At 34.7% G+C, this 144,179-nt stretch overlaps 1 long non-coding RNA gene across 1 annotated transcript; it reads right to left on the bottom strand.

Moving 5' to 3' along the window:
* LOC110257009 lies at positions 73,623 to 134,532 on the bottom strand. Its single transcript, XR_002339135.1, has 3 exons — positions 134,283 to 134,532; positions 116,964 to 117,011; positions 73,623 to 73,751 (listed from the first exon to the last, which is right to left on the bottom strand). It is a non-coding gene; the product is annotated as an uncharacterized LOC110257009 (long non-coding RNA).

Below are 144,179 nucleotides of genomic sequence, written 5' to 3'. Positions count from 1 at the left end.
CATTCAGCAAAGACCACATGCTCCTAGAGGAAGTACACGGCAGACTTAAGGTACTATTCAGAAGGACAAGGCTCATGCAGGCAGATGGTGAGTAGCAGGATCTGGGGCATGTGCCTTAATGAGTAATGGAGTGGAGGGCTTTGGGCTTTCATGGACTAAGACCAGATTTTCAACTCAAACTAAAAAGAGTGGGGTTTTGATAAGCTCCATGGGGGTCTTATCTAAGGGGCATACAAGGAGAAGGAGCTGGAAGGCAGAAGAGAGTATTTATCATCAGGGAAATTAGGGAAGTCATATCAGGAACTTACTTGTGATTTTGCAGGCTGTTATTTAAGTCATGTACTCTCAGACAGGGTCCAACATCAGTTCAAGGCCTCTTGCTAGCCTCTTAGCCACACAAAATGGATACAAGACAGCAATATAACGGTGAAATTTAGCTTGACATTCCATAAGGAGAAAGCAAGTCTGGCCTGTTTAATGATGATCAACATGTGGTCACACCATTTCTTTTGCTTCAGCTGAAACCTAACCAAGCACCACTTATGCAAGTGTGATTATCTTAGACATCTGGTTCAAATGAGGATTCCAGTTGACCTCAGATATTCATTGAGTTGATCCACATCCTAACCTCCAAGGTGATACATCTAATGATTGTATTTTGGAATGTGTGTTTTTCAAGAAAGTCCTATAGGACAATAGAGCATGAAAGAAATGCTTGGAGTCTTAGTTCATATAGAGTGTTGCCATCAACAACCTCCCTATCTCCCTGGAACTGATTCTTAGTAGTTCTTCTTTCTCTTGGTGCTGAGGCCTTCCTTCCCAGCTTGGCCTTCTCTCCTTTTCCCTGTCCAATGAGCACTGCTGCTGTCTATGGGATGGGTCCAAGCACTAGGAGGATTAGGTCTAGTGTGTGAAGACTTCAGTATCTCAGGGCAGGGTGTGGTATCTGCTGGCCTTGTGCTGGGGTGTAATGCCATGCTATTTCTACATGCACCTACCTGTCAAGACTCCGGCTCAGCCTTGATCTAGGTGCAATCTTTTGTGAGGCAACTATCTTCCATGGATGGGGCAGTGCCATTACAGTATGTGGAAAATAGTTTCCTTGCCCTTGGTGGAAATATGGTGAACTTCTGTGGCACATACCAGAAGGAATCCTGCAGCCAACTAACCACACATATATGACACATAATGGGATGTGGCTTCTAGTACCTGTGAGGTTCATATTGCCAGTGAGTATGCACAGCCCAGAGGGGCATGACCTTAAATTTTTTAAAAATTAATAAAACTATCATGACAGATCATGACAGAGAGGCCATAGGAAGAAAGAAAAAAGTTTTACATTTAGGACTTTTAACAAATGTTTTGTCCCCAGGTCTTGAAGAAGAAACTCCACATTTTCCACCAAGACTTGCAAATGATGTAGTCAGCTCCACCCACAGAATCGTGAGAAATAATAAAAGATTTGTGCTCTACGCCAAAAAATTAGATATAGGGTGTTATGTAGCAAAAGTGACAGTTTAATTTTGACAAATACATAAATCCTATGCAATTAACATCTGATATAGAATATTTCCATCATCACAAAAAAAGGTCCTCATACCCTTTTCCAGTTTATGTTTTGTCATATATATAAAAGTGTCAGTTGACTTTTACAGAAGATATTTTTGAGATTCACCTACACGTTTGATGTGACAAACTATATTTTCCCAAGATGGATTTAACAGCATCTCCCATCCTACATGTGATTTTGCACTATAATTTTGCCACTACCTTATCAAGGATGGAGTTATTATAATATTCCCTTGGATCCCTAGCCTTGTGACTACTTTGACCCATAGAAAAAGATTGAACTGACAATGTTTCATTTCCAGGTATAATTCTTTTCTTTCTCTCTCTTTTTTTTAGGCCCACACACTCTGCATATGGAGGTTCCCAGGCTAAGGGTCAAATTGGAGCTGTAGCCACTGGCCTATGCCACACCTACAGAAATGCCAGATTCGAGCTGCCTCTGTGACCTACACCACAGCTCATGGTAATGCCAGGTCTTTAACCCATTGAAGGAGGCCAGGGATCAAACCTGTGTCTTTATGCATACTAGTCAGATTCATTCCTGCTGAATCACAAAGGGAACCCCTCAGGTGTAATTCTTAACTGGCCTAAAATTTTCTGCTTTTTTGCCATCTAAATTATGAGATACAACAAATTTTTATCATAATCTATTGATCACATATTTATAAGAAAAAAAATCTCTGTTTCATTACTTGAAAGTGTCTGGGTTTCTTATTCTTTCTCAATATCTACTTGTCTATCCTTGTAAAAATAGCACACTGTCTAAATTACTGTTACAGTAATTATGGAAACTAATTTGGTTATTTTTATTATTTATTTTCAGAAATGTTTGTATACTACAGCTCCTTTATGTTTCCACTTTAATTTCAGAATTAAATTGTTAACTTATAAAAAGGAAACAGCTTTGAAGGCTTGGATTGGATTGTGTTCAAAAGTGTAGATTGAAGTTTCCATTGTGCAGCAGAATGAATCCAACTAGTATCCATGAAAATGTGGGTTTGATCCCTAGCCTCGCTCAGTGGGCATTGCCATGAGCTGTGCCATCAATATCAGACACAGCACGGATCCCATCTTGCTGTTGTGTAGGCTGGCAGCTGTAGCTCTGATTCAACCCCTAGCCTGGGAAATTCCATATGCAATGGGTGCAGCCCTAAAAGGAAAGGGTAGATCACTTAGGAAAAATTGGCACCTTAAAATATTTTTATATTTTTAATTTCTTTTAATATTTGTAATTTTTATAGTACACATGTCCTCACATTAAAAATATACATCTATATATACATATATATATATATATATATAGATATTTTAGGTCTTTCACTTTTTTATAGTTTACTTTTGTTTCAGTTTTCAATTGCCTATTGCAATGTATAGAGATTTTGACCTATTTAGCATATTTTCCTGTGTCCAGTGGTCTTACATCATTAATTTGTTAATAATGATTTATCAAATTTCTCAAGAATTTCTACATTCAAAATTATAACATCTGAAATTGCATATCTTAGCTTTTTTACTCTAAGTATTAAGCCCTTTATGAAACTAAGGTAGAACACTAAGAATTTAAGATGTTATTGCTAATAAATATCATAAAAATTATGATTCACATAAAAATTAGTAAAATGAGATAATAAAGGAATATAAAAGCCCACAAAAGTGCAGATTTAATTGAAAAATTATTAAATAAAAATTTTACAAAGAAAAATAGGAAGTCATTCAAATTAAAAAACTAAAAGATGGGTAAAATGGAAGACAGAGCTGAATAAATTACTGAGAAAATAGCACAGAGAAGACACTAAATGTGAGAGCTTAAAAAATATGATGATTTAAATGGAAACATTGCAGATATCTCTGAAAAGTTCTAGTAGAAGAAAAAAAAAATGACATCATGGAGAAGCAACACTTTTCATTGTTATAATGGGAAATTCAAGAATAGTGATAAGTTCAAGAGTTCCCATAGGGCGCAGTGGAAACAAATCCAACTAGGAACCATGAGGTTGTGGGTTTGATCCCTGGCCCTCCTCAGTGGGTTAAGGATTCAGCATTGCCGTGAGCTGAGGTGTAGGTCGCAGACACAGCTTGGATCTGGTGTTGCTGTGGCTGTAATGTAGACCGGCAGTTGTACCTCGGATTAGACCCCTAGCCTGGGAACTTCCATATTCTCTGGGTGCGGCCCTAAAAAGACAAAAGACAAAAAAGAAAAAATACTGATAAATTAAAAAATGTGTACAGCAAACATCCTCCAACTGATGTATAGTTTCAACAATTATTCGCACATTTCAGAAATTAATTTCTTGGTCTCTGTCTCTCTCTCTTTCTACAGGTAAAAAAATTCAAAGTAACAAGATATAATGTTACTTCATAATTCAGCATTAATCTCCTGAAGTTTACTCAGCACAAATCAGAAAATTTAAATCATTCCCTGATTGTCTAAAATCCAGCCATATTTAAATTTTCTTAGACCCTACCTCCCAATGCCTTCTATAGCTTATTCTTTGATAAAATATCATATCAAATTTCAAGAATTATATTTGGATTTGATAATACTTTAGTCTTTCTTTTTTCTATTGAACTATAGTTGATTTATAATATGGTATTAGTTTCAGGTCTATGGCAAAGTGAAGTATACATACTCTTTATATATATATATGAATAAATAAATATAAATATATACATTATTTTCAGATTCTTTTACATTATAGGTTATTACAAAATATTAAGTATAGTTCCTTTTGCTAAACATCAAATCCTTGTTTACTTTATATATGGTGGTCTCTTTTTATTTCAAATAATTTTATCATCACCCTCCTACCAAGTGAGTTTTTGAGGGGAATAGGGCAAAGGAATTTTGCAGCATTAATGTTTCACAATCTGAATTTGTCTGTATATATTTTCAACTATTGTTTAGCTTTTTCTGTTGTTTTTATTTCCTGTACACCGGTCATTCTTAAGGCTTGATTAGCTAGGGTAGGCAGTTTTGGCAAGAAGAATTTATACATAATAATATGTATCTTATAATGCACAATATAGTAACATATAATGTTAATTTTTTCTGCTAACAACAAGGCTGTTAGAACTTCTGGTGAGGGAATACCCGCTCAACCTCATTAATAATGGGAGAAATATAAGTTAAAATCATAAGAACATATCAGTGCACTATATATAAAAATGACTAAAACGAAAAATACCGTAAAAAAAGTGTTGGCAAGGATCTAGGAAAAAAGGAACTTTTACACAGTGCTGTTATGCAGATAAATCAATTTAAACATTTAACTAAATTGTTTAATGAAATTTAATAATATTAAACACTTTTCTAATTGCTATTACCAGGAAATTTCACTCCCAAAAAAACAAGTATGCATTTGAACACAAAAACAGTACTTCTCAAAGTGTGAAGATCACTGTTTGCAAAATCTGTTCCTATTAATTTGAGTAAAATGCACTAAATGACATGCTTAAGCATTTCATATCAGCATTGTTCATAATCCGATTAGGAAAAAACCTTAATTGTCCATCAGCAGTGGATGTTGAAAAATAACATATAGTATACTTATGTAATAGAATGTTATAAAACAATTAATATTCTTTCTTACATGACACCTCATGTAACTTCAGAACTACAGTATGTGAAGCAATATAGATACATTTCACAAACAATGAGGAATATAGAAAGCCAGCCACAAAACAATGTGTACTCTATGGTTCTGTTATTAACATAAAAACAATTTGATCTATGGAATTAGAAGTAAGGTCAGGGTTGGGGAAGAATGATGTGTGTATGATAAGGACTTTTTCTTCTTTTTTAATCAATTCTGATATTATCTCATTTTCTTATTTGATTTTTGTCCAATATGAAGCATAATTTTTATAATGCCTCTACATTAGTTATAATATCTTAAATTATCAGAGCTCTAATCCTAGTATTATAAAAAGCTTAAAGGTTAAAATGATAATATACTTCTTGATTTGGTTGGTGGATTCATAAATGCCTTCCTTTTTAGAGAATTTGTTATGCTGAATACAAAACATTTTTTAAAAAATTAAATAAGCCTCCAAACCAACAACTTTGAAAATGTAGATGGAGTATCATATTTCCCAAAGGGGAAATATTACATACCAGAAATTGCTTAAGATAAAAACAGAAAATCTTAATAGTTTGATGAAAGCTGATGTAATGAATTTATCTGTTAAAACTCTATCTGCTATTAAGACCAGTTGCAAATCATTTTACAGAATTCTTATCACTCAAGAACGCAATAATTCAAATTACATTTGAAGCAATTCTAGGAAAGGCAAGTGAAGGGAGATGTTTACAGGGGATTTCAATTGTAAATATCATGTTTTATTTTATAAAAAACTCTAAAGATAATATAACATGTTAGGATTTAACATAGCTCAATTTGAGTACACATAAGTATGTGCAAGTATTGTCCATACCCATATATTTGAAGTATGTCATAATAGCAGCTGTGTACAATAAATAATAGCTTATTTGAAGAGATGAATAGATTTTAAATATTTAAATTGGTTTGGTATATTTTGTTATCAATATTATTCAAACTATTAAAAACTTGCAAGTACAACATTTTTAGATTTATTTAAAATAGAAAATGATGTTATTAGACATCTCCATCCCCACCAAGTTCTGATGGTCAATGGAAAATTTTCAATTCATATCTGCTACTTTTAAATATTGGGCTGGCACATCATCTATAGCTCTGAAGAGACCACACTGAACCAGATAAAAGAGGCCAATAAAAATTTTAAGTTTTCTGACTTTCACTGATTATCTCTAAAATGATATAGTAGAGCTACATGCTTCCTAAGAAGTTTTTTACCACTAGTTATTTATGAATTTACTATTTGCTGGAGTAGATATTATTTTGCATGTTTTTAGTAACTGTGACTATTGTAGAAATGTTAAAAATGTAGATTTTTTTCAAAACTATTAGATAATATATCTTAGATATTGAAAATATACTTTAAAAACAAACTCTATAATTGTACTACTAGCTATCTGACATTAAACTACACAATATCTGTTTCCCTCAGTGTCTTCATCTGTAAAATTAAGACAACAATACCATCTACCTCATATAGTGATTCAGAGAATTAAATGAGAACAGAAAAATGCAGGTAAAAGTGCTTTGATGTTGTTACATGGTAGTATCTGGTAAATAAAATTCAAATAATTATCATATCTAGTGATACATAACACAAATATTTATATATATACTAACATATATAATGTATACATATATATTTTTTTTTTCTTGTCTTTTTGCCTTTTCTAGGGCCGCTCCCATGGCATATGGAGATTCCCAGGCTAGGGGTCTAATCAGAGCTGTAGCCACCGGCCTATGCCAGAGCCACAGCAATGCAGGATCCAAGCTGCATCTGCAACCTACACCACAGCTCACGGCAATGCTGGATCCTTAACCTACTGAGCAAGGCCAGGGATTGAACCCGCAACCTCATGGTTCCTAGTCGGATTCATTAACCACTGGGCCACAACAGGAACTCCTATATAATGTATATTTATGGTAATTAATATTTTATATTAGAATATGTATATAATATTAACCCAAGTACTACATAAAAAATAAACTTAGGCTCTTTCGGGCAGCGAAATCCTACAGAAGGAGAGAAAAGGGATAAGGGGTATAAAACAAGGACCTAGGGAAAACAATTACACAAAAGAGCATTACCAGTCTGTTCAATTCTTCACAAAAAATCTCACCCAATTGCCTTGTCTCACATAATGTGTTCAGAAAGCCTGTTTGAAACCTAGAATCTCAGAACGGTATGAGGGGATGCGGAACAGATAAAAAAGAATTTACTGGAGATCTCTGTCATCCTTCGTCTTTAGAAGATTAAAATTAATACCTTTGAGAGGTTAACTCTCCCAGATAAATTTCTTGGCTTGCTTAAACTGTTCAGCCAGTACAAAGCCAGGGTCTATTCAAACCAGTGCAGTTATATATGCCTGCTCATACCAATCACGTGATCCACCTACAGGCCAGATCTAGCCAGAAAGCAGCTAATTTCTGTAAGATTCATCTTTCAAGCATTGCTAAATAGTATCTTGTCCATAGACTTATAGCATTAGCATCACCTAAAAGCTTATAAGAAATGTAGAAAACCAAGTCACATCCAGGATCTAGTGACCATGATTACATATTTTAACAAGACCCCAATGTGATGCATATACCCATTAAAATGTTAGAAGACTGTTTTAAATAGAATCTCCAGAAAAATCTTAATTATGCTTCCTGCATGTAATCCTCAGATATACATTCTTATCAATATGTGCCATGGGTAGAAGCCATCACTAAACTGGTTTTCTTTCCTTCCACCTGTTCTCAGATAAATCCACATGATTATCTTTCTGATAGTCATGTCTGCACACCCCTAAGTGTGTACTTTTGGTACACAAATGGATTCTTTACCTACTCTTGCTTTCTTTCTGGTCTTCTCTGCTCACCCAGGCATGCTCTCATTCAAAGAAGGAAGAAGAGTGACCTGGACTTTTGCCTCCTTAATTTTGTTCTTTTTAAATTTAATGTAACAAAAATGATGCTGAGTTTTGGGCACAATAATGTCATTCTTAATATTTTATTCCAATACATATTTCTTTTTTTTTGTCTTTTTGTCCTTTTAGGGTCACACTCATGGCATATGGAGGTTCCCAGGCTAGGGGTGTAATCAGAGCTGTTGCTGCTGACCTATGCCAGAGCCCCAGAAAGCCAGATCCGAGGTGTGTCTGCAACCTACACCACAGCTCACAGCAATACCAGATCCTTAACCCACTGAGCGAGGCCAGGGATCGAACCCACAACCTCATGGTTCCTAGTTGGATTTGTTAACCACAGAGCCATGACAGGGACTCCTACATATTTTTATAATTTTTGGTCAACTATATGGGGTTCTGGGCACATAGACATCATATTGGTTATCTTACGTCCAATAAATGAATAATTTATTGCTATTTATTATTTGGCAGTTACCAAAATCCTGTGTTATGTCAACCTGGTAATCGTGTAAAATTTTGTTTTACTTTATTTTAAAATTTTTATATTTATCTTTTGGGTTTGGTCAGGTCAATTCAATCATTATGAGTAAATATAAAGTAAGACTTATTATGAGAATTAAACTCTAATTTTGTGGGTGAACTACACACAATGAACCTGGATGAACATGGGGAAGTATAGATCTGGAAGATGACAATTTTTTTAAAAAAAGTCACTTACAATAGGCCATGAAGTTATGCTGATAAAGAATTTTGTGGCAGATTCTTACTCCTTTGTCTGGTGGTCATTCGTATAGTTCAGCCCTGCAAGGAAGTCTGGAACAAATATGGACATGGACTGAGGGAATGCAAGAGAACACTGGAATCTATGAGCAAACAGTACAAACAGTGAGGACAACTGACAGCTATTTCTGTTTTTCTTGCTTTTTGCTACAGGAGCCTTCTGGATGCTGTGTGTGGAATACTGTGAAAATCTACTCTACACTCACACAGGCATCTTCCTGGAAGTAGGCAAAAGTTATTACTCGCAGGCCAACATTTACAAGTGAAGATGGAAGGCAATAGATAATTTTTTTTTTATCAATGAACCTTTTACAAAAACAAACTTGGGGTTTTTTAAGGTTACATCTTCTCAGTTGATTAGACATCTCTACCTGAATGCTTTGGCTATCCATAAAAAAATAACATTTTAATTTTAACTTTACATGACCACTTTATGGATCCTGAAGCTTGTCAACTATAGGCACTATGTGGTTGGTTTTGTTGTTGTCATCATGGTTAACATATCCTAGTAATGTAAATATCTGCCTTTAGCAGTCAGTCTAGAGGCTAGCTCTAATAATTTCTTATCACTATTTTTGTATCTGTTTATACTGGCATTCATCTTTCAAACATTGCTGTGGTGGACAAATGTCCTGTTTCAATGATATTTTGCATCTAGTATGAGGCACTAGCAGTGTTAGGGAGATGTTCTCTCCATATCCCATTTGATCTGGTTCATAATCATGTCACTAGCCATCATATTTTATAATCTCATATTTGTTCTTCACAATTCTTGTGGATTTTTTTTCTTCTTCTACTATGCTTTAGCCCTACTCTTTCTAGAACTTTTTTTACCTGCTTTTCATCTATACCCTATCTTCTTAGGAATATATTTATTTTCTTATATATCTAGTATGATATATGTCACACAGGCCCATAGGTATTCAATTTACATTAGAGCAATTCATACATACAGGACCAATATTGGAGTTAACATAATGTAAATGAATAATGAACACTTTTTTTCACTTTATTCTTATAATTTTTTCATCTAAGGAACATGCTTTAGCATTCTGTATTTTTCCAATATATTAAAGTTCATCAGAACCTCATCACTCAGGAGATGATTTCACCAAGTCCAAATAAGGAGTAGAGTTCAGTGGTGTCTAGGAATATGGATGGCAGATGGCAAATGGCATTCTGAGATCAAGATATAGTTGACAACTGTAAGTTATCATCTGCCTATGTGAGTCAGTCCCAGACTAAAGGATTGGGAAGGATTTTTGAGAATTGTTCAATATCCAAAAAGTGAGTATCATCATAATATATTTCTCAAGTCATGAATAATAAGATGTTTATTTAGCAAGGTAAATACAGTGGTGAAAGTAATTCTCTTTGGTAGTTACTACATAAAATTTAAAAATAAGTATGCATTATGCTTATTAGGTTCTGAACCACATGCAAGTGTAGGCATCAATTTATTTTGCAGAAATATCAAAAAATGCAAACAGGAAGTATATGAAAAACTCTAAAAATCCCTAGCAGAGGCTTTTTTATGCATAACAGCTGTTCAAGGCGGTAACCTGGCTAATACTACTCAGTGGAACACCAAATTGACTATAATCAGCAATTCTGAGGTAAACATTTAAAGCTTACATGAAATGAATTATTTGTAATACATGAATATATTTTTCTTTCAGACATTATGAGAATGATGCACAGAATAAAGCTTTAAATGCCACATATATGCTGTTAGACTTCATGGCATTTGTTTTTCAATTTTGCATTGTCTCCCCTTCTCTTTCTTCCTACTCAATTAAATGTGATTTATGTACTTACCTTGTAGTAATAATGACTGGGTTAGTGTGTTCAAAATGCATTTAGTACTTTTAATTTTCAAAATTTTTATTAAAATCATGACAGCTATTGTATTTAAATGTCAGAGCATAGTTCATAGAAATATGTTGGTGAACATATAACAATTTACTAGTATTTCCTATACCAACATGGTCCTATATTAAAGCCTTTAAATAAGCCAGATCATGAACATCCCATCGAGTTTTATAATGTAGTCATATCACCTCCTTTTAAAATTGTCATCACTTGTAAGTCAGAAACCATTTGTCAGAGTGATTGTTGAACATAAAAACATCCCATTTTTTTTCATTATTTTTTAAAGTTATTTCCCCAATGCAATTTTTTTTCTACTGTACAGCATGGTGACCCAGTTACACATACACGTACACATTCTATTTTCTCACATTATCATGCTGCATCATAAGTGACTAGACATAGTTCCCAGTGCTACACAGCAGGATTTCATTGCTAATCCATTCCAAAAGCAATAGTTTGTATCTATTACCCCAAGCTCCCCAACTGCCCCACTCCCTCCCCCTCCCCCTTGGCAACCACAATTCTATTCTCCAAGTCCATGATTTTCTTTTTTGGTGGAAAGGTTCATTTATGCCCTATATTAGATTCCACATAAAATTGATATCATATGGTATTTGTCTTTCTCTTTCTGACTTACTTCACTCAGTATGAGAGTCTCTAGTTCCATCCATTTGCTGCAAAGGGCATTATTTTATTCTTCTTTATGGCTGAGTAGTATTCCATTGTATATATATACACCACTTCTTCGTAATCCAGTCATCCGTTGATGGACATTTGGGTTGTTTCCGTGTCTTGGTTCTTGTGAATAGGGCTGCAATGAACATATGGATGTATGTGTCTTTTTTCTTTCTTTTTTTTTTTTTTTTTGCTATTTCTTTGGGCCGCTCCCGCGGCTTATGGAGGTTCCCAGGCTAGGGGTCGAATTGGAGCCACAGCCACTGGCCTACGCCAGAGCCACAGCAACGCGGCATCCGAGCTGCATCTGCAACCTACACCACAGCTCACGGCAACACTGGATCGTTAACCCACTGAGCAAGGGCAGGGACCGAACCCACAACCTCATGGTTCCTAGTCGGATTCGTTAACCACTGCGCCACGACGGGAACTCCTGTATGTGTCTTTTTTAAGGAAAGTTTTGTCCGGATATATGTCCAAGAGTGAGATTTCTGGATTATATGGTAGTTCTATGTATACATTTCTAAGGTATCTCCATACTGATCTCCATAGTGGTTGTACCAGCTTACATTCCCACCAACAGAGCAGGAGAGTTGCCTTTTCTCAACACCCCCTCCAGCATTTGTTATTTGTGGACTTATTAATGATGGCCATTCCTACTGGTGTGAGGTGGTATCTTGTAGTAGTTTTGATTTGCATTTCTCTAATAATCAGGGATGTTGAGCATTTTTTCATGTGTTTGTTGGCCATCTGTACCTCTTCCTTGGAAAAATGTCTGTTCAGGTCTTTTGCCCATTTTTCAATTGGGTTGTTGGGGTTTTTGCTGTTGAATTGTATAACTACTATATATTTTAGAGATTAAGTCCTTGTCAGTTGCATCGTTTGAAACTATTTTCTCCCATTCTGTAAGTTGTTTTTTGGCTTCCTTTGGTATGCAAAAGCTTGTCAGTTTGATTAGGTCCGACTTGTTTATTTTTGCTCTTATTTCTATTGCTTTGGAAGACTGACCTTAGAAAACATTTGTAAGGTTGATGTCAGAGAATGTTTTGCCTATGTTCTCTTCCAAGAGTTTGATGGTGTCTTGTTTTATATTTAAGTCTTTAAGTCATTTTGAGTTTATTTTCGTGCATGGTGTGAGGGTGTCTTCTAGAAAACATCCCATTTAAAAAGGAAACCATAAGAGACGATAGAAGGTCATTTTTCCTTCTAGTGGAGGGCCTCTTGCTTTTTGGGTCATGAAATCTGACACTAGTATATGGTTTTTTGGAGGAAAGTGGTAAAGAACATATATGTAATTTTTGGAAATAATTACTTGAAACATGACTAAAATTTGCCAAGACTGAAAAAAAAAAGATAAAATTCTAAACTGCTACTAATTCCTAGTTCTACCATGTGAAAATGGATAATTAAAACTTCAAAAGAAAAAAAAGGACATATGAAGTATAGTTAATGGTGAATATAGTATAAGACAGTATTCTATTTTCTAGACAATTGTTAATATTATGAGCATGTTACCTTTTTGACAAATAATTTATCATCAAGTTCAGGAATGATGTATCTTGCTATAAAATTTCAATTCAGTTGAAGATCTTGAATTCAAAATGTGGTAAAATATGAGAAATATACAGGTGAAAATACAAAGAACAGAATATATATGACATAATCTACAAATAACAGCATATGCAAAAGAGATTTTGGAAAGGGAGAAATGTCTATCATTTCTAATAAAATGTAAAAAATATTGATAACAAAATTAGAATATAAGATATGGGTTAAAAATTAAACCTTAAAATGTAATAACACTATTTAATAACACATAGATGCCACATGATTAAGAGACCTCACAAGGAAAGTGGCCATGGAAAAGTGATTAGCTAGGATAAGATTGTAGGTCAAGAATAGTATGCATAAACAGAAAATTTTAAAAGGAAGGGAAATTGGTTGGATACTGCTTAGATGAATGTAAAGCAGTGAGCTGATATAACTCACATAGGAAGAGAGCATTATAAAATATTCGAGATCTGCTCTAAAGGGAACTACTGAAAGCAAAAAAGTGACTTTTATATAGTTACAACGAAATCAGATCATCTAATTAATTCTTTCTGATAACCGAAGTGTATTATCATTGAATGCGGTCACAAGTTTAAGGCACCAAAGTAATTACTGGTTTTAATTAGTACACACAAGGACAAATGAAACAAAGAGGAAATTACAGAAATCTTGAAGTGAATTTATCAGAGAGTATACTTGTTCATAATCTCAAATAAAAGAAATATTGTATAATGATAACTACCATGGACCAACTGCCCTTTTTGGTTGAAATTAGTTATTTATAAAACACATTACTATGTCATGCATATCCAACTATTCTATGAATTAGGTGATATGTTCTTTTTGTATTTGAATTCTGGAGAACCAGAGGCTTGGAAAGACATTTAAATAGAATGGTAATTGATTCAAAAACCAAATTCAAATGTAATATGTCAATGATGTCACAGTATAGATTTTGCTTAAATTGTACTAATTAAAGTACAATATATGTAGTTGGTCCATTAATTCAAAATTAAATTACTACTGAATGAAGGCTGTAAAAGCTGTTGCATCTCAATTGTTTTGTTTTGGTAAAACACAATGTGAGCAATATGTAATTGTATAGTATTTGTGTCTGAATCTTCCTTGATCCTCAAAGGAAGATCTCAAATTTAATAAACTCAGATATGAATTTGGGGTAAGAAAGTGGAATTGCATGCAGATTGACTATCCATACAGTTAGATGCAAAACTTGCTGCATAATTTAGATAATATGTTGCCATTGAGAGAACTATTTGTAAAGAGTTAATAATTTAATAAGATTGAAGACCATTAATCAGAAAAACATTGAAACATTTTCACTGGCAAATGATTTTCTCCTAGAGAATTTTTCAATAAATAATGATTAAATTTGTTTCTTACAATCATGATAGGATTTGGGCTTATATATGATTGAAGATAATTTTGTTTCATTTTTACAGATTCAGCAGCAATACACAGAAACACAAAGCAGGTTTAAACGCAAGAGAATTATGGAGGAAATCAGTATTCTGTGATTACAAAATTTACTAAGTCGTAGACTCAATATATATTTAAGGGTCAATTTTTCCCCTACTTTAATTCTGCCACTTTTAACATGTTAGTGACATTCATGTTTACATCATAGTTGTAGAATTTATAGATGTTACAACTGCATAACTCAATGAACAAGTGGGAGAGTGACAATGATGTGCTGTGTCTTATTATAGAAGCTATTTTGCTTTTATATAATTTTGAAATAAAAAAACTTCCAAGAATAGAAAAGGTAAATAAATACATGTCTATACACACACACACACACACACACACACACACACACACACACACACACACACAGGTATTTATCTTTTTCTCCTGAACTTGAATTACTTGGTTAATGTGGTTTCCATCAGCTTTCTCCCCTGTAAGTGTACTAATTTTCCATTTTATTTGTAATAATTACTGAGATTCTTTGAGATGATCTAAATATCTGCTTCAAATTAAATTTTTACCCTGTTTTTAATAAACATTAATTATTTTCTAAATCTATCACCCCTTCTACATTAATTGATATTCTGTGAAAATAATTTTATATCTTTAATTTTACTCATGTATTTACTTCAGTAGCTATGGATACAATGATTCTACAATATTTAATGCATTTCAATATTTATTAGTTGGACAGTAAAATGGTCTCTGAATTTGCTAGTGGAATCCTCTTAGAGCTAGTTTACATATCCTTTGAAAATATTCCAATCATTTTTAGAGGACTTCCTTAATTTCTTGCATCCTAAGGTTTTCCAAGTTTACCTTTTACTATCTCTGCCCAAGACCTGAAATCCATTCTTTCTCTAATGAGTTATGCAGTGTGTGTGTATGTGCGTGTGTGAAGAATAATGCCTCTAAGCAAAAATCTGAATGCTAGGTATGCTCATCGTTACTGAGGAACTATTGTTAGGGACAATATAAGAATATAACTATTTAAATATGTGCACATATATGTATATTTATACATATACATGTTTATATGTATATATGTATTAAAACATACACACAAATAGATAAATATTATGTGTGTATATATATAAAAACTATTTTTATATTTGTATCTATATGGTTTTATCATGAGTTTATACTGATACCTCCAATTCCAATGTAATTACACAAGGTTGTCCTGTCTTTCCGCCTTTTGATATCTTTAATTTTCTTCTCCAATAGGAAGAATTATCCATCCTGTTATCATTAGCATATTAACATATTAATTGCTCATGGCCAGAATATAGGCAAAGCTATCTCAGAGTTGCTAATACATATTATGGAAACGCCAGATCCTCAACCCACTGAGTGAAGCCTGGGCTCGAACCTGCATCCTCATGGATACTAGTCAGGTTCATTTCTGCTGTCTATGACAATGGGAACTCCCTTTGTCTATCCACTCATTGTTGATAAGCATGTGGATTGTGTCTAACGCTGGCATATTATGGGGGATAAAAAAATGCAAGTACCAGTCACACTAGATAATATATTTTCATTTCTGTTGGGTAAATACCTAGAACTGAAAATGCTTAATCTAGCATAGGCATTTATTTAATTTTGTAAGAAAATGCAAACTGTTTTTCCAGGTGGATTTACCATTTGATACTGTTAACAACAATGTACGAGAATTCCAGTTGTTCCATGTTTTAGCCAGTTTAGGTATTTCAAAATTTTAAATTCTAGACATTGCAGTATGTGTGATATTCCATTGTAGTTTTGGTTTGCCTTCCCTTAACTGGTAAATGATGTTGAGCATCTTTTCACATGCTTCTTTTATAACATATCTGTTCAAGTGCTGGCCAACTGCTTTCACTTGCTTGTTTTGGTTTAGTTTTGGCCAGGACTTGTTTTACCTATTATTGAACAATAAGAGTTCTCTATATATTCTGGACATATAGTCTAACATTTTTCAGAAATACATTTTTTTCTTATATTTTCTCCCACTCTGCTTTGGCTCTTTATTTTAGAGGATGACTTTTGAAGAGTTTTTGGTTGGTTGGTTGTTTTTTGCTTTTGGTTTTTTTTTTTTTTGGTTTTTTTTTTTTGGCTCTGCCATTAAATATGGTTCTGGGGCCAGGGATCAAACCCATGACACAGCTGTGACCTGAGCCACAGCAGTGACAAGGCAGATCCTTAACCCACCGCACCATGAGAGAATTCTATGAAGTGTTTTAATTTTGATGAATTCCAAGTCAACATTCTTTCCATGTTTCATACTTACTCAGTAATAAGAAACTTTTGTCTTCCCCAAGGTCAAAAAATTTGTTTTATGTGCAACATTTATAACTGTATACATTATATTTATTTCAAAAATTGTCCTTGAATTATTTTTGGGATGGTGTTAAGGCTGATTTTTTCCCAATTCCAATATAATGTATAATAAATTAAGCATAATTTGTCAGAAAGATCATTATTTCATTCATTAGATTATGTTAGACTCTTGGTTAGAAAAAAAGATGATTATATAAGTTGATTTATTTCTGGAATTCTTATTCTATTCTCTGTTATACTGTACTGACTTTCTTATTATATATTGATAATAAAACTTGAAATAAGGTAGGGGAAATCTTTCAACCTTGTTCTTTTTCAAAATTGTTCTGAATGTTCTATGATCTTTCATTTTTTCATAAAATTTTATATTTAGGATTAATGTCTACAGATGGGATTATGACCAGGAGTAGTTGTCTATAGATCAATTTAATAAGAATTGATATCTTGAATGTTTAATCTTCTAATTCAGGAAAAGTGTATTTTCTACATTTATTTAGCTCTCCGTTAACTTATCTCAAGGATATTTATAGATTTTAGTACAGATAATCTCTGTTTTTAAGGGTGTTAATTCTATTTTCATGTATGTTGTGACTGGAATTATCAGATTTAAATCTCTCAGTTTTTGTTTGTTTTCTATTTCTCCCATCTATTTTTGTTCTATGTTTCTCTTCATCCTGCCTTATTTTGGTTGGATGGAATACTGTTTTAGGACTTCATTGTATTTCCACTGTTAGCTTTTTAGGTATACTTCTATGAATTATTTTTATTTGCTATTCCAGGGAGTTCTACATATACCTTAAACATATTAATAATTATAGATACTATTATACCAACTTATTTAATGTATCAGAACTTTTCAATAACATTTTTCCAGTATTTTTTTACTTATATTATATATGATTAAATTGAGGGTAAATGGAGTATAATTTTGAATTAATTTTTCAAGTTTTGCTGGTAGTTGGTATATAAAAATAAAATTGATTTTTGTAAATCAGTTTATTATCCTGAAACTGTTAAAAATTCACTTATTCATTCTTAGTTTGTTAAGTTGCATATGATTTTCTATTAGATAATAATGTTATTGACAAATAAGTTGTACTTATTTTATAATCTGTGTATCTTTTACTTATATTTCTTTCCTTGTTGCATTAGCTAGAATCTTCAATGCAATGTTCAAGAGAAGTGGTCAGAATGGGCATCTTTTTCTGTTTCTAGACATAAGTAGAAAAAAAATCACTATTACTACAATAACAACTGTAAATACTTGATAGATCCTCTCAATTAAGTTTCCCTCTATTAAGAGATTGCTAGGCACTCTTACCATAAATGGATTTTGAAAATTTGTCAATTGTTTTTCCTACAAATGTAAAAATGATTAGATTATACAATTAATTACTTTGCTACTATGGCGAAATTATATGCATTAATTAATTTTCAAATATCAACACATTCTACTCTGGTCACATTCACGAGTGAGACTAATCTATAGCTTTTCCTGTTATGTTGTTCTCAAGATTTGCCATCAGAGTAGTACTAGCACAATAAAAAGGAACTATTTAGTTCTCCCTTGTCCTCTTTCTATCCAAAACATTTTGTGTAAACTATTACTTCTTCCTCATATATTTGATAAAACTTATAGTGAAATTATGCACATCTTAAGTTTTCTTTGTGTTAGTTTCATATTACTAATTCACAGTACTAATTCAGTGTAGCTATTTAGGTTTTTGATTTTTTCATGTAAACTTGGTTAAGTTATATTTTTTCAAGGAATTTCTGTACTTTATATTGCAAAATTTATTGACAAAATTATTCAGTTTCCTATTCATTAAGCAAATGTAGAAAGTGTAATATACTTTCAGTCTTGACATTGGTAAATTGCATTCTCTCTTTAGTTTTTCACCAGAGTTTTGTCACTTTTATTATTTCAATGAACACATTTTTAAAAAAATTTTTGCTTGTTTTCTACATCTCTGATATCTGTTCTAATTTTTAGTATTTCCTTCTTTCTAATACATTCGGAATTAAATTTATTATCTTGTTAACACTTCTACAGTGGAAAACTGGATAATTGTAGTTAAAATTATTCTCTTTTACTGTTAGTTTTACTAAATATTATGAATTCTCTTTTAAGAACACTTCAATTGTAGTCCACAAATTTTAATATGTTGTGTTTTCACAATTTTTAATGTACTTTATGATTTTTGACTTATAGGTTATTTCAAAATGTGCTGCTTTATTTCTGAACATACAGCTTTTCAAAATTTCTTATTTATTACTACCTGAATTCACTTAAGAGATGTGAGATAATATATTTGGTAAGATTCAATCTTTCTTTTGAATTCGTTGAGTGTTTTTTTAATTAAATTCCTGAGCATATGGACTAACTTGATAACTAGTCATATACTTAACTCTGAAAGTGTGGTCAGTCAGTGATCCTAATGCTGTTAAATGCCAACATGGTTAATTAGGTTCACAGAGTTGTTTAAACTTCTTATATTCTTACTTAAATTTTTATCTGTATTTTCAAACAATTAGTAAAGGAGAAGTGCTAAAACCCTCCTAGTGTGTCTATTTTTTAAAAAAAACTCAGCTTTGTTAGTTTTCGCTTCGAATATTCTGAAGCTCTGTTCTTGATGCATACACACTGTGATTGCTATGCCTGTCAATGAGTTTTGTTATTATCAACTTTCCCATTATACCTGTTTATGTGCTCCTTGCTTAAAGATTTCTAGACCAAGTATTAACATAGTCTCATGATTTTCCATGTTTTTATTTTTTGTCATGGTATATATTTTCTTCTTGTTTTAGTTTCAATATAACTTTTTACTTTAAGTTAATCATTTGCAAAATCATGTAGCTTTCTTTTCAGTCATATATAGTAAGGATTAACATATACATCTTCAATCTATTACAAAGTAATTTGAGTTACTATTGTACTAGATCACATTATTTTTTTAAATCTGGAGTTTATAAAATTACTTTGCTACTGAACCTTGAACTTTTGCTTATCTGATTTTATTTGTGGACTTCCTTCGATTTCATTTGCTGGAAAGTATTTCTTGCTCATTTATAAGTTGACCAGTCAATGTGAACAATGACTACCAACATGGACTGTAAAAAATCACTTTTTTTTTTTGGCTCCTCATTTTGAATTGGGGCTCAGCTTTCTCTGTAGTATATCAATGCCAGCAGGAGGCGGAAACAAAAGCAGATTCTGTAGGTAGTTTCAAAAGACTTTTGTTCTGATAATACAGAGTTTGCCACAAACTTACAAGTGAGAAATAAGTGTAAAAAAACAATCTTTCCATAGCTTTTTGCCTTTCAAACTGGATTTGAGTACATTTCAGGAAACATGTATGGTTAAGTGATTCAGAATGTTCACTATAAATCTGACATATATATCTGGAAGATCATATGTACTTGGTATTATACAACAAAAATATCACTTTGACATTCACTTTCAGAGTAGAATGAATACTGAATTATAGTATATGTTTTAAAATTAATTTTAACAGTATTATAATAGGTACACTGAAGAATATTCATCCTTGCTAGATATGTGTGAGTCGAAATGACTGATAATGCCATAATTATAAACTATAAATATAAACATTTCTAGTTTATCAAAGTTACAGTGAATTGATTGATTTTAGTATAAAACAAATATTTTCTTAGTAGCTTGATCTCCATAAAAAGTTTTAAACTATTTTACAGTTAATTAAAATATTTTTCTTTACACTTTTATTTTCTTCCTCCTTTCAATGTAGACTGCCTTCATTGATTTAAGACAGTCCTCTATTTACTTCACCTCTCCTTTTCACCCTGCCTGCTCCTAGTGTTCTTTAATGATGCACATTATTAATACTGACGGGAACTTAGACAAATATAAATCTGATGCTCATGTAGAAGACAAATTTGTATAGTCAAATTATCATTATTTCATAATTTATTATTTGGGTAAAAAGCTGCCACTTGACATCTGGTTGATTCTTTGTAACACAGTTTTAATCATCGGATATTTGTTACAAAATTGACTTCTCTGAATATTAGCGAGCTATATTATTGATACGGAAAATTTAAAAAGCAAAAATAGCTTTAAAAGTAGCAAATGTGGAGGCTATATGCAAGTAAGACAATTAATGATAACTTTTGCTGACTCATTGTCTTATTTGGTTAAAGAGCTAAGTGCTATGATTTATTATAGGGATGTACTAGAGGGAAAATACTTCCACTTTTTTTCTCTTGACAGATATCAATTGTCAATAGGCTGGCGTAAGTCACATTTATCAACTTCAGCTTTGCTGTGGGAGAATTCTATTGTATTAGAAAATATCACAGATTCACTAAAACTACCAGAGTCACAGCTACAGGCTTTGAATAAAATAAAGTGTGCATTCGTCAGCCTTTTTTGTTTACTTTTTTTAGTCCCATTCTTCCAACAGCTGGGATGATTTAATACCAATAATAACTTTGCCTTTCTTCACCTTAAAGTGTTAATTTTTAAAAGAGATGAGAAGAATCTAGGTAGCCAATTAGCTTATATGATGCTATGCATTTGCATAGCAGGTAGTCTCTGGTCAATTCTAACTACAGAGATCTTAGTTTGCTTTTGAGATTTTACCATCTTCCTATTTCACCTTCCCAAACTTAAGCCAAGTTCCTATATATTCCAACAGTTTTAAAGAAATTTAACTGTGTACCCTCATCTTGAGTTCTGTCTTATTAAGGTTTATGAAAGTTTTAAATCCCTATTTCTTCACTATGTACTCATTTAAACTTTGATAGATTCAAATCATTCACCTAGTATTCTTTCATGATTAGTTTTTTGGGGTGTGTGTTGTTTTTTTTTTGTATTTGATAAAATACATATAACAAAGTTTACCGTATTAACCATTTTTAGGTGTATAATTCTGTGGCAATATACATTCACATTGTTGTGCAACCATCACCACTCTCCATATCCAGAATTTTTCATCATCTCAAACTGAAACTATACACATCAAAAATTAATTTCCTATTTCTCCCTTCCTTTAGTCCCTGTTAACAATTATTCAGGTTTTCGTCTCTATTATTTGACTGTTCTAGGCACCTTAAATAAGAGGAATTACAGAGTATTTGTCTTTTGTGACTGATTTATTTCAGTTAGTTTATCTTCAAGGTTCCTGCATATTGTACCATTATCAGAATTTCCTTTCTTTTTAAGGCTGAATACTATTATATTCAATATACCACATTTTGTTTGTCAATTCATTTGTCAGCGGATATTTGAACTCTTTCCATATTTTGGCTATTGTGAATAATGTTTTAAGCAGGCTTAATTTGTGGTTACAGTTTGCCCTCAGCTCTTACGAGTCTTCCATTTGTTATGAGAACTTTATACCCCAAGTATCCCTCTATTAATTATGACAGTCACATGATGCTGGCCTGATCTTGACTCACTTCCTTGAATTGAGCGTACCTTGAAACAAAGCTCTGGAGCCAAGTATAACCTGTATCCATCACAGTGAAGTCAACCTGGAGACCTATGCGAGATCCAGTTTTTCAATTTGTAGGGCACTGAAATTTGGGAGTATTGCAGTATAAAATGCATTATTGCAAAAGTAGATAACAGATAAAGTGTTCATTTTTTTCCTGTAAACCACTCTAGTGGTCTAATTAAGCTGCTAATATCTGCAAAACATATATCTGATAAAGAACTGTTATCCAAAATATATGAAGAATACTTAAAACTCAACAGTAAGAAAACAACCCAACTAAAAAAAAAGTCAAAGACTTTAACAGACACCTCATCAAAGAAGATATTAAAAAAGAAAATAAGCATATGAAAAGATGTTCCATATCATACATCATCAGGGAAATGAGAATTAAAACAACAGTGAGATACCTCTACACATCTATTAGAATGGACAAAATCTGGAACATTGGCAACATCAAATGCCAGTGACAATGTGAAGCATTAGGAATTCTTTCATTGCTACTGGGAATGCAAAATTGTACAGCCATTTTTGAAGAGAGTCTGAAGTTTTGTTACAAAAGTAAATATACTTTTATACTATACAGCAATTATATTCCTTACCATTCACCCAAAAGAACTGAAAACATATACACACAAAAACCTGTACATAGATGTTTATAGCAGCTTTATTTATAATTGCAACCAAGGTAGCCTTCAGTAGATAAATGAATAAAATATGATATATCTAGAACATGAAATATAATTCACTACTAAGAAAAGATGAGCTATCAAGCCATGAAAATACATGAAGGAACCATAAATTAAGTTTATTATTAAGTGAAAAAAGCCAATCAGAAAAGATTATATACTGTATGATTCCAACTACATGACATTCCAGAAGCGGTAAAGCTACAGAGATAGTAAAAAGATCAATGGTTGCCAGGGGTTAGAAGCAAGTGAAGCACAGAGAAAATACCCTAATTATGCAATTAATTAAGCTCTAAACACAATACATTTAACAAATACATTTGATATTTTGGTTGGTTTTTCAAAGAAAAACCTCAGTAAAAGAGAATGCTGACATGAATTGAAAAGAATAAATATTTCATAGTCTTTAAAAGTTACATTACAGCCCATTTACTTCATATGGAAAACTCATGAAACTCATGAATAATTAAAACTCAATTATATTTGTAAAAGTAAATTAACAAAGTATGCCACTTTATACACATTTTATTGTGTTTATTTACCTACTAGCTTTTCACCAAAATCAGTAATTTGCTATATTTCTTTTCAACATTAATATATAAACAAGGTATTATCCTTAAATTTTGTGCATAACATTTTTTTCATGTTACTGCTTTTTTCCTAAAAATTGTTTTTATAAGTGTTCAAATTTTTCTCAATATATTTACAAAAAGCCAAACTTCTCTTAACACCTAATTGGTTGTCTTTAGTTTCTAATTCTGTCACATTTATATAAAGAGAGTTGTTACTTCTTCTGAAAATAAATGTTCTTTCTTTATCTGAAAAACAAGACTTTAAAAAACTGAAAGAAATCAACTTTTAGTTAAAAAGGAGAAGTCATTGGAAACAGCCTGTCTAATGCCAGGTCTAGTTTTATGTGGTGGTTTTGACAAGAGACATTTCCCTGTAGACATGGTTTAAACACTTTCCACGTTTAGGGCTTACATTATGTGATAATTATCCTAACTCCTAAGAGGCTCACCATAGAACTACAGTCAAAGCCATAGACATTATCTAATCCAGTCTCTTTTACTTGTGATTTCAATGAGTTGGAACATATATAGCACACAACTCTGAAAATATCCTCATTTTATAGGAACCAGATATATCCCTTTTAGTACCACTGTAAAGACAATTGTTTATCACTTGTGGAAAATCTAAATAGTAGAATATAAAATGTAACTCCTGTTTATGTTGTGCCTCTGTCAGGTTCCTCTAAGGCTACCCTTCTCAGTGTGAAGATCAATGCACTTGCCATGACCTAAAAGGTCTTTGTGATCTGGTTCGTGGTTTCAAATCTGTCCTCATCTGCTATTCCTCACCCTTTTTTCTCCTCTCTCTTCTAGAAGGCCTCAGTCTTCTTCCTATTCTTTGAATGAATCAGGCACATTATCTACTCTGGTTTTTGTTCTTATTCTTACCTCTTTTTAATTGCTCTTCTCCTAGATGTCCACAGAACTAAATCCCTCGCTTCATTCTAGTTCTTAATTGAAAATTACCTTCTCAGTGAGAACTTACCTAAAATGTCAGCAACACACCACTGATATTTCTTATCCTCTTTCCTTATCTTATGTTTCTCCTTAACAGTTTGCAGTGGATTACACACTTTTGGGTTTATGTTATTTTTCTTTTTCTCCCTCCAAAATATAAATTCCATGAGAGCAGGGAGTTTTGCTTGTTTCATTTATTACTGACTATACCCCAGCATTTAGTACACTGCCTGACACAGAGTACTTTCTCTATAACAATATTGTTGAAAAAAGCTAAACTCTCATTTAACTTCATATTTGAAATATGTCTCTTCTTAAGAATACATAAAAAACTCTCAAAAGATTATGACAATTCCTTAATTCTTTATTCCTCTTTTTTTAATTTAAATTTACATCACACTCCACAACTTATAAATGCTCTCATTTTTATGTGGTAACAAAATATCTTTATTTCTTTTATGTATGTGTCAAAATCCGTAAGTATGACTCATTCATTTTTACTAATGCTATGGTCAACATTGTTCAATAGTATTTTCTGTTTCTTAGGTAATTTCCTTCAAGGATTTCAAAGTTTTGCAAAGTTTATTAGAAATATAGGCAATTATTTTTCCCAAACCCATTTAGAGACAGACACCATTTTCATAATTAATGTGGCTGGGTTAAAAATTTAAGCAAACATACAAAGAACTATTTCTAATCTCCCTGCTTTGGCCACTCTCCTATTCCCTAATCCATGAATTTCATCAGAGAAAACCAGTATCAGGGAAAAGAGCATTCCATAGCACTTCTGCAATCAAAAGGAGCACACCTAAACAAATGGTACATTTAGTCTCCTTTACACAAGTATGTACTTTATGAATCTTATTAGTGGGCATGGTGTTCTGATATTTCATAAATTCCCTCCTACTAATAGTAAAATGACATAATTTGAATCATTTTGACCTCAACCTGCTGTGATGTGAGAGATGAGTATTCTACAATAAATGTCTTCTATCAGAGTTCCTGTCGTGGTGCAGTGGTTAACGAATCCGACTAGAAACCATGAGGTTGCGGGTTCGATCCCTGGCCTTGCTCAGTGGGTTAATGATCCGGCATTGCCGTGAGCTGTGGTGTAGGTTGCAGACACGGCTCGGATCCCGCGTTGCTGTGGCTCTGGCATAGGCTGGCAGCTACAACTCCGATTAGACCCCCTAGCCTGGGAACCTCCATGTGCTGCGGGAGCAGCCCAAGAAATGGCAACAAGACAAAAAATAAATAAAATAAATAAATAAATAAATAAATAAATGTCTTCTATCAGACATGTATTTAGGCTATGCCTTACAGTAAGCCAAATTATTTACCTTGTACCTAGAAATCATAAATTCCGTGATGATGATTAGAGTAAACTTAATGGAAAAGAAAAAAGTGTAGGTTCAGCCAGAACCATCCTGTGAATCACTGGAATTCAAGCAAATGTTTTCTTGAAGTAGCGACAATTATTTAACATTACTTTCTAAATAGCAGTATTCAAATGTACAGGGTAAATATTGAATTGATAATCTAAAAAGTATATGAATTTCTTTTTCTAAAACCAAACAACTCAATGTCTATATGTTCCAAACCCTAAAACTATTCCAAATCAGGAAAATAATGTACATTTTTAATAATCAACAATAACATGGTTCATTGAGTCTTCAGAAGAAATTGTCCTTCAATATATGGTGTGCATTTAAAAAATAGCTAGATAGATAGATTCTCCTTCAAAATAATAGAAAAATTGGATCCAGCATTTCCCCTCTTGGGCATCTATCCAGAGAAAACCAAAATTTGAAAAGATACATCCATGTACCCCACTGTTCATTATAGCACACTTTAGGATTGCCAAGCCATGGAAGCAACCTAAATGTTCATTGACAGAGGAATAGATAAAGAAGATGTGGTACATATATACAATGAAATACTACTCAGTCATAAAAAAAGAATGAAATAATGCCATTTTCAGCAACATGGATGGACCTAGAGATTACCATATTAAGTGAAGTAAGTCAGAGAAAGATAAACATCACATGATATCACCTATATGTGGACTCTAATAAAAAATGATACTAAAGAAATAAAAAGAATTCTTTTGGCAAAATTATCCTGCAAAAATGAAGAAAAATTAAAATATTCTCAGATAAATTAAAAAATGAGAGAAATTAAAATATTCACAGATAAATAAAAAAAAACTGCCATGCAAAATATGCTAAAGAGAATCCATCAAGCTGAAATGAAAAGACACTATACAGTAACTTGAATTAACAAGAAGAAATAAAGAAAATGTAACTACATAGGTAAATTTATGGACATTATTTACATAGTATTGTTTGTAAATCTCCTTTTCTCTGCTATCTGATTTAAAAGACAACTGCATAAATTACTATAACAAAAAAGTCTCAAAGTTTAATAATACACTGTGTTGAGGGTCTGAAAAAAATCCACTCACATACAGATGGTATTATATAAACTGCTACAATCTCAATGAACAGCAAGATGAATATAACTAAAAAAATTTAAGTGCACTCAGAGCAAAGGAAAGTACAATTAGTTGTCTAATGTTAGTAAGTGATTAAAGAGAAATTCTTTTGTGTGGGAGTGGAGAGTTTACAGTGGAAATTTTAAAAGGAAGTTATGCCCTGGTTGTAGGCTGTTGACATAAGGTGGGAAACTAGAAGTGGGGCATCTGATGCGATTGGTCAGGAGTGTATATTTAGATTTCTCTGGTTGGTCTTAACTGGAAAGGGGAACAAATGTCAAGGGAACTGACAGTTATTAATCAAGTCCTGCTGTTGGTTGTTCTAGGGTTATGTTTGGTTTCCTGGTTCTGATTTACCTTAATTTGACTTAATAGATAGCAGACTGGCCTCCCGGGCTTGTTATCAGAGATAAGGGATTAGTTACCTCAGCTGATCGCTTCAGATTGTGGGTCAGATATCACTTATCATATATTGTCTAGCCATTGTTCATGTGTATAGTCAATCTCTCACTGCATAAAGCAAGATATGAAAAAGAGATCTGATCCCTATCTGGAGATTAAAGTCCAGAGCCCCTAAGTCCAGTCTAGCTCATTGAATTTCAGCCGACCTGCAGATATGTGATCATGGGGATACTTTACTTTTGATGTTTTATTGATGTTTTACATTCTGAGCTTTAGAGCGGCTTGCTATGCAGTGATATTATAACAAGATTTCTCTAAATAGTGCCAGTCCTAGGTAGCTGCCTATAGGACCCCAGATATATAAACATTTGAGAAAATAGGTAACATCAAAAAGAACATCACCTAATTACATTTAGCCAGCACAGTGCACAGGGTAGCATAAAAACACAGGCTTTGGAGCTAGATTTGTTGCATTTGTTTACTGTTAATTGAGCATCTATTGTGTGCATGGATTTAGCCTAAGCAGTGAGGATACAGTCATGGTCAAGGCAGACAAGGTCACTGTTTTCTTATTTATGCAACTCCACGGGAGACAAAAAAAATGAACAAGTAAATTAGACAAAAATTTCATTGCAAATCATGACAAAGTATATTAAAAAATAGGGCAATGACATGGATATTAACATTTAATCCAAAATCCACTATTTATAAGCTAGTGACTTAATCTATCTATGAGTCAGTTTCCTATAATATGTGCATAATGACTCACATAGCTGGATAAATCATGTGAAGTATTTATAATAGTGCCTGAACATATTACACCTTCTGTCATTGAGATGATGATGATGGTGGAAATTCCATCTATTAAGAGTATGGCCAAATCCAACCCCTGGAACTGAATCATTTCAAGTCATGTTTTTCCTAAGCAAAAATATAGGAGGATGAAGAGAGGAACTGTCAACCTCTTACTGGCTTCATAGAATCAACTAGTGAAAAAGGAGACAGCAATATCAAAGGGGATGTGGAGGCATGAATAAATTAGCACTGTTTGGAAGTTAAATCAACGTAATTTAATATCTTATTAGTTACAAAAGAAGCAAATGGGTAAAGACAAATGATTCATGAAACTACTGAGATCTTACTTCCATTGGAATTATGGTGATCTTCAGTGATATAGAGAATACAAAAGAGCATTTGGGAAAGAAAGTTCTAAGCATTTCATTTGAAGTTCCTGTGTATGGACAGGCAGAGATGCCCAAAAGGCTTGAGTATTGATCTGGAGTTGAGGAAGGAAATTTTGCATTAAGACAGTAATTTGGGAATCAATTGCAAATAAAATGATAGTGAATGTGTATATATACGTGTGTGTGTGTGTGTGCGTGTGTGTGTGTGTGTAAATTTGTGTTCCCCAGGTCCTGGCATAAAACCCCTAAAATCTTCAAAATGTCCTAAGTAACAAGTGTACTTCAGGACTCTTGTTCTAATATTTGGTATTTGACCCTGGTTCCTGACAAGAGCTCTCAAATCCCTTAAAATTACCTAGGTGGGGATTTCCTGTTTTGGCTCAGTGGTAACGAACAGGACTAGGATCTATGAGGATGCGGGTTCAATCCCTGGACTCGATCAGTGGGTTAAAGGATCCAGCATCTCAGTGTTCTGTGGTCTAAGTTGTAGATACTGTTTGGATCCCACATTGCTGTGGTTGTGGTGTAGACTGCCAGCTGTAGCTCCAATTCCACCCCTAGCCTGAGAAGTTCCATATGCCGTGGGTGTAGGCCTAAAGAAAAAAAAAAAAATTACCTGGGTGATTGGAATGTCCTTTTGTTCTAATGAGGCATCCTCTGGTGGACTCCTGGATAGCTTCAGAATGGCGGCTGGTCACCAGAGACCAAGTCATGATTTAGAAGTTTAGAACTTTTAGCCCTACCATATTCCCCCCACGTCATTCTCCAGGAGAGAATGGCTGGAGATTGAGTTCACAATGGATCATGCCTATACAATGAAGCTTCCATGAATATTTCCAGCATTATGGTGTTGGATATCTTTAGATTTGTAAATTCATCCACAGGCTGGGGGGGGGTGCACCCCAACTTCATGGGGACAGAAGCTCCTCTGCTTGGGAACTTCCAGACCTCACTCCATGTATCTCTTCATCTACCTATTTACCTGAATCTTTTATCATATCCTTTCTTATTTAATAAAATGGAAATGGTATTTCCCTGACTTAGCAGGCCAGTCTAGCAAATTGTCCAACCTGACAGAACACTGTAAATCAGCTATAATGGAAAAAATAAAAATAATTAAAAAAATTGAGGCTCTGAATTATTAGGATAAAGTGTATATCATAATATCGCAAGTCTTGGTTTTATCTATGATCCTTACATCAAGTCAGAATAGTATTTATCACATAAAATGTCAATTCATTTCTATTTTTATTTATTTATTTATTTATTTTTCATTGTGGGTTTTAATTTCTATTTTCCCACTGTACAGAAAGGGGGTCAGGTTATCCTTAGATGTATACATTGCAGTTACAGTTTTTTCCCCCACCCTTTCTTCTGTTGCAACATGAGTATCTAGACATAGTTCCCAATGCTATTCAGCAGGATCTCCTTATAAATCTATTCTAGGTTGTGTCTGATAAGCCCAAGCTCCTGATCCCTCCCACTCCCTCCCCCTCCCATCAGGCAGCCACAAGTCTCTTCTCCAAGTCCATGATTTTCTTTTCTGAGGAGATGTTCATTTGTGCTGGATATTAGATTCCAGTTATAAGTGATATCATATGGTATTTGTCTTTGTCTTTCTGGCTCATTTCACTCAGGATGAGATTCTCTAGTTCCATCCATGTTGCTGCAAATGGCATTATGTCATCCTTTTTTATGGCTGAGTAGTATTCCATTGTGTATATATACCACCTCTTCTGAATCCAGTCATCTGTCGATGGACATTTGGGTTGTTTCCACGTCCTGGCTATTGTGAATAGTGCTGCAATGAACATGCGGGTGCATGTGTCTCTTTTAAGTAGAGCTTTGTCCGGATAGATGCCCAAGAGTGGGATTGCAGGGTCATATGGAAGTTCTATGCATAGATTTCTAAGGTATCTCCAAACTGTTCTCCACAGGGGCTGTACCAGTTTACATTCCCACCAGCAGTGCAGGAGGGTTCCCTTTTCTCCATAGCCCCTCCAGCACTTGTTATTTGTCGATTTATTAATGATGGCCATTCTGACTGGTGTGAGGTGGTATCTCATGGTAGTTTTGATTTGCATTTCTCTTATAATCAGCGATGTTGAGCATTTTTTCATGTGTTTGTTGGCCATCTGTATGTCTTCTTTGGAGAAATGTCTATTCAGGTCTTTTGCCCATTTTTCCATTGATTGATTGGTTTTTTTGCTGTTGAGTTGTATAAGTTGTTTATATATTCTAGAGATTAAGCCCTTCTCTGTTGCATTGTTTGAAACTATTTTCTCCCATTCTGAAAGTTGTCTTTTTGTTTTCTTTTGGGTTTCCTTTGCTGTGCAAAAGCTTTTCAGTTTGATGAGGTCCCATGGGTTTATTTTTGCTCTAGTTTCTATTGCTTTGGGAGACTGCCCTGAGAAAATATTCATGAGGTTGATGTCAGAGAGTGTTTTGCCTATGTTTTCTTCTAGGAGTTTGATGGTGTCCTGTCGTATATTTAAGTCTTTCAGCCATTTTGAGTTTATTTTTGTGCATGGTGTGACGGTGTGTTCTAGTTTCATTGCTTTGCATACAGCTGTCCAGGTTTCCCAGCAATGCTTGCTGAATAGACTTTCCTTTTCCCATTTTATGTTCCTGCCTCCCTTGTCAAAGATTAATTGACCATAGTTGTCAGGGTTTATTTCTGGGTTCTCTATTCTGTTCCATTGGTCTGTCTGTCTGTTTTGATACCAGTACCACACTGTTTTGGTTGACTGTGGCTTTGTAGTATTTCTTGAAGTCTGGGAGAGTTATGCCTCCTGCTTGGTTTTTCTTTCTCAGGATTGCTTTGGCAATTCTGGGTCTTTTGTGGTTCCATATAAATGTTTGGATTGTTTGTTCTAGTTCTGTGAACAATGTCATGGGTAATTTGATAGGGATTGCATTGAAACTGTAGATTGCTTTGGGTAGGATGGCCATTTTCACAATATTGATTTTTCCAATCCAGGAACATGGACTATCTTTCCATTTCTTTACATCTTCTTTGATTTCTTTGATTAAAGTTTTATAGTTCTCGGCATATAGGTCCTTTACCTCTTTGGTCAGGTGTATTCCGAGGTATTTGATTTTGTGAGGTACAATTTTAAAAGGTATCGTATTTTTGTATTCCTTTTCTAATGTTTCATTGCTGGTATACAGAAATGCAACTGACTTCTGAATGTTAATCTTATATCCTGCCACTTTGCTGAATTTATTAATCAGTTCAGGTAGTTTTTGGGTTGAGTCCTTAGGGTTTTCTATGTATAGTATCATGTCATCTGCATACAGTGAGAGTTTGATCTCTTCTCTTCCTATATGGATACCTTTTATTTCTTTTGTTTGTCCTATTGCTGTGGCTAGGACTTCCCAAACTATGTTGAAGAGCAGTGGTGAGAGTGGGCATCCCTGTCTTGTTCCAGATTGGAGTGAGAAGGTTTTCAGTTTTTCCCCATTGAGTATTGTATTTGCTGTGGGTTTAGCATAAATGGCTTTGAAGATATTCAGGAATGTTCCTTCTATACCCACTTTGGCGAGGGTCTTGATCATGAATGGATGTTGAACTTTGTCAAATGCTTTTTCTGCGTCTATTGAGATGATCATATGATTTTTGACTTTTCTTTTGTTAATGTGGTGTATGGCATTGATTGATTTGCGTATGTTGAACCATCCTTGTGTACCTGGGATGAACCCAACCTGGTCATGGTGTATAATTTTTTTGATATGTTGAATTCGGTTGGCTAAGATTTTGTTGAGAATTTTTGCATCTATATTCATCAATGATATTGGGCGATAGTTTTCTTTTTTGGTGGTATCTCTGTCTGGTTTTGGAATGAGGGTGATGGTGGCATCATAGAATGTCTTTGGGAGTATTCCTTCTTCTTCAACCTTTTGAAAGAGTTTAAGGAGGATGGGCACCAGATCCCCTTTATATGTTTAGTAGAATTCACCTGTGAAGCCATCTGGTCCTGGACTTTTTTTGGTAGGGAGTGTTTCTATGAATTCTTCAATTTCATTTCTAGTGATTGGTCTGTTCACTTGATATGTTTCTTCTTGATTCAGTTTTGGCAGGCTGTAAGATTCTAGAAAATTGTCCATTTCTTCCAGATTGTCAAACTTGTTGCCGTATAGTTGTTCATAGTATTCTCTTATGGTTTTTTGTATTTCTGCAGTATCCATTGTGATTTCTCCTTTTTCATTTATAATTTTGGTGATTTGGGTTCTTTCTCTCCTCTTTTTAGTGAGTCTGGCCAGGGGTTTGTCAATTTTGTTCACCTTTTCAAAGAACCAGCTCTTGGTTTTATTAATTTTCTCTATTGTTTTTTGAGTCTCTATTTTATTGATTTCTTCTTTGATCTTTATAATTTCCTTCCTTCTGCTGACTTTAGGACTTCTTTGTTCTTTTTCTAATTCGTTTAGGTGGAGGGTTAAGTTGTCAATTTGGGATCTTTCTTCTTTTTTGAGAAAGGCCTGGATTGCTATAAATTTCCCTCTGAGCACTGCTTTCGCAGCATCCCATAGATTTTGAGAGGTTGTGTCTTCATTATCATTTGTTTCAAGGTAGTTTTTAATTTCCTTCTTGATTTCCTCATTGACCCATTGGTTTTTTAGTAGCATGTTGTTTCATCTCCATGTAGTAGGTTTTTTCTCTTTGCTTTTCCCATGGTTGATTTCTAATTTCATGGCATTGTGGTCAGAGAAGATACTTGAGATAATTTCTACGCTCCTAAATTTATTGAGATTCGCTTTGTGTCCCAATATGTGGTTGATTCTTGAGAATGTTCCATGAGCATTTGAGAAGAATGTGTATTCTGATTTTTTGGGATGTAGTGTCCTGAAGATATCAATTAAGTCTAACTTTTCTATTGTTTCCTTTAGGATCTCTGTTGCTTTATTGGTTTTCTGTCTAGAGGATCTGTCCATTGATGTGAGGGGGGTATTTAGGTCTCCTACTATGATTGTATTCTCATCAATATCTCCCTTTATGTCTGTTAATATTTGTTGTATGTATCTGGGTGCTCCTATATTTGGGGCATATATGTTGATGATAGTAACATCCTCTCCTTGGATGGATCCCTTAATCATTAAGTAGTGTCCTTCTTTGTCTTTCTTTATGTCTTTTGTTTTAATGTCTACTTTGTCTGATATGAGGGTTGCGACTCCTGCTTTTCTGTCATGTCTTGGCGTGAAATATTTTTCCCCACCCTTTCACTTTCAATCTATATGTATCTTTTGTCCTAAGGTGAGTTTCTTATAGGCAGCATATTGAAGGTTTTTGCCTTTTTATCCACTCAGCCACCCTGTGTCTTTTGATTGGGGCATTCAGTCCATTGACATTTAAGGTGATAATTTATAGAGGATTATTCATTGCCATTTTGAACCTCGTGTTCCTGTTAATTCTATGGTTCTCCATTCTTCCTTTTTTTTTTTTTTTTTTTTTTTTTTTTTGGTTTGATGGTCTCCTGTTATTATCTGCTTGAGTATTTTTTTTTTCATTTTTTGCAGATGCAATATTTGGTTTTGGCTTGTGGTTGTCCTGTTTTTTAAGTATGCTAACCCCTTCCCATAATTGTGTTTTAGCCTGATGGTCCTCCTGACATCCCTTGCCCACATTTTATGGTTTTGATGACCCTTTTTTATTTTTTCTCTTTTTAATTTTATTTTGTTTGAAGCATGTTCATGATTAAATCTGTATGCTGGCTTATTTGAGTGACTGCTCTCTGATTGTGGTTTCCTCAGTCCTAGGTCTTCCTCTTCTTCTTCTTTTTCTTTTTTTTTTTTCTTTTCTTTTTTCTTCCCTTTCCTTCCTTTCTTTTTGGTTTAGAGAAGCCCTTTCAATATTTCCTTTAACCTGGGTTTTGTGTTGCTGTATTCTTTAAGGTTTTGTTTGTTGGGAAAAATTTTTATTTCCCCGTCTATTTTAAATGATATTCTTGCTGGATAGAGTATTCCAGGTTGCATATTTTTTCCTTTTAGCACTTTAAATATCTCTTGCCATTCCCTCCTGGGCTGTAGTGTTTCTGTAGAGAAATCAGCTGATATTCCTATGGGGGTTCCCTTGTAGGTAACATTCTGCTTTTCTCTTGCTGCCTTTAGGATCCTCTCTTTATCACTAACTTTTGCCATTTTTATTATAATGTGTCTTGGTGTGGGTCTGTTTGGGTTCAATTTGTTTGGGGCCCTCTGTGCTTCCTGTATCTTGAATCCGGTGTCCTTTAGATTTGGGAAGTTTCCAGCAATAATTTCTTCAAATATATTTTCCATTCCCTCATCTTTTTCTACTCCTTTTGGATTTCCTATTATGCGCAGATTGGCCCGCTTTATATTATCCCATAGGTCTCTTATATTGCTTTCCTGTTTTTTGATTCGGTTTTCTGTCTGTTGACCAGATTGAGTGATTTCCATTATTCTATCTTCCATATCACTGATTCGTTCTTCTGCATTATTCATTCTGGTTTTTACTGCCCCTAGTTCAGTTTGCATCTCTGCAAATGAATGTTCCAGTTTTTCTTGGCTCCTCCTTATATTTTCTAGTTCCTTTCTGAGGGTATCTGCATTACTGTTCATATCTTCTCGTAATTCCTTCAGTATTTTCACTATTTCTCTTTTGAACTCCAGGTCTGTCAGACTACAGAGATCTGTTTCATTGTTGACTGCTTCAGGTGAGTTCTCCTGTTGGTTTGACTGGGGGTGGTTTCTCAGCTTCTTCATCTTGCTTGTTTTCTTTTTCCTGGTGGAGTTGTACTCTCCGTGGTCGGGCAGTGTTTGCCTTGTCACTGCCGTGGAATGTTTCCTGAGGGCTGGCGTTGTTGGTCAGTCTTTTTTGAGGCAGTGTGGCTTTTCTGGAGTGTTGGTGGGGCTAACAGTGTTTCTTTGAAGCAAAGGAGGACTTCCTGAGGGCAGACAGGACTGGGAGGTCCACCCCACGATGGTAGCAGATTTCACTTGGTCATGCAGAGCTTGCTCTGGTGTTTTTAGGCTGTGGGGTTCTTTCAGGGGGTTGGCGGTGTTGGGCAGCTGCTCTTCAGGGGTGCATCACTCCCTGGGGGCTGGAGCAGCTATCTGGGTCACTGAGAACCTAAGAGGCTCTTCCCTAGGGTAGCCCAACTCAGAAGGACAGCCTGAGAATGTAGGCGGATCTTTTCACAGTCTGGCCGAGCTTGTTGCAGCTTTTCTGGGCTGCAGGGGCTCTTCCAGGGGGCTGGTGGTGCTGAGCAGTTATTTCACGGGAGTGGGGCACCCCCTGGGGGCTTGGGCGGGTAGCAGGGCCGTTGGAAACTGAAGAGGCTCTTCCCCGGGGCAACCTGACTCAGAAAAACCATCCGAGAATTAGGCCGATCTATTCACAGCCTGGCTAAGCTTGTTCTAGCTTTTCTGGGCTGCAGGCCTTTTCTCGGGGGCTGGTGGTGTTTGGTGCTGCTCTGTGGAAGTGTAGCCCCTCCAAAGGGCAAGCAGGCCTGTGCAGGGACAGCCCCTGTGGTGGTAGGCTTCAGGCAATTGTTGAGGCCAGCCCTCCTGGATGGCAGGCAGCCCCAGGTCAGTGAGAGCGTAGGGCGTGGCGGGGGTGGGGGGAGGGGATGCACTGGGAAGCACAGTTTTCAGCTAGCTAGCGGGCCTGTAAGCTTGCTGTGGCCTGGGGGGTATTCTATGGGGACCCACCCCTTCTTCTCTCCCCTCCCCAGCACAGGCGCAGACCAGGCTCTTCTCCCAGGTTCCCTCTGATGTGGCTTTCCACTTCCCCGCCCCTGGAGTATTGCTCCCTTCCTCTGCGACAGATTTGTTTTCTAGTCTCCCAGGCAGTCTCTGCCCGTCAAATGGTTTCTAGACCTCCCAAGCAGTTTCCGCTCTGCCCCGCCCCCCTAGCCCAGGGACTAATCTCTGGAGCAGAGGTCGCGGTGCCCAGCCCCCACCCAGGCGGCGCCCCCCCCCCCCCCCCCGCCCTTTCTCAGGGACTAACCTTCTGCAGCGAGGTCTCGGTGCCCAGCCCCCTCTCAGGCGTCCCCCAGCCCTTTCTCAGGGATTAACCTTCGGAGGCGAGGTCTTGGTGCCCAGCCCCCACCCAGTCGTCCCCCGGCCCTTTCCCTGGGACTAACCTCTGGAGCCAAGGATTCGGTGCTCAGCCCCCACCCAGGCGTCTCAATTTTTGGTGACTGTAACTGTAGTTCAGATGGTCCGTTGGGTTCTTGATCGGCTTTTCCGTACTCCAACTTACTGCTACACTCTTCTCTGCATCTGGAGATTCCTCTGGTTCGTTTGATCTTTCGCCTGGTAGGTGACTTTCCAGGGTGCGGGATCCCTTTCTCCTCCGCAGTTCCCTTTCGGGAGCGCCCGTCCCACTAGAATTCACCTTCTCTCGCTCTCCTCTTTTCTCCCGTTCTGCCCAATAATGTCACGAATTTCTTGCCGTTATTGGAGTTTAGGTTCCTCTGCCAGCGATTGGTTGCTGTTCTGTGCGAGTCATTTATTCTGTAGATGTGCTTTTTTTGTTGTGTTTGTGGGAGAGGGCGAGCGTGTCCCCCTACTCCTCCGCCATCTTGTCCTCCCTCCAATTCATTTCTTTTTTTTTTTTTTTTTTTTGTCTTTTTGTCTTTTGTTGTTGTTGTTGTTGTTGCTATTTCTTGGGCCGCTCCCGCGGCATATGGAGGTTCCCAGGCTAGGGGTTGAATCGGAGCTGTAGCCCCCCGCCTACACCAGAGGCACAGCAACGCAGGATCCGAGCCGCGTCTGCAACCTACACCACAGCTCACGGCAACGCCGGATCGTTAACCCACTGAGCAAGGGCAGGGATCGAACCCGCAACCTCATGGTTCCTAGTCCGAGTCGTTAACCACTGCGCCACGACGGGAACTCAATTCATTTCTAATACCTCATTTTTGTCAACTCAGAACGATGCAACTTAGCATAAACTTTCTAACTATCTAAGGATCTAATATTTAGTGAAAAATAAAAATCTTTAGTCATTGTAGGAATGAAATTTCAAAGAACCTAGGGTATAACAGAGGGGTTATGAGACAGGCAGAAATAACCAAAATATAATATGTATATTTCATATATTTATATGTATATTATATAAAAATATAAAATAATATGTGCCCAAAAGGAATACTGAAGGGAAGTGAGAAAAACAGGAATGCCTGAATTCTATCTTTGCCCAACAATTTCTTCTGTCTCAGAAGCACTGAGGAAATAATACATACAAGAGACAAAGATGAATGAGTACATCATCACCTTAGAATTAGCTGAGCCAGAGCCCAAGACCCTAGTGCAGAATTCTCTGATAAAGCTGGTTTGGACAATGTTTGATGCTCAAAGCCCATGCAGGGCTACCATGTCCCAGTATTAATTCCCCAACTTCTCACCAGAAGTGAAGTGAATTTAGAAGTTTGTAAGAAAAAAAGAAGAAAGACTTTCAAGAGAGACCTTGTACAGCTTACCAGTTACATCTCTGAAGGCAATGAGAAGAAGAAGAAAGAGGTCTTGGCACAAGAGTACATCAATCAGCAAGAGTAAATTCATCCATTAATAAACATGATCCTACAAATTTCCTTTAATATGACCAGATCAAGAGTATTGTAAAGAGTAAGGAAGTTAGAAGGAAATCCCTACCTCCCAAAAAGTGTCAAATGCTTTGGGAAATCAAAGCAAAGAGGAATGTTGAAATAAAGGGGAAAGTATGTTTCTGATTTTAAAAAAATTGTCCAACCCAAGAAAGGAGTCATGGGAAGCCTAATTTATAGCTAGTTGGTCAGAAGTTTAAGTGACAAGATTTGAACATGTGGCTGGCATCTGAAGTGGGGCATGGCAGTCTTGTGCGACCACGGCCTTAATCTGCTGAATGTGAAGCTTTCTCCAGGTGGATAGTGTCAAAACTGTGTTAAATTGTAGGTCACCCAGCTGATGTCAGTGAAGTGAAGTCTGTTGTGAGAATAGGTAGGAAAGACAGAACTATTTTCTTTATATAGAACTTACAGACATACTAAACATTTGGAAAGTTAATGAAGAGAAAATAATTTGCAAAATATGTGGATGTCAACAGGGGAAGACAGTTTCAATAATGAGGTGGGAAATTGTCAAATGAACGTGAAAAGGCCATTAAGAGAAAGGTTGCTGCATGACCACTGGATTTAGCAATTAAAAGATCATCAATAGTCTTTGAAAGAATAATTTTAAGCAATGATATATGTGAAAGACAGGCTAAAGCAAGTTGAGGTGTGATTCAGACCTTATAATATATAAAAATATAGTTATAAATTACTCTTTCAGGAAGCTTGGAAATGCAAAGGTAAATGATAGGACAGATAAAGCAGGCACATTAGAAATAAAAAAAAAATCTTTCTGGTTTTGTTAAGATGAGAGGGATTTGAGTACACATGGGTGATGAGGAGCAAGAAACAGTGTGGTGATTGGAACTGCATGAGTAATTAAGCATAGTTCCTGGGAAGCAGGAGAAAAGGAGTAGGCTCAGAGCCAAGTCATAAATCTGAGTGTCTAACTTCTTTGAAGGAAAGTATTATGTAAAAAAGACAAGCCACTGATTTTAAACGTGGTGTATCTGTGGAAGCTATCTACTATTTCCGTGGACATAACATTTCCACTTTGCCTCAGAACAAACTGATTCCCTTTCCTTTATGGTATTTCAGAGTTTGAAGAAAACAAGGATAACTTTCTTTTCCTCTTTCCAGTGTAACTTACCATTTCTTCATTTGAGAGACCCACCATTTACCCACGCTCCCTGACATCCAAATTTTAATAGAAAAGACACACTTCTACTTGTACATGACTTGAGACTCATTCTGGTTCTAGTCCCCTTTTCTTCCCTCTCTTCTCTTCAGTATGGATGATTTGTTTAATTTTATTCCTATATGGCTGAGTATCCCTTTTTTTGGTTCTAATTCCATTCTACGGTATATTTGCCTTCTTGATTATAATAGTTGATTGTATCCTACTTTTTGTTTTTGCTATTATGCACCTAACACTTATTTTTATTAGAGATTTTACTATTATACATTAAGTTCAAACAGTAAGTGATGATTCATAATCTAGTATTTCTATCAAGCTGAGTCCCTATTTTTATAGAACTACCAACTTTTGCTGCATAAGCAGGTTCTTAATCTTCCAAAATATTCTACGAAAGATTTCATGGATCTGTTCATTACTCAATGCTTTCTAATCTGCTTTTTGTGTCTTTTGTTTGGTTGGTTTTTGTTTTTTGTTTGTTTGTTTGTTTATTTTTGTCTTTTTGCCTTTTTCTAGGGCTGCTACTGTGGCACATGGAGGTTCCCAAGCTAGGGGTCTAATTGGAGCTGTAGCCTCCAGCCTACTCCAGAGCCACAGCAATGCAGGATCCGAGCCACATCTGCAACCTACACCACAGCTCAAGGCAATGCCGGATCCTTAACCCAACTGAGCAAGGCCAGGGGTCGAATGCACAACCTCATGGTTCTTAGTTGGATTCGTTAACCACTGAGTCATGATGGGAACTCTGCTTTTTGTGTTTTTAATTTTTTTTAAATAATTTTCCTTTTGGAAAATGCCAGCTTCAGTCATTTGAGTCATCTAGATTGGTCTTTTTTCTTTCTTTCTTTTTTTTTTTCCCTGCAGAGCTAAGACTGAGCTGTATTGCAACAGAGAAAAGAGGTTACATAGATTTTGTATTAGAGCAGGAAAAGTCACTTCTAGATGAAGTCTTAACTGGAAAAATGTCCTATGACAGTCAGAAATAACTGATATTATAAAATAAGTTTTAAAAACATACTCTCTAATAGTTCCTAGTTTTATTATTTATCCAGTTTCAGTCCTCACCAAGATAAGCTACCACAAACTAAGAGTAAGTCTGCTTTATATCTGGACAACACTATAATTTAAAAAGATGCATCTACTCCTATGTTCATTGTAGCACTATTCACTATAGCCAAGAAATGGAAACAACTTAAATGTCCATTGACTGAATAATGGATTAATATGCGTTACATATATACAATGGAATAATATTCAGCCACAAAATTAATGAAATCATACCATTTGCAGCAACATGGATGCAACTAGAGATTATCATACTAAGTGAAGTAAATCAGAAACAGGACAAATACCATATAATATCACTTATGTAGAATATAAAATATGGCACACAAATGAACCTATCTAAAACAAAGAAGCAGACCCACAGACATCTAGAACAGACTTTTGGGTGCTGATGGGGAGGGGGAGGGAGTGGAGTGAACTGGGAATTTTGGGTTATTAGAAGCAAACTATTACATTTAGAATGGAGAAGCAATGAGGTCCTACTGTACAGCACAGGGAACTATTTCCAATCTCTTGAAATAGAATATGATGAGGAGGGAGGCAAGATGGTGGAAGAGTAGGGGGATACGCTCGCCCTCTCCCACAAACACAACAAAAACAAAACACATCAACAGAGAAACGACTCACACAGAACAGCAACCAATCGCTGGCAGAAGAATCTAAACTCCAATAATGGCAAGAATTTTGTGACATTACTATGTATAACAAGAGAAAAGAGGAGAGTGAGAGAAGGTGAATCTGAGCTGGACAGGTGCTCCCGAAAGTGAACTGTGGAGGAGAAAGGGATCCCACACCCTGGAAAGTCACCTACTCGACTGAAAGATCAACCAAACTGGAGGAATCTCCAGATGCAGAGAAGAGTGTAGCAGTAAGTCGGAGCTCTGAAAAGCAGAATGAGAACCGAACAGATCATCTGAACTATGGGCACAGTCACCAAAAATTGAGACACTTGGGTGGGGGCTGGGCACCGAGACCTTGGCTCTGGAGATTAGTCCCCGGGAAAGGGCTTGGGGGTGGGGTGGAGTGGAGACTGCTTGGGAGGTCTAGAAACCAGTCTGTCAGTTTTGACAGGGCAGAGACTGCCTGGGAGACTAGAAAGCAGAGCGTCGCAGGGGGAGGGAGCAATATGCTAAGAGCAGGGAAGTGGAAAGCCACATCAGAGGGAACCTGGCAAAAGAGCTGGGCCTGCGCCAGTGTTGGGGAGGGGAGAGAAGAAGGGGTGGGCCCCCATAGAATACTCCCCATGCCACAGCGAGCTTACTGGCCCGCTAGCTATCAGAAAGCTGTGCTTCCCAGTGCATCCCCGCCCACCCCACCCGATCCCCGCCTCCCCTTACACACACTCTGGACCTGGGGCTGCGTGCAATCCGGGAGGGCTGGCCTCAACAATTGCCAGAAGCCTACCACCACAGGGGCTGTCCCTGCCCTGGCCTGCTTGCACTTTGGAGGGGCTACACCATTGCGGAGAAGCACTAAACACCGCCAGCCCCGGGGAAAAGGCCTGCAGCCCAGAAAAGCTAGAACAAACTTGGCCAGGCCATGAAAAGATTTGCCTAATTCTTGGACAATCCTTCCGAGTCGGGCTGCCCTGGAGAAGAGCCTCTTGGGTTCTCAGTGACCCAGATAGCTGCTCCAGCCCCCAGGGGGTGATGCACCCCTGAAGAGCAGCTGCCCAACACCGCCAACCCCCTGAAAGAACCCCACAGCCTAAAAACACCAGAGCAAGCTCTGCATGACCAAGTGAAATCTGCTACCATCGTGGGGTGGACCTCCCAGTCCTGTCTGCCCTCAGGAAGTCCTCCTTTGCTTCAAAGAAACACTGTTAGCCCCACCAACACTCCAGAAAAGCCACACTGCCTCAAAAAAGACTGACCAACAACGCCAGCCCTCAGGAAACATTCCACGGCAGTGACAAGGCAAACACTGCCCGACCACGGAGAGTACAACTCCACCAGGAAAAAGAAAACAAGCAAGATGAAGAAGCTGAGAAACCACCCCCAGTCAAACCAACAGGAGAACTCACCTGAAGCAGTCAACAATGAAACAGATCTCTGTAGTCTGACAGACCTGGAGTTCAAAAGAGAAATAGTGAAAATACTGAAGGAATTACGAGAAGATATGAACAGTAATGCAGATACCCTCAGAAAGGAACTAGAAAATATAAGGAGGAGCCAAGAAAAACTGGAACATTCATTTGCAGAGATGCAAACTGAACTAGGGGCAGTAAAAACCAGAATGAATAATGCAGAAGAACGAATCAGTGATATGGAAGATAGAATAATGGAAATCACCCAATCAGGTCAGCAGAAAGAAAACCAAATGAAAAAACAGGAAAGCAATATAAGAGACCTATGGGATAATATAAAGCGGGCCAATCTGCGCATAATAGGAAATCCAAAAGGAGTAGAAAAAGATGAGGGAATGGAAAATATATTTGAAGAAATTATTGCTGGAAACTTCCCAAATCTAAAGGACACTGAGTTCAAGATACAGGAAGCACAGAGGGCCCCAAACAAGTTGAACCCAAATAGACCCACACCAAGACACATTATAATAAAAATGGCAAAAGTTAGTGATAAAGAGAGGATCCTAAAGGCAGCAAGAGAAAAGCAGAATGTTACCTATGAGGGAACCCCCATAAGAGTATCAGCCAATTTCTCTACAGAAACTCTACAGGCCAGGAGGGAATGGTAAGAGATATTTAAAGTGTTAAAGGAAAAAATATGCAACCTGGAATACTCTATCCAGCAAGAATATCATTTAAAATAGAAGGAGAAATAAAAATGTTTTCCAACAAAAAAAAAGCTCAAAGAATACAGCAATACAAAACCCAGGTTAAAAGAAATATTGAAAGGGCTTCTCTAAACCAAAAAGAAAGAAGGAAAGAAAGGGAGGAAAAAGGAAAAAAAAAAAAAAAAAGAAGAGGAAGCACTAAATAGAGGAAACCACAATCAGATAGCAGTCACTCAAATAAGCCAGCATACAGATTTAATCATGAACATGTTTCAAACAAAATAAAATTAAAAAGAAAAAAAAAGTCATCAAAATCATAAAATGTGGGTAAGGGATGTTAGGAAATAAATAGACCCTTTTGTTTGTTTGTTTGTTTCTCTTCTTAATTTTAATATAGTAATGAAGTGTTTGAACTTACAGGACCATCAGGCTAAAACACACAATTATAGGAAGGGGTTAGCATACTTAAAAAACAGGGGAACCACAAGCCAAAACCAAACATTGCATTCTCAAAAAATGAAAAAAAAAAATACTCAAGCAGATAATAACAGGAGACCATCAAACCAAAAAAAAAAAAAAAAAAAAAAAAAAAAAAGAGAAAGAATGGAGAACCATAGAATCAACAGGAACACGAGGTTCAAAATGGCAATGAATAATCCTCTATAAATTATCACCTTAAATGTCAATGGACTGAATGCCCAGTCCATTGACTGGGATAAAAAGGCAAAAACCTTCAATATGCTGCCTACAAGAAACTCACCTTAGGACAAAAGATACATACAGATTGAAAGTGAAGGGGTGGGAAAAAATATTTCATGCCAATAGACATGACAGAAAAGCAGGAGTCGCAACGCTCATATCAGACAAAATAGACTTTAAAACAAAAGACATAAAGAAAGACAAAGAAGGACACTACTTAATGATTAAGGGATCCATCCAAGGAGAGGATGTTACTATTGTTAACATATATGCCTCAAATATAGGAGCACCCAGATACATACAACAAATATTAACAGACATAAAGGGAGATATTGATGAGAATACAATCATAGTAGGAGAACTTAATACCCCCCTCACATCAATGGACAGATCCTCTAGACAGAAAACCAATAAAGCAACAGAGATCCTAAAGGAAACAATAGAAAAGTTAGACTTAACTGATATCTTCAGGACACTACATCCAAAAAAAGCAGAATACACAACATTCTCAAATGCTCATGGAACATTCTCAAGAATCAACCACATATTGGGACACAAAGCTAACCTCAAGGAGGTTACAACCACATATTGGGACACAAAGCTAACCTTAGGAGCATAGAAATTATCTCAAGTATCTTCTCTGACCACAATGCCATGAAATTAGAAACCAAACATGGGAAAAGGAAAGAGAAAAAACCTACTACATGGAGATGAAACAACATGCTACTAAAAAACCAATGGGTCAATGAGGAAATCAAGAAGGAAATAAAAAAAATACATTGAAACAAATGATAATGAAGACACAACCTCTCAAAATCTATGGGATGCTGCAAAAGCAGTGCTCAGAGGGAAATTTATAGCAATCCAGGCCTTTCTCAAAAAAGAAGAAAGATCCCAAATTGACAACTTAACCCTCCACCTAAACGAATTAGAAAAAGAACAAAGAAGTCCTAAAGTCAGCAGAAGGAAGGAAATTATAAAGATTAAAGAAGAAATTGATAAAATAGAGATTCAAAAAACAATAGAGAAAATTAATAAAACTAAGAGCTGGTTCTTTGAAAAGGTAAATAAAATTGACAAACCCCTGGCTAGACTCACTAAGAGGAGGAGAGAAAGAACCCAAATAAAATTAGAAATGAAAATGGAGAAATCTCAATGGATACTGCAGAAATACAAAAAACCATAAAAGAATACTATGAACAACTATATGGCAACAAGTTTGACAATCTGGAAGAAATGGACAATTTTCTAGAATCTTACAGCCTGCCAAAACTGAATCAAGAAGAAACATATCAAGTGAACAGACCAATCACTAGAAATGAAATTGAAGAATTCATAGAAACACTCCCTACCAAAAAAAGTCCAGGACCAGATGGCTTCACAGGTGAATTCTACTAAACATATAAAGAGGATCTGGTGCCCATCCTCCTTAAACTTTTTCAAAAGGTTGAAGAAGAAGGAATACTCCCAAAGACATTCTATGAGGCCACCATCACCCTCATTCCAAAACCAGACAAAGATACAACCACAAAAGAAAACTATATGCCAATATCTTTGATGAATATAGATGCAAAAATTCTCAACAAAATCTAAGCTAACCAAATCCAACAATATATCAAAAAGATCATACACCACGAACAGGTAGGGTTCATCCCAGGTTCACAAGGATGCTTCAACATACGCAAATCAATCAATGCCATACACCACATTAACAAAAGAAAAGTCAAAAATCAAATGATCATCTCAATAGACGCAGAAAAAGCATTTGACAAAGTTCAACATCCATTCATGAACAAGACCCTCGCCAAAGTGGGTATAGAGGGAACATTCCTGAATATCTTCAAAGCCATTTATGCTAAACCCACAGCAAATATAATACTCAATGGGGAAAAACTGAAAACCTTCTCACTCCAATCTGGAACAAGACAGGGATGCCCACTCTCACCACTGCTCTTCAACATAGTTTGGGAAGTCCTAGCCACAGCAATAGGACAAACAAAAGAAATAAAAGGCATCCATATAGGAAGAGAAGAGATCAAACTCTCACTGTATGCAGATGACATGATACTATACATAGAAAACCCTAAGGACTCAACCCAAAAACTACTTGAACTGATTAATAAATTCAGCAAAGTGGCAGGATATAAGATTAACATTCAGAAGTCAGTTGCATTTCTGTATACCAGCAATGAAACATTAGAAAAGGAATACAAAAATACGATACCTTTTAAAATTGTACCTCACAAAATCAAATACCTCGGAATACACCTGACCAAAGAGGTAAAGGACCTATATGCCAAGAACTATAAAACTTTAATCAAAGAAATCAAAGAAGATGTAAAGAAATGGAAAGATAGTCCATGTTCCTGGATTGGAAAAATCAATATTGTGAAAATGGCCATCCTACCCACAGCAATCTCAATGCAATCCCTATCCAATTATCCATAACATTTTTCACAGAACTAGAACAAACAACCCAAACATTTATATGGAACAACAAAGGACCCAGAATTGCCAAAGCAATCCTGAGAAACAAAACCAAGCAGGAGGCATAACTCTCCCAGACTTCAAGAAATATTACAAAGCCACAGTCATCAAAACAGTGTGGTACAGGTATCAAACCGACATACAGACAAATGGAATAGAATAAAGAACCTGGAAATAAACCCTGACACCTATGTTCAATTAATCTTTGACAAGGGAGGCAGGAACATAAAATGGGAAAAGGAAAGTCTATTCAGCAAGCATTGCTGGGAAACCTGGACAGCTGCTGCAAAGCAATGAAATTAGAACACACCCTCACACCATGCACAAAAATAAACTCCAAATGGCTGAAAGACTTAAATATACGACAGGACACCATCGAACTCCTAGAAGAGGACATAGGCAAAACACCCAGAGAACATAGGCAAAACAGAGAACATAGGCAAAACACCCAGAAATAAACCCTGACACCTATGGTAAATTAATCTTGCCTCAAGGTAGGCAAAACATAAAATGGGAAAAGAAAGTATTCAGCAAGCATTGCTGGGAAACCTGGACAGCTGCATGCAAAGCAATGAAATTAGAACACACCCTCACACCATGCACAAAAATAAACTCAAAATGGCTGAAAGACTTAAATATAAGACAGGACACCATCAAACTTCTAGAAGAGAACGTAGGCAAAACATTCTCTGACATCAACCTCATAAATATTTTCTCAGGTCAGTCTCCCAGTGCAATAGAAATAAGAGCAAAAATAAACCCATGGGACCTCATCAAACTGAAAAGCTTTTGCACAGCAAAGGAAACCCAAAAGAAAACAAAAAGACAACTTTCAGAATGGGAGAAAATAGTTTCAAATGATGCAATGGAGAAGGGTTTAATCTCTAGAATATATAAGCAACTTATACAACTCAACAGCACTAAAGCCAACAACCCAATGGAAAAATGGGCAAAAGACCTGAATAGACATTTCTCCAAAGACAATATACAGATGGCCAACAAACACATGAAAAAATGCTCAACATCGCTGATTATAAGAGAAAGGCAAATCAAAACAACCATTAAATACCACCTCACACCAGTCACAATGGCCCTCATTAAGACGTCCACAAATAACATATGCTGGAGGGGCTATGGAGAAAAGGGAACCCTCCTGCACTGCTGGTGGGAATGTAAACTGGTACAGCCACTATGGAGAACAGTTTGGAGGTACCTTAGAAATCTATGCATAGAACTTCCATATGACCCCGCAATCCCACACTTGGACATATATCTGGACAAAACTCTACTTAAAAGAGACACGTGCACCCGCATGTTCATTGCAGCACTATTCACAATAGCCAGGACATGGAAACAACCCAAATGTCCATCGACAGATGATTGGATTTGGAAGAAGTGGTATACATACACAATGGAATACTATTCAGCCATAAAAAAGAATGCCATAATGCCATAATGCCATTTGCAGCAACATGGATGGAACTAGAGACTCTCACACTGAGTGAAATGAATCAGAAAGAGAAAGACAAATACCATATGATATCACTTATAACTGGAATCTAATATCCAGCACAAATGAACCTTTCCACAGAAAAGAAAATCATGGACTTGGAGAAGAGACTTGTGGCTGCCTGATGGGAGGGGGAGGGAGTGGGAGGGATCAGGAGCTTGGGGTTATCAGACACAACTTAGAATAGATTTAGAAGGAGATCCTGCTGAGTAGCATTGAGAACTATGTCTAGATATTCATGTTGCAACAGAACAAAGGGTGAGGGAAAAAAAATGTATACATGTAAGAATAGCATGATCCCATGGTGTATAGTGGGAAAAATAAATTAAAAAAAAAGAAAAAAGAAAGAAAATCTTTATTAGCTCTCTTAACCAACAGCTCTATCTACAACATCACCTGTGTCAGGGCTGTTCTAGTTCTGATGCTTGACTGTTTTCACCTTGGCATCTAATGACTGCTGTTCCTTAGAGTGCCACAGACATATGGACCTATACCCTATGATAACAGCTTATTCAACAAAATGCAGTTCACCTCCCATGAAGCAATATGTGTCCACACTTGGACCATCACTTAAGTGAACAAATCCACTCACACCACTTAACAGCTCAACTCCACTTTCCCACTCTCTCACCCTGTGCCTCCAATGATCCTAGTCTCTACGAGTCTACCTGGGAACAAGTGGACTTTGCTTTAAACAGGATGTATCTTGCAGCTTCTAGCAGTGACTTCCCCATAATAGGCGGATCATGTAGGTATAACAAACTAAATAAAACCAGTTAACATTAAAAAAAAAAAGAGTAGGATGAAAGATAAGAAAAAGAATGTATATATATGTATGACTGGGTCACTTTGCTGTAGAAAAGAAACTGGCACAGCACTGTAAGACAATTGTAGTTTAATAAAAAAATACAATTAGAAAAAAAAAGAATAAGTTTGCCTTCAAAAGTTTGCCTTCAGAATGTTTATTGGTACTCTAAGATAATTCAGGTATTTGACAACAATTTTTTGTCGCATAAATTTGATATTATGACAAATGTTTTTAAATTTTATCTTTAATGCCTTACATTGTTATTATATTTGACTTCTCTTTTTATAACTTTTTGAGATATAACTGATTAATAAAAATGTACAATTTGATGTGTACAATTTGATGAATTTGGATATAATCATGTTGTTAACTATAGGCAGTATGGTATAGATTATACAGCAGATTTCTATAACTTTTTTATCTAGCATACATTTGGCTTTTTAAAAGAAAAAATTTGCAATATGGCAAAAAATACATCATTTAAATTCTTTATTCAAATCATTAAAGAGCTTCAGTCAAAGGAGGTGGACTGAGCAAGACATTTTTTATCTTCTAAAGGGAGACACAAAAAACTTTAAATTGTATAAGCCAAATACATCAAGTGCTATGCAAGAAAAGAGGGAAAATTTTCAGGCTGACATTTATTATTAGGTTTTTAAGGAATAAAAAGAAAAAGAAAATGCTAAAAGCCTCCAGAGGTGGAAATTTTTTTGAAGTATTTTGACTCATAAGAGTACATTTGTTTCAAGTGTGCAGTGTAGTTATCTGATATTTTATATAGATTATAATTCATATAAATTTATTATAAAACATTGGCTATATCCCTTGTGCTGTACATTACATCTTGTATCTTATTTATTTTATACCTAGTGATTTGTACATTTTAATCCCCTTCTCCTACCTGTCCCTTCCCTCACCTCCTCCACACTGGCAACCCCTTGGTTTGTTCTCTGTATCTGTGCAACTGCTTCTTTCTTATTTGTTGGTTTGTTTTATATTTTAGGTTTCATATAAATGTGAAAAAATACAGTAACTGTCTTTCTCTGTTTGACTTATTTCACTAAGGATAATACCCTCCAGGTCCATCCATGATGTTGCAAACAGCAAAATTTCATTTTTTTTTTTTTGGCTGAGTAACATTCTAATATATATATTTTATACATACACACACACATCACATCTTCTTTATTCACTAATTTGTTGATAGACACTTAGGTTGCTTCCATCTTGGCAACTGTAATAATGCTGCCATCAACACTGGGGTGCAAATATTGTTATCTTTGGTAATATAACAAGTAGTGGAATTTCTAAATCATATGGTAGTTCTATTTTTAACTTTGTGAGGAACCTACACTGTTCCAAGGTTGTTGTACTAATTTACATTCCATTATCAGTATACTAGGCTTCCCTTTTAGAACAATTATCATAAAAAAAGACAGGAAATAATGTTTCAATAAGGATAAGGAGAAAAAGGAAATAAATCTTTTACAAAGGAGTAGGATGAGGCTGTCTTGATATCTCTAATCAGAAATACTGGAGTTCCTATCATGGCTCAGTAGAAATAAATCTGACTGGCATCTATGAGAACACAGGTTCAATCCCTGGCCTCAATCAGTGGGTTAAGGATACAACATTGTCATGAGCTATGGTGTAAGTTGCAGATGCAGCTTGGATCTGGCATTGCTGTGGCCATGGTGTAGGCCAGAGGCTACAGCTCTGATTCAACCCCTAGCCTGGGAACCTCCTCATGTTTCTGGTATGGCCCTAAAAAGACACACACACACACAAAAGAAATATTGACTATACAATATTTTCATAGACCAAATATTATACTCCATTAACTCTCAAGTAAGTGTAAGGATCAGTTCCCCCAATAACAAAAAAAATTTTCAAGTAAAAAACTTTCTGAAAATTTTCCACCCACTGGAGGTTGACAAAAAGTTATCAAAATACAAATGAAAATCAAGTAACTGAATAAAATTATATATAATCTTATATACAATATGTGGTTATTAAATATACATCATTATATAATAAATTCTATTAAATATAATTAATATATAATATAATTAAAATATATGTTATATTTGCATTTTAATCATTATTAAATATATATAATACATATAATTATTTTTTAATAAAATAACCTCCAAAGATGATCCAATGTCACTTAACTTCTCTAGAGAACTCAAACAAACGAAACTGGAAAGCATTCAAATATTTGATATGATGTCTTTGATTCTAAGGAGAAAAGGACAGATATTCCAATTGAAAAGCCAAAATGAATGTCAAGAAAATTTCATAAAGAAAGAACAACGCTGAGACTTTTTTTATGTTACAAGATGTTAAGGATAAATTTTAAATATATTCAACATCTTGGGAGAAAAGTGTGAATTATTCCCAAAGGGAAAAATTAGAATAGTTTGAGAGCTTCTCTATAAGTGTAGTTAAATTCAAACACTGATGTAACAATGTTTGTAGGGGATTGTGGCCAAGATGTCAGGGTAGGGAGAATCTGAGCTCACCTCCTTGCAGGGGCACAACAAAACCAAGACCATTTACAGAGCAACTATCTATGAGAACAATCTGAAGAATGGGAGGCATCCTTTAAATTTCTGCTTCTGTACTGGGACTCAGAGCATGTGAGATTTCCTGTGATCCCTTTAAGATCAGAGCTTCTGTTTCCTATAGCCCTCTAGCTCTCTAGTGAGCAAGCCCTGCTGGCCTTCAAAGTTAGACATTCTAGGGGTGTATCTTACTGATGCATGACCCCTGGGATGGGGACCTGATGTAAGGCTTGAATTCTTTACTCCTGGAGAGAACCTCTGCAATTGTGATTATTCTCCCATTTGTGGGTTTACTGGCTGGGTTGTGGTTTCTGACTATACTCTGTCTTTGTCCCTATCTCATTGTGGTTCCTTTTTTATATCTTTACCTGCAGAATATCTTTTCTACTAGTATCTTAAACTAAGGAGATAAAAGACCTGTGCTTGAAAAACTATATGACACTGATGAAATAAACTGAAGACAACATAAATAGATGGAAAGATATTCTGTTGGATTGGGAGAACTGATATTGTTAAAATGATCAAACTTTTGAAGGCAACCTACAGATTCAATACAGTCCATATCAAAATATCCATGATATTTTTTATAGCACTAGAACAAATAATCCTAAAATTCATATGAAACTACAAAAGATCCCAAATTTCCAATCATGAAAAAGAAAAAGTGAGGTGGAGATATTATGTTCCCTGACTTCAAACTAAACTACAAAGCACACTCCCACACCATGCACAAAAATAAACTTAAAATGGCTTTAAAGACTTAAAAATAAAACATGGCACACTAAAACTCCTGGAGGAGAACATACGCAAAACATTCTCTGACATAAATTACACACATTTTTTCTTAGGTCAGTTTCCAAGTGCAACAGCAATAAAAACAAAAATAAACAAATGAGACATCATCAAACTTATAAGCTTTTGCACAACAAAGAAAACCATAAAAGTTTCAAAAAGACAACCTATTGAGTGGGAGAAAATAGTTGTAAATGATGCCACTGATAGGGCTTAATCTCCAAAATACACAAACAATTTATACAACTCAACAACACACACACAAAAAAACAAATAACCCAATAAAAAAATATTCAGAAGACCTAAATAGGCATTTATCCAAAGAGACATATGGATGACCAGTAGGCCTGTGAAAAGATGCTCAAATCACTAATTATTAGAGAAATGCAGATTAAAACTATAATGAGGTACCACCTCACACCAGTTAGAATGGCCATCATTAAGTCCATAAATAACAAATGCTGGAGAGGGTGTGGAGAAAAGGGATCTCTCCTACACTGTTGGCGGGAATGTAAATTGGTCCAACCATATGGAAAACAGTATGGAAGTTCCTCAGAAAACTAAAAATAGAATTACTACATGATTCAGCAATCCCACTCCTGGGAATATATCCAAACAAAACTTTCATTAAAAGAGATACATATGAGAGGAAGGATCAAGATGGCAGAGGAGTAAGACATTGTGCTCATCTTCTCCCACAAACACATCAAAAAAACCCACATCTACATGTAGAATGATTCACACAAAACATCTACTGAACACTGGTAGAAGAATTTAAAACTCCAAAAAGGGCAAGAAACCCTCCACATAATTGAGTAGAACAGAAGAGAGAAGAAAAAAAAATAGAGAGAGAGTATCGGGATGGGACTAGCATTCCTGAGAGGGAGATATAAAAGAGAAAAGGAACCCACACCCTGGAAAGCCACCTAACCAATGGGGACATCAGCCAAGAGAGAGGGACTTCAAAGTCACTGAGAAAATTACAGCAGCTGGACTGAGGAGGCCAAAGCAAAGTGAGAGCTGCACAGATCATCTGCACCACCACTTGGAACACCACAGCCATAGACACTCAGGCAGGGCTTTGGCAGTGAGACTCATGCTCCAGAGGTCAGTTCCAGGGAGAGGACTAGGATTGTTGTTGGGGAGGGTGAGAGGAGGAAGGGCAGACTGCCATAGGAATCTCTTTCCCTGAGAACATGCATGGGCTCTCAGAAGGCAGGGCACCTCTGGCACAGGCTATGGGTGGCGAGAGGCCAATTGCTTGGGCTATGGGAAACTGGGTGCTTCTTATCCAGGCTACAGGTGACTGGACAACTTTGTGTGGGATAAGGGCAGTGGGGGGCTAAGAGCAACATGGTACCTCTTGCATGATCTACAGGTAGCACAGACAAACCACAACAATCATCTCAGAAATCAGAGGGAGGCTGGCCTGCCACCACTAGGGGTCTGTCAATGGGCTTATCCTGCAGGTCCAGTCATCTCAGAGGTTGGCAAAAAGAGAGAACTCCAACCAAGGACCACCCATTGTTACTCTCATTCCCCTGGGGACATATCCTCCCAGATACTGCCACTGCCAAATGCTCAGGGCAGCACCTACACATGCCTGATCACCCAGGACCCTGCAACAAGTAGCAGTTTGTGCAGCATCTCCTGCATGGGATAAATGGAATGGGGTACTTCTTGCGTGGTCTACAGGTTTAAGGGCAAACCACTGCAATTATCTTGGACTCCAGAGTTGGCTGTGGCCCACCACCACTAGAGGTCCATGAACAGGCACCACTTGTGGCCGCAATCACCTCAGAGGGCACTGTAGAGGACAGCATTGTGACTGATCACCACCTGTTGTTGCTCTCACTTCCCTGTGAACTCACACAACTTGCCACTGCCCTGCCAAATGCTCTGGGCACCTCGTAAATCTGCCAAAGTCTCATTACCACTTTTCAGGGCCCTGAAACAAGGAGTAGATGGTGCCACCTTCCCACCAGTCCTTGTCACTGTTAAAAGCCCAGCAACCAGGCACTGACTACTAGCCCTACCCCTTGCCTCCTTCTCCCTGGAAACACATTCAGCACCCAGGGGATAACAGCCTGCTCACACCAAAGAAAGAAAGAGCAAATATCCAAAATCCCATGCCAAAAATAAATTGTAACCCCACCCAACAAAATACAAAGGGGAGCTCTTGCATAGAAATAGCACTCCAAGACTACAGCTTGGTTTCCCTAAACGAACAGAAAAAAATATATATAAGAAAAATGGGGAGGTTCAGAAACGATTCCCAGTTAAAAGAACAGGAGAATTCACATGAAGCAGCAAACAATAAAACAGACCTCAGCGGTCTGAGAGACACTGAGTTCAAAAGAGAGAGATTGAAAATACTGAAGGAATTAAGGGTGAATATGAAGAAATTAAGAGCAGATATAAGAATTAATGCAGATTACTTCAGAAAGGAACTAGAAAATATAAGGAGGAACATAGGAAAATTAAAAATTCATTTGCAGAGACACAAATTGAGCTAAAGGCACTAAAAAGCAAAAGGAAAAATGCAGAGGAACGAATTAGTGACTTGGAAGATAGAATCATGGAAATCACCCACAGGAGGGCAGACAGAAAACCAAATGAAAAAACATGAAAGCAATATGAGAGATCTATGGGATAATATAAACTGGGATGAACTACACCTAAGAGGAATTCCAGAAATAGAAGAAAAAGAAAATGGGATTGAAAATATATTAGAATAAATTATGTCTGGAAACTTCCCAAATATAAAGAAAACAGATATCAAGATACAGGAAGAACAGAGGGCCCCAAAAAAGTTGAACCAAATAGGTCCACACCAAGACATATAATAATAAAAATGGCAAAAGTTAAAGATAAAGAGAGGATCCTAAAGGCAGCAAGAGAAAAACAAAGCATTAATTGTAAGGGAAACCCCAAAGGCTGTCACCTGATTTCTCTACAGAAACACTACAGGCCAGAAAAGAGATGAAAGATATACTTAAAGTTCTAAAAGGGAAAAAATTGATACACTACCCAGCAAGAACATCATTTAAAATGGAAGGAGAAATAAAGAATTTCTCCAACAAACAAAAGCTAAAAGAGTACAACAATATTAAACTCATGCTAAAAGAAATACCTAAAGGGCTTCTCTAAATAAAAAAGTAAGAAGAAATAGGATGGAAGAAATCACAATTGGAAAGCAATCACTTCAATGAGCCAGGATATTGCTATAAAAAGAAAAAAAAACTATTGTAAAAGTGATAATAAACACAAGGAATAGCAAAAGGACAAGAATGAAGATGTTAAAAAAGGACTTCAAAATCAGAGAATGTGAGGAAGGAAAGAAGAAAATCTAAACTCTTTTTTAAAAAATAATGTGTTTGAGCCTATATGACTATCAGGCTAAATCAAGCAGATATAGGAAGGGGTTAACACACTTAAAAAAGAGGGCAACCACAAATCAAAACCAAACATTACATTCACAAACACTAAAAAGAAAAGTACTCAAGAAAAAATAAATGGAAATCATCCAAACAAACAAACAAAAAAAAAAAAAAAAGAAAGAAAAAAAAAAAGAAAGGAAGAAAGAGAAACATAAAGTCAACTGGAAAACAAGGTTTAAAATGGCATTAAATCCATATTTATCAATAATTACCTTAAATGTCAATGGACTTAACTTCAATCAAAGGACACAGAGTGGAAGATTGGATAGAAAAGCAAAAGCATACAATATGTTGTCAACAAGAAACTCACCTTGGGGCAAGGAACACGTGTATATTGAAAGTGAAGGGATGGGAAAGATATTTCATACCAATGGATAAAACAGAAAAGCAAGAGTTGTAATACTAATATCAGACAAAATAATCCTCAAAATGAAGACCATAAATAAGGACAAAGAATGCCACTATTTAGTGATTAAAGGATCCATTCAAGAAGAGGATATTACAATCATCGACATATTTGCTTCTAATATAGGAGCACCCAGATACATACAACAAATACTAACAGATATAAAAGGAGAAATTGATTGGAATACAATAATAGTAGGAGAGTTTAACACATACTCACATCAATTGAAAGATCATCTAGACAGAAAATCAATAAGACAACAGAGATCCTAAGTGACAAAATAGAAAAGTTAGATTTAATTGATATTTTCAGGACATTACATCCAAAAAAAATCTGAATATACATTCTTCTTAAGTGCACATGAAATATTCTCAAGGATTGACCACATACTGAGGCCCAAAACTAACCTCAACGAATTTAAAAGTATAGAAATTATTTCAAATAACTTCTCTGACCACAATGGAATGAAACTAGAAATCAATCACAGGAAAAGAAATGAGGAAAAAAAATGACTACATGAAGATTAAACAACATGCTACCAAAAAACCAATGGGTCAATGAGGAAAAAGATAAATTAAAAAATACCATGATACAAATGACAATGAAGACACAACTATTCAAAATCTATGGGATGCCACAAAAGCAGTGCTTAGAGGAAAGTTCATAGTGATACAGGCCTTCCTCAAAAAAGAAGAAAAATCTCAAACCACCAACTTAACCCAGCATCTAAATGAGTTAGAAAAAGAAGAGCAAACAAAACCTAAAGTCAGCAGAAGGAAGGAAATCATAAAGATCAGAGAGGAAATCAATAAAATAGAAATGCAAAAAGCAATAGAAAAATTGAGTTCCCATCATGACTAAGGAGTTAGCGAACCCAACTAGTTTGTGGGTTCAATCCAAGGCCTTGCTCAGTGGGTTAAGGATCTGCCATTGCCTTGAGCTATGGTGTGGGTCACAGACATGGCTTGGATCCCACATTGCTGTGGCTGTGGCATAGGCCAGCAGCTTTAGCTCCAACTGGACCCCTAGACTGGGAACCTCCATATGCCCCCGGTGTAGCCCTAAAAAGACAAAAGACCAAAAAAGAAAAAAATCAATAACCCAAGAGCTGGTTCTTTGAAAAGGTAAACAAAATCGACAAACTTCTGGCCAGACTCACTAAGAATTAGAGGAGTGAAAAAAACCAAATAAACAAAATAAGAAATGAAAAAGGAGAAATCTCAAAGGATATCACAGAAATCCAAAAAAAAGGGAGGGAATACTATGAACAATTATATGCCAACAAATTTGACAACCTAGAAGAAATGGACAACTTTCTAGAGACTGCTGAAACTGAATCAAAAATAAACAGATCAAATGATCAGACTGATCACTAGAAATGAAATTGAATATGGAATAAAAACACTCCCTACAGAAAAAATTCCAGGACCAGATGGCTTCACAGGTGAATTCTACCAAACATACAAAGAGCAAATTATACCCATTCTTCTTAAACTCTTCCAAAAGCCTGAAGAAGCAACACTCCCAAAGACATTCTATGAAGCCACCATCACCCTAATACCAAAACAAAACAAAGATACTCCCAAAAAAGGAAATTATAGGCCAATATTTTTACTGAATATAGATGCAAAAATTCTCAACAAAATTTTACCCAACCAAATCCAACAGCATATATAAAAGATCATACATCACAACCAAGCAGGATTCATACCAGGTTCACAAGGATGGTTCAACATACACAAATCAAACGTCATACACCACACTAACAAAAAGGAAAGTCAAAAACCACATGATCATCTCAATAGATGCAGAAAAAGCCAGTGTCGGAGTTCCTATTGTGGCTTAGTGGTTAACAAATCCGACTAGGAACCATGAGGTTGTGGGTTCCATCCTTGGCCTTGCTCAGTGGGTTGAGGATCTGGCGTTGCTGTAAGCTGTGGTGTAGGTTGGAACAGCTTGGGTCCCGCATTGCTGTGGCTCTTGTGTAGGTGGTGGCGTTGCTGTAAGCTGTGGTGTAGGTTGGAACAGCTTGGGTCCCGCGTTGCTGTGGCTCTTGTGTAGGTGGGTGGCTACAGCTCCAATTTGACCCCTGGCCTGGGGACTTCCATATGCCACAGGAGCAGCCCAATGGCAAAAAGACAAAAAAAAAAAAAAAAAAAAAGAAAGAAAAGAAAAAGCATTTAACGAAGTCCAACATCCATTCATGATAAAAACTTTTACCAAAGTGGGTATAGAGGGAACATAACATAATAAATGCCATTTATGACAAACCCACAGCAAATATAAACTTGATGGAGAAAAGCTGAAAGCCATCCTGCTAAAATCTGGAACAAGACAGGGATGCCCACTCTCACCACTGTTATTTAACATAGTATTGAAAGTCCTAAGAAACAGCAATCAGACAAACAAAAGAAATAAAATATATCCATATTGGAAGAGAAGAGGTAAAATTGTCACTGTATGCAGATGACATGATATTAAATGTAGAAAACCCTAAGGACTCCATACAAAAACCACTCAAACTGACCAACAAATTCAGCAAAGTAGCAGGATATAAGATTAACATTCAGAAGTTGGTTGCATCTCTGTATACTAACAATGAAATATTAGAAAAAGAATAAATAATACAATACCTTTTAAAACAGCACCCCAAATATTAAATACCTAGGAATAAACATGACCAAGGAGGTGAAAGACTTATATGCCAAGAACTATAAAACATTAATCAAGGAAATTAAAGAGGATTCCAAGAAATGGAAAGATATTCATGATGCTGTGCTGGAAACTTTAATATTGTAAAAATGGCCATATCTCCCAAAGCAATCTACAGATTCAATGCAATCTCTATCAAATTACCCATGACATTTTTCACAGAAATAGAAAAACAATTCAAAAATTTAGATGGAAGCATAAAAGACCCAGAATTGACACAGCAATCTTTTTTTTTTTTTTTAATATTTCTAGGGCTGCACCCATGGCACATGGAGGTTCCCAGGCTAGGGGTCTGCCACAGCAATGCCAGATCTGGTCCACGTCTGCAACCTACACCACAGCTCACAGCAACACTGGATCCTTAACCCACTGAGCAAGGCCAGGGATCAAACCCATAACCTCATGGTTCCTCATCAGATTCATTAACCACTGAGCCATGATGGCATCTCCTGCCAAAGCATTCTTGAGGAAGAAAACCAAGCAGGAGGCATAACTCTCCCAGACTTCAGGCAATGTTACGAAGCCACAGTCATCAAGACAATGTGGTACTGGTACCAAAACAGACAGACAGACCAATGGAACAGAATAGAGAACCCAGAAATAAACCCAGACACCCATGGTCAATTAATCTTTGACAAAAGAGGCAAGAACATAAATTGGGAAAAAGTCTTTTCAGCAAGTGGTTCTGGGAAACGTGGACAGCTGCCTGTAAGTCAATAGAACTGGAACACACCCTCACACCATGCACAAAAATAAACTCAAAATGGCTTAATGACTTAAATGTAAGATAAAACACTATCAAAATCCTTTGAGAGAACATAGGCAAAACATTCTCTGACATCGACCTTACAAATATTTTCTCAGGTCAGTCTCCCTAGGCGTCAGAGATAAAAATAAACCAATGGGACCTAATCAAACTGACAAGTTTTGCACAGCAAAGGAAACCATAAAAAATAACAAACAAAAAAACAAACAAAAAGGCAACCTACAGAATGGGAAAAAATAGTTTCAAATGATACAACTGACAAGGGCTTAAATCCCTGAAATACACAAACAATTTATATGACTCGACAGCAAAAAAACCAATAACCCAATTGAAAAATGGGTAAAAGACCTGAACAGACATTTCTCCAAAAAAGATATACAGATGGCCAACAAGCACATGAAAATATGCTCAAAATCACTGATTATTAGAGAAATGCAAATCAAAACTACTAGGAGGTACCACTTCACAGCAGTCAGAATGGCCATCATTAATAAGTTAACAAATAACAAATGCTGGAGAGGGTGTGGAGAAAAGGGAACCCTCCTGCACTTGTTGGTGGGAATGTAAATTGGTACAACCACTATGGAAAACAGGAGGTACCTTAGAAAACTATACATAGAACTACCATATGACCCAGCAATCCTACTCTTGGGCATATATCCAGAAAAAACTTTCCTTGAAAAAGATAACATGCACCCTTATGTTCACTGCAGCAGTATTTGCAGTAGCAAAGACATGGAAACAATCTAAATGTCCAATGACAGATGAATGGATTAAGAAGATGAGGTATATATGCACAATGGAATACTTCTCATCCATAAAAAGAACAAAATAATGCCATTTGCAGCAACAGGGATGGAACTAGAGACTCTCATACTAAGTGAAGTAAGTCAGAAAGAGAAAGAAGAATACCATATAATTTCACTTATATCTGGAATCTAAGATATGGCACAAATGAATCTTTCCACAGAAAAGAAACTCATGGACTTGGAGAACAGACTTGTGGTTGCCAAGGGGGTGGGCGAGGAGTGGAATGGATTGGGAGTCTTGGGTTAATAGATGCAAACTGTTGCATTTGGAATTGATAAGAATGAGATCCTCCTATATAGCACTGGGAACTATTTCTAGTCACTTGTGCTGGAGGATAATGTGAGAAAAAGAATGTATATATGTATGTGTGACTGGGTCACCTTGCTGTACAGTAGAAAATTGAAAGAACACTGTTAATAATGGAAAAAAATAAAAATCATAAATAAAGACTTAAATGGACCCCTACACCTATAACAGCAGTATTCACAATAGCCAAGATGTAGAATCAAGCTAAATATTCATTGACAGATGAATGGATTAAGAAGATGTGGAACATATATATAATGGAATACTAGTCAACTATAAAGAAGAATGAAATAATGTCATTCGCAGCACATGGATACAACTAGAGATTATCATGCTAAGTGAAGTAAGTCATAAAGACAAATACCAAATGATATTACTTATACGTGGAATCTAAAATATGGCACAAATAAACCTAACTACAAAAGAGAAACAAACTCACAGAGAACAAACTTGTGGTGGTCAAGGGGGAGTGAGCCCAGAAATAAACCTACACACCTACTGTCAATTAATCTACAGCAAAGGAGGTACAAATATACAATGGGGGAAAGACAGTCTTTTCAATAAATGATGTTGGGAAAACTAAACATCTACCAGCAAGGAATCAAACTGAGTCACCTACTTTCTCACAACATATATAATAATAAACTCAAATGGATTAAAGACTTAAATATGTGAACAGAAAGCATAAAACTCCTAGAAGTAAATATAGGCAGTACATGTTTTGATGTATTGGTCCTAACCAAAAATTGTTGGATATTTTTTTTTCTTTAGGTGAGGGAAACAAAATGGGACTATATCAAACTAAAATGCTTTTTGCACACCAAAGGAAGTTGTCAATAAAAGAAAAAGGCATTTGACTGCATGGAAAAAAATTTTGCAAACAATATATCTGATAAGGAGCTAATACCCAAACAATATATCTGATAAGGAGCTAATACCCAAATATACAAATAACTCATTAAACTCATCATTAAGAAAACAATCTGATTAAAAAATGGGCAGAGACCCTGAAGAGACATTTTTCCAAAGAAGACATACAGATGACCCACAGACATATGAAAAGATTCTCAACATCACTAATCAGGGAAATGCAAATCAAAACCACAATGAGATACCACCTTACAGCTGTCAGAACGGCTATCATCAAAATGACAACAAATAAAAGGTATTGACAAGGATGTAGATTGTACATTGTTGATGGGATTGTAAATTGCTATAGCTACTATATAAAACAGTATGACAGTTACTAAAAAATTAAAAATATAACTGCCATATGATCCAGAAGTTTCATTTCTGAGTATTTACCTAAAGAGAACAAAAACACTAATTTGAGAAGACAGACGCACCACGACATTCATTGCAGCTTTATTTACATTAGCCAAGGTATTGAAGCAGTGTTTATCAATAAACAAATGGATAAAGATGCGGTAAATCTGTACATAGAATGGAATATTACTCAGAAACAAAAGACAAAAATCTTACCATTTGTGACAACATGATGGATCTAGAGATTATTATCTCAAGTTATATAATAAGTTAGACAGAGAAGGACAAATATTGTATGATCTCATTTTTATGTGGAATCTAAAAAACAAAACAAACAGGAGTTCCCATCATGGCTCAGTGGAAATGCATCTGACTGTTACCCATGAGCAACCCTCACTCAGTGGGTTAAGGATGTGGTGACACCATGAGATGTGGTGCAGTTTGCAGGCCTGGCTGGGATCTGGTGTTGCTGTGGCTGTGGTGTAGGCTGGCAGCTACAGGTCTGATTCGAGCTCTGGCCTGGGAACTTCCATATGCCTCAGGTGTGGCCCTAAAAAAAAAAAAGACAAAAGCAAAACAAAATGAAAACTGACTCCAAGCAGGTATTTGCCAGAGGGAGGGGTCTTGCAAGGTGGACAAAATATGCTAAGGGATTAAGTGGTATAAACCTACAGTTATATAATAAATAAGCCATTGAGATGGAATATACAAAATAAGGATATTATAACAGCTTTTAAGGGGACGGATAGTTACTAGACTTATTGTGGTGATTATTTCATAATGTATACAATGTCAAATCATTGTGTAATATACCTGAATCCAACATAATATTTTACATAAACTATATTTCAATTAAAAATGGAACCTATAGAGTTTGTTTTTTGGGTTTTTTTTTTTTGTCTTTTTGCCTTTTCTTGGGCTGCTCCGGTGGCATATGGAGGTTCCCAGGCTAGGGTTGAATCGGAGCTGTAGCCGCCAGACTACGCCAGAGCCACAGCAACGCAGGATCTGAGCCGCGTCTGCAACCTACACCACAACTCACGGCAACGCTGGTTCCTTAACCCACTGAGCAAGGGCAGGGACCGAACCCGCAACCTCATGGTTCCTAGTCAGATTCGTCAACCACTGCGCCATGACGGGAACTCCTAGATTTCCTAAATATAAAGCAAAACTGTGGTCTCAAGAACATTTTTCCCAGTCAGGTTTTCATTTAAATATAAAAGCAATAGACAGACATTCTCAAATATGAACATACATATAAACTATTCCTGAGGATAAAATAAACTTAATTTAGCAACTGAATTGAGATAGGATAAGGAATAAAAATAGAAAATTTAAAGAAAAAATCTGAGATGACTGCTGATAAGTATGAATTTACTTGATGGAATTAAACATTTTTGTCACTTATGATTATGCAAAAACATGAAATGCCATAGGCAGTGCCATTATAAAATAATGACTAATAAAACTGAGATATGGGTGGGGTAGAGCTAAAGGGAAGCATGAGAGTGTAAATGACTTCAAGACACATAGCAGACTATCAGCAAATATTTTAGAAATAAAAGAATATGTTTAAAAAACTTTATAACCTAACTTTATAACTTTATAACCTAACCTTTCATTATATTTCATAATCTTTTTGGACATTATAAGGAGAGTTTAGAAATATTTTCTGTAATAAAGAATTACTTATTTGGAGGTAAGAAATTCCCTTAGATTTACTTCTGTCAAAAAGAAAAAAAGCAGGTCTCTGAGAATTCTGGAAAGGAGCACTCTCAACTTTAGCCATGAACCCAGTGGAAATCTTAGTATGTAATGAATAGAGCTGAACATTCTATCTGATAAAGGAATATGTGTATATGTATGTTTGTGTATTTTCACCTATGTATTACCAAGCAGCAATTATGTTTAATGATGAAAATCCAATAATACTCTCATGAAAGTGAAGAACATAAATTAATGATTATTAGCAATACAGTGCTTAAAACCTTTTTTAAAAATTATGGTAACTCTAACTGGAAAAGACAAACAAAATTAGCTGTATAGATTTTAAAACTGTATAAATTTTTAAAATAGAAAGCAAGGATATAAGTACATCAGAGGATTTGTCTACCTAGATCTAAGAGATTGAGCTGGGCAAAGTAATGAAAAAAGTAATTTAAAATGTTCAAAGTGTGGTTAATGACAAAACTTTTACACCAAAATTTGTGCACAAGTTATTTACCTATATATATTAATGTTGGTAGTTTGTCCTCCATGAATTTATTGCACTTATGCACATCTTGCAATATAGTAAGTAGCATTTATTTTTCGGGGGGCTATATTTTCAAGGATGTTTGTACAAGAAACAGCTTTGAAAGATTGAGATAGTGACTACCTGTGGAGAACAGGTCATATTTGTTTACTGTCCAGTACAATAAAGAAAATGTCTTCTTTGAGTCATTTAGAAAAGATTCATAATTCCCTAAGCTTGGAGCTTCTCATCTGTGATGCAAACTAACTTTATGCACAACATCTATCTGGGCTCTCCTCTACTTTCCCTTAGGACATGCTGTCAAGGAGATCTGTCAAAAACATGGAGTGCAGGCTGCTTGCAGCATAATGAGCAACAGAGTCCTTGTCTCCATCCCAGGACACCTGTGTCTTCTGCCAGCATCCATGAAATTGCAGCAAGCTAATTTGTTATAGCTAAGTAGGGTAAATTCTCAGAATTTTCACAATTCTTACATAAAATAGTCACTTAAAAGATACAGTAAGCGTGACCTTTAAAAAGAGGTAAACTCTAGTATATATGGAAATGTAACATGTTATATGCAGGAGGTTTATAGTGATTCTGAGAATGATGAATTCTTTTGTAAAGGATGTAGGATAACTGACAGGGGAAGTGCTACTGAGGAGTAGAAAACAACCTCATTCTTTATTTCAAAATAAATGTTATAAATTATACATGATCGATGTAATGACAAAACATTATATTTTATAGCAAAGCAAGTATAAATAAAAAAGACTTCGAGTATAAACAAACATGTTTATAATAGAATTTGAGAGGTATTTTAGGTATTTTTCATGGTAGATCAACTACTGCAATGTTATTGGATCATGGGCTATGACACATAATCTTTCTTTCTCTCTCTCTTTCTTTTCTTTCTTTCTTTCTTTCTTTCTTTCTTTCTTTCTTTCTTTCTTTCTTTCTTTCTTTCTTTCTTTTTTTATTTTTAAGGGCTGCACCCATGGCATCACATAATATTTCAAAGCTCAGCAACTCTTCAAGGGTTGCTGTTATCTGGAAATGGAATTTATAAATTAAGTGTAATTCTGTTCACTGAGGAAATATGCAGTGCTCAATTAGCTATGAGTCATGCTCCTCTTTCAGGAAACATCAGCCAAATAAATAAAATAATGCTCAGTATTGGACACTTTCAATAAGACATTATTGAATAAGTTCTCACAGGAACTTAGATATCATTCTGAACTTTAATAATCACTCTTTAATAAAATATGTATGCATTCAGCCCCCCAAAGATTTTCTCAGCTTGATGTATTTTACTCTTTTGCTAAACCTATGTTATTAGTTTTAAGTTATCTCATGTCACAGTAATTATTCTGTTATTTTCTGAAAACTAAATTTGTTAGAAGATGAAATGCTTCAATTGAAGAAGGTGAGAACAAATATAGCAAAAAAAAATAAACTGGAAAAAAATATTCACAGATGGTAAGGAAAGACCAATATTTGAGGTAAAAAACATGGCCTAAAACAGTCTGATGCCATTGTCAAAGAAGCCCCTTACTGCCTGAAGGCAATGAATTGGAAGAGTTTTTGAAGTGTAACTCCCCAGATTTTCACTTAAAACTCTTATCCAAGTAACATATCTGCAAATACAGCTGAACTCATCTTCAAGGACTGCTCACTGCAGAATTAGATTTTTATATGCAACAAGGCAATTCCAGGTACAGTAGAAGCATGCACTGGGTTCTCAGGTCTATAAAAGCCATGATTTACTTAGAAATTTAGATCTGTTCGCTGACTGAAACTTAACAAAGTTAAATGTAAAAATCTAGGTTAATCAGGGTAATAAGGTAAGTGTTAAGAAAAATATCATAATCACTTTATAATATCAAATAGCATGATGTCATTTGTTAAATCATCAAAGCAGAGTAAGGTTTTTTTCTTTGTTTGTTTTGTTTTGTTTTTTTTTTTTTTTAACAGTAACACTTCATTCCACTTCGTGGATGACAGATGGAGGTAGAGGCTCAACTCCCCGTTTAGCCTCACTGATGCCTCAGTGGGATTGTCAAGATTGGTAGGAACTAGCCCACTTCATACCACCTCATTAAATGTTATGTTTGCTGGGTGGGAGGGATACAGATTTTGTTTGGGGTATAACTCTAGAAGTATTCTTTGTCACAATGTTACATTCTCATTTTAAATATGTTTGAATTCATGATGAGATTACACGTAATATTGATACATAATCTCTGAGCTCAAAAAAAAAAAAAAAAAAAAAAAAAACAAGGGAAGGCTAAACATATGTTGACAGTGACATAACTCTTAGAATCAGAGAGCTACTGAATTCTCCATAACTTAAATCTTATTGCACTCTACCAATTTTTTTCCGAATATATGTTTGCATTACAGTTGCCTGCCTCATTTTCCTTGGTGGTAACTTTTCCTTTTATTCTGAAGTCTGTCCTATCTCTTCACACAAAATTTTTTTCATCAAATCCTGTATATACTTGTGACAGAGCCAGCCTATTGTCCCTAAATATCCATTCTTCCTTTCATCTATAGATTAATATAACCTCAATGTTGAGCAAGCACTTGGCTGCTAAGAATAAGCCTATTCTAATCAGCCTTCTCTGAAGTGAGACCTACAATGAGACTAATTACTAATCAATGGGAGCAGGAGGAGCGATATATGTAATGTCTAGTTTATATATTTATAATAAAGGGCATGATTACCCAAATTCCTCTTCTTTCCTTACCATGGGTTACACTGTGGATGTGAGATGAGCCATCTTGGACTGTGTGAATAAAGGAGAATCATGAAGACAGAAGAGCAAAAAGTAGAAGTAGCCTTGTTCTATTTGTAGTGCAGAGCTACCCTATCAACCTAGATTGTCATGTGAGATAGAAACAAACTTCTCAATTAAGTCATTGTGGTTTTGGAATGTTCAGAGCAGCCGCAAATATACCCTAACTAATGCAATCCTTAACCTCTTTATGGGCTGTAACTTTGAGTTCTTTGTTCTACATAAAACCTGATTTCAGGAGGATGGTGTGTGATTTAGTATAGGGGAAATAAAGATCGATTTTGCAAAGGTGAAAATACAATTTAGAATGAAAAATAAAAGAAATTTGAGAGATTAAAGAAAGTTAAGAAATACAGAGAACTCATATTTACAATTTAAATTTGCTCTAATATTTAGAATTAGGACAAAGCTTTAAGGAATTTAATTAATGCAAATTCAGTTTGCAGTTTGTCATTAAATCAAGAAAGACTCACTTCTAATCACTTATGCTAAATATCTCATGCCATAACTGCTATTTATATTGAAAAGAGATATTAGACATTATCCACTTTTCTGGACTACCACAGCTAAATGAAGTCCAGTGGACCACCAAGGGTCATACAAAAATGTAAAGGATAAAAACCCACAGTGGATAGAGTTTCAGCACCTTCCACTTCTGCATAATCTACTTTTAAAGTGCTTATATTTTTGAAAAATATAATCACAGTTTTGACATATTGACAAACCATAATACTATAATAAATTAAACCCCATTTCAAGTAAATATGTTGCTATCATATTTTTTTTTTTGGTCTTTTGTCTTTTTAGGGCCACACCCATGGTATACGGAGGTTCCCAGGCTAGGGGTTGAATCAAAACTGTAGCTGCTGGCCTACAAGTCACAGCAACATGGGATCTGAGCTGCATCTGCAACCTACACCACAGCTCACAGCAATGCTGGATTCTTAACCCACTGAGCAAGGCCAGGGATCGAACCTGCATCCTCATGGATGCTGGTCAGATTTGTTTTCGCTGAGCCACTACGGAAACTCCAATATATTGCTATCATAATTTAATTGACTTTTATATTTTAACCCACTGAAAACCTAGTATTCTCTTAGGATATGGAAATAGGAAGCTGGATATGACACAGTATTTTCTTTCACTGAGCTCATGAAGCAATTTAAAATCTGTTAATATTAGTGTAATTAATATATTGTATTAGTTATCTTTAATGATAAGCAGAAAAATAAAGTCTATTTTATCACCTGAAATTAACAGTCTTTAAGTTTATGGAATTAATTCAAAGATTATTTTATAGCAAACAGATATTATAAGCTTCCAGGATGATATTTTTATAATAATTTAATGAAGCATTGACTAGGGTTTTACAATTTATGTGACTCTTTCAGATGAATTATATCATTGACTTACTTTTTTTTTTTAGTCTTTTTTTTTTTTTTAGGGCCACACCCATGGCATATGGAAGTTCCCAGGCTAAGGGTTGAATTGGAGCTGTTGCTGCTGGCCTACACCACAGCCACAGCCACTAGGGATCCAAGACACATCTCTGACCTACACCACAGCTCACAGCAATGCTGGATGCTTAACCCACTGAGCAAGGCCAGAGATTGAACCCGTGTCCTCATGGATACTAGTGGCATTCATTACCACAGCAACAGGAATTCCTATCATTGACTTTCAAATTATTCCTTGTGAAGTTTTCTAGGGCTTACAAAGAGGAAGAAACCAAATTAGACTAATAGTAGGACCCTCTCCCAAATTGTGTTTTTTGTGTGATTTGCATGTTTAGAATGCTTTACTACATAATTATAACTTGATAGTTTTCCAAAAATAATATTCCATGATAAATGAAATTTCTATGATATTCAGATTTTAGTGTCCATAAACAAAATTTATTGGAACACAGCCGTAGTTATTCATTCATTTACTGTCTATGGTTGCTTTCATTCTACAATAGTAGATCAGAGTAGCTGCAGCAGACATCATGTGGTCTACAAAGTCTAAAATATTATTCTCTGGCACTTATGGAAAACCTTTTCCTACCTCTGAAATGAAACATCTCTGCAAACATTTACTTAAGTTCTGGGAATTTATACAGTAATTTGTTAAAAACAATGTTTTTCAACTAATTGTTTTCAAAAAAATCATGAAATACACTGTAGTGTACTCTTTGATCTTCAGAATCATCTGTGGTATTGGTATAATTTCTGCTTTATCTCAAGGAAATATATGTTGATTGACATACCAAATGTTTGCAGCTAGTGAGTAGTAGATGAGACATAGTAACTAGTTACCCTGATGGCTCTAGGCAGAATCCTTATCAGTATCCTTCAGTGTATGTGAAAATAAAACACCAACCATAATATTTTCTAATTTGATTAGTATCTTATTTTGCCTACCATAATGCAAAAGAATAGGTGGTATAAGGGCATCCAGATATTATGAAAGAAATTTACATCTGGTTAAGTAGAAGGACTTACAGAACAACAGAAAAATTTCTCCCAAACCTTCGCCAGAGCTTGAAGTACCACAAATTGGAGTCTCTTATTTATGTAAGCGGCCATTCAGTTTTAAATTATAAATGTCCCTGAATAGTTATTATTGTCATTTACTTCTATCCCAGAGCAAAAGTGTGTAATTAGACTGTTTTTCTTCTAACAAATGAAAAGAATGGAAGAACTTGCAAGAAGAACAAGAGGACAAACCAATATGAAAATCTCAACAATGTATGGCATTTTATGTCCATTAAAGTCCAGTACCATTGTTTTCTGTTGATTGAAAAAAAGAGGTTAGAAAAAAGTCTCTTTACATGATAAATTAAGACCTCTCAATTACTTGTTTTGAGATAGATGAAACTACTACTTTTATTAACACTGCAAGAGGTTTCTCTACAGATGCCATTAAAAAACAACGCATTAGAAAAATAAGTTATTCACTATGCCAAAATTCAGCTATCAGTGTGATACAATTTAGTATCTAATAAATTATGTTAATCTGAAATGAGAAAAATATGTATCTATTATCAGAGTGCCTCCAGACTTAAAGAAGTAAATTACACATTTCCATTCTAAAGATATAATATTTAATAATTGTTTTAAAAACATTCTAGAGAGTCAAGCATCTGGGTTATGTATTGAATACATTTATGTAAATCTCCAAAGTTATAAAATAAAAATTTACTATTTTGATGAGAATTTTTCAGATTGAAAACTCTTCTATGCTTAAATTAGTATATAATTAACATGTCATTTTTTTCTCTAACTTTTTATTTTGACTTTTTCTAGTACTTTAAAAGCTAACAAGATGATGAAAACAGTTATGTTTAATCATTTTATAAACTTAGAAAAATCATTAAGCTGTTCAACTTTAATAGTTTTGGATGATGTAGGGAACATTACTTTTCATCTGTTTCTGACAAAATGTTTATTTTCAGGCTTTTAGAAAACCAAAGTATATTAGACAATTAGGTTTCAACTTACGTGCAAAAAGAAGACATAATGAAATATTTTAAAATATTCAATTTTAGTGCATTTAAATATAATACAGTAGAGGTGGAACTGTCAAGTAGTTCTAGTTGACTTTTGGGTTATTCTCGTATGTTTTAGAAAAAATACACTTTAAAAAGGGTCAAGGAATGACATATTTTTAGAGACAAACAAATCAACTAACAGATAATTCGATAGATAGATAACAATCACTAAAAGATTAAATGCAAAAATTGGGAAATAGGAGTTCCCTTTGTGTTGCAGCGGAAACAAACCCGACTAGGAATCATGAGGTTGTGAGTTCTGTTCCTGGCCTCGCTCAGTAGCTTAAGGATCTGGTGTTGCTGTGAACTATGGTGTAGGTCTCAAACGCAGCTCAGATCCTACATTGCTGTGGCTGTGGTGGAGGCCAGGAGCTATATCTCCAATTGGACCCCTAGTTTGGAAATCGCCATATGCCACAGGCAGAGCCCTAAAAAAAGCAAAAACAATATATATAGGGAAATAGAGTGCTATAATATCACCATATATTTTGCAAGTAATTCATTTTGGAAAAAATTCAGGTTTCATACAGAACTATGCATTGTCTATAGCATACCATCCCAAATTATATAATTCTTATTTTACAGAAGTTATTTTACAATTCTGTACATAACAAACAAATGATAGTGAAGCAATGCCACTTTTTTTTTTTTTTTTTTTTTTTTTTTTGCCATTTCTTGGGCCGCTCCACGGCATATGATGGTTCCCAGGTTAGGGGTGGAATCGGAGCTGTAGCCGCCAAGCCACCAGCCTACTCCGGAGTCACAGCAACACCGAATCTGAGCCGTGTCTGCAACCTACACCACAGCTCTCAGCAACACCGAATCCTTAACCCACTGAGCAAGGCCATGGATTGAATCTGCAACCTCATGGTTCCTAGTCGGACTTGTTAACCACTGAGCCACAAAGGGAACTCCCCACTGTTTCTTATAGACAAATTATTTTCTATACAAATTCTGTTCTTTCTGATGTTGAGTTTCAATAGACTTACTTCCTTGACTATGAAAAATCTAGTTCCATGTCCATTTTTACATTTATGTATTCCTATTCTATGTCTCTTTGAATTCTCCCTTGAACCTGTTAAAATATTTCCTTGACTCCCTCATTATACTTAAATACTCTTTTTTTTCCTTTCTATTGCTTTTACATTTTATATTTTGTTCTTTATTTTTTATTTGGCTTGTTTAATGCAGCTGATAATCAGTGTGGATAGCAATGATTGATCAGTTGATTTTATTTCTGATCATTTCATGATCACTGAAAACTGACTAGTAGTTCATGGGTGTCTGTTCTCTGCTGCATAAAAGATGAGATGGCCCGTCTCAACAAAATTTATTGTTGTCAATAAATTTACTGTAAAAGCATAAATTTGATAATAAAGGCATACTGGATAGCCAAAGTGTTAAACTAGATCATATTATGTCTTTTGTTCAGCTGCCTTGCACCTATGAACCCTTCCTACATTTGGAGATGTCTCCATGTAATTAAGAAATCGAACAGGAGACAAAGTATAACATTTATCTGTGAGGCTAAAAAGTGTTACTTCACTTTCCCTTAGCCAGTTCACACTTGCACTTGCACTCTTTCAGTATCATGTCCAATCCTTTTTCTTGGGATTATAATAATTATCGGCTGACAAGTTCCTGTACTACTGGTCCAAGGCCTAATTAATTTTATCGCCAAATTAAGGGCATGTCTTTATAGGATCCAATCATTGTAGTTGTTCTCAGCATTTCTTTTGGACTGATTCAAGAAAGTTGGATATGCATAAGTCTTCAAGGAGTCAAAGCAGTAAAATTTATTTTTTAATTATTACATAGATATTGAGTGAAAACTGTTATTTCAAATTTAATAGATAATGAAAAGTTTATTAGAAGTTTCCAAAAGAGTGGAAAAACAAAACAAAATAAAATCACTATTAAATCATTTTGATTGGTCACTTCACACAGTTCCCAGTAATACAATGTGTTATAATAGACAAAACATAATGCTATTTCTATGAAACCTCTTTGGTTTTACGATCATATTTATTTTTTACTTTTTATTTTATGGCTGTACCAACAGCATATGGAAGTCCTGGGGCCAGAGACTGAATCCAAGCTACAGCTGCCACCTACACCTCAGCTATGGCAATGCAGGGTCATTTAACCCAACTGTGCCAGGACAGGAACAGAACCTGCATCTCCGCAGCAAACTGACCTGCTGCAGTCAGATTCTTAACCCATGGTAGAAATTCTGTTATGGTGATATATCAAGAAATATCAAGGAGGGCATTTGATTGATCCTGTCACTTGGCACTATTACTCCAAAATCTGGATATCCTATCTTAGATGCAGACAGCTGATATAAATATTGGATGCAGCTTAGACTACATCACAGATACTAGTATCTAAATGAATTTTATCCAAAATATAACACATATGAATAATAAAGCTGTGTATTTCAAATCAAAAGAAAAGTTACACTGAGGTAGAACATACCGACTGTCGAAAAGATCATTTAAAAGCATCTTATTGTAGTAATTTTCACAGTTGGAATTTGTAAAAAAATCATCATTTTTGCATTTGTCCCTCTTTGGATTTGTTGAGCTTCTTGAATGTGTAGATTTTTGAGATTTTAAAAATCAAATTTGGGAAATTTTCAGCCCTTATTTTTCAAATATTCTCTGCTCACTTATTTTTCCTCTTCTTTCGGGATTCTCACTAGGTATATGTTGGTATTCTACATGGCATCCCATAACTTTCTTAGGTGCTGCTTATTTTCCTTCACTCTTTATTCATTTTGCTTTTCAGAATTTCACCTGACCTATCCTCAGTGTCAATGATCATTTCTTATTTCTGTTCAAAACTGTTACTGAAATTCTCTAGTGAATTTTTTGTTTTATTTTCATAACTGTCAGTTCCAGAATTCTCTATGTGCACATACATCATTATCTTGGCTTTCTTTGGAGATTTGTTTATACTTTTCTTTAGCTTTTTCAATGTATTTTAATCAACTGATTTAAAATTTTGTATCTTAAATCCAAAGATTGTGCTTCATTGGTGAAAGTTTCTATTAATTTCTTCTGTGAATGGGCCATAGTTCTTTTGTTTCTTTGCGTTCATAGTATTTGTTGAATATTTTGAATAGCATAACATGGTAACGGGTAACTCTGGAAATCAGATTATTGCCTCTCCTCCAGTTTGGGCTTTATTTTTTTAATTTCTGTAGGTTGGTTGTTCAATTAGTAACTTTCTAAGCTATATTTTAAAAATGTATATAATTTTTTTCTTCTTTTTAGGGCAGCACCTGTGGCATATGGAAATTCCCAGGCTTGGGGTGAATCAGAGCTGGCCATTTTCTTTGGCCACAGCCATAGAAATGCTGGGTCCTTAGCCCACTGAACAAGGCCAGCGATTGAACCTACATCCTCATGGATACAAGTTGGGATCATAATCTGCTGAAATGTATATTATTTTTTGAGTGTAGTTTTCTGAAGCCTTGGTTTCTTTAGTTTGTTCTTTCTAGTATCTTGAGTGAGATTTCCTTGAATGAAGAAAGAGAAAGGCAGAGAGATAAAGGGAAAGGGAAATAGAAAAAAAGGTAAGCAAACACAAAACTTCTCCCAGTCTTTACAGGCTGGCTTTGTCTGGAACACTTCTTCAACATATAATCATGCCATTTAAAACTTAACCTTAGCCTTCTCTTCCTTCTCACAATGAGACTTACATAATTATGAAGACTGGCAAGTCCAACATACATAGGTTTGGCCAGCAGGCTGGAGACCTAGGGAAGAGCTGAGAGCTGATATTGCAATTCAACTATCAAGCCTGTCAGCTGGCAGAATTCCTTCTTGTTCAGGGAAGGCTGGCCTTTTGTTATATTCAGGCCATCACCTGATTGGAAGAAGTTCCCCTACTTTATAGAGGGTAGCCTACTTTACCCAAACTCCACTGATTTAAATGCTAATTTCATCCACTAACACTTTCACAGAAACCTCCAGAATAATATCTGACTAAATAGCTGGGTACCATGGCTCAGTAAAGTTGACACATAAAATTAACTATCAAAATACATTCTTAGCAGCCACAATTGAGGGTGGTTTCTATGGTGCCTGCAGTCAGATCTTAGACACTGGATAATTTAGAGACAGCTAATTGAGTTCTCTGAGCAGCCAGATAGATGGTGCCAATTCAACTTTCTGGAAATCTTCAATAGCAGCCCTGGTGAAATCTGTTTATTGCAGATATAAAAAACTCATTGACTTTTCTAATGCCTTTATTTTCAGTTTTCTCAAGCAAAGGAAGCTGTCTTGCAAGTAGGTAGCATAATCTAAATTGCTTCTCAGTATTATCTCTCCCTTTATTGTAATATCTCTAATGTAATATTTGGAAAATAACTTGCGTTCAATGCCCTTATCCTTTGAGTAATTTTTTAAAATTTGTACCCACACTTTGAATACCAAGATAGTATTTTATTTTATTTTTTTATAAAGTCCATATTTGCTAGGTCACATTGATTGACACTTGGAATACAATAAAGGCATTGGATAAGAGTCTCCATAGGAAAGAACACAAGCTCTCAGTTATACCTTCTTTCTAATTCTAAGGCTTCAGAAGTCCTTGTGGGTTTTCCCCTTATAACTGGAATAAATTATTAAATCTCAGAAGACAGTGGTGCCAATCTTCAAGCCTATTGCTTCATTGCTTCCACTGCTGTCAATGGACCTATGCTATATATTATTTGAGAAAAAGTCCTTTTTTCTTATTGGTCACTCTCTTATCTCAATTAGTTCTAGGTGACTTTCTCTCTTATGCCATCACATGGATGTAGAGAAAAGGGCATTTCTAAAACACCTTCAATCTTATTTCATAAAATTCCCAAAGAAGGCAGGACTTCCCCCCAGTGTTTTTCAAAACTTCTAGCTTGTCAATTATTTTACCTAACTTACACTTTTAGATTTTTAACACTCCTTTTATTCGGAACTTGGCCAGAGTGTTTTCAGATTCTGAACCTCAGGGTTGTGAATGACATTTTATAATGTTGAGTTAAAAATCATTCTACTCAGACAGAGTGCCAAAACTTGGGTGATGTTCTTTAATCCACGGCCAATAGATAACTTTTTAATCCAGGAAGTAGGAGGTAGGTCATAGCATCCTTTTTTTGAACTCTGTGGTCTTTGATCTCCAAATCAGAACTATGAGTCCCGAGAGATAAAAGCTAGGATGATTTTGTTTTTGCATGTGATATGATAAGCCATATTTTGTATTTGTAAATTCTAAAAGTCCATATATGACACAATTCATGCCTGAAGTCTTATGATGGATGTCCATAACATGTCATCTTTATGAACTCTCATGCTAGCCAAAAGAGTCAAACACAATCAGAATGTATATGTAATCAGAAAACTCCTGTTACTCTTCCTTTAAGTTTATAGGCTGCTAGATATTATAATTCATAAACATCTATTTCTAGGTAACGTCCCATAAAATTAATACAAATCTAATGCCTAACCTCATACTACTCAGTATTTATCATAACCTTCCTCATATTTTCCAGTTTCCCTTAGAAACTAGATTCATTTGTGCCTGTAAAACTGAGAAACTTTCTCTACTTCAGTAAGACATCACCACAGAAGCTAATCTCATTGTTCATGTCTGTGTTATCCCTCGAAAATAAATGTCTCTGCCAAGCCTGGGAGCCCTGGTCACTGCCTGGAGTGCAGCCTTTCTAGATGCACACAAGCTCCTTCCTTTCTGGGGTTGAGATTATCATTTTCAGAATGTTCTCAACAAGTGAGGACTAAATTCTTAATACTTGTAGAACCGTCATTATCCACCTTGATTCTATTCTAGAGGATATAACCATTTTCCTTTTTCTGTCATCCCTATTCTCATTCCCCTCCCCTCAAAATTCACTCTGGATCTCAGACCTTTGCAAAATAAAATTAAGGAAAGATAATGTCTCTTGTTACTTCTAGGTTTTTTTCTTTGAAATATGCACATCCTTGCCCAAGACAAGACAGACAAAGAGCACTGGATGACTTTCTGGAACAAGGACAAGAAAATATGAGAACAAATTAGAATTTCTAAAAATATTGCTGTAATGAAGCCCTTCCAAGCAAATATTTTAATTCACTCAAGGTAAATTTACTTTAGATTTCAGTGTCCATCAGAGGGGGAAGCACATTCATGTCTACCTCAGGTATTCAATTCTATTAGGATTTGCATCCCCATGATATTTATTTCTTAAAATAAGACAGCAGTTGGATATGCATGTGATGTTCTTTTGATTATTCACAAAGGCAGAGAAATGTTCTTGTAAAGGCAAAATTTCCTCTCCCCAGAAATAAACTGACCCCATCCAAGGAGGCCAGATTGTGTAGGATTTTCTCTAAAATTACATAAAAACTCTGTTCTATTATCAATACCAGTCTTAGGTTCAAAGAATATTTTATGAAGCTTTAAATTTGATATGTTATTTTGTTTCCCTTCAAGAGAAATCTCCAGCCTCATCCCTGTCAACTGGGACAAGAGTATCACCTTTGTACTGATACTAAAAGTAGGAAATGTAAAATATGGGTTTGATAAAGACAGTATTTCTAAATCATGAACACTACGGATCTAGTACATTGTATACATCAGCTCATGATTTTGTAATGCTCAATGACACAAGGTCCTACTTCCACCTAGAGATGAGGAAACTAAGCTCAGAGAAGTGCTGTGACATGGATGAAGTGGTGAAGGCAGTAAAATCCACTGTTCCTGCTATATGAAGTGTATATGTTTCTATCTACTCATATAGATTTGTAGGCCAGATAAAGGGAGAACCCTATGTTTATATTCTCATTTGATGTCTTCCTCCTATTACCTTTATAAGATATAATGGACTTGTACTTGCTAAATCATGAGAAAATGAATTCAAATGGTTTATATCTAAGGATATAACTAAGAGTGAAAAAATATTGGAGAAATACTATTTCCTACTCTCTATTTTTTCTTTTTTGAAATAATCCTAAAGTAGGATGTTATCATTAAGCTGATAATGTATAAAAGATGGCTTAAATGAGATGAAAAACATCAGACTGAAACAGTATTATCAGAAGTATCTGGTGATTCACTTTGACTTTTTAGCCTTTCCTTTCTCGAAATTATTTTATTTTATTTTAGATAGTTTAACTGGTAATTAAGATTAAATAAATATTTAATGAAAGTATTTTTGTAAAAAGATATCTGAATATTTTGTATGAAAAATATGGATCTGCCATTTAACTAGGTTCAAGAAGCATAAAAGCAATTTATTGTCCTCTTGCCTTAGGATATTTAGTAGATATTTAGGATATTTAAAGTCTTGTGTTTCAGGTAGCAAAAGAGTAACACTTCATCATTGTGTCAGAGAGAGGAGAGAAAAACAAAATGAATAACCTTTTCATGATCAATACCTTTGCAAAATACTAATTTTCCTTCAAATGCCATAAATCATGTAAACAGAATGCATTATATTGTTGGTTGTATCATTCATCTACTTAATTCTATAGTCTTCTTTCCATGAGTGAGTTATTTTAGTTTACCCATGATTTATTTCTCACATACATTCAATCGGACAAAAAAATTTCTATCACCTAGAACATAATAATTACTTCCATTTAGCAACAAATTTAGACCACACCAATAGTCAAAGCAAAAATGGGAAAGCATTGAGTTATATAACATGGGAAGCATTCAGAAAGAATTGTTTGTGGAGACATTCATGTGTACCATCATTAAAACCTGAGACAAATTAATAATGCCAAGTTTTTAGATAAGATCAATATCATTTTAATTATATTTCATAATAGTATTTTATGGAATTATTTCATGACATAACTCTTTATAACTGCTGAACTAGAACCTCAAAAATAACAAAGTCTATATGAAAATACACATATAATATATTAAAACACAGAGATAAAGCATATAGAATAAAAGAAAGTAAATCTCTCAATGAAATAATTTTTAAGACTTTTAACATATCTTGAATTTCACCTAATACAATACTGAAGATTCTGACAAAAGACCAAGACCAAATTACAAGTTCTATAAATTTGTTTAAACAGAGAAAATTTGCTTTTGAAAGTAGAACTAGAGAGAGAATGGTGATATGAACTATATGCCAAGCAATTCTACTTATTCATAAGTATTAACTAAATATACACAGAAGTAAATTGCAGTTGCCAATAGACGAGATCAATATTTTTTTTTTCTCATGAAAGAATTTAAAATGGTTCTGCACGCAAAAAAAAAAAAAAAAAAAAAAGAATTTGGAACAACCTGGTGGTAATTTTGCTTTGAGACACCAATTAGGGCATGCATGAAAATTTGTGCCCCAAAATGAATGTTAATTAAAACATGTACTTGGAGTTCCCGTCGTTGCGCAGCAGAAACAAATCTTACTAGGAACCATGAGGTTGTGGTTCGATCCCTGGCCTCACTCAGTGGGTTAAATAAGGATCCGGCATTGCCGTGAGTTATGGTGTAGGTTGCAGGTGCACCTCGGATCTGATATTACTGTGGCTCTGGAGTAGGCTGGCAGCAACAGCTCCAATTCGACCCCTAGCCTGGGAACCTCCATATGCTGCTGGCGCAGCCCTCAAAAGACAAAAAAAAAAAAAAAAAAAAAAAAAAAAAAGAAAGAAAAAGAAAGTCCATCTCTAAGTAGGTGCTATCATGTACTAATGAAAATGATGAAAGGAACCACCATTAATTTAATTGTCATAATGCCCCAGATACGTGATACATGTGTGGGGCTAGATAGTCTAACTTGTGGCCTCTCAAAAATCTTTATTTTTTTTTCCTTTAAAACCTATCCTGAAAAGAAACACCTAAAAATGTAGTTTTACTGCATATTGCATTGTATCTGGATCTTCTCCTTTGTAAAGGTGGTCTGACCATAATTCTAGTCTAGCCTGAGGGCACAACCACTATCCAAAGTAATACAAAATAAACAATTATAACTGTTCAATGAGCTATGAAAATCAATGAGGCAAAAATATTTCCTGTAACTAAATTTATTCACCCTGCCAATGAATTCCTACTTGGTTATCCACTATTAGTCATTTTGTTTATGTTCTATTACATTAATTTGTCACTTTTTAACATGAGTGTCCCAAGTGCTAGGCATAACTTTCTGAAAAGCTTTTAATGTGTTTTTGAATCTTTTTGCAAAAAACTTTACAAATTTTGTTACAACAAAAAAGATAATCATTGATAATTATAACTAAAATCTAAATTGCAGAATTTATAGAAGCCATTTATTAAGTACTGGTTTAAAAAGAATTAGAGCGAATAATTTAGATTTAGCTCTGCTTTGATTAAAAAGAGATTAAATACTAAAATATTGGTAGTGGATGGCTTAGACTAGAACAAAACATTCAATGACCATCTGCTTATATTTCAACTGAAATAGTTGATTATCCTAATTTCTGAAAACATTCTTAATAGTTAACACATCTAATTTTATACAATTTTAACCACCTCTGAAGAAATAAAAACAATTTTGAATATCAGCAAACAAATTTACAATGTTTACAAGCTGTTCAGAATTTCTTGATTATGAGACAGATAAAAGTAGTGATATCATTTAAGTCAGGGGATTATTTTCCCCCTGCATTTTGTCACAAGTAAGGAATCAGGCAAACTATGAACAGGTATACTTATAAAAATGAGATGAGGATGGCAAAATATTTTCACTTTGAAATTAAGCAGATATTTCTCAAATAAAATATTGTTGAAGCTTCCTTTTAGTTAATCAGTGAGTTAATACCATTTTATTCATTGCCAATGTTATCATGTATCTCCTTTGATTTTCATTTGGGTGTGTTTTGTTCCCCTCTACATATGTGTATGATCAAGGTACTCTACCAGAGACAGAGTCACAGGAGCCCCTATACAGCTTGACCTACTCTACGTCCAGTTGCCAAAGGAATCTGGCAAGAGTGAATCAGAATGGAGCATATGCTCTATGACCTCAGGTAGTGATTAGGGTTGTTACTTCTCTGGCAGTCAGAAAAAAAATCTCTAGGAATAAACTATACTACCAATGTGGTAATATTCCTAAATATTCAAATTCAAAACATTTAAAACACAAAAGTAGGTTATGAAATAAATAGATATTTTGGGAAAATTAGCTTTCCAGTAAGAAAACTATAATTCCTCATCTGTTACCTCAGTGTATATATCACAATAATCATTGGATTAAAGATTTAAATGTTAATATAACTTGGAATCTGAAACAAGGAAATGTAAATAAAAGAAGTAAATAAGTGTTTTTTAATTATACTTTTTCCTACAGGAAAATAAAATTCAATATCCATAAAGTCATGAATTTGAGTGCATAAATTTTGGAAGTCTGAGTGCAAAAAGAAAATGGCACAGAAAAACCTCAAGTACGAATTTTACTATCCTCAGTACGTAAGATTTTTTTTAACATATAAATTAAAAATACTCTGAGTAGGTCAGTGGGTTACAATCCTGACTAGTATACATGAGGATGCAAATTCGATCCCTGGCCTCACTCAGTGGGTTAAGGATCTGGCATTGCCACAAGCTGTCGCAGGTGCAGCCTGAATCTGGTGCTGCTGAGGCTGCTGTGGTACAGGCCAGCAGCTGCAGCTCTTTTTCAACCCCTAGCCCCGGGAGCTTCCATATGCCACAGTTAACTCAAATGGAAATCTATTTGCAAATAAGATTGCCTCAGTAGAAAACATCAAAGAGTCTATTAAAAAACTTCTAGAACACTTAAGTGAGTTCAGCAAGGTCACAGAATATAAGATCATTACACAAAAGTTTGGTATATTTATATACAGTAATGACCAATATGTAGAAACCAAAATTAAAAACACATCACAATCCTCCAAACAAAATAAAACACTTAGATGTACACTAAGCATCACTTACAGAAATTTTATGCTGAAAATTGCAAAATGCTAATGATAGAAATGATGGGAGGCTTAAACTGAGAGACATAATCATGTTTATGGATCGAAAGTCTCAGCATAGTTGAAATATCCATAATCTCCCAACTGATATACAGGTTTTATGTAATTTTTATCAAAATTTTGGAAAAGTATTTTATAGATATTAACAAGTCTATTCTTAAATATGTATGGAAAGGAAGTCCAAAGCTAAAACAATACTCACATCAAAGTATAAAGTGGGAGGAACTACTCTAGCCAATATTAAGTCATATAATATATAGCAGTAAAAAAGAAAGTGTGGTATTGGTGGAGGGAAGAACTGGATTTCAGAAATAGAACCTCCCAAATATGTTCATCATATTTTTGATAATGGTGGAAAAGTAATTCAATAAAAGAAATAGTTGTTTCAACAAATGCTACCAGAGAGAGAGAAGAGAATGACTGTAAACTTGAAACTTATACCCCCCCAAAATTAATTTAAAATAGATAATAAGAGCTCCTGTTGTGGCTCAGCAGTAACAAACTTGACTAGTATCCATGAGGATGTGGGTTTGGTCCCTGGCCTATCTTAGTGGGCTAAGGATTCAGCATTACAATGAACTGAAGTGTAAGTCGCAGATACGGCTGAGATCTGGTGTGGCTGTGGCTGTGGCATAGGTTGACAGCTGTACCTCTGAGTAGACCCGTAGCTTGGGAACTTCCATATGCTGAGGGTATGGCCCTAAAAAGCAAAAATAAAATGAAAATAAAATAGATAATAGACTTAATTACAAAGCATAAAAATATAATACTTTTAGAACAAAAAATATAGCTGAAAGTATTTCAGATTTAAAACTGGCAAATAATCTTAGATCTGATTTTATTATGGTATATAAAAGGAAAATAGTTATATCATCAAAAATAAAAACTTTGGTTCTATGATAATCTATGTGAAGAGGATGAAAAATAAAAGCTTTGGACTGAGAGAAAACATTTTGCAAATCATATATTTGACAAATGACTAAAGAATATACAAGCAACCCTTAACCTCAACAATAAGATATCAAACAATCCAATCAATAAATGGGCAAAAGGTAAGAATAGACATTTCCCGGAAAGATATTCCATGTTCCTGGATTGGGAAAATCAATATTGTAAAAATGGCCATACTACCCAAAGCAATCTACAGATTCAATGCAATCCCTATCAAATTATCCATGACATTTTTCACAGAACTAGAACAAACAATCCAAACATTTATATGGAACCACAAAAGACCCAGAATCACCAAAGCAATCCTGAGAAACAAAAACCAAGCAGGAGGCATAACTCTCCCAGACTTCAAGAAATCCTACAAAGCCACAGTCATCAAAACTGTGTGGTACTGGTACCAAAACAGACAGACAGACCAATGGAACAGAATAGAGAACCCAGAAATAAACCCTGACAACTATGGTCAATTAATCTTTGACAAGGGAGGCAAGAACATAAAATGGGAAAAGGAAAGTCTATTCAGCAAGCATTGCTGGGAAACCTGGACAGCTGCATGCAAAGCAATGAAACTAGAACACACCCTCACACCATGCACAAAAATAAACTCCAAATGGCTGAAAGACTTAAATATACAACAGGACACCATCAAACTCCTGGAAGAAAACATAGGCAAAACATTCTCTGACATCAACCTCATGAATATTTTCTCAAGTCAGTCTCCCAAAGCAATAGAAACTAGAGCAAAAATAAACCCATGGGACCTCATCAAACTGAAAAGCTTTTGCACACCAAAGGAAACCCAAAAGAAAACAAAAAGACAACTTACAGAATGGGAGAAAATAGTTTCAAATGATGCAACTGACAAGGGCTTAATCTCTAGAATATATAAACAACTTATACAACCCAACAGCAAAAAAACCAATCAATCAATGGAAAAATGGGCAAAAGACCTGAATAGACATTTCTCCAAAGAAGATATACAGCTGGCCAACAAACACATGAAAAAATGCTCAACATCGCTGATTATAAGAGAAATGCAAATCAAAACTACCATGAGATACTACCTCACATCAGTCAGAATGGCCATCATTAATAAATCCACAAATAACAAGTGCTGGAGGGGCTATGGAGAAAAGGGAACCCTCCTGCACTGCTGGTGGGAATGTAAACTGGTACAGCCACTATGGAGAACAGTTTGGAGATACCTTAGAAATCTATACACAGACCTTCCATATGACCCCGTAATCCCACTCTTGGGCATCTATCCGGACAAAACTCTACTTAAAAGAGACACGTGCACCCACATGTTCATTGCAGCACTATTCACAATAGCCAGGACATGGAAACAACCCAAATGTCCATCGACAGATGATTGGATTCGGAAGTGGTATATATACACAATGGAATACTACTCAGCCATAAAAAAGAATGGCATAATGCCATTTGCAGCAACATGGATGGAACTAGAGAATCTCATCCTGAGTGAAATGAGCCAGAAAGACAAAGACAAATACCATATGATATCACTTATAACTGGAATCTAATATCCAGCACAAATGAACATCTCCTCAGAAAAGAAAATCATGGACTTGGAGAAAAGACTTGTGGCTGCCTGATGGGAGGGGAAGGGAGTGGGAGGGATCGGGAGTCTGGGGTTATCAGATACAACTTAGAATAGATTTACAAGGAGATCCTGCTGAATAGCATTGGGAACTATGTCTAGATACTCATGTTGCAACAGAAGAAAGGGTGGGGGAAAAACTGTAATTGTAATGTATACATGTAAGGATAACCTGACCCCCTTGCTGTACAGTGGGAAAATTAAAAAAAATTATAAAAAAAAAAGAATAGACATTTCCCCAAAAAGGATATATATATATACATATATATATATATGGAAAATAAGGCCATGAAAATCTGTCCAACATCACACATCACCTTCCATTAGAGGAATAAATTTAAATCCACAGTGGGGATATTACTATAAATCTATTAGAATGGCTAAAATGAAAAAAATATATATATGTATATATCAACACTAAATGTTACTGCCAATGTGGAGAAACCAAGTTACTCATATACTGATGGTCAGTTACTCTGAAAAAGTTTGGCAGTTTCTTAAAAAAATTAAACATCCAATTATTATACAAACCAACAATTGCACTCTAGAGCATTCATCTAAGAGAAATAAAAAATTATGATTACACAAAAAACCTATATGCAAATACTCACAACAGCTTAATTTATAATAGTCCAAAATTGTACTCAGTCCTGATTTCCTTCAATAGGTAAATGGTAAACAGTGGAATACTACTCAGTAGTAAAAAGTAAGGAATTATTAATATACACAACCACTTGGATGGATCTCAAGGAAATATTGTTGAATGGGAAAAGCACCAAAAATATTTATTGTGGTTTAATATATTTATATTTGTATATCATTTTTGAAATGACAAAATTTAGAAATGGAAGACATATTGGTGATTACCAAAGTTAGGTATATGGAGGTGATGGGAAGGAAGTGAATGTATTTATAAAAAGGATCACTGCTTACAATATTGATCATGATAGATATATAAATGTATTCATGGAATTTATGGAATTATAAAAATTATAATTTTTATATGGAATTTAATACAGATACACCTACATGCATGCAGGTAAAATAGGAAGATGTAAATAAAATTGGAAGATTTTATTGATATCAATATCCTGGTAGTACTATTGTAATATAGTTTTGCAAAATGTTACCAATGGAGGAAAATGTGCAAAGTACATAGCAGTTTCTCTGTTTTATTTTTTAGAACTGCAATTGAATCTACAATTATCTCTACACAAATTTTAATTTGAAAATGGATAATCAAAAGGCATTAAAATATGGGAAAATAAATTAGATATAAGTTTTTCTTTTTCAAATGGAAAGATTAAAATGATTGCCAATATTCTTTACAGGGAAATGTATGATGATATGAACATCTCAGAAATATACTCTTGTCTATCAGTTTGAATATAATTTAAAGACTGGGGATGGTGTAGAACAATTATAGTCTCACACACCATTTGTAGAAGTAGAAATTCACAGTCATGAATTTATAAATATGTTACTATCTGAAAGATTAAAATGTGTTCACCATTTCCTTCACCATAACCAGTTTTAAAAATCTATATAAAGTATATATACATATATATATACACACACACACACATACACATACATATACACACATGTAATTGTATGTTGAAATGTTTATTGCAGTCTTCTTCTAATGGTACTCCTTGGAGCTATATGAAAATGTATTTTGGTAGATTGAGTATGGTTAAATATTAGCATTTTCCCTGGCAAAGTTGAGTATGTATTATAACCAATTTAGAAATAATTAACACTCTGGTGATGCTTCAGATAATATTTACTGAATGTGACATTTTTTAAGGAATTAATGAATTGCATTTTGAGTAAGTATAGAGTATGGATGAAATAATTTATATACAATGATAAGTTGACCTAATATTTGTTTATAAATAAGAAAATCCTCAGTATCACTTCTATGCTAATGGGAATGTTTGGCTGGAATGAAGATTTGAGAAAAGACATCTGAGTAATTAGGTGATAAATAAAAGTTAAATCATAGCTAAATGTGTACATACACACTATCCAAATTTTATTTCACCATATTGACTTAGGATGACATAAATAAAAATAATTTTTCTCACAGAAACCTGTTTTATGGAGGCATCTATAGTGATTGTCCTTTAGTGCATTACCTACTTTATGGCTCACAAATTTGTTACCATGGTAGCAAAATCAACTTTAATCCATTGAAAAACTTTTCAATTTAAATAACTTTGATCAGAGTTTATGGGAATGATTAACTATATAAAACATCATTTTTGATAGTGCTTGAAACAGACTTTTTAGTAAAAAGGCTAGGAAAAGCCAGTAATGAGTATTGTTGAATTGTGAAACAGCAATTATTTACTTACATGAAATAGAATAGAATGCAACATTTATTCTCTTCTTACCAAACAAAAATTCAGGATTTTCTTGGACAATTATCTAAGTTGATATAGTTTTATTTTTATTTATTTATTTAATTATTTACTTTTTAGGGCCATGCCTGGACCATATGGAAGTTACCAGTCCAGGGTTTGAATCAGAGCTGCAGTTGCCCACCTATCCTACAGCCACAGCAAAAGCAACATGGGGTCTGAGCAGTGTCTGTGACCTCCATCACAGCTCATGGCAACACCGAATCCTTAACCCACTAAGCAAGGCCAGGGATTGAACTCACATCCTCATGGAAACTAGTCAGACTCATAACCCACTGAGTGACAACAGGAACTCCTAAATTAATATAATTTTAAACCACAAACAAGTGAAAGTCTAAAATTATTTTGTAAAAGTCCAAATGACATATTTATAGTATAATATTGGACAGGGAAAAGAAAGGTGGGCACAATTCAACAAGCTTATTCTCTAATTGACTCTCAGAGATATTCTCTATAGAAAATTTTTCAATATTCTATGCAAAATGGTTTTTAAAATTGTATAGTCTCATAGAATAATTATCTGATTTTCAGGTACAACATTATTTAGTGTTTCTATGTTATGATTTGGTGAGTAGTAAACTGGTATTAATAAAAAGCCATTTTTTAAAGTTTAGACCAAAAAAAAAAAAAAAACAATTATTGCACTTCTGGGATAAATCACACTTGGTCAGAATGTATTATTCATTTTATTTATTTAGAAAGAAACTATAATATGTTCCTCAGCATTCTTAGTTGATTATAGATCATATTGCCTATGTCATATGCCAGTTTAAAAAAAATTTTTTTGAAATTCTTAGTCAATTAAATCCTTCCATTACAAGGTGACAGTGACATTTGTTGTAAAGCTGGAATGGTGGCACTGAATTCTTTTAACTTTTGCTGGTTTGCAAAGCTTTTAATTTCTCCATCAACTCTGAATGAGAGTCTTGTTGGGCAGAGTATTTGGGGTGTAGGTTTTTTCTTTTCACCCCTTTTATAATATCATGACACTCCCTTCTTGACTGTAGAATTTCTGCTGAAAAAGCAGTTGATTTATGACAGTTCCTTTATATGTTATTTGATGATTTTCCCTTGCTGCTTTTAATATTCTTTTTTCTCTAATTTTTGTCATTTTGATTATAATATGTCTCAGTGTGTTCCTCTTTGTATTAATCCTATATAGGACTACCTGTGCTTCTTGGAGCTTGGGGAAGATTACATTTCCCAGGGTAGTGAGGTTTTCATCTACTATCCCTTCAAGTACTTTCTGAGCCCTTTCTATTCTCTTTCTGGAACTCCTATAATTTGAATGTTCATGTGTTCCACATAGTCCCAAAGTCTCTTAGACTGTCCTCACTTCCTTTCATTTTTTTTTTCTTTTTTTTTCTGGTAGTGGCAGTGGCTTTCACTACTCTGTCTTCCATCTTACTGATCCATTCTTCTGAGTCATTTAGTCTATTATTGATTTCTTCTATTATATTTTTCATTTCAGTTATTGTATTCTTGATCTATGTTTGGTTGCTCGTTATATTTTCTAACCCTTTGTTAAAATTTTCTAATTTCTAGCTCTGTGTATTTATTCTTCTCCTAGGTTCCTTGATCATCTTCACAATCATTACTCTGAACACTTTCTCAGGTGGATGACTGTCTCCATTTCACTCAGTTCTTCTTGGTTTTATCCTGTTCTTTTGTCTTGAACATATTCCTCTGCTGCCTCATTTTTTTCTTAAGTTACTATTTGTATTTTTATGTGTGTGGTAGGTTATTTACATCTCTCGACCTTGGAGAAGTGGCCCTCTGTAGAAGGTGTCCTGTGCATCCCAGAAGTGCACTTCCTTTTCATCGCCAAGCTGTAGGTTCCAGGAGCTCCCTCTAAGAGGGTTCTGTGGATCTTTTTGCTGTGGCAGATTGACTGTGTGGGTGGTCTGGTAGTCTTGGTTGGCCTCCAGTCTAGTTGGCTATCAGCTCTTGTCTGTGTGTATAATGCTGGATATTGTTTATCAGAGTGGATTGAAGTGGTTGGATGCAGGATCCTAGGGGACCCAGGGACTAGTGCTGGCTCACTGGTGTGCAGAGTCAGGGTCCCAAAAACGCTGAGCCTATTGCCACTCACTGGCAGGTGAAGCTAGATCCTGTACCACACTACCAGCAGGTGGAGATGTTTCCTGGAGTCTGGCTGGATCCCAGCGCTCCTTTCAGATCACTGATGTATGGGGGGTGGGGAGGGGATAGGAAGTTGCTGAAAACATTGAATGTGGTTTCTGAGGTGTCCCAAAGCCTGCACTGGCCTGCTAGTGGGTAGGACCAGGGCCCAACTCATCCCAGGGTAGGGTCTAGCCTTATTAAATTTAGTTTTGGACATCCTAGCCAGAGCAATATGAGAAGAAAAGTAAACAAAAAGGAATTTAAATTAAAAAGGAAGAAGTTAAACTGTCACTGTTTACAGATGACATGATACTAGATATAGACAATCCTAAAGATGCCATCAGAAAACTACTGGAGCTTATAAATGAATTTTATAAAGTTGCCAGACACAAATTAATATACAGAAATATGCTGCATTTCTATACACTAATAATAAAATATCGGAAAGAGAAATTAAGGAAATAATTCCACTTACCATTGCAGCAAAAAGAATAAAGTATTTATGAATAAACCCACCTAAGGAGAAAACAGACCTATACTCATAAATCCCTAATATGCTGAAGAAAGAATTTGTAAACCACCCAAATTGACAGAAAGATATAGCATGTTATTGAAATGGAAGAATCAATATTGTTAAACTGACCTTACTACCCAAAGCAATCTATACATTCTATTCAATCCCTATCAATTTACCAAGGCATTTTTTTTCACAGAATTAGAATACAAAAATTTATATTAGTATGGAAACACAAAAGACCCCAAATAGCCAAAACAATCTTGAGAAGGAAGAATGGAGCTGGAAGAATCATACTCCCTGACTTCAGACTGTACTACAAATCCATAGTAATCAAAATACTATGGATTAGCATAAAAACAGACACATAGGTCAATGGAACAGGAATAAGCCCATGCACCTCTGGTCAACTAATCTACATCTATGACAATGGAGGCAAGAATATACAATGGAAAAAAGACAGTCTCTTCAATAAGTGGGGCTGGGAAAACCAGACAAGATATGTAAAAAAAAATGAAATTAAAACATTCTCTAACACAATATACAAAAATAAATGCAAAATGGATTAAAGACATAAATGTAAGACTGGATACTATAAAACTTCTAGAGAAAAGCATTGGAAGAACACTCTTTGATAGAAATTGTAGCAATATAATTTGAGATCCTTCTCCTAGAATAGTAACAATAAAAAGAAGAAGAATGTAACTGAAGTAAAAATAAACAAATGTGATAAAATAAACTGAAAAGCTTTTGCACAGCAAAGGAAACTATAAACAGACTGGGAAACAATATTTATAAATGATGTAACTGACAAGGGCTTAATTTTTAAAATATCGAAAGAGCTAATATAGCTCAATATCAAAAAATAAAAAAATAAAAAGTGGGCAGAGGATCTAAATAAACATTTCTCCAAAGAAGATGGACAGATGACCAAAAGAAAGATGAAAATAAGCTCAATATCACTAATTATTATAGAAATGCAAAACAAAATAACAATGAGGTATCACCTCATGTCAGTAAGAATGGCCATCATAAAAAAATACAAATAACAAATGCTGAAGAAGATGTGGAGAAAAGGGAACCCTCTTACACTCTTGATGGGAATGTAACTTGGTGCAGCCATTATGGAAAACAGTATGGAGGTAACTTAATAAACTAAAAATAAAGTTACCATTTGATGGAGCCATCTAACTCCTGTGCATATATCTAGAAAAGATGAAAATTATATTGTGGGGGCATGGATCAAGATGGTGGAGGGGTAAGATGTTGCGCTCACCTTCTCCCACAAACACATCAAAAAAATGCATGTACATGTAAAACGACTCTCACAGAACATCTACTGAATGCTGGCAGAAGAATTTAAACCTCCAAAAAAGGCAAGAAACTCTTGACATGACTGGGTAGAACAAAAGAAAGAGAGAGAGAAAGAGAAAAGGAATCAGGATGGGACTAGTACTCCTGAGAGGGAGCTGTGAAGGAAAAAAGGAACCCACACCCTCTCCCAGGGAGATCAGCCAAGATGGAGGGAACTCAAAGTTGCCAAGAAAAGCACAGCAGCTGGAATGAAGACAAAGTAGAGTGAGAACCACACAGATATCTGCACCACTGCCCCAGACACCACAGCCTGGGATGCTTGGGTGGGGGCTGGGTGCTGATACTTAGGCTCACAAGGTCAGTCCTGGGGAGAGGACTAGGATTGGCTGTGTGGGAACAGCCTAAGGGGCTAAGGAGTGACGTGCCATGGACAGGAGAGTGGTGTGCTATGGGCTGGGAAGTAGAATGCCATGGCAGAGGGAACCAAGGAGAAGGCCTGGGCTGGCAGGAGAAGCAAGGCAAGAGGAGGGGTGGACCGCCATAGAAATCTCCCTGCACATGTGAGGTGGTGAGAAGCCACTTGTTCAGCCTACAGGAGACCAGTCTCTTCTTGGGGAGGCTACAGGTGGCCAGTAAACTCTTGTTTGGGCTAAGGGCAGTAGAGGTGCTAAGTGCAATGTGGTGCCTCTTGGATGATCTACAGGCAGCAGGGACAGACCTCCACAGTCATCTTTGAGGCCAGAGGGAGGCATGGCCTGCCACCCTTGGGGGCCTGTGAGTGGGCTCCACCTGCAGGGATCAACAAAAAAATTTAAAAAAAGGGGCACTGCAACCAAGCTCCACATGTTATTGCTCTCATCCCCTGGGAATACAACTGCCCTGCAGCTGCCACTGCCATACACTCTGGTCAGTGCCCAGATGCTTGATCACTGTCCCTTTCTAAGATCCTACAACTACCTCAGAGGAGGACATTGTGACAAAACACCATCTGTTGTTGCTCTCACATCCCTGGGAGCATACTGGCCCTGTTGCTACCATTGCTGAACAATCTGGGCAGAGCCCACACACTTGATCTCTGTCACTTCCCAGGATCCTGCAACTAGGAGCAGCCTGTTCAGTACCTCCTGTGTGGGCTAAGTGAGAAGGAGTGCTTCTTATGTGGTCTGCAGGGATGGCATGGGAAAACCACCACAGTTATCACTGACTCTAGAGGTAGGAGTGGCTTGGTATCACTAGGGGTCCCTGAACAGGCACCACATCTGACTCCAGTCACTTCAGAGGAGGGCACTGTAATCAATCACTAGCTATTGTTGCTCTCACTCCCCTGGGAACCCACACACCCTGGTGCTGCCACTGCCAAATGCTCTGGGCACCTTGTAAATCTGCCAAGGTTCATTACCACTTCTGAGGCTCCTGTAACTAGGAGTAGCCAGTGTCACCTTCCCGCCGATCCTTGCTGCTGTTAAGAGCCCAGCAACCAGGCACTGACTACTGGCCCTACCGTGCCTCTTTCTCCCTGGAAACACATTCAGTACCCTGGGGATAACAGCCTGCTCACACCAAAGAAAGAGACAGCAAATATTCAAATGTCAGTGCCAAAAATAAATAGTAAATCCCCCCAAAATACAAAGGGGTAGCCTTACATAGAAGTAGCCCTCGAAGACTATAGTTTGGCTTCCCTAAACTCACAGAAAAAGAAAAACTTAAGGAAGATGAAGACGTTAAGAAACCTTTCCCAATTAAAAGAATAGAAGAATTCACCTGAAGCAGCAAACAGTGAAAGAGACCTCTGCATTCTGACACTGAGTTCAAAAGGGAGGTAGTGAAAATACTGAAAGAATTCAGCTGAATATCAAGGAATTAAGAGAAGATATGACCAGTAGTGCAGATTCCTTTAGAAAGGAACTAGAAAATATAAGGAGGAATGTAGAAAAATTAGAAAATTCATTTTCAGAGACACAAACTGAGCTAAAGGCACTAAAGAGCAAAATGAATAATGCAAAGGAACAAATTAGCGACTTAGAGGAGAGAATAATGGAAATCACCCAATTAGGGCAGCTGATGGAAAACCAAATGAAAAAATGAAAGCAATATAAGAGATCTATAGGATAATATAAAGTGGACCAATCAATATGTAATAGGAATTCCTGAGAAGAACAAAAAAAAAGGAGATTGGAAATATATTAGAAGAAATTGTGTCCAAAACTTTCCAAATCTAAAGGAAACTGATATCAAGTACAGGAAGCACAGAGGGGCCCAAACAAGTTGAACCCAAATGGGCACACACCAAGACATATTATAATAAAAATGGCAAAAGTTAAAGATAAAGAGAGGATCATAAGGCAGCAAGAGAAAAGCAAAACATTAATTATAAGGGAACTCCCTAAGGCTATCTGCTGATTTCTCTACAGAAACATTACAGCCCAGAATGGAGTGGCAAGATGTATTTAAAGTTCTGAAGGGAAAAAATTTGCAACCTAGTATACTCTATCTAGCAAGAATATCATTTAAAATGCAAAGGGAAATAAAGAATTTCTCCAACAAACAAAACTAAAAGAGTACAGCAATACTAAACCCATTCTAAAAGAAATACTGAAACGGTTTCTCCAAATTAAAAAAGTAGTAAAAAGAAACAGGATGGAGGAGACCACGACTGGAAAGCAATCACTTAAATAAACCACCATACAGATCTAAAAGAGGGGAAAAAAAATAAACTATTATAAAAGCAATGATATACAAAAGGATCAGCAAAAGGGCAAACATTAAGATGTTAGAAAAAAGACTTCAAAATCATAGAATGAGGTGCAGGGAAGTAAGAAAACATAGGTTATTTTTATTTTAATAATAATGTGTTTGAGCCTATATAACTATCAGCCTAAGGCAAGCAGATATAGGAAGGGGTTAACGTACTTAAAAAACAGGGCAAACACAAATCAAAACCAAACATTACATTCATGAAAACTAAAAAGAAAATTACTCAAGCATAAAATATATGTAAATCACTCAACCAAAAAAGGAAAGGAAGAAAGGAAAAATACAATCAACTGGAAAACAATGGCAATAAATATATATCTGTCAATAATTACTTTAAATGTCAATGGACTGAATGTTCCAATCAAAAGGCAGAGAGTGGCAAATTGGATCAAAAAGCAAGAACCTTCAATCTGCTATCTACAACAGACTCACATTAGGGCAAAGGACAAATATAGATTTAATGTGAGCAGATAGGAAAAGACATTTCATGCTAATGGACAAGAGAGGAAAGCAGAAATTGCAATACTCATATCAGACAAAATAGATTTCAAAATGAAGGCCATAAAGAAAGACAAAGAAGGACATGATTGAATGGTAAAAGGATTCATTCAAGAAGAGGATATTACAATCATCAACATATATGCCTCTAATATAGGAGAACCCAGATATGTACAACAGGTCCTCTAGACATAAAATCAATAAGGCAACAGAGATACTAAAGGACACAATAGAAAAGTTAGACTTAATTGACATTTTCAGGACATCACATCCAAAAAAATCAGAATATACATTCTTCTCAAGTGCACATGGAACATTCTTAAGGATTGATCTGATACTGGGGCACAAAGCTAACCTCAACAAATTTAAGAATATATAAATTATTTCAAGTATCTTCTCTGACCATAATGGCATGAAAGTATAAATCAACTACAGGAAAATAAATTATATGAAACAGACTACATGGAAACGAAACAACATGCTACTAAAAAACAAATAGATCAAAGAGGAAAACAAAAAGGAAATTAAAAAATACCTTGAGACAAATGATAATGAAGACACATCACTTAAAATCTATGGGATGCCATAAAAGTAGTAGTCAGAGGGAAATTCATAGCAATACAGGCCTTCCTCAAAAAAGAAGAAAGATCTCAAAATGAAAACTTAACACATCATCTAAATGAATTATAAAAAAGAAGAACAAACAAAACCTGAAGTCAGCAGAAGGAAGGAAATCATAAAGATCAGAGAGGAAATCAATAAAATAGAGATTCAAAAAATAATAGAAAAAAATTAATAAAAGCAAGAGCTGTTTCTTTGAAAAGGTAAACAAAATTGACAAGCCACTGGCCAGACTCCTCAAGAAGAAGAGAGAAGGAACCCAAACTAAAAAAAATAAGAAATGAAAAAGGAGAAATAAAAATGGATACTGCAGAAATGCATAAAAGCATAAGAGAATACTATGAAGAACTGTATGACAACAAATGTGACAACCCAGAAGAAATGGAAAACTTTATATAGACTTACAGCCTGCCAAAACTGAATCAAGAAACAATAATGTGAGAAAAAAGAATGTATACATGTATGTGTAACTGAGTTACCATCCTATACAGTAGGAAAAAAATAATGTATTGGGTTAATAAAAAAAATTAAAAAAAAAGAAAAAATAGATCAAATGAATAGACAGATCACTACAAATGAAATTTATACAGAATAAAAACACTCCTTGCAAATAAAAGTCCAGGACCAGATGGCTTCACAGGCAAAATTCTACCAAACATACAAAGAGGAACTTATACCCATCCTCCTTAATCTTTTCCAAAAGGTTGAAGAAGAAAGAATATCCCAAAGACATTCTATTACACCACTATCATCACAATACAAAAACCAAAGACACCACTAAAAAAGAAAACTATAAGCCAATATCTTTGATAAATATAGATGCAAAAATTCTCAACGTGATTTTAACCAACCTAATCCAACAACAAATAAAAAGATCATACACCATGACTAAGTGGAATTCATCCCACGTTCACAAGGATAGTTCAACATATGCAAATCAATCAACATCATACAGCACATTAAGAAAAGTCAAAAACCACATGATCATCTCAATAGATGCAGATAAAGCATCTGACAAAGTCCAACATCCATTCGTGACAAAAACAACTCTTACCAAAGTGGGTATAGAGGGAACAAACACTAACATAATAAAAGCCATCTATGACAAAACCAAAGCCAATAAAATACTCCACAGAGAAAAGCTGAAAGCCTTCCCACTAAAACCTGGAACAAGATAAGGATGCCCACTCTCACCACTGTTATTCAACATAGCATTGGAAGTTCTAGCCACAGCAGTCAGAGAAACCAAAGAAATACAAGTTATCCAAATTGGAAGAAAAGAGGTAAAATCGTCACTGTATGCAGATGACATGATATCATATATAGAAAATCCTAAGGACTCAACCCAAAAGCTACTTGAGCTGATCAACAAAGTCAGCAAAGGAGCAGGGTGTAAGGTTAACATTCAGAAATCAGTCACTTTTCTGTATACTAACAATGAAATATTAGAAAAGTAATACAAAAATACAATACCTTTTAAAATTGTACCCCATAAAATCAAATACCTGGGAATAAACCTGACCAAGGAGGGGAAAGACTTATATGCCAAGAAGTATAAAACATTAATCAAGGAAATTAAAGAGGATGTAAAGAAATGGAAAGATATTCCATGCTCCTGGGTTAGAAAAATTAATATTGTAAAAATGGTCATACTACCCAAAGTAATCTACAGACTCAGTGTAATTCCTATCAAATTCCCCATGATATTTTTCACAGAACTAGAATAAACAATACAAAAATTCATATGGAACCCCAAAAGACCCAGAATTGCCAAAGCAATCTTGAGGAAGAAAACCAAGCAGGAGGCATAATTCTCCCAGACTTCAGGCAATATTACAAAGCCACAGTTATCAAGACAGTGTGGTACTGGTACCAAAACAGACACACAGACCAATGGAACAGAATAGAGAACCCAGAAGTAAACCCAGACACCTACAGTCAAATAATCTTTGACAAAGGAGACAAGAATATAAAATGGGAAAAAGACAGTCCTTTCATCAAATTTTGCTGGGAAAACTGGACAGCTACATGTAAATAAATGAAACCGGAACACACTCTCACACTGTGCACAAAAATAAACTCAAAATGGCTTAAAGACTTAAATGTAAGAGAAGACACTATCAAACTCCTAGAAGAGAACATAGGCAAAACATTCTCTGATATCAACTTTACAAATATTTTCTCAGTCTCCTCCCAAAGCAAGAGAAATAAAAGCAAAAATAAACCAATGGGCCTAATCAAACTGACAAGCTTTTGCACAGCAAAGGAAACCATAAAAAGAAAAGACAACTTACAGAATGCAAGAAAATAGCTTCAAACAAAGCAAAAGACAAGGGCTTAATCTCTAAAATATACAAACAACTTGTACAACTCAACAGCCAAAAAGCCAATAACCAAATTGAAAAATGGGCAAAAGACCTGAATAGACATTTCTCCAAAGATAAACAGATGGCCAACAAGCCCATGAAAAAATGGTCTACATCCCTGATTATTACAGAAATACAAATCGAAACTACTATGAGGTACCACCTCACACCAGTCAGAATGGCCATTATTAATAATTCCACAAATAACAAATGCTGGAGAGTGTGTAGAGAAAATGGTACCCACTTGCACTTGTTGGTGGGAACGTAAATTGGTACAACCAGTATGAAAAACAGTATGGAGGTACCTTAGAAAACTATACATAGAACTACTGTATGACCCAGCAATCCCACTCTTGGGCATATATCTGGACAAAACTTTTCTTGAAAAAGACACATGCATGCACATGTTCACTTCAGCACTATTCACAATAGCCAAGACATCAAGCAACGTAAATGTCCATCGACAGATGATTGGGTTCAGAAGAAGTGGTTTATATACCCAATGGAATGCTACTCAGTGAAAAAAAGAACAAAATAATGCCATTTGCAGCACCATGGATGAACTAGAGACTCTCATATTAAGTGAAGTAAGTCAGAAAGAGAAAGACAAAGACAATATGATATCATTTGTATCTGGAATCTAATACATGCCACAAGTGAACCTCTCCACAGAAAAGAAAATCATGGACACGGAGAACAGACTTGTTGCCAAGGGGGAGGGGCAGGGAGCGGGATGGATTGGGAATTTGGAGTTAAAAGATGCAAACTATTGCCTTTAGAATGGATAAACAACAAGATCCTGCTGTATTGCAGTGGGGAGTATATACAGTCACTTATAATCGAGCATGATAATGTGAGAAAAAAATGCATACTTGTGTCTATAACTGGGTCACCTTGCTGTACAACAGAAAATTGGCAGAACACTGTAAACCAGCTATAATGGAAAAAATAAAAATCATTATTAAATAAAAATTCTAATTTGAAAGGATACATGCACCCCAATGTTCGCAGACATGGAAACAACCTAAAAGTCTATCAGCAGATGAATGAAAAAAGATGTGTCACGCATGCACACACACACAATGGAATATCACTCAGGGTGACAAAGAATGAAATAATGCCATTTGCAGCAACATGATTGGACCTAGATCATACTAAGTGAAGTTAGACAAAAACAAATATCATATGATATAAATTATATATGGAATCTAAAAAATGACAAAAATGAAGTAATTTACATAAGAGAAATACAATCATAGACACAGAAAACAAACTTATGTTTACTAAAGGAGGGAGAGGTAAATTAGGAATTTGAGATTAATAGACACACACTACTATAAATAAAATAGATATATATCAAGGACCTATTGTATAGCACAGGGAACTGTATTCAATATTGTTTAATAACCTATGATGGAAACAAATCTGAAAAATAATAATCACTTTACTGTACCTGAAACATTGCAAATCAAATATACTTCTATTTAAAAAAATAATTTAAAAAGAAGATATTGAAAAAGGTACAAGCAGTGGAAGGAAGATGGAGACAAATATGATCTTTTCATCTTCTGAGAAATATGTTCTAAAGGAGGTAGTTTCCATTTGAATTCAACCCTGAGGATGCCAGACTTGTGGAGAGATTGCTAGGGATAACAGCTGCCATGCATTGATGAGAACAGATCGGAAAGTGTGAATTCAGGTGTGATGGTTTGGCTTCTATGGTATTTGAAACATCTGATTCCTCTTCAGCCTTCCTGACACTACTTCATACTGACTTTCCTATCTCCCTAGTTCCTACTTCTTAAGTCTCCTTTGCCCTGTCCTTATTTCTAAATGTTAGAATCACCCAAGGCTTACTCTGAGGTCTTTCTCTCTCTCTTTAGTCATTTCGTAGGTAATGATCCAATCACATGGATTTAAATACTTACTTGAAGAATTTAAATAAAATTCAAATTCTTAACCATGGCCTACAAGATTCAACCAGGTTGAGTCTCTACCTACCTTCAGGACTATATCTATTCTCCTCTGCTCACTCACTTTAGTCCAATCCATTACTATTCCTTAATGATGCCAAACCTGTCCCTACTCACAAGATCAGGATCTTTATAACTTCTCTTCCTTTTTCTTGGATTGTGTTTCCTCAGATATTTCCACATGGCTCACTCCCTTATTTTACTGAATTCTCTGCTCTTACCCAGTTCCTGAATTTCTCTACCTGAAACAGGTAATCAATCTACTTCACCCTGTGTGATGGTCTCTTCCCTTAAGAACTAGCATTTGCATACAAAAATATTTACATGCTAAGGACGTGTTTGCCCACAGACAAATGCAATCAACTCAAAGACACAGATGTTTTTCAAAATGACACAAGATCCTAACTCACAAAACAACCTCAACCACTAGCTTTGCTATTCACAAAAGCAAGGATATTACACAATACTGGGCACTAGTTTTTTATTTGATATGGTCCTTGCAGCTTTATCTCACTTCTTAAAATGTGAATTTCAATCTTTATTGTTTTAAAAATATTTAAGTTATGTAATAATTTCAAATTCAATTGTTAAAAACAATATTTATTGAACAGTCACTGGGGAGACATGCTGTTGGTTTCTTGGCATATTTCCAGAAATTGATCATATATAGAGGAAAGTGTATACATAAATGTAATAAATACTTTATTTAGGAAATAATTTTATTGTTAACTTATTTGTAATAATAGATATAATTATCTTTTGTCATTATTATTTTTATTATTGCCTTTTATGGCATATGGAAATTCCCAGGCTAAGGGTTGAATTGGAGCTGTAGCTGCCAGCCTATGTCAGAGCCACAGCAATGCGGGATCTGAGCCATGACTGCGACCAACACCACAGCGCACATCAATGCTGGATCCTTAACCCAGTGAGCAAGGCCAGGGATCGAACCAGCATCCTCATGGATACTAGTCGGATTTGTTTCTGCTGAGCCACAATGGGAACTCCTGATCATTATTATTTTTGAATGTATATATTATATTCACACAATTCAAGTGACATAAATAAAGAGTTATACAGTGAAAAGTATCACCTTCACATTTGTTCTGGAGAAATAGCTCTCTTCACTGGAGGAAATCAATATTGTAAAATTTTTAAAAATTATTCCATAAATATTTAATGATAAGCAGGCACATATGTAATCTTTATACCTATATATTGTGGGTTAATAAACATGAGTTTTCACTTTGATTTTTTAAAAATGGAAGTCTTTCTGTGTCATAAAAAATGACACTTTTTTATAATTTTATAGCATTATTTTTACAGTTATATGGTCTTTTAGTTTATGATGATAACAATGTTTTATTTAGCCTTGCTTTTCCTGAGGGCTATTTATGATTTTTCCACTTATAATTCTGCAAATAATAAAATTATATCTGTATTAATTCACACATATGCCAGTGCATTTGCAGGTCAAATTCCTAAGAGAATTGCTGGATTGAATAGTAGGCATATTTATCATTTTAATAGATTTGAGCAGAATGTGTTTCATAACAACTGAACACATTTACATCACAATGTGTCACTAAGATTTTTAAATTAATTCAATCTGATAGATGAACAATTATTATCTCTGGATAGGAATTATTGTATTTCTTTTTTCTGTGATGTCTTATAAATGCACTCACTTGTTAAACTGGGCTATAACTGACTTTCTCTAATGACAGCAAAGAGTTATTTTTATATGGAGGAAATTAGACCACTTTGTGGAATATAAAATTTGCTTTTTCAGTTTATTTTTTCTCTAGTTGTCCTTCCAGTTGAATCAAAAATTGAATTCCAAAAGGATATTATTCACTAGTTACTGCATGTTTAAAACTTTTATATGTTATTTCTTTCTGAGCTATCAATTTTGAACTATAAAAATTACTTGGGACAAATACATTACCTTTGAGAATTATGGAGAGTTTTTTTTCTACCGTTTTCTCCTGTTGAAGGAAGCTGGAACACTCATAAAGATTTACTTCAACTATGTTCTCATTTGTGATGATTCCTTTGACTCTCAGTTTAAACTTAACTCAGTTTTTCTTTGTTTTACAACATGATTTTACATCTTTCCGACATACCTATTTCCATTTATGTGACATTTTACAGGGTTCAATAAATAGATGATACTAATTAAATTTGGAATAAATCAATGAATTTGTTGAATCCCGGATGCACTACACTTTTAGAGTTGCCAAGCAGAATATCCAGAAACTAAATATTACGTTTTTTTAAAATCAGTCACTATTTTTCTGCTACACATATTGGATGACCATTATGGTTTTTGAGAACCATTCTGGCCTCACTTTTATGAATAGAAGTACTTAGATAAAACTGAAAATGAATTATTAACTTTTGACTCATTAACTTCCTTAAAACCTTAACTAGAACATTTATTTATACAGAAAAGTATAAAATCATATTACATTTCATAAATAATATCAGGGGATTAAAGACACTGAAAGCACTTTTTAGCATCCCAAAATTATTTGAAAGTACAATATAAAAGAAATATGTACTTACATAAAAATCTCGTGTTCTTATGTTTAATTATCAAGTTTTTACCAACTGTTTCTTTGAGATACTTTATCTCCATACCCTATTTTAACTGTAAGAAGAGTCAGTTATTACTATAGGAGCCTGAGGTGCTTAAGCTTTATAATATTGGATTCTGTGCATGCTTGGGTTATGTGTTTAATCAGTAGCAACAACAATGTAAAGTACAGTATGTCAGCATTTACTACAGATTCCCTTTTAATGAATCAAAAACAAATAGATGCAAATAATTTTATCCAAAAAAAATTTAAAACTTTTACCAACTGTGATTTGGATAAGTTATATGAAAAAGTGAAGACTCATTTTCTGACTCCTCCATATTTATCTAATAGCAAGAGGCACTGTTTGGTATAATACCCAATCCCAAAGATATAATAAAGTTTCAATTCATGTTAAGTATTATTGCCATTCTCATTAGTACCAGCATATTTGTATGTATATGGAATTATTTGTAATAATAAAAAGATCAGTAAATTAGTATAAAAATTATTTGTGAATTTTTCCAAGGATAGACATGATCTCTTCACTGCAATAAATTCAGTTTCAACATACAAGTTTCAGATAATATATGAAATATTCACCTTCTTATTTCTTAGGGAAAGCCCCTTTTTAGTTATTTTTTGTTCATCTACTGAAAGACCTTGGTCATTGTGATAAGGAACTAAATGTTTAAAAATATTTTATAGATGTTTTCCAGAGTCATAAGTTTATTTATGTTTATTATTTAAATAAACATAAGTTGTTTATTTATTCATTGCTGTCTTTTTTATGGTGAAAAATTCTCTGTTGACCTAGGTTATTTTAAACCTAACCAGAATCCGTAAGTATCTTTCATTATACCTCCATTTATTTATGACTTGACATGATTTTCTGGCAATTTTAATCAATTATTATAAAAAAACACATTGTTTAAAGAAACCAAAAGGCCCAATTTTGTCAAATTAGTGTACATAATGAATCCAAAAATTCATATATTTGGTAAATTAATATGCAATTTTATATTTTTTCTAATTGGTATGTTATATAATGTGTAAGGTAGATGCATGAATTATACAAAGAACCACTCCTAAATGGATAACTTAAATATGAGGTAAGCAAAAGTAAGTCAGCAACTAAGAATTTGATTTCATAAATAAGAAAGCAAACAAAAATGTTCCAAGAGTAAAAGAGATTTGAACTCAACATAACTGAACTTAATTTAAGAGTTCAATTCAACCAGAATCTTCCCCAGCAATGGAAAAAAAATAACCCAAGTAAATACAGTGCTGATTTTATCTACCCAACTAAAATTCAAGTTAAAGGATATTTATAGAAATAAAACCATCCAGTTTCCAATTCACAATGCCTGGCATCCAAAAAAATTTAGCAAGCATAGGGAGTTCCCAATGTGGCTCAGCAGAAATGATTCTTACTAGTGTCCATGAGGATACAGGTTTAATCCCTGACCCCCCCTCAATTGGTTAAGGATCCAGCATTGCCTTGAGCTGTAGTATAGGTTGCGGCTCAGATCTGGTATTGCTATGGCTGTGGGATAGGCCTGCAGCTACAGATCCAATTAGACCCCTAGCTTGGGAATCTCTATAATCCACAGGTGTGGTTATAAAAAGCCTAAGAAAAATTAGCAAGCAAGAAAATAAGCAGAAATTTATTATAATGGGTCATTAAGATGAGAACGTTGAGAGAAAAATGTCAATTAATTCAGATAGAACTGGAAGTCATATAGATGTTAAAATTAGTAGACAAGGATGTTAAAATAATTATTATAACAATATTCTGTAACATCAAAAATATAGCAAAGGTATGGAAGATGTAAGACAGGCCCAAAATGAAACTACAATGAAGAAAATATTATAATGCGTAAGATTAAATATACAATGGATGTTATTAACATCAAATTTAACATTAAGAAGAAAAGATGGGGAGTTCTCATTGTGGCACAGTGGAAACAATTCCAACTAGTGTCCATGAGGATGTGGATTTGACCCCTGGCCTAACTCAGTGGGTTAAGGATCCAGTGCTGCTGTGAGCTGTGGTGTAGGTTGCAGATGCTGCTCAGATCCTGCATTGCTGTGGCTGTGACATAGGCCTGCAGCTGTAGCTTCAATTGGACCCCTATCCTGTGAACATCCTTATGCCACAGGAGCAGCCGTAAATTAAAAAAAAAATAAAAAACAAGAAGAAAAGATTACTGAACATGAGCCTTTGTATCAGAAAAATTCAAAATAAATAGGACAAAAGAAGAAAATAAATACACAACATAGCATCACTGAGCTGTGAAAAAATATTAAGCTACTTCAAATTTATGTAATTGGAATGGCTGAAGGAGAGTGGAAGAAGGGGGTTAAGAAAAATATATTTAACAAAAAAATTGTGAAAACTTTCTAAGTTTGGTGAAAACTAGTAAACCTACAGTTCCAAAGCAAAACATACATGAAGACACCTACATGAAATAACATCATAGACAAATTGCTCCAAGTCAAGACAAAGTGAAAATCTTAGAAGCAGACAGAAAATAGTAAGTTACATATATATGAATAAAAATAAGAATGACATCAGGCTACTCATCAGAAACAATTCAAACCAGAAGATAATGAAGCAACATCAATACACTAAAAAAGAAAACCTAGAAGTCTATAACATGTGAAGATATCTTTCAAAGGTAAGGTGATTTTTTTATTTTTATTTTTGCAGAGATATGAAAAATTGAACGAACTCATCCAAGTCAGAACCACACTATGAGAAATGTTATAGAAAGTCAAATATAAAATGAAAGTAGAATATAAAATGAAAATATTGATATACAACATTGAAAGCTGTAATTAGGTTAGTAATGTATATATTTCTAATATTTAAATTGATTTAAAGATAATTGGCTGTTTAAGGAAAATAAAAATACTGGGTTTTATGACATATGTAAGGGTAAAATGTATGACATTGATAACAAAACAGGAGAAGAGAAATATAGATATACTACTGCAAGATTTGTAAATCTGCACTTTTCTTATATATTATTATAATATGTTAAATATATTCAATAATATGACTTGAAGGTAACACCAAGTTAAAGATAAGTTAAAGTTACATTAATCTTAAAGCAATTGGTAAAATACCAAATCAAACAGCTATAGCTAATTAAATCAGTTAAAATAGGAGAAAACATGAAATCCTTAAAAATATTCAATGAATCCAAAAGAAGTAAAAAGTTAGGGGGGAAAAGAACAACAAAAAAGAATGGTAAAAATAGAAAGCATGTCATAAAGTGTTCATTCAAATTGAACCATATTAAATGCTAAAAGTCTAAATGTACCAATTAAGGTAAGGATAGACTGAATTAAAATCAGGACCTAAATATATACTGTCTCCAAAGGAAACACTTAAAATATAAATACAAAATTAAGTTAAAAGTAATGGTAAAACATATGTACTATGTTAATCCTTATTAAAGAAAACTTAAAATTGGAACCATGAAATAAGTAATATCAGAGTAGAGAATATAATAGGAATAAAGACGGTTATTATTTAATGATAAAGATGTTAATTCATCAGGAAGAGACAACAACCCTAAACTTTTAGGCATCCAGACAGAGTAAAAAATACATGAAAAAAAAATAGAACCATTAGAAGAATTAAATTATGTCTTACTATAGTTTGAGACTGTAATATTTTTCTCAGCAATTGATAGAATAGAGAGGACATCAGCAGTAATGCAGAATAATTCCTAAACAGCACTATCAACAAACTTGACCTATTGAACATTTATGGATTACTTATGAAAAACAGTACAATACATTCTTTTCAACTGCACAAAATTTTTACCAATATGGACCACATTCTGAGTCATAAAGCACATTTTAGTATTTTTAAGGAGATAAAATTATGGAAAATACACTTTCTGGCCATAATAGAATTAAATTACAAATCAGTAACACCAAGATCTCTGGGAATTCACTACATATTTAGAAACTGAAAAAAATCAAGAAAGATAATAAAAAGGAAATAAGAAAGTATCCTAAACAAAAGCAACATGAAAATACAATATATTCAAATAATGGGACATAGCTAAGTTGGTGTTTTCAGGGAAATTTATGAAGAAAATCTTGTATTAGAAGTAGCCTAGTTCAGGGAGTTTCCTTCGTGGCTCAGCGGTTAACAAACCCTACTAGTATCCATGAGGATGCGGGTTCAATCCCTGGCCTCACTCAGTGGGTTAAAGATCCAGCATTCCCATGAGCTGTGGTGTAGGTCACAGACGTGGCTCAAATCTGGCATCGCTGTGGCTGTGGCATAGGCCGGCAGCTGCAGCTCTGATTCGACCCCTAGCTTGGGAACTTCCATGTGCCACAGGTGCGTCCCCAAAAAGACACACACACACACACACACACACACACACACACACACAAAGCCTAGTTCAATGAATTTAGCTTCTATCATAAAATATAAAAAGAAGAGCAAATAAAAAATATATAAGGATAAAATTAATAAGTTTAAAAAAGGAGAATATAAGTGAAAATAAATTAAATCAAAAGTCAGTTCTTTAAGATAAAATTGATTAAACTCTACACATATACTAATTGGTGGGGAGGGAAAGATCAAGGGACAGAGAGAAAAATAAGTTATCAGTATCAGAAATTAGAGAAGTGACATCACTCCACATCTACAGATATTCACAGGATAACAAGAATATTATGAACAACTTTTTGCCATTAAATTTCAAAACTTACATGAAAAAAGCAAATCTCTTTAAAGCAAAAATGTAAAAGCTCACTGAAAAATAAATAGACCTATAGCTATTAAAAGGATTCTGTACGTGGGTTAAAAAAATTCCCAAAGAGAAATCTCACACTGAGATGTCTTCAAAAATGTACCAAAAAGGCTGAAGGAAGTAAAAACAATTTTACCCAAACACTCTATAAAAATACATAAAATTAGTAAGTCCAAACTCATTCTATTAGTCCAGCATTATTCTGTTATCGAACTCTGACAAAGACATTACAACAAAAGAAAACTACTGAACACCACACTTCATAAATATAGATGTAAAAAAAGACTTCGAAATTTTAGTAAGTCCTATGTGGGAAAAGAATCTGGAAAAGAATAGACATATGTATATGAAACTGAATCACTCTGTTGTACACCTAAAGTGAACACGACATTATGGATTAACTATGCTCCAATATAAAATAAAAATTAAATGTAAAAAATAGCAAATCAAATTTAACATTATTGAGGAAGGATAATACATCAGAACCAATTAGGCTTTATTTCAGTAATTCAAGATTGTTTTAATATTTAGAAATCACCATAATAAAAAAATGATCATCTCCACATACAGAAAAAGCATTTGACAAAATACCCTTTTTTGATTTTTGAAAATGTCCTAGTTAGTAGAAGAAAAAGCCCTAGTAGATGATAAAGAGTGTATCATCAACATGATAGTGTATAAAAACAAATATATTTAGCTAATTTTTAACAAAACTGCAAAGACAATTCAATGGAAAAAAATGATAGTCATTCCAAAAAATGGTGTTATGTTGAGTGCATATCCTTTTGAAATTAACCTTCATACGCTGCATCATAAACAAAATTAACTGAAAAGGACCCAGAAATTTAAAGTAAAACCTAAAACTATAAAACATCTATGAAAAAAATACCAGAAGAAAAAAATCTTTGTGATCTGGGCAAATGTTTCATAGATACAATAATAAAAGCACCCTCCATAAATTAAAAAAAAAAGACAACATGAATTTCTCCAAAATAAAGAATTTCCCACTCTTCAAAAGATGCTATTAAATAATGAAAAGACAACACATAGCCTGGGAGAAAATATTTTCAAATCATATATGTGGCAAAGAACATTGAGTGGAACATAGAACTCTCTCAACTAAATAATAAGAAAACGAATAATACAAATTTGCAAAAAATTTGAACAATCACTTCATCATAGAAGATATGTGAAAGACAAAAAAAGCACATAAAAAGACTCTAAACTTACCGCTGCACACCTGTTGGTACAGATAAAAGTAAAAATAATGATATATCAAGGGTTTGTGAGGCTATGGAGGAATTGGAATTCTCACATGTTGCTGGTGGGGATCAAAATGATACAACTGCAAATCAACTGCAATGGAAAAAATAAAAATCATAAAAAAATAAAATGATACAACTGCTTTTTAAAGGTGCAGTTTCTTGAAAAGTTATACATATACTTCAAATCACCCAGCCATTTCATGCCAAGGAAAGCAAATATCCACACTTGCATATAAATGTCTAGCTGCTTTATTTGTAACAGCCCTAAACTGGAAACAACACAACTATCCACGAATAGGTGAATGGATTAAAAAGTTACTGTATGTCCATAAAATGGAATACTATTCAGAAATAAGAAGTAAGGAATTACTGATATACACAATGTGAAAGAATCTCAAAATAATTATGAGTAGAGAAAGTTAAAAAAGGATATTGTAGGATTATGTTTATGCAAACTTCTGAAAAAATAAAGCTATAATGATAAAAAGTAAGTATGCGGCTGCCTCTGGATGGGTCTGGGCATAGAGAAAGGCCTGGCTGAAGGATAATAAAGAGGCAGGAAGAAATGTTTGGAAGTGACGGATATATTTATTTTCTTAATTGTGGTGATGGTTTTATGAGTGTATACACAGGACAAAACATATTGTGTAATTAAATTATATGCATATTTGGTATGCCATTTATACATCAAGAAGAGGGTTACTCTGAGATGGGCCTGAAAATAAGTTATGTGGGAAAAGTAAATCACCTTCTATGTGAGAATAAAAAAGTCCTGTCCCTTATTGGGATCTTTTAGAGGTGTGATAAGTCATATTTTTAAGACAGTGAATTTAGGCAGGATTTAGTAAACAAATAATAGAGTTACCTCAGGTTTGTTGCTTAAGACATAAATTTTTCATAATATAATCACATATTTGAAACTGAAGTTAGAGCTACCAACCTGACCAAAAAACCTGGCCAAAAATAATCTCTGTGCTTTTTTTTTTTTTGAGAAATGTAATAATCAAAGAAGAGAAATCTGGATAATTATAATATACCAGTTTTTTGGTGTGTGTGGTTTCTTGTAATTTTTAATGTTTTAAAAACATACAAATATTATAAATTAGAGCACTCTTTGAAAAAAAAGTAAATTTTGTAACTTTTGGCTTTATTATTTAAAGCCTCTGATAATTTCAAAAAGAAATCCTCTTTATGGGAGCCCAAGTTATCTGTTATTTTTGACTTCCACTTGGTATTAATGTAGCTTTACAGAATACATTTGCTATAATTTATACACGTAAACACATACACAGGCAGAGAAAGCTACAGATAGAGTTCTTATATAAAAGTTCTTAAAATATTATTATTATAACTTTCCACTAAAATTTCCATGCAGAAACACCACAAAATGAAAATTTGAAACTGAAAATGATAGTTGAGCTGTTATCTGAACTATTTCCCTATCTTTGACACCCTATTTTAAAGAGTGAAAAATTACCAGAATGAAAAACAGTGAAAAGTTGCTATCTTAGAGTCTCTAATATGGTTCAAAATCACAAAGGATATAGAAATGAGAAAACCAATTCCTTTATGATAGGGCTTGGATTTTTTTTTTTTTAAGAAAAGATTCTTTTCCTAACTGCTATAAAGACTCCCCTCTTTTCAAGCAGATAAATAAACATAAAAAAATTACTGACAGGTTTACATTCTGGGAAAATATATTAAAACTGGGGAAGCCCCACTTCCAGAAGTAAAGTATTATCAGGTAAAAAAAAAAGATTAAAAATATGATATCAGAGATTCTCAATCAAATTAGTGTCAGAAAGCCAGAGCATACGAAAAGAAGAAAACCTTATCTCTTTTTAGTGAAACCATTTGAGGCTGGTAACAACTCTGCATTGTTGGGAGACAATTCTCTATGGAACTCTCACATTTTGTCCAGCAGAGGCACTGATGTCCCTTAGCTACAGATGACTTATCCAGGATGTTCATAAAGCAAACAACCTTGGGAGAGAGAGTTTTTATTTCTACAGAAGGTGGGTTTGGTTACTGTTCAGTACAATAAAGATAGTATTTTCTTCCAAAAAAAAAGATTGGCAGGTTTGCTTGCATTTCATTTTAAGCCTGGAATTTCCTAATTTGGGGATTCAACTGCTATGTCACGAATCAACTGATTGTGCACTCAATTCATCCAGGAAACTAGGGACTTGAGGGCCATGGGGTACTGGCATGGAATGAGGGTCCTTCTGCTGCTGCTTGTGTGTAGATTCTGTCTCTGACTCAGGAGTGTTGTCTCCTGTCAGCTTGAATGAAACTGCTTACTAGTTTCACCAAACTTTTAGTTTGTTAGCTTCCCAATGGGATAAAATTCAGGTCCTTTCCAGTTCTTGACATGTCTATAATGGAGAAATAGCATTACAAGCTCTTCCATAATGATCTGGATATGGAAGGCGATCTAATCTACTGATAAAAAGGGCAAACCTAAGGCAAAATGTAAGGACTACAATCTAGGGTTTAGTCATCGGTCCTTATTCCAAGGGAAAAAAAAAAAACAGGAAGAGAGATATATGAATAGGTAATATACAGAAGTTATAAGATATTTCAGAACAAAGTTAAAAGAAGCCTCTTAAAGATTAAAACATTTCTAAAAAAAATTACTGCCAAAAAAATTGAATTATTTCATATTCTTTTTATGTCTCAAAAGACTATAAAGGTATATTGTATATATAAGTTATCTAAAAGATTTTACTCACACACATGCAGTTATTAAATGAATTTATAAAAACTAATTGAATACATGTTCCAAAAACAGAGACTTCATTATATAATAGGACTTAGTAGAGGTATTAATACAGTTGCACCTGAAAATATCAGTCAATTTGCTAAACAAATACACCAAATTTATTAGAGCTTAGCGTTATAATACTGGAACAAATAGCTTTATGATACAAACAAAACAAAATAGTAAGACAATGGAGAGGTTAGACAGGAATCAGATATCCTACTTTTGAATATCAGAACTTATGTGAAACCGTAACAGGTTATGTAATCTTCCTGAGACCTATTAACCTCAAATATAAAGGACTGTGTGGGAAACAAATTATTGATGAAAATTAGCACAGTTTTATTCACTGAAACCAGAAGTTGAGATAGAGTTTAGGGTGTATTTTATGCATTAGGAAATAAAACCTCTTAAGGAATGTGTTTTCCCTTGACAGAGAAAGAAAAACTGCAGTGCCAGAAAGATTCATATAATCATATAGGAAGTTCTGAAATGTTAAAGAAAAATCTTGCATTCCTGGGATAAACTACAATGAGTAATGACATATTTTTCTTTGTATATTTTTGCATCAACATAGTAAATTTGGTTTAGATTCTTTGCATTTATACTTATGAGGGATCTTGGTCTTTGGTTTTCTCTCTTGTATTTTCTTTACTAGTTCTAATGTAAGGATAATGCTAACCCATAGAATATATTACAGATTGTTCCCTCTTCTATTTTCTGAAAGAATTTGTGTGGAATTGGTATTATGTCTTTCCTTAATATTTAGAAGAATCCTCCACTGAACCGATCCAGGGTAATTTTTTTTTTTTGTAGGCATATTTTAAACTACAATTTCAATTTCTTTTATAAATCCAGGGCTATTGAGCTATTTATTTCTACTTGGTGAGTTCTTACAGTTGGTGCCATTCAAGAATTTTTCATTTCATCTAATTTACCAAATTTATTGTTAAAATATTAGTGAAGAATATTGACTTATTATCCTTTTATCACATATGTGATTTCACTTATTTTATTCCTGATACTGGTAATAGGGTCACTCATGTCTTATTTTTTTTCTGACTGGTTTGATTTGAGTGGTTGTTTACACTGGCAGAAGAGGGGAGCAATTTTTCCTCTCAAGGGACATTTGGCAATATATGAATGCTTGGGGAAATAGTTTTGATTTTAAGACATATTTCTGTTATTGATTATAATGTAATTCATTACAAAAAGAAAATATACTTTTCTGACATAAACGACAGCAACATCTCAGATTCACCTCTCAGAGTATTGACAACAAAAGCAAAAATAAACAAATGGGACCTACTCAAACTTCAAAGTTTCTGCACAGCAAAGGAAACCCTAAACAACACAAAAAGACAACCCACAGAATGGGAGAAAATCTTTGCAAGTGAATCAAATGACAAGGGATTAATCTCCAAAATTTATAAACACCTTCTGCAGCTCCATACCAAAAAACCAAACAAGCCTATCAAAAAATGGGCAGAAGATCTAAACAGACAGTTCTCCAAAGAAGACATACAGATGGCCAAGAAACACATGAAAAGATGTTCAACATCACTCATTATTAGAAAGGTGCAAATCAAAACCACTCTGAGGTACCACCTTACACCAGCCAGAATGGCCATCATCCAAAACAAACAATAAGTGCTGGAGAGGGTGTGGAGAAAAAGGAACCCTCGTACACTGTTGGTGGGATTGTAAATTGGTGCAACCACTGTGGAAAGCAGTATGGAGATTCCTCAGAAAACTAAACATGGAACTACCATTTGACCCAGCAATCCCACTCCTGGGCATCTACCCAGAGAAAACCACCACTCGCAAAGACACATGTACTCCGATGTTCATTGCAGCACTATTTACAATAGCCAAGACATGGAAACAACCTAAATGTCCATCGACAGAGGAGTGGATCCAGAAGATGTGGTACATATACACAATGGAATATTACTCAGCCATTAAAAAGAATGAAATACCAGCATTTTTTGCAACATGGATGGACCTAGAAACTATCATGCTAAGTGAGGTCAGCCGTACAATGAGACACCAACATCCAACACTTTCACTGACATGTGGAATCTGAAAAAAGGACAGACTGAACTTCTTTGCAGAACAGATGCTGGTTCACAGACATTGAAAAACTTATGGTCTCCGGAGGAGACACTTTGGGGGGTGGGGGGATGTGCCTGGGCTGTGGGATGGAAATCCTGTGAAATCAGACTGTTATGATCATTATACAACTACAGATGTGATAAATTCATTTGAGTAATAAAAAATTAAAAAAAAAAAGAAAATATACTTTGTATGATTTGAACTCCATATAGAGACTTGTTTTATGGCCCAGAATGTGGTACATCTTGGTAAATGATCAAACTGCACATTGAATGAGTGTCATTCTGCTGTTGTTCCATAGAGTATATAAGTATTAAGATGGTTGATTTGTTCAAGTTAACTGTATTTTTAATGATTTTCTATCTATGTAAACTATCAGTTTTTGAAAGCAAGTGTTGAGATCACTGATAAAAATACTGAATTTGCATAGTTTATCCTTTATGTTGTCTTTTTATAATGTTTCACTTCTGTTACCTCTGTTAGTAGGTATCTAAACAAACAATTTCGTTTTGGTTTATGTACTTTTTGAATTGCATCCATAATCATTATTACTTTAAGTGTCTATTCATAGTAATATTCCTTCTCTTGCTCAAATCTACCTTTCTATGATATTAATACCCATTCTTCAATTGTTTTTTAGTATTAATCTGGGATGTACTTTCAATCTTTTTACAGCAAGCTATCGGTGTCTTTTGTGTCTAATATGCATTTCTTATGGACAACTTTTTGTTGTTTTTTGCTTTATTATTATCCAACCTAACAACCTTTCATTTTAGTTGGGACATTTAATTGGGATTTAATTTATTTTTAATGTGAATATTGATATGGTTATGTTTAAATCTACCACATTTCTACTTTATACTTTTTATTCTGCTTTCTTTTAGATAAAAGGAATATTATTTATGATTTATTTTTATCCTTTATTAGCTTATTAGGTTTACTGTTTTTGCTACTTGCTTTAGGGTTTAGATTGCACATTTTAAACTTATCAAAAAATACATTCAAAGGATATTATAGCATTTTGATATAGTATAAAAGCCTTTGATATAGTATAAAAACCTCCCCTCCTGGCCTTAGTGTTATTGTTGGCATAACTATCCTCTAGGAGCTTTTTTCTAGATGAGTTTCATATAGATAATGAGAAAAGTTATTCAACACCTGCCTTGTTTAGACATTATATATTATATTCTAGGCATGTATACTAACTTAATCCTCATGTCTTATGTGATAACAATCATTACTTTCATTTTTCAGATATGAAACCTGAAGCTCAAGGAGATTATATAACCTACCTGAGAAAATTTCTAAGTAGGGGAAATGAAAATCAAACCCAGATCTTTATAATTATGAAACCCATGTGTGTTTGTTTTTATATACCACCATTTTCAATAAGTATTTATTTAATGAATAAATGAACTTCTAAATTAGTGTATTTGATAGACAAAAGAAAGGTACTCTGAATACCAAAATATTTACATTTTCTTTGCTTGATAAATACCTAATTTGTTCATAAATAGAATATATCCATTAGCTTAAAATCATAAACAACAAATTAGCACCTAAAATGTTTATTGAGAGTGTTATCAGTGAACATGCAAGTAGTTAATTAATAAGCAAGAACCGCTAATGCTCAGAAAATGTTTAGCAAATATTGCACAAAGTATAGTATAGCCATATGATGACAGAGTCTGTTTTCTCCTAAGTTCCAATGAGAAAATGGTACTCCCAATCTTAGCACTTTAGCCATCCCCACAAGTTAGGTAGAATAATACCGTATGGTGCTGATATTTGATATTTCAGAGATTAACAAGTGAAGCTGGAGGCCAGTACTCCACAGAGTAACATGCAGGAAAGCACAACCTTTTGGGAATCAACCGATAGAGACTGCTTATATACATATATTTATAAGTGCAAACTTCATGTTTTCAAAGGAGTTATGTTCTCTCAATAGCTCTCTTCTCAGTGAAATACTGAAAAGGAGAGAAATGAGGGAATAAATCTGTATTGACATAATCTATTAAACATAATATGAACTAAAGATAATCTTTTAAGAAAAACATGTGAGAAATTCAGGGAAGAAGAGAACAGGAACAGTTATTAAAGAAATAAAAAAAAATAGGACTGACAAACATTTCAAGATTATTTTGTGGGATGTGGATACTATTTCATAGGATATCAACTCCACGGCAGTAACCATTAGTAAGTAAAGTGGTAGGTGAGACAGGATTATCTATGGTTACTTGACAAGTTTGGTAATGAAAGATAAATGAGCGAGTTTTAGGGAAAGGTGCAGGGGATGTTGATTAGCTATAGTGAAATCAAGGTTGATTAGAGTAATAGAAGAGAGTTGATGGATTGAACGAATTATGAGGGTTTGAGTGATCTTACAGAATTAGAAACTATGAAAGTCAAGGAATGCAAAGAGAGAAGAATACCATGAGTGTCACCTTGGAAGTGGAACAGTTTTCTACAATGGTAGGGTTTAAGGTTCTGCCGTGGGAATAGATAGTTGCAATATTGGAGATGGAAGCCATTTAGATCAAGGACTCCAAAGTACAATTATACACAATGAAGGTTCTAGTTATTTTAACTTGCCTTTAATTAAACTAAACAATATAGATTTAGTAACTGAATTTAGATAATAGACACTGGATGAGCATATTTAGACCCAATAAACAAAAACATGCATATGTGTCATGAAATGGATGTCAAATCAAGGCATCTTGCGTAATAACTAGTTGTTCTACCTTGTGTGACTCAAACCTTTCTTCTTTACAACAAGAATAGATTTGTTAGGAGTTCCCGTTGTGGCTCAGTGGTTAATGAATCCGACTAGGAACCATGAGGTTGCAGGTTCAATCCCTGGCCTTGCTCAGTGGGTTAAGGATACAGCGTTGCCATGAGCTGTGGTGTAGGTCACAGACGCGGCTCGGATCCCGCGTTGCTGTGGCCCTGGCGTAGGTCGGTGACTACAGCTCCAATTCAACCCCTAGCCTGGGACCTCCATATGCCGTGGAAGCAGCCCTAGAAAAGGCAAAAAGGCAAAAAAAAAAAAAAAAAAAAAAAAAGAATAGATATGTTAGGAATTAACCAGTTTTCACCCTCAAAAGCTTATTTTTTAAAATTTACAGTCAACTGTTAAAGTATATAAAATACTATGAAATAAAAATACTGAGAGAACAGTTACAAATATTGAAAAATAGTCTTAGAATATTTTGAGAGAACATTTTTGCAAGAACTATTTATTTAAAATATTAGAAACTTACATGTATGTGTGTGTATGCATATATGTGTGTGTACATGTGCATATATATATATATATATATATACACACACTATTATTCTTATCTTAATGGATAAGAGATATTAAAATGTTATCTTGCGATTCTTCAAAATAACCTGAAGATATTAATACAAACATGAGGCATAATTCCTGTATTATTTGGATTTTCTTCTCTTTTAGGAGTTTCTAAGCAACTTTTTTTTGGTGTGTAATAGATAGCAAAACCTTTACATCCTACTGACTGGGAATGAACATGAGAAGTAGTCCAGAGAAAAAGCCAAGTGCCTTAAACTTATTTTCATCCACAAAGTCTCTATTTCAGAAAAATGTGGCACAGAACTATGTTATAATTGGAAACAGTTGTTTATAAACACTATTTTGTAGCTCATGTTATTAATTCAAATCAAATTATCCCATAAGGATAAAAATTTTTAATGTAATAGCCATTTTTCATAATAATTCAAAACTGGGGTTCAGGCTAGTTATTTCTTTCATTTTACCATATAACTTTGGGTACATAGACAAAGTTTCATTTACTTCCTAAGAAGGTATTATATAACTTCTTCCTATTTTGGACTTTTTTTTTTTTTTTGGTTAGAATTTCAGATTTACTTTTACTGTTTTTCTTTTTTTTTTTTTAATTTATTTATTTATTTTTGTCTTTTTGCTATTTCTTTGGGCCACTTCCACGGCATATGGAGGTTCCCAGGCTAGGGGTCAAATTGGAGTTGTAGCCGCTGACCTATGCCAGAGCCACAGCAACGCGGGATCCGAGCCGCGTCTGCAACCTACACCACAGCTCACCGCAACGCCGGATCATTAACCCACTGAGCAAGGCCAGGGACTGAACCCGCAACCTCATGGCTCCTAGTCGGATTCGTTAACCACTGCGCCACGACGGGAACTCCCTTTTACTGTTTTTTTAAGTCTGATACTTAATTATCACACAGCTGTAATTCAACCAATATTACCCTTTCCTCAGATTAATGTTACTCCCTCCAAAAATTTTTTATGAACTCATACAGCTTGGTTAGTTCCATCTTATACACACTTCTACCATGCTGGAGAGGCTCACATCAAAAACGTGTCACACCACATTATAGTTTTATCTTAAAAATTATATACCTTAAAGTATACAATTACATGCTCTGATTAAACAGCAAGTCCTATAAATAGATCATTTATATTCCTTACTTTGCCAGAGACATTTTCATTTTTTTAACTGTTTTTTTTTCCACACTCTGGATATCACAGTCAAATTTCCCTAGTTTGGATGATTAATTATATAGCCACTCCACTTATAAATTCTATACCCCTAACAACAACCAGAAAGCTAGGTGAATGGTAACCACTCAAAGATTTGTGGAATTAATAAATGAATAAACAGTTAAGTCAATAAGTGAACTGATCCCAGTACCCTTAATTCTGTTTTTAGAAAAGATATTTTGGAATGTCCTCTTTAAAAAACTTGATCATTCACTTTGCATCCACAACAGAAAAAGAAGAATGAATAACAGACAAATATCCTATGCCCAAACTTGCTAACATTTTCATATATTACTTATGAGAAAACTACTTCTTCAATTTATATGGACAGTTATCTATTTTTCTGTTTACCTCTTTCTGTGCCTTTCTCTTTTTTTGTATCCCTCTCTGTCTCTCTTTGATTCTCTCTTATGGCTTGTTGTTTTTCATAATTCTTCATGGTATCAGTGCAGACAAGACTTAAAAGATCTTTATGCAGTGCTCTGTTAACTATAAAATATTTCATTTATAGATTTCAGTACTTCTTATCTATTTTTTTTTGAAGAATTTAATCATGAATTATACATACCAGTACAGCATGAAATATTCAACTCATGTTCTTTCATTTCAGTTCAACCTACCAAACAAAGAAAGATTTATTTGAACATAGAAAAGAGGGGACCTGTGTGTAGCAATGTGACAGTACTATTTAATAGCATTTTTCCCATAGCAGGGCCCAGATGAAAAGTCCAATATAACAAGATTTCATAAACTCAGTGCAACTCATATAAGTCATTCAATTAAATGAAACAGAGACATGGATTTAAGCACATAAAATACAAGAGTCATTTTTCAAAAGTCAGAGATAAATGCTATTGCTGTAAAAGTGAATTATCATTATTCAAAGCCACAATTAGGCATATTCTATGAAACTTGGAAAATTACTATAGATTTTTAGGCCAATAACTATTTTTTCTGAATAGTAACAGAAGATGTTCCTATAAATTTGAATTAATAATTGATTAATTATTCTGATCAGTTTAATTCTTCACAATTCCTAAAATATATCTTTCTAAATCTGGAAAGAGTAAAGTCCTCTCCTTTTACTGAAAAATTCTGAGTTATATTGGAGAAGAGTACATGGGCTGAGACATGAGAGTGGGTTCAGATTACTGCTGGAAAACTTTTCCTTAGGTAAAACTCAATGCAATAAAATATTTTATTGAGATAATGTGCCCCTCAGACAACCAATCTTTAGTTCTTTTTCAGACTAGATAAATCCCACATTTATCTCTTTTTTTATTTATTATTATTATTTACTTTTAATGGCCACATCTGTGGCATTTGGAAGCTCCTGGGCCAGGGGTTGAATAGGAGCTGCAGCTGAGGCCTATACCAAAGTGACAGCTATGCCAGATGCTGAGCTACAACTGTAGCTTACACCACAGGTTTCAGTAATTCCAGATCCTTAACCCACTGAGCAAGGCCAGGGATTGAACCTGCATCCTCATGGACACTATGTCAGGTTCTTAACCAGCCAAGCCAAAACAAGAAGTCTGATTTGTCTTTTTTTTAAATCCAACAATTAGGGGCCAATGCATTTTATTCACCAAAGAAGAATTATTTTCTTACCTACTTGATGTACAAAAATAATATGATAACCCCCCCCAAAAAACAAATAAATTTGTGGGATATTCTTATCTATTTACTTCACAATACATGCTTAGACCTCAAAGCCATTTTTAAAAATCCCTGTTAAATAAGATACACCACACTCCATATTTTCAAAGTCCTAAACTATATTTTCTCTTTTATTTCAGTCCATTTAAAAATCATTTAATTGGGAGTTCCCATTGTGGCGCAGTGGTTAATGAATCCAACTAGGAACCGTGAGGTGGCAGGTTCGATCCCTGGCTTTGCTCAGTGGGTTGGGGATCCGGTGTTACCCTGAGCTGTGGTGTAGGTCGCAGAGGCAGCTCAGATCCTGCGTTGCTGTGGCTGCTAGTGTAGGCCTGGGAACCTCCATATGCCGCAGGAGCAGCCCTAGAAAAGGTAAAAAGACAAAAATAAATAAATAAATAAATATCATTAATTGAATATTAGTTCTGTATTGTCTACATTGAAGTGTTACAAAAGCTGTATTCAAGTTGTTATTCTTCTATCCCTAAGCAACTTAGATAATCTAATATAAACACAAAAATTAAAATTATATTTTAAATAATTTGCATTCTATTCTAATAAATAATACAGCACTGATTCTATGTGAGGGTTGGTTTTTAGCAGTTATATATGTTGTATTAGTCAAGATGCTTCAGAAAAGTATAAACAATAGGACACATATTTATTTGCAATAAGAATTTTCTCATAGCATTGTGGAGGCATGGAAGTCCATGATATACCCCCTATAAATGAAAAATGAGGAGAACCTGTGGTATAATTCAGTCTGGGTCTGAAAGTCTGAAAACAAGGTGAGCTGATGGTACAAGTGCAAGTCCAAAAGCTCTTCAATCGAGGGTTAGATAGTGTAAGCCCTGATATGAGCCCAAAGGCCTGGGAAACAGGAATACTGATATCTAAGGCCTGGAAGAGATGTGTATCTCAGATTAAGCAAAAAGAGCAAATTCACCCTTCCTCTGTCTTTTTATTCTATTCGGGCCCTCAACAAAATGAGGTGATGTTCACCTGCATTGGTGAGGGTACTCTTCTTTACTCAGTCTACCAATTCAAATGCTATCTCCTCTGGAAACACTATCATAGACACAATAACAATGATTTACCAGCTCTGTGGGCATCCCTTAGCCCAGTAAGGTTGACACATAAAATTAACCATCACAGACATCTTAAAACGCCAACAAAATCTACCACGTAATCATTATTATAATCTACATGTTACAAATGGTGAAACAAGATATTATGTGTTAAATATGTTAAGGCCACATATAGAAGACAAAGTGGTGGAGTTGGGATTCTAACCAGGGCATTTGATTATAGTTTGTTCTTTTATGTCTCCTTCAGTAGCTGACTATCAACTCTACTCCTACAGACATTTTAAAACAGGAACATCCTATTCTAATTAAAATAAGTAGGGAAAAAACATTAAAATAATAACTTATGAACATACAGCAATAAAAGTTATTTTCTGAAAAAGATACAATAGTCAGCATAATAATTAAAGGTAAAATACAATGAATACTTCAAATACTTTTAAGTCTATAATTTACTATTTTAAAATTTTTAAAAATTATGTTTTTCTATTTTACTTAATTTATAGAGTAATTATTGTTACTCAATTTACCCTCTATTACCTAGTTAGCCATGCATTATTTTTCAATAATTACATCTACTTTAGAGATTCAGTGTGCATCTTTGACAAACTACTTTCAAATCTAGTCAGATTTTTTAGTACTTCCCCAAAAATAAAAAGTCTTAAAACTTTAGTCTTCGCCTATGCTCTAAAATTTTGTAATTTTGCTACTATATATTTTATTTCTCCATGTATTAAAGTGCTGAGAACTATGTCTAGATACTTACAGTAGAGCATGATAATGGGAGAAAAAATTATGTATATATGTATGTGTAACTGGGTCCCTGTGCTGTACAGTGGGAAAAAAAATAGTGTGTTGGGGGGGAAATAACAATAAAAAATAAATTTAAAAAATTTTTAAAAATAAATAAAAAATAAACTCAATTGTAATAATTCTAATAACTAGAAACAAACTGTGTCTGTTTGATTGTAAATTTTTCTCATCGCCCCATCTCCTGGCCTCGTTGGTAAATTTTGAGTAAATACCAAATATCATGTTTAAAAAATATCAATTCTATAGGATATTATTTTCCTATGGGAGTAGCTACTTTTGTTTCTGGCACACAGTTAAAGTAGGAGCAAACACTATACTCTCTCCTGGCATGGAGCTTAGCCAAGATGGACTTTATTCATTGCCAGAGATTATTATGCTTCCAGTGTATACTTATTCTCAAAGGCAGTTTTCAAGGACCTCAAGTGAATTTTTTCCTTCTTAGAAGGCTCTGAAATCCATTTATTTTCTCTTTTGCACAATAAGAATAAAAACTCTTTCTAGCTTTTCAGGCCTGCTCTGCTTACTAATTAAAAAATGGAGATGAAAAATCTCTACTTTGAATTTAAGGCACTGATAAAAGAAATTGAGGAAGACACGAATAAATAGAAATATATCCCAAGTTCATGGATCAGAAGAATTTATATTGTTAAAATGTCTATAATACCCAAAGCCATCTATAGATTCATGCAACCCTACTGAAATTCCAATGGCATTTTTTTTTTTTACTGAAATAGAAAAAACAAACCTAAAATTTGCATGGAACCACAGAAGACCCCAAATAGCCAAAGCAATCCTGAAAAAGAACCACAAAGCTGGATGCATCACACTGCCTAACTTCAAAACTATATTATAAGGCTGAAATAATCAAAAGGGTAGGCTGGTGGCATAAAAACAAACATATCAACTAATGAAACTGAATCAAGAGCCCAGAAAAAAAAAAAAACATGTATATACAATCCACAAATATTTGACAAAGGAGTCAAGAATACTTAATGGAGAAAAGATAGTCTCTTCAATAGAGGATGCTGAGAAAATCAGATATTCACTTGCAAAAGAATAAAGCTAGACCCCTATCCTATACCACTCACAAAAAGTTACTCAAAATGAATTAAAGAGTAGAATGTAAGAAATTAAACCATAAAATTCCTGGAAGAGAAAATTGAGAAATTCTCCTTAACATTGATCTGGGCAATGATTTTGGATATGACCGTTAAAGCGCAAGCAACAAAACCAAAAATAAAACAAGTGAGACTATATAAAACAAAAAACTTCTGTGCAGAAAAAAAATCAATATAATAAAAGTACAACCAGAGTTCCCAGTGTGGCTCAATGGGTTAAGAACCCAACATAGTGTCCGTGAGGTTCCATGTTCAATCCCTGGCCTTGCTCAGTGGGTTAAGGATCCAGCATTGCTGCAAGCTTTGGCTAGGTCACAGATGTGGCTTGGATCTGGTGTTGCTGTAGCTGTGACATGTGCTGGTAGCTGCAGCTCCAATTTGACCCCTAGCCCAGGAACTTTCAAATGCTGCAGGTGCAACCATAAAATGAAAAAGTGAAACCTATGCAATAGGAGAAAATATTCGTAAACTTAGCATCGAATAAGGAGTTAATGTCCAAAATATCCAAAGAACTCAAACAACTCAAAAGCAAGCACAAAAAGCAAAAACCCAGCTAAACAATGGGCAAAGGACCTGGATAGGTATTTTTCAAAAGAAGTTATTCAAATGGCCAACTAGTATTTGAAAAAGATGCTCAACATCACTAATCATCAAGGAAGTGCCAATCAAAACCACAGTGAGATATCACCTTACACTTGTTAGAATGGCTATCATCAAAAGGACAAGAGATAAGTGCTTGTAAGGATGTAGAAAATAGGTCATCCTAGTACACTGTTTAATGGTAATGAAAAACAGTACAGCCATTATGGAAAACAATATTGAGCTTTCTCAAAAAACTAAAAATAGAAGTACTATGCAATACAGCAATTCTTTTTCTGGGTACTTATCTGAAGGAAATGAAGAAATATTTCCACCTCCATGTTCACTGTAGTAGTATTTACAATAGACAGACATGGAAAAGACCTAAATATCCATCAATGGATGATTGGATAAAGATGATTAGAATATTATTCAGCCATAGAAAAGAAGGAAAATACACCATTTACAACAACATGGATAGTCCTTGAGGGCACTGTACTAAATGAAATAAGTCTAGAGAAAGGTAAATAGTTTATGATTTCACTTATATGTAGAGTCTAAAAAAAAGCAAACTTGAAGAGTCAGAGAACAAATTGCTGACTGCGAGAGATGGGGTAAAGGGATTGTGAGAACTGGGTGAAGGTGGTCAAAAGATAAAAGTTCTAGTTTCATGGTAAATAAATTCTGGAAATAAAATGTGCAGCATAGTCACCAATATTGTACTGTATATTTGAAAGTCACTAAGAAAGTAGTTGTTAGAAGCTCTCATTACAAGAAAAAAATCTGTAATTTGTGAGGTGATGGATGTTAATGAAACTTATTATGGTAATCACAGCACAATATATACATTATTCAAATCATTATATGTCATACATCTTAAACATAAAATTTTCTGTTACTAAAACTGAAAATATAAAAATAAATATTTTTTAAAAGGAGAGGACAAAATGGCTTGAGAATGAAGGCATGTTCACTCTTTATTCTTCTTGTCCTTCATTTTCTCTGGATTCTTATATCCTTATGCTTTGGCTACTCTGGAAAATCTAAATTTTTGGCCTTCTTAGCCTCAGGAAACTGTTAAAAAACTAGCTTTCAATCACTTACCAGCACTTTACGCTTCCCTTTTGGTCTCTTATACACAGACTGTTTATGATTTTGCCAAAATTTTGAGTGTGAATTTGTTAAACTATTGGGTTCACCAAAATGTATTTATATTCTCTCTAGCACCTTGCCTCTTGAAGACTCAGCTGTCTTCCTGAATCTATAATGACTCTAAACAGATGGTTTTTGTGTTTTATCTAGCTATACTAATTTTACTTGGTAGAAGTACTGTTCTTGTAAAAGTTACTTTGTGACAGCAGAAATAAAAAAACCTCTCTCCATTTTTCATTTATTTAAATTATATTTGTATATTATCATATCATTCCCTTTCTCTCAAAATATTTATCTCAGTTTATATGCTTGACTTATACATTAATTACTATAAGCATCATAAACACAGGATACATTTCTTTTTTTCACCTAAAAATCTCAAGCATCAAGCCCAGGGAGATTTGAGTGAATTATATTTATTAAAAGACAGATTTAACTGGGTCACCATGCTATACAGTAGGAAAAAAATTGTTTTTGGGAAATAACTATTTAAAAAAATTAAAACAAAGACAGATTTATTGTAGCATTAAGGGTTCATTGTTAGATGACTGGATAAATAAGATGTGGTATAAAAACAAAGGAATATTATTCCACCAAAAAAAGAGAAAGAAATCATGCCATTTGTGACAATATAGCTGGATTTTGAGGGCATTATGCTAGGTGAAATAAGTCAGACAGAAAAAGGCAAATACAAATGATCTAATTTACAGATGGAATCTTTAAAAAAAAAGACGAAAAAGAAATTGAGTTCAATGATACAGAGAAGAAATCAGTTGTTGCCAAGGGAGAGAGGTGGGGGTAGGCAAAATGGAGAAAGGTGGTCAAAAGGTACAAACTTTCAATTATAAGTGAAATAACTCATGGAGATATAATGTGACTGTAGTTAGTGTATTGCATGTTTGAAAGTTGTTAATAGATATTACAAGTTTTCAACATAAGAAAAAAAAATCTGTACTTATATGTAGTGATAGGTGTTAACTAGACTTACTGTAGTGATCATTTTGCAATTTATACAAATATTGATTCATTTGCTGTATACCTGAAATTAATGTAATGTTATATGTGAATTGAATATCAATAAAATAACCAAAAAAAAGTGGAAAACACCACATTTAATAGCTTATAATACTGTAAAAAAATAGGCATTGCTCTTTCTTGTCAGAGGATTATGGTTTCTTGTCCATTGATGCAATGCTTGATTATAGGATATGTTTGATTAACAAAAAAAAATGAGTGAAAGTGATCTATTTTCTACTACAAAAATTAAGAGCCATCATGAGGGTTCCTCTCTACTCTCCACATTTCCTTTAACTCAAGAATAGCCAGGAGTTCCCGTCATGGCTCAGTGGTAAATGAATCTGACTAGGAACCATTAGGTCGTGGGTTCGATCCCTGGCTTTGCTCAGTGGGTTAAGGATCTGGCGTTGCCATGAGCTGTGGTGTAGGCTGCAGAGATGGCTCATATCCTGTGTTGCTGTGGCTCTGGTGTAGGCTGGCGGCGGCTATAGCTCCAATTAGACTCCCAGCCTGGGAACCTCCATATGCCACAGAAGCAGCCCTAGAAATGACAAAAAGACAAAAAAAAAAAAATAGCCAGCAACGTTCTATCCACCTGGCTTCTTATTGAAGTAGAAGAGTAGAACTGAAGGCAATCTATATTATGTAGCGTGATAGAGCAATGTTTATTTTTGTAAGCTCCTAAAATTTTAGCATCCTTTCCACTGCTACATAGCTTGGGTAAACCATCCAATATGGAAATGAATGACAGGAATGAGTTGCTGCTCTAATAAAAATTAAAATATGTGGCACTAGTTTGCGGGCTAGGCAGAAGGTCTAAGGAAACTGTTACTGCAAGTCAAAACTATCTTGCCATATAATGTGGTGTAAAAGTTGTGTTAATATTGTAACATGTGGTCATTTGGAGGGTCTGAAGTAGATTCAATGAACTTTTACCTTGAAGAAAAAGATAAAGATGGGTTTTATGCTAATGCTTGCACTTGACAGGATATTAATCTCATGCACTTACAAAAAAAGAATTGGCTCATTTTTTTTTTAGAGATGGAAAGTAATAAAAATTTTTTAGAAAACTTTTGGGGCTTAATTAATTCATATCTCCAAATGATAAAAAATAAAGAATGCTTTGAATGATATGGGTCAATTAAAACTCAGTTTAGTGCCAAGCTTCAGATCGAGGAAAGACTCACCATTCCCTTTAGAAAATTCTTAATGGATTCAGATGGCATTGAGGAATCATTTCAGCTAGGTAAATGGTTAAATGATAGTATAATATTAAAATGACTAAACAATTCTAATTTTATTTACTTTTTTTATTTTTCTAGGGCCACACCTGTGGCATATGAAAGTTTCCAGACTAGAGGTTGAATTGGAGCTTCAGCTGCTGGCCTATATACCACAGCCACAGCAATGCCCGATCGAGCATGTCTATGACCCAACCCACAGCTTATGGTGACACCAGATCCTTTAACCCACTGAGCGAGGTCAGGGACTGAACCTACATCCTAATAGATACCAGTGGCGTTCTTACCTGGCTAAGCCACAACAGGAACTCCAAAAATTCTAGAGGCATTTCATTCCCATAGAATCTTAATAGGCTCAAAGTTTGTGCAATGTAGTCCATAAATAGAAAAGTAGGAACCGGTTCTTGGCACAGGAGTGGACTGGAAAGAGAAAGACAAATGAAAGCCTATTTAAATTCTTGGGAGAGGAGGCCTACCAAAAAGCCCAACACGTGGTATGATGTGATATGAAACCATTCTTTAGGCCTCAAACTTCTATACTAGAAGATGAGAGCTGATCAGATACCAAGGATTGCATATTTTATATCTTTTCTCAGATGTGATTGAAGGATGATACTTGTAAAGAAATAACTTCTCTGAGAGTGAACTGCAGAAGCCATTAAAGACGACGGATTTGGAAAATATTTCTAAGGAGGAGTAACTTGGCCTTAATTAGGAATATTCCCAAGGATAAAAGGTACTTGCCTGGTGGGATTTTAAAGTAACTCTGGACCAGAAATGTATGTATGTCACATTTTTTATTTCTTTTAAAGATTCTAGACTCATACCTAGAAACAATTCTGATAATAAGCCATTATTTCTTTGAATGATGCCTCTCCCACGAGATCTTCTTCAACCCTTCCCAAACTAGTAGCATTATTTTGTTCCTCTCATTTGATTGTGCATGTCTCTCACTCTGAATGGTTTCCTCCAGTTTAGCTCTTTGCCCGCCAAGTCTGTCTACTGACTTTCATATTTCCACCATCCCACAGTTTTTAAATTTTAAAGATCGCAACTTTTTCCTTCTAGTTGCTCTCTTTAGTTCTTTTTGAAATGTGCCCTATTTTTGCCATGGTGGACTATTTTTTTTTTTCCTTACTATGGTCTATATGCTTTTTTTTATTTGATAATAGTAAATATGATTATGGTCTATTGGCTATTTTGTTCTTTCAAGTCGTTTTGAAGTTAGTTATGATGGAGTCTTGTTGGTTCACAACCTCAGGAGTTCCCTGAGTGAAATCTAAAACTCCTGGAGGAGAGGGACAGGTGAAAGAACGAGGCAAATCACTTCAGTTTAGTAGGTGGAAGGTTTAGTAATCAGGGGAACTTACGAGGCTTGTCTTAGGTGGGGACACAAGGTACTTCCGGTTTCCTTCCCTTAACAGGCAGCCTTTCCAGTGTTCCTACTCTAATAAGGACCTCAGTTTACTGTGAGCAGGTCAAAGGCCACATTTTTCGATCTCTGCCTATATGTTTAAACTCTAGCCTCAACTCTGTAAAGGTCTGATCCATTGTATACAAACACAAAGCATATATAGGCAGACACTTGAAGATTCGCTGAGTGAATAATTGTATTTACCCATATGTTACTGAGAATGGAATCTGTTTACAGGTCTCAAGTGCTGAAGACAAGGAAGTCTCTTTTCTATTACTACACAAGCTGAACTTTTTTATAGGTAGGTGTTTTCCACCAATAGCCATTTGCCCACTTGTCCTACAGAAGATTTATAACAGCATTTTTTTTCTTTGCATTTTCACACAAAAATTACAGTGCAGTATAGGGGGCAGTATATTATTATGTATGTGCCATGCTTTGATAATTTACTGCAGCAATGTTAATGCTGGAGTAATATAGTCATACATTTTACAAAGAAATTACAGTCTGTGATTAAGCATCACTGGTATTAAATTATTCTATGACTTCAACTTAACAACACAATTGTATCTGTCCTGATAAGAGCTATATTCAAGAACAAGCAAAATGGTAATAGTGAAAACGAGAAGAAAAGTTTCCAAGGAGGGAACAGAACTGGGTACTGACTGAATTGGAGCAAGAAAAAATATTTTGGGGTGAAATACATATGGTCTGGGTTGTGATGACATTTGTAAATGTTCATCAAGCTGTAAAGATTTATGCCTTTTACTTACTGATTTTTTTTTTTTTTTTTTTTGGCAACTCCCAGAGCACATGGAATTTCCTAGGCCAGGGATCAAATATGAGCTGGAGCTGTGACCTATGCCACAGCTGTGGCAACAGCAGATCCTTAATTCACTGTGCTGGACCAGACATCAAACCCACGCTGCCACTGAGACAACACCAGATCCTTAACCTGCCATGCTACAGCAGGAACTCTCTGAATGCATTTTAACCACAATTAAAAAGCACAAATAGAGAAAATATGAAATAAAACCAAAAACACCTTTCATTTTGAACTACTAGTTATATATATGCAATATGTTCATATCTCATTGTTTTACACATATTAAATATAAACAATATTATTTTTATATTAGTTCAATTTATCACTATAATATTTTATTGTAACTAACATATTCTCTGCATTTCACTTGAGGATTTTCTTCTTTTTATTAAATTACTATATAAAAGAAGGACACTTATAAAAGACATGGTTTTATAGAGCCCTTGCTTTGTTCCTTGCACATTATTTAAAATTAGATACCTGTGAAACCTATTTAGCAATATGTATTACCTAGGAAATAAGCAAGGTTTACAAACACCATCCATTATTTAGTGTTATAATAAAATATACTTGTGTAGATTGAGAAAAAGAAAATAGATATAGACAGCAGAAAAATAAAGGGAGTATTCTAGAAAAGAGGTGTATAAAAAAGGTAGTACTTTGTGTCCAGTTAAATCACATTTTCTCATTTTCTAAATGAATGTCTTTAGATGACTACAAATGCAAGGTGTGAAACAATGTAATGGTGCCATATTATTTTTTTCATTGAAAACTTCTTTATATAAGTACTTAAAAATCTTCCTATAACTACGTATATCAATTTCCAATAAAAATCAATGTATCCCAGCCAGCAGTTTTGTAGTTAGAGGTTTAAAAAAAAAATAGGAAATAATGTTTAAAATTTGCCATTTTTAAAAAATTTTAGGTATTCTTTATAAGAAGTGTAGTTGGGTATCTGCTATATTTTGTAGGTTTATTTAGAGGAAAATTTTCTCCATAGCCTGGAAAATTATTATAATCTTTGACTTTTTGTCACAATTTCATTAAAGATACTATATTACAAGTAATGCATTATTCTCAACAAAGAATATTTTACAGATATTTTCACCATTGCTGACATGAACTAAATGTTTGTGTTCCCTAAAATGTAAATGTTAAAGACCAAATCCCCAGTGATGGTATTTGGAGGTGGGGCCTTTAGGAAGTAATTAGGTTTAGAAGAGATATTGAGGTTGGAGCTCCCATGATGAGATTAGAGTCTATAAAAAAGAGGAAGGGACCAGAGCTCTCTCTCTCCCACTTGTAAGGACACACACAGTAAGAAGGCAGCCATCTGAAAGTCATGAAGAGAGCCAGGACCCTAACTAGGCTGCACTTTATCTTGGGTCTTCCCAACCTCCAGAACTGTGAGAAATAAATTTTGTTATTTAAGGCACCTGGTCTAGGACTTTTTCTTATAGCAGGCTAAACTAAGACAATGGCTTAAGTACTGTAAGTTTCAAGTTATAAATGTAATTTTGAATGCTTTTTAGTGGATACAACACTTCAAAGATTAAAATATACATTTAGCACAAATTTGCAAGTAACTAGAAATCTTTATATCTGGCAGTAAATAAAAAGTTTTAGAAGCAGGATCTTTCTGATCTTCAAAGAAATGTTAAAAGCAAGGAGACAGTAAACAAAAATAAGCTACTCACTCTGCAATTATTATTCATGTCTTTGTGACAGAAAGTAAGATATAAGAAAATACTGTTTATAAAGAAAAAAACAAAAAGAAAACTGTCTTTTGTTATTTTGAGAACACCGGTGACATTTTATCTTTTGTTCTGCCTTCTTAACTCTCCTATACTTCTTTTTAGCTTTGAATTCTATTTACAAGCAAAAACACATAATAATATTTAAAAAATGACGTCATAGCTAAGTTAAACAACTGATCATATCCTACATGGTAATTATTGAGAATGGTGTATGCAGAATAGAGATCAAGTCTTGTTAATTTCCTTTTGCCTCGGAATTATTTGGACTACACTAATTTTATCATCTGTTCTACAAATGTGACATATATAAATTGTCAGTGCTTTTAAAATAGAGGATTTGGGAAATATTGATATCTATTTCTGAGACACTCTTCCTTGGCAAATTAATTTGTGTGTGTGTGTGTGTGTGTGTCTTTTTAGGGCCACATCTGCGGCATATGGAAGTTCCCAGGCTAAGTGTCAAATCAGAGCTGCAGCTGCCTGCCTACACCACAGCCACAGACAGAGATCCGAACCGTGTCTGCCACCTACATCATAGCTCACAGCAATGCTGGATCCTTAACCCACTGAGCAAGGCCAGGGATTGAACCTGCATCCTCATGGACACTAGTTGGGTTCAATATTGCTGAGCCAGGATGAGAATTCCGTAAATTAAATTTTAAGCATGTTATATAATGTACTGATTAGAATATCTTACACTAAGAATCCTGTACCTCATCAATCCTTCATTTTGTATTAAATTATAGGAACACCAGGATTCCCAGGAGGCACTCCCTCCTTCCCCCATCAATTCCACAGCTCAGTGGAATTGTTTCCTGTGGTGATATTCCACATAATACAGAATAATTCATCTTCATGTGTGCTGTGAACTGCTCATTTGTAATAAATATTGATTTTTCTTAAATTATCTTGAAGTTGATTGACTCATCCCTTGATCAGCAACTTTTTTTTCTTAACATAATTGCTACCCATCAACATGGAAGAAACTTCATTCTTAATCATTTGGGAAGAAAGTTGTAGCAAGAGGCATACTTATTACATGCTAAGTCACAGTAAATAAAATGATGCAAACTTTAAAATCTCTCAATTCTAGAAGTAAGATAATGTCTTCAAGTTTTTTTTCCTAAAATATATTCTTCTATGGGACTCATGAAATAATCTTCTGGATGTAAGTACATATAGTATTACATCTGTCCAAGTATACATAGTGCTTTGAAAGAGGTTATATGTCAGTCAGAACTATCTTGGATTAAATAATCAATAGTAGACTTGCTCTTTCAACATTGATCTCTATTTAATGCTTGTAAAATTAAAATTGTAAAACGCTTTTTTTTGACATGTTCTTCATTTTGTTGGAAATTGTATTAGTTTGCTGGGGCTGCTGTAACAAAGTACCACAAATGAATGGCTTAAACTCAGAAGTTTATTGTCTCACAGTTCTAGAGGCTAAAAATCTGAGATGGAGTTGTCAGCAGGGACACAGTGCCTCTGAAGGCATGAAGGAAGGATCTTTTTTATATGGATCAGCAATCATTCTTGGCTTGTGGCAGCATGATTTCAGTCTTAAACTTGTATTCTTCCTGCCTGAGTGTCCAAATTCCCCCCTCTGTAAGAACCTCAGCCGTATAGGATTTGGGCGGCCCCCTGCTTAACTTGACTTCATTTTGACTAGTTACATCTATAATGACCCTATTTCCAAATAAGATCAGATTCTGAGGTAATGAGAGTTAGGCCTTCAACCTATGGATTCAGGTGGATGTAATTCACCCATTACAATAATACAAACACTTCTTTAAGCAAACAGAATATTTATTTTTGGAACAAATTTCTATTTGAAGCTAAAAAAAAATGCTGTTATCAAATTTGAAATCATGTCTTTTATAATTTATATGTGAATTCTGTATGTTCTAAATTTCACCATAGAAAACATATATGATTGGATATATATATAGTGGCTATTACTCTTTATTAATTAAACAACATAGTAGGGAGTATGTATCAGGAGTTTTAAGCTTAACATTATTAAAGATTCATAAACACTCCTATAAAATGAAGACAAAATTAATACTATACGAGTGTACTCTTACAAAACTATCATCCATTTCAAAAAAGGAGAATAATTTTTGATAATATAGATAATGAATAAATCTTCAGTTGTGCATTCCTCATTTTGATGCCTTCCACTCTCAAGATGTATGTTTTATTGTATTTTTCCTGCTAAAACTCACCTCACCAGGGGATTCCATCTGCCAAATAAAGAGCAAACTTTCACACAGAGGGAAAATGTTTTTTACACACAACAAAAAGTTAGATCCTGCTGAGTGTTTCCCCAGGCTTCCATAAAAATTCACAGGTGAAGCACTGCCACCTTAATAAGAAACCCCAAACAGCTTTGATCAGCTAAACAGAAATAGTTTTTATTCCAAGCACATTAAAATATACAAGAAAAGCACAGTACAGGCAGTGCTTTTGGCCTTTATTTCCTTGTTTATGATATTTTGTAACAAAACTTTGAAATACACTTAAAAGTACTTTCTAACTCTAAGAGGTTGATTTGAAACAATTCCATGCTAGGGGTGATAATTAGTTCAGTTTCCTGCTATGTTATGACCCTGACCCCTATTTCTTCGTTTATTTGAGGAATTATTGAGAAATAATTGCACGCTTAATCAATAAAGCATATGTCAATAACTTAAAAGGCTTATTTATACATTTTATAATATAAATAAGCTATTAAATAGTACAAATTAGTTTGATAATCATAAAAATATCTCTGGCTATAAAAATATCTATGGCTATTAATGCCTTTATTTTTTTAATTGTAATTTTTGGAAATATCTAAGATATGCTTGGTTTTTTTTTTTGCTGATTAAAATGTAATACTTGTTCAGTTTATATCATTTGGAAGATGTAGAAAATGGAAACAATTCAAAATTACATATGCAAGTATACAAATAGGGCCACAACCAATGTGGTTGATATAAAACTGTTCCTGTATATATATATATATATATATATATATATATATATATATATATTATACATAAAACAAATTTAAGATCTTATTTTGTAAATAGTAAATTCTATTGCTTTACTCATATGTTACTATGGATATTTCTCATTTGTCTGATTAAAGTAAAAATTATATCATCTCAGTATTTAAATATCATTCTCTTACATAGCTGCGTTTTTTTGATGGGCTACTAAATTTTTTAAAAATTTGGTCTATATTCTAAATAAATCTGTTATGAAAATTGCTGTTATATCTTTGATGATATGTAAATTTTCACCAAAAATTGGTACATAAAATTATAAAAATCTGATCAAATTTTATAAACCTTCAATTCTTTGTATATATGTATATATTACAAACTTTTTAAGAGGTCAAATAATATATTCTTCCCCACATAATGAAAAGAATCATTCATGAGCCATCAGTGCAAATTACTGTCTTAAAACACACTAACAATTAGTGACAAACAAAATTTCATTTTCGTTTAAAGTTTCTATAACTTTTGAGATTACTGTTAAAAATTACTTTTAATTATATCTATTTCTGCCTATGTAAATTATCTGCATTCGTCCCTTTTTCTGTTGCAAATTTTATCGTTGGTATTGTTTTTTAGAACATTAATGCCTATTTATGATTTTTATGAATATTCTCCAGCTGTGTCATTTTGAAGAGGGACTAGGGTACATGAGTACTAGCCAACACTATTTAATGTTATAAAAATATATCAATATTACCACTAATTAAATTTTCAGTGTCTTATGTTAAAAATGATTCCGCTTTGAGGTAAATTAAATAATCTCATATTTCCAAGTGTCACTTTGGTATTCTGAAGAAATTATTTTTGGAAGTGGTTTGTTACTATGTTTTCTTTTGGAGGAAGAGTGGTGTTTCACATGTCAGGAATTGTGTGATTCTTAACTAGCCTGTTAAGAGATTTTAGTTTTTCATCTCAGTGTGTGAGTATATGTATGTGTGTATTTTTTTAAATGGTTGATGTCCCAGAAGATAAAATAGGAGAAAACTTGGGTGATGTTGAGTACAATGATTACTTTTTAGATACAACACCAAAGGCATGATCCATTAAAGAAATACTGCTACAGTTCATTAAAATTAAAAAATTCTGCTCTGTGAAAGACAATGCTAAGAGAATGAGAAGCCAAGCCACAGACTGAAGATAATATTTGCAAAAGACATATCTGATAAAGAACTGTTATCCAAAATATACAAGGAACACTTAAAATTCAACAATATCAAAATAGACACACTAACCTAAAGAAGGGCGAAAGACCCTAACAGAGCTCTAACCAGAAAAGACAAACAGTTGACAAATAAACATATGGAAATGATGTTCCACATCATATGTCATCAGGGAAATGCAAATTTAAAAAATGAGATACCACTACACATCTATTAGAATGGCCAAAACCCAGACACCCTGACCTAAATGCATATTACTAAGTGAAAAAGCCAATCTGGAAAGGCTATATGTTGTATGATTCCAATTCTGTAAAAGATTAAACTATGAAAACCATAAAAATGGGTAAGCAGAACACAGAGGATTTTTAGGGCAGTGAAGCTATTCTACATAAATATATAATGGTGGATATACATCCTTAGATATTTGTCCAAACCCACAGAACGTGCAACACCAAGGGAAGAAAGGATGCTATGCATGTGTAAGGGCAGGGATTATAGGGGAAATCTCTATACCTTCCTTTCAATTTTTCCATTACCCTAAAGCTTCTCTAAAATATTAAATATTAAGAAAGAAAGAGAAAAGAGGGTGATGCATTTTACTAAATGTTTTTCCCTGTCTATTGAAGACTATACATTTTTCTCTTTAGGTTTATGAAGTATCTTAATAAAAGTCTTCTTTAATAAAAACGTATATGGGTTTCACACATGGCCTGAGCTTTCTTAAAACCTGGTGACTGGGTTCACAGGGCTAGGACCCCTAGAAAGACACAGCCTGTGGTGGAAGCCCCCTGGATTACAATGTACCTTCACAAATCAGTCACTTTGGCTACACTCTGTGCATTAGCACTTAGTCATTAAGTCTAGTCCATACCCAAGAGAGGGAAGTGAGACTTTATTGGAGGAATTTCAAGTTATTTACATACCTCTTCTTAAATTTTCACAGCCATCAATACAAATCATGTAGCCATTAATAACTCCCAGGAAATAAAAATAGAATTTGGGTAATAAAGTCTAACCTTTTTCTTTGCCTTCATGTTTCCTCTAGTTTCACTTGCTCGCAGGGTGCTGCGTAAAGGAAGAGGCTTCTCACCTGGCATTTCAGACCATAGTACCTAAGGGCCGAACGGCTGCCAGATACCTCGGTTCAGCTGCCGCACAGGCTACTCAATTCAAGAAGGCCTCGGCGAGCCGTGTGCAGAGACGCTGCGCCCAGCACTGTGTTCTGGAGACTTGAGCAGTGCAGCCGCACTGCAGCACCACAAAAACTCCCCCAACTTCCACCACTGCCTAGACCACTGTAGAGCAGGTTTGCTGACGATTTTTGTTTTGTTTTGTTTTCTCCAGCCCCAAGCTCTCACCTCTCCATTCTTTGACCGAGGAATAAAACTTTCCTTTGCTTCTGTACTAAGCTCAACCTCCTTCTATTGGTATGAGCAACACCTGGGAAATGATGCTTGTTGGAAACCAATTCAGGAGGGTTGATAAAAAAAAGGATCACGTTTTTTTCATTTTAGTATTAGCACCCACCTAAAAAATTAATGAACTCCTTCTTCTAAGAGTGCTTATTCCCCAAGTCCAAAGCATAAACTCTTACTTTCTCTCCTTACTAGAAATTCTGAAAGGAATGAGGAAATTGGCTTCAATGTAGAACATATCTCATCTTCTATCACAGTACCTTTTAAAACATGTTTCCTTTAAGTCAAAAATTCAATTGAAATATGACCCCTCAAAAAAACAAATGAGAAAAAAAAAAACAGCTACCAGATACAAACATAGAAAGTGATGCCTCACCCCCATCCCCAACCCCAACCCAATGTCTTTTATGTTGGGACTAGCAAAGCAAACTTGCCCCAAATTTACAGGCTAGAAAAACTAAAGCAGAGACAGGACAGCTTTCACACTGTGCTCAACAATAGTGAAATCAGGAGTTCTCATGGCTTTGTGGTAATGAACCCAATTAGTATCCATGAGGATGTGGATTTTATCCCTGATCCTGCTCAGTGGGTTAAAGATCCGGCGTTGCCATGATCTGTGGTGTAGGTCGCAGACGCAGCTTGGATCCCACATTGCTGTGGTGTAGGCCAGAGGCTACAGCTCTGATTGGACCCCTAGCCTGGGAACCTCCATATGCCACAGGTGCAACCCTAAATAAGACAAAAAAAAAAAAAAAACGTGAAATCATTTTTTAAAAAAGGGAGAAAAATGGCAAGAGAGGTTTTTAAGAAGGGGGTGAGGGAGAGAACTCAGATCATCTGTATTGTCTTTACCCAAAGGAAAAGAAAATGTTCTATCTTCTTAACAGGAAGTAACTTACAACTTGGAGCAAGGCTGTGGACTGAAGGTTTGGTCCTATGTGCCTACAGAAATTGAGAGATAGGGTCCCTATCTTCCTTATGATTACATTTAAATGGGATGAATCCCAGGTCCTGGCAAAAGACAGTCCCGGGTTTTAAAACCGTGAGGAGGCTTTCTAAATGATGTATATCTCAAAGTGGCAGGAAATGGATTTGCAATTTAAAGTTTTATAAAATAGATACACTAAGAAAAAAAGGGAATCTAGAATAGGAGATCAAATGTCTGGAATAAGGAATAAACTAAGGTTTGGTCAAGCAGAAGGGAATTTTAAGGCCATCTTAGTACTCTAGGAGAATTTTTTATACAATTGCCATCAGTAGATTGGTTTTCTAATTTTTCATTCATTTGTGGAATGCTTCTGAGGGATGGGAAAAATAACTCCTGGCACTTTGTACATGCCTTACCTGTGGGCAGAGCAGAATTCAGTCATCCAGAAAAGCCCAAGGGCAAAGGCACACTAGTGTTGACTGTTTGAAGGCTAGCAAATGTGGCTATTTATTGTGAGTGGGGCACCAAGAGAATCTGCCAGAGGTGCTATCATTGTCTGGAGCACTACTCAGGGCTTTAAAGGTACTAAACTATTTTTGAAAACTTAAGTAATTTTTTAAAAATTTATCCTCAACATGCTTAAGTAACTGGTTCTGTCTTATCTTAGAAGTCATCAGGAAAAGTGTACAATGGCAATAACAAATCATAATTTTATGGGTCATTAAAATGCATTTTATGTATAATAACCCTTTGTCAATAAATGATTTTCATTGTTTTCACTCAAGATTACTTATTGAATGAGAAAAACTTTTTGATAAAATAAGTGTACATGTATACCTTAATTCAGTGAGTTACATAATGAGTACATTTACCTAATGAGTCCTGGATAGAAATTTTTGCACCTAGAAGTGTAATAGAATTTCAAGTGCAGTTAAATTCTTTCTCTAGAAGTAATTCTCACTCTAGCTTTCACATGCTTAAAATAAACCACAGAGTAATGAATCCATAGCCCTTGATGTTCTGGTCACAAAGACACTAAAACAAAATAAATCTCACTCATATTAGTTTAGATAAAATAATCATCAATCTTCACCTCAGGGGTGTTTTAGGAAACTTTTCAAACCTTCAGTTTCCTACTGAGTATTAGCTAATAGCCTTTGATTTGATAGTTGTTTGGACGGCAATCTATTGGATTAAATGATGCCCTAAAGCTACCCCTTGGCAAAATTAAAATTCACTATTTCTGTTGGTAAATTATGCTAGCTTTATTTAATTAGAGATTTCAAGGTGTCTATTTTTTATAAGTCTGACATCTATTGAGCTCTGTTCTAACGTATTAACTGCAGAGTTGGAATTGAAAATATTTTCTTACGAGGGATATTGAATTCTAGTGATCAGAAGATGAGAAATATATTTCATATGATAATGTTTAATCAAAGAAAGTATTGGAAGATTCAAGAGTATATCATTCTAACAATATCACACAGAAATGTGCTGCTTTTATAGAGCATATTGCCTTTATCCATCCCAAGGGATGGTCAAAGCTTTATTTCAAAAGGAGTTGTTTACATTGGACTAAAAATTCAAAGCCATCATATGCTGAAGGTACACAGTCACATTTTCATCAGACCAATGGACAAATTTTACTAATATAAATTGGAAAATTTGGAATATTTATGGTGATCCTGAGAAACAGAAATTCAGCATCTTGATAAAATACTGAATAGAGAACATTTAAAATACATTATAGTTCTTGGTCTTGAAACATAAATAAATTAGGAAATAAATATTGGTGAACTCTTTTAAAAGAACAACAAAAATAAATGAGAAAAACTATGTCTAGGCATGTAGTTGACCACATTACAGAAAAAACAGACTTAAAAGCAAGGAAAAGTAACAGTAAATTTGTGGTCACTGAGAGATGTATGCAATAAAATGTTTAATTAAAGTAACATTAAAGATGTAATATTTATTTTTTCAATTACAATTACTACTTTTAGTACTTTTTTATTATGGGAAGTAGGGAAATTGTACCATCTGTTAAAAATGTAGTAGAGTTTTAATACTGTGATATGTTAATTTATACCTAGTGGAGTATCTCATTAAAGATAACAATTCACTACAATATTAAAAATATTTTGTAAGTTAATGAAGTAATTTGCCAATAGAGGGGTAAATATAAGTGAATTGAACAGAAATTTAACTCTCACTCCATTTAGCTTCTTCCAGCATTCAGGCATAGTTTAATCCATGTCTTATACATCTGTGTAAATGGCCATGCCATTTTTGGGACTTGGACAAATCACTTAAACTCTTTGTGCATTAATTTTCTCACCTACAGAATAGATATACCAAGACTACCTCATACATATGAAATACTTATATTAGCATCTGGCACTGTGCAAATGCTATACAGATGCATGTCAAATACAAAAATAAAGAATTAGTGTCTATGAAAATAACTAAATTTCTAGGAATTCTGTATGATAAAAGGTCTGGGTATTAAAGGAAAATAAAAGTAATTAAAATATTTTATGTGTTTGACTTTTCAGAAATTGTCTTTTTAATTTTGCCTATATTCTCAAGTAATGACTTAAAAGTAGATGGGTATTTTCAGAAAATTATACTTCTTTCTCCATTAATGCAGTAATTATCAGCAAGATGAAAAACATACAGCACAGTATAAAGAAAGTGAAATATCCTTCAAGGAAAGCGTATGTACTATATGCAGTAAAGTTTGTCAGTCATTTATATAAATTTATTTACTTAACCCATATGGCCAGTAGGGGAAGTTGGATGTTGGTACAGAAGATAAAAGATAAAGAATTTAATATAATAAGAAATGAAATATTGTCATTATCTTCATATATTTCCTTGACTAAAAACATTTCCTATCCTTTCATTTTATGGAGTACCTTAAGGCATATTTCTTATCAGATCATATAAACCATGCCTTTGGACAATAAAACAGAGATAATGTAAAGTAACTGGTCAGATTTCTTTAGTTTGTCATGTCTACTGTCTTAGATAATGAGTTTTTCATGAATTATAGTGCCATTCTTCGTGTAACACTGAAGCCACAATAAATATTTAACAAGAAAATGAAATGTAGAAAAAAGACCTCTTTAAAGATAAGTAGAAAATCTGACTTGTTTCCATAAATCTAGGAACTTTACTCTTTCCAAATTTTAACACTCCATCAATTCAACTGCAAGTTAAAATTATTTTCAAAATAGCCTATTTTCTCCTATCAATGAATATGTAAGTGAAGAATGAAGTTTTAAAAGCTATATATTTCTGAAATAATAACTTGCTGATAATTCATGCAGGTATTTTATTCCATGCAGGTTGCACCAGTCATTTTTCTTGAAGTGATTTTTGGGCTTGCAGTAAAGTGTTCTTTGTCTAGATATGTCTGTTAACATATATGATCAGACTTTCACTAACCAAGTCTGCACATATGATTTTATTTTTCCATGTCCATGTTTGATAGGTCAAGGCGAAAATAAATGTATGATTTAAGTTTGGTCAACCATGTGTTCTGTCTCAGAATTATTTTTTTTCTTTTTTTGCCTTTTCTAGGGCCGCTACCCATGGCATACAGAGGTTCCCAGGCTTTTAACACATGCAAAAGAGAAACATAATCCAGAGGGCTTGAATCTAAATCTTGTTATTGAGAGCCCTCTCAAGAGGAGATCCATGTTGCTCAGGCCCCAGAATTTTCCCTTGTCCTTGCTCTTCTGAAGGTTTAGCTTTCAACAGTTCCTTTGATTCTTCAAAATATCCCATTTTTACTCCTAAAGTAACATTTTTACACTTAAAATATCCAGACTTAGTTTCGCTGTTTACGGCTAAAATAATGTTGATTAATAAACAAGTCTAAAATAAATTGCTAGATAACGTCTATGAGTTAAAAGCTAACTAATGAGAAACTGCTATGTGACTATAAATTGAGTTATAAATAACCATAGATACAGTGAGTTTGTATGAATAGTATAGGACCTACTCACTGTAAAAAGTTCAAAATAGAAGTATATATACATTCTTGGAGAAGATGCAGTAAACTACCATGATCTTTTGTGATAAACAGCTGGCTTCCTACTTGAGCTCTGGTTCTTCCCATGCCTAAGACTGTTGGCAAATTATCTGTGTCTGCTTCATTAAAGTATAACTAATTTCATCAATGTCATTTTTAGGATTCAATGTTCTAATTCACATACAATAGCTACGTCAGCACCTGATCATATAAAAGATACTAAAGAATATATATTCTGTCTCACCCTCACAATGACTTTTTGTATCTTTAAGAATTTGTAAGGGATCCAATAAATAGTACTATTTTCCCTTCCTCAAGTTCATAAATATTTGGAAAATAAAATAAAAATTATGCTTGATGGAAGGCAATTATCAATCTAATTAGAGATAATAGAGAATGTTTTGAGTTCCCCTGTGGTCCAGGGAAGGATCCAGCATTGTCACTGCTATGGCACACGTTCCTTCCCTGACCCCAGAACATCTGCATGCCTTGGATGTGGCCAAGCCAAACAAATAAACAAACAAAAAAGAATGTAATCTATGGAACAAAAGTGGCCTCCTAATTGGGGAATTTCAGAGTCAGAGTGATATTCCACTGACTCATAGAGCTTGGTTAGAAATCCTTAGGCTTGGCCCGTAGGGACAGGACAAAGTTAATGGTAGGGCGACAGCAAAGGAACTATCTCTGCAGGCAAACTAGTTCCAGAATGAGCAACAAAAATAGGGGCTTATTTCTTCTCCTTCCAAACTCACCAATCAAGACTGGTATTTAGAAAGATTAAAACAGCAAGAAATACCGAGAATGGAGAAAAAAAATTATACAAAAAAAGTAAGTCTTTGAGTGATTTGATAACATTTGTAAAACTATAATTTTAAAAATACAGGATTAATATTTTGGAATAGCTAGTGAGCTATGCAAAGCCTCAACAGTACTGGAAAAACTAAAGGAAAAAAGAAAGAAATTTTAAATGAGAACTTTAAGTCGGGTACCAGGAAAAAATAGGTAAGGAGTAGGAAGAAACCATTAGAGAAAGTGAGAGCATGATGAATGATTAAGATTGACAAAAATAATGAAGGGTGATATAATTTGAAGAAAATAAATATGGGGATATAAAGCAATTACAGGAATTTTTTAAAATATAAATATCTTCAGTAAGAACACTTTAAAATTTTCCATTAAAGCATGGACTTAACCATAAAATTGGTTTGTCAGAAAAACACAAATAGGAATATCTGGTGGAAGTCAGAAAGAAAAGAAATGATTAACAGAGTTGCTGGCATACCCACCTGTGTATCTATGCATGCCTGTTCATATCAGTGTGTATTATGCTACTCTCTTTTAATTCTATTTTTGAAAATGTTTCCACTGCTTTTCTTAAATGTTTGTTTTAGTCAAAATAATGGCCTCCCGAAGATGTCCACAGAATCTGTGAATATGTTGCAATATATTGAATAATGGAATTTTTAAAAGTGATTAGGATTATGAATGTTGAGGCAGGGAGATTTTCCTGTATTATCTGGGTTAGTTCTGTCTAAATTCATGCACTCTTAAAAATGTGGAGAACTTTCCCAGGCTTGATAAAGAGGAGAGTTGAAACATAAGTCTCCCCCCTACAGCAAGGGAAGAAGAACTCTTTTATAGAGGCAAAAAATAAATGAGTAAACAAGTATAGTAAACAACAAGTCCATTACTTTTCTTTGACTAAGTCCCTGCCAGGAAAGAAGAGAAGTTAATAAAAAAGACTTCATATGAGGTGAGGTGGTTGACAGAGAAATGGTGAATGTAATGAGAACTCAGGAAAGCCTCTACTGAATAAAGAATAAAAATGACACAGACACAACTTAGAATAGATTTACAAGGAGATCCTGCTGAATAGCATTGAGAACTATGTCTAGATACTCATGTTGCAACAGAAGAAAGGGTGGGGGAAAAACTGTAATTGTAATATATACATGTAAGGATAACCTGACCCCCTTGCTGTACAGTGGGAAAAAAAAAAAAAAAAAAAAAAAAAAGAATAAAAATGATTAAATGGAAACCTAAAATAATTTTCTCAGTGGCCTTAACCAAAAGGGCAATGGCATTAATGGCTCGAAGGCACGTGTGGTATCTTCACTGTGCAAATTTCATCTGGGGACTTGGTGCCTTATGGGTCAATGATGGTCCCTGTGTTTTGGAGTGAATACCCAAAGGGCATCCTCTTCCTTTTCATATAAAAAAGGGCAGATAGGATTATCAACTTCTTCTTTAAAGACTTAAGGCAATGTCATCCAGCATCCATAAAATTGGATTGGGGTTGTTATTGTTTAGAAAAACACAGAAATGTTTGGCCATAAAAGAGAAAATTGGTATCCAATTTCAGCCATAACCAGCTAGCCCAGGAGAACCTTGCAGTTGGCACTGAGTTTCAGGTTTTGGAAATTTAGGGCACTGTGACTTCTACATGACTCTAGATCTAACCCTCGTTCTGATATTAAGATGCCTTAAGTATTGATACTGGGTCTGGGCAAAATGCAACTTTTCTTTGGCGAACTTTAATGCTAAAAACTTTAGCAAGTTGTCGCTGTCTTCCTATGAGAAGGTTTGGCTCTTTTCCTGTGGTTTATTTTTCTTAATGATTCTTAGGACTTGTTACAAGATTAAAATTTATCCCTTCGTTATATGTGTTTAGAGTCTTCTAGTTTCCTTGCTGATTTTTTACATCACTGGTGGTATTTTTTTGTTTTTTAGTATATAACAATTTGTTATTTATATGCAGGTAAATTAATCCATCTTTTATTTCTATGACTTTTAAATTTGCATTCTTCTGAGAAAGACCAGTTCTATTAACTATGTTTACAAAACAATCTTTCCCTCAATTGATAAGCAGTAAGATATTTATTGTATATTAATTTCAGTATATTTGTAAACTCTATTTTTATGCTGAATGGTTAATTTGTTTAACCATATTGCATTATTTAATTAAATTGTATAAACAAATTTTAATATATGTTGATAGCAGTTCTTCTAATTTTAGTACATTTTTGCTATTATTTAAATATATCTTTTTTAATGCAGGAAAATTAAAATCTGCTTCTGAAGTTCAAAAATTCTATAGATAGATTTCTTTTATTTTTATTGAGCTAATTGTATATATTATCCACCATGTTATACTGACAAGCTTGTATGATAGGCCTCTTTTTGTGCTTTGTTTTTGTCTTACTCTGTGCTGATAATTCTTTTTTTTTTTTTTTTTTTTAAATGGCTGAATTGGTAGCATATGGAAGTTCCCAGGCTAGGGGTTGAATTGAAACTGCAGCTGAGGCCTAAGCTACAGCCACAGCCACAGCAACACTGGATCTTCTGAGCTACATCTGCATTTAAACCCACTGAGTGGGGCCAGGGTTCAAATCGCCATCCTCACTGAGACCACGTCGGGTTCTTAACCTGCTGAGCCACAACGGGAACTCTGATAATTCTATTTTTTTAGTGCTATTACAAAATGAGATGTTTGAACAATTTTTCTTCAGAATCACTGAATTTTTCTGTATCCTAAAAATTTTAAATTGTTGTGCCCATTTAATGGGCCCTTATGAAATAGAAAATTTAGGGGAACTTGATTCTCTATAATATTGATAATTTTTGCTCAAGGACATGGTATACCTTTTCTTTGTATAAGTTTACATAGTATCTTTTAATATATGCGTTAAAATATGATGTTTGATTTCCTTATTTTTGTTTAGATCCTCTCCTGATCCATTTTTCATTATTACCAGGGTTTAAATACACTGAGTAATCCTGGAGCTTTAGGAGAAATGACGGCAGTGTTCTGGTCTGGTAGGTATTCTCCCTCCAGACCTGAAATAAATGTGATTGAATGCTCAGAAACTGATTTCAGATTCTCTGCTCACTAAGTTACAGATATCAGGAAATTTGGATCACAATTCAATCTCTTTCTCTTTTGTAACCCCTGCAGCAGCATGTTGTCTGTGTGTTTTCTTTTTCAACCCTCTGCCCTCTGCTAGTGCTGGGAGGTAACAGCATCCATAAAAATGGTCAGCCTGTTTATACTGCCCTGTTGCTCTCAACAAGATCGCTGTTTAACCCCTCAGGAAAGTATAGCTCCATTGGTAGATATTTATGCTCTACAGGCTTAATCTGAGATTGCCAGCCAGATCTCTGATGCATATTTTACATGTGCATTTTACATGTCCTATTTTTCATAAGTTCATGTATTACTAATGGCATCTGGAAATCAGAAAATTAATAGTCAAAAGCATTAACTCTCTTTTCTAAATATACACAAGTAGTAAATGAAGGCATTATTATTTAAACACAAATATGTGTTCACAAGAGAAATACTCTTTTTCTCCTTTTATTTCTAGTTTCATTTCCTTCTTTGTATCTCACATAATGACTAGTACAATTAATTTCATATGCTGGGTACCTAATGAAACATATGGAATTAAAAAGACAGGTATCACTTTTATTACGTAATTAAATCTTAATAATGGTAAAATTTTCTAAACATCTTTCTATTTTGAAAGGGAATTTG

This window comes from Sus scrofa, chromosome 1, assembly GCF_000003025.6.
Source record: "Sus scrofa isolate TJ Tabasco breed Duroc chromosome 1, Sscrofa11.1, whole genome shotgun sequence".
NCBI lineage: Eukaryota > Metazoa > Chordata > Mammalia > Artiodactyla > Suidae > Sus > Sus scrofa.
This window is presented reverse-complemented; position numbering and strand designations above follow the sequence as displayed.